Source organism: Ranitomeya imitator, chromosome 1 (genome assembly GCF_032444005.1).
Source record: "Ranitomeya imitator isolate aRanImi1 chromosome 1, aRanImi1.pri, whole genome shotgun sequence".
In the NCBI taxonomy this organism is placed as follows: Eukaryota; Metazoa; Chordata; class Amphibia; order Anura; family Dendrobatidae; genus Ranitomeya; species Ranitomeya imitator.
The window spans coordinates 830,829,263-830,973,441 of record NC_091282.1 but is presented as its reverse complement, the minus strand read 5'-3'; positions in this window follow the sequence as shown (position 1 = coordinate 830,973,441).

The following is a 144,179-nucleotide window of genomic DNA, read 5'->3' as shown; positions in this document are numbered from 1 at the left end:
CACGAAGTCGGGGACCCACACAGCGTCTGCGATTAGCGAAACGTTGAGCCTTCTCCTGGGACAAGGTCAAATTGTCCACTACATGAGTCCAAATCTGCTGCAACCTGTCCACCACAGTATCCACACCAGGACAGTCCGAAGACTCAACCTGCCCTGAAGAGAAACGAGGATGGAACTCAGAGTTGCAGAAAAACGGCGAAACCAAGGTAGCCGAGCTGGCCCGATTATTAAGGGCGAACTCAGCCAAAGGCAAAAAGGACACCCAGTCAACCCGATCAGCAGAAACAAAGCATCTCAGATATGTTTCCAAGGTCTGATTGGTTCATTCGGTCTGGCCATTAGTCTGAGGATGGAAAGCCGAGGAAAAAGACAAGTCAATGCCCATCCTAGCACAAAAGGCTCGCCAAAACCTCGAAACAAACTGGGAACCTCTGTCAGAAACGATATTCTCTGGAATGCCATGTAAACGAACCACATGCTGGAAGAACAATGGCACCAAATCAGAGGAGGAAGGTAATTTAGACAAGGGTACCAAATGGACCATCTTAGAGAAGCGATCACAAACCACCCAAATGACTGACATTTTTTGAGAGACGGGAAGATCTGAAATAAAATCCATAGAGATATGTGTCCAAGGCCTCTTCGGGACTGGCAAGGGCAAAAGCAACCCATTGGCACGAGAACAGCAGGGCTTAGCCCGAGCACAAATCCCACAGGACTGCACAAAAGAACGCACATCCCGCGACAGAGATGGCCACCAAAAGGATCTAGCCACTAACTCTCTGGTACCAAAGATTCCAGGATGACCAGCCAACACCGAACAATGAACCTCAGAGATAACTTTATTCGTCCACCTATCAGGGACAAACAGTTTCTCCGCTGGGCAACGATCAGGTTTATTAGCCTGAAATTTTTGCAGCACCCGCCACAAATCAGGGGAGATGGCAGACACAATTACTCCCTCTTTGAGAATACCCGCCGGCTCAGATAAACCCGGAGAGTCGGGCACAAAACTCCTAGACAGAGCATCCGCCTTCACATTTTTAGAGCCCGGAAGGTACGAAATCACAAAGTCAAAACGGGCAAAAAACAGCGGCCAACGAACCTGTCTAGGATTCAACCGCTTGGCAGACTCGAGATAAGTCAAGTTCTTATGATTAGTCAAGACCACCACGCGATGCTTAGCTCCTTCAAGCCAATGACGCCACTCCTCGAATGCCCACTTCATGGCCAGCAACTCTCGATTGCCAACATCATAATTTCGCTCAGCAGGCGAAAACTTCCTGGAAAAGAAGGCGCATGGTTTCATCACCGAGCAATCAGAACTTCTCTGCGACAAAACAGCCCCTGCTCCAATCTCAGAAGCATCAACCTCGACCTGGAATGGAAGCGAAACATCTGGTTGACACAACACAGGGGCAGAAGAAAAACGACGCTTCAACTCTTGAAAAGCTTCCACAGCAGCAGAAGACCAATTGACCACATCAGCACCCTTCTTGGCCAAATCGGTCAATGGTTTAGCAATACTAGAAAAATTGCAGATGAAGCGACGATAAAAATTAGCAAAGCCCAGGAACTTTTGCAGACTTTTCAGAGATGTCGGCTGAGTCCAATCATGGATGGCTTGGACCTTAACAGGGTCCATCTCGATAGTAGAAGGGGAAAAGATGAACCCCAAAAATGAAACCTTCTGAACACCAAAGAGACACTTTGATCCCTTCACAAACAAAGAATTAGCACGCAGTACCTGAAACACCGTTCTGACCTGCTTCACATGAGACTCCCAATCATCCGAGAAGATCAAAATGTCATCCAAGTACACAATCACGAATTTATCCAGGTACTCTCGGAAGATGTCATGCATAAAGGACTGAAACACTGATGGAGCATTGGCAAGTCCGAATGGCATTACTAGATACTCAAAATGGCCCTCGGGCGTATTAAATGCAGTTTTCCATTCATTGCCTCGCTTAATACGCACAAGATTATACGCACCACGAAGATCTATCTTGGTGAACCAACTAGCCCCCTTAATCCGAGCAAACAAATCAGATAACAATGGCAAGGGGTACTGAAATTTAACCGTGATCTTATTTAGAAGGCGGTAATCTATACAAGGTCTCAGCGAACCATCCTTCTTGGCCACAAAAAAGAACCCTGCTCCTAATGGCGACGATGACGGCCGAGTATGCCCCTTCTCCAAGGACTCCTTCACGTAACTCCGCATAGCGGCATGCTCAGGCACAGATAAATTAAACAGTCGACCCTTTGGGAATTTACTACCAGGAATCAAATCGATAGCACAATCACAATCCCTATGCGGAGGTAGGTTATCGGACTTGGGCTCATCAAATACATCCCGGTAATCAGACAAGAACTCTGGAACCTCAGAAGGGGTGGATGACGAAATAGACAGAAATGGGACATCACCATGTACCCCCTGACAACCCCAGCTGGACACAGACATGGATTTCCAATCTAATACTGGATTATGGACTTGTAGCCATGGCAACCCCAACACGACCACATCATGCAGATTATGCAACACCAGAAAGCGAATAACCTCCTGATGTGCAGGAGCCATGCACATGGTCAGCTGGGTCCAGTACTGAGGCTTATTCTTGGCCAAAGGCGTGGCATCAATTCCTCTCAATGGAATAGGACACTGCAAGGGCTCCAAGAAAAACCTACAACGCCTAGCATACTCCAAGTCCATCAAATACAGGGCAGCGCCTGAATCCACAAATGCCATGACAGAATAAGATGACAAAGAGCAGATCAAGGTAACGGACAAAAGAAATTTTGACTGTACCGTACCAATGGTGGCAGACCTAGCGAACCGCTTAGTGCGCTTAGGACAATCAGAGATAGCATGAGTGGAATCACCACAGTAGAAACACAGCCCATTCAGACGTCTGTGTTCTTGCCGTTCAACTCTGGTCAAAGTCCTATCGCACTGCATAGGCTCAGGTTTATGCTCAGATAATACCGCCAAATGGTGCACAGATTTACGCTCACGCAAGCGTCGACCGATCTGAATGGCCAAAGACATAGACTCATTCAGACCAGCAGGCATAGGAAATCCCACCATGACATCCTTAAGGGCTTCAGAGAGACCCTTTCTGAAAATAGCTGCGAGCGCACGTTCATTCCATTGAGTGAGTACGGACCACTTTCTAAATTTCTGACAATATACCTCTATCTCATCCTGACCCTGACACAGAGCCAGTAAATTTTTCTCTGCCTGATCCACTGAATTAGGTTCATCGTACAGCAATCTGAGCACCAGGAAAAACGCATCGATATTACTTAATGCAGGATCTCCTGACGCAAGAGAAAATGCCCAGTCCTGAGGGTCGCCACGTAAAAAAGAAATAATGATCCTAACTTGTTGAACTGGGTCACCAGAGGAGCGAGGTTTCAAAGCCAGAAATAGTTTACAATTATTTTTGAAACTCAGAAATTTAGTTCTATCTCCAAAAAACAAATCAGGAATAGGAATTCTCGGTTCTAACACAGAATTCTGAACCACAAAGTCTTGAATATTTTGTACTCTTGCCGTGAGCTGATCCACACATGAAGACAGACCTTTAATGTCCATCGCTACACCTGTGTCCTGAACCACCCAAATGTCTAGGGGAAAAAAAAGGCAAAACACAGTGCAGAGAAAAAAAAATGGTCTCAGAACTTCTTTTTTCCCTCTATTGAGAATCATTAGTACTTTGGGCCTCCAGAACTGTTATGATGAGGTAATTCAGTACCACAATGGACATAGAAGTCAGAGCACATACAGTGATCTGACAATAACCCAAAAACATAGAACGAGCTCTGAGACGTGGGAACTCTGCTGACCGCAATCCCTAATCCTCTCCAACCACACTAGAGGCAGCCGTGGATTGCGCCTAACGCTCCCTATGCAACTCGGCACAGCCTGAGAAACTAGCTAGCCTGAAGATAGAAAATAAGCCTACCTTGCCTCAGAGAAATACCCCAAAGGAAAAGGCAGCCCCCCACATATAATGACTGTGAGTTAAGATGAAAAAACAAACGTAGAGATGAAATACATTTAGCAAAGTGAGGCCCGACTTTCTGAACAGAGCAAGGATAGGAAAGGTAACTTTGCGGTCAACACAAAACCCTACAAACAGACACTCCGAACTAACGGCACGGAGGTACACCCTCTGCGTCCCAGAGCTTCCAGCAAGCAAGAAAAAACAAATAAGCAAGCTGGACAGAAAAAAAAGCAAACAAAATAGCAAAAGCGGAACTTAGATATGCAGAGCAGCAGGCCACAGGAACGTTCCAGGAGGAAACAGGTCCAATACTAGAACATTGACTGGAGGCCAGGATCAAAGCACTAGGTGGAGTTAAATAGAGCAGCACCTAACGACTTCACCACATCACCTGAGGAAGGAAACTCAGAAGCCGCAGTACCACTCTCCTCCACCAACGGAAGCTCACAGAGAGAATCAGCCAAAGTACCACTTGTGACCACAGGAGGGAGCTCTGCCACAGAATTCACAACAGACACCTATCTATTATTAATCCTATAGTTGTATGGTAAATAAAGACACAACAATAATAAAGTCCTTTATTTTGAAATAAAAAACAAAACACAATTTTTTTTTAATTAAAAATAACTAACACAGTTATACTCACCTAACTCCTATTCAATTGAATCCCTAGTCTCCTATAATAAAACAAAAACAAAAAACAACAATATCCCTCACCTGTCCATCGTTCCATAATCCATGTCGGGATTAACAGTTTTCAATGTGGATGATGCCAAGATTAGTGTTGAGCCACCCCCTAGTGTTCAATTTCGGTTTGGTTTTTGTCGAACTGGGGCATGTTCGACGAATGTTCGTCGAACGTTCGACAAACACCGTCGAACCCCATTGAACCAATGGCAGGCAAACACAAACACATACAAACACATAGAAAACACCTTAAAAGGTGTCCAAAAGCTGACATACTGCTCAGAAGACACAACATGGAAAAGTCACAACTACATATAGTCATGCGAAAAGAAAAGAGGTGGAGGAGTAAAAGGAGGAGGAGACACAGATATAGGCATGTCATGTCCTTCTATAATCAAGAAAGGCTGGAGCAAAAGTCTAAAATCACCCTACCAACACCCAGACGTCGTGACAAAAAAAAATTAAAAAATAAATATCTTTTAGGTAGAATGGCGGCGGGTCTATTCAGAACACTTTCCTTAGAAGACGTAGTGGTACCCCCATTGGGAGTTGTGCCAAAAAAGGAACCCAAAACATTCAGACTAATCCACCATTTGTCATATGCAAGGGGCAGGTCAGTAAATGACAACATCGATGCGGAACCAAGTACTGTACTATGTACTGTACCTCCTTTGATGAGGCAATCAGGCAGGTCAAGAAGTTGGGAAGGGGCACCCTAATGGCCAAAACAGACATTGAGGGGGCGCTCTGGTTACTACCTGTGCCTTCGAATAGTGTCCTCCCATTGGGCTGCTTCTGTGAAGGAGCATACTACATAGATCGCTGTTTGCCCATGGGGTGCTCAATATTTGACGCGTTTAGTTGCTTCCTCGAATGGGTCGTCATGGACGTTTCTAAGGCGGCACATATTATCCATTACCTCAATGATTTCTTATGCCTGGGCCCAAAAGATTCACCACAGTGTGAAAACACGCGGCAGTCCACCTGTGAGAAGGAGAAAGCTGGAGGGAGAGTGGACACCCCAGAGCCGAGGGGTTAGATTGAGGAAGAAGGCGGTGTAGCTTGCTTCATGGGTGTGGTACTCTGCTGAGTAGCAGAAATTATGTCAATATCTAGTCCTGGAATCTGTTTCTCTTGCCCTTAGACTTGCCCTTAGTTAACATGGATCTTGATGTTTCACGTCGGCCATCTTGCTTCCTGCCAAAGTTGTATATAAAGCCAGCACCTGCTCTGTTTTATTGCTTGTGTATTATGTTTTGGACCTTGTTCCTCTGCAGTCCCAAGCCTGGACTTACTATCCCTGTTGGTCCTTTCCTAACGGCGGAGTCCTCTGCCAACCTGCACGTCTGGATCCCTGCCTGCTGACCAAGTGATTGCTGGACACCTGACTTCAGAAACCTCTGACTGACCACACCTGCGGTGAAGTGAGAACTCCAGCCAACTTGTGTGTTCCTCTGCTCTGCAAGAGACTGTGTCAGTGCTGGACATTCTTGTGCACTCATTGCTCAGTGACTTTGCATGCTGTGTCGCAGAGTATCAGCTCTGCTATTACTGTTTATCAGATTGACTGAACATTTATCTGGACTTACATGCTATATTGCATTCATATCACAAATACAATTCTGCTTGTTCAAACCAATGTGTCTGCAGTCTCTTTGACCTAGCCACTGGTGTCCAGTTCTATCCACTAGTATCGTGACAAATTGCTACTAGGCCCAAAAGGATTTCCTGGGCTAGATGCCATTAAAAAATAGTACTTAGGTAAACAGGCGGTGTAGCTTGCTTCATGGGTGGGGTACTCTGGTGAGTAGCCCAAAACTCTACTAGGCCCAAAAGGATTTCCTGGGCTAGATGCAGTTAAAAAATAGTACTTAGGTAAACAGGCGGTGTAGCTTGCTTCATGGGTGGGGTACTCTGCTGAATAGCACAAAATGCTACTAGGTACAAAACGATTTCCTGGGCTAGATGCCGTTAAAAATTAGTATTTAGATCAACAGGCGGTGTAGCTTGCTTCATGGGTGGGGTACTCTGCTGAGTAGCACAAAATGCTACCAGGTACAAAAGGATTTCCTGGGCTAGATGCAGCTAAAAAATTGTACTTAGGTAAACAGGTGGTGGGTGGGTGAGCTACTCTGCTGACTAGCAGACACTGAAGCTTTGGAGCAGACCTCTGAATCTCAGGCCATAGTATGAGTAAACAACTCTGCAGATGACCCCACCCACCTGAAATTCACAATGGCAACGTCATGTAAAACACAGCAAGGGGACTCAATAAAGAGTCTCCATTTTTTCCAATAATTCGGCCACAGACATCACTTCAGTGGCATCAATTTCACAAGAGTTTTTTAAAACGGTTGGTGAGGTGATTTTCAAAAATCATCAAGCTTTTAGTCTCCCCAGGATGACACAAGGGTAGAAAAGTCCTTGCGGATCCAGGATTTGTTCATCTTGATGAACGTTAGTCTGTCTACATTGTCATTGGACAGCCGCGTGCGCTTATCTGTCAGCACACAACCAGCAGCGCAGAACACATGTACAGAGAGAATGCTGGCTGCGGGGCACGACAAGATGGCCAAGGCGTGAGTGGTGAGCTCAGGCCATTTTTCAAGATTGGAAGCCCAAAATGAGCAAGGGTCCAGTTCCACAGTCATGGCATCGATGTTAGCTTGGAGATACTCTTGTACCATCCAAGGACAACCCACCAAGGACAACATCTGCAAAGACTTTGTATGTTCTCTCCGTGCTTGCGTGGGTTTCCTCCGGGTACTCCGGTTTCCTCCCACATTCCAAAGAGATACTGATAGGGAATTTAGATTGTGAGCCCCAACGGGGACAGTGATGATAATGTGTGCAAACTGTAAAGCGCTGCGGAATATGTTAGCGCTATAGAAAAATAAAGATTATTAATATTATTACCATCCTCTCTAGGCGTTTGCTGTGTGTCAGACTTCTTGTCTCCTGTGGCTTGCAAAGGATGGTCTAAAAAATTCTTGAAATGATTGGAAAAAGTTGCTGTTACCACCAGATACGATGTTACTGTTACGGTTTGAGTGATGATCCGATAGTCCCACGGTTGGCAAGTTAGAACTCAGAGATTCACTACATGCACCACTGGTGTTTTGTGGAAAAGCAGATGTAAGATTCTGTAACAGTCTCTGCTGATACTCCTGCATGCGTGAATCACTTTCTATGGCAGGAATAATTTCGCCAAATTTACTTTTGTACCGGGGATCTAAGAGTGTGGCAACCCAGTAGTCGGCTGTACTTCGGATTCTGACAATCCGAGGGTCATATTGCACGTATTGCAGCAAGAAGGCACTCATGTGTCTTGCGCATACAGGAGGACCAAGTCCTTGTTGTCTTGGTGGCGGCGAGGTGAGAATCATGCTTCCTTCCTCTGCCCTCTCCCCCCAACCTCACAAAACAGAAATTTGATCAAGGTCTCCCTCATCTGATGAGTCTTCCATGCTCAGCGCCAGTTCGTCCTCCACTTCTTCCTCACCTCCTGCACCTTCCTCAACAGTTTGGCTGCTACCATGCACCCTCGGTAATCCCTCTCCCCCAGCCTCCAATGCCAGCCGCCTTGGTGCTGCTGACCGTCTGGCCCTTGGAGATATTATCCCTTCCGCATATGGCTCCTCTTGTTCCTCCCCCTCCTCCTCCTCCTGTTCCACCACCTGACTACGAATACTGTTTAAGGTGTGCTCCAGCATGTAAATCACCGGAATAGTCATGCTGAAAATGGCATCGTCAGCACTAAACATCTTTGTCGCTATTTCAAAACTGTGCAGAAGGGTGCATAGGTCCCTGATCTGAGACCACTCCTGCAGCGTGATTTGCCCCAACTCTGGATCTCGTTGGCCCAGGCTATACGTCATAACATATTGCACCAGGACTCGTCTGTGCTGCCACAGTCGCTGCAACATGTGCAGAGTTGAATTCCACAGTGTGGGCACATCGCATTTCAGCTGGTGAACTGGCAGGCCCAAAGACTTCTGTAGAGATGTAAGTCGTTGAGCTGCAGGATGCGAACGGCGGAAGTGAGCACACAGCGACCGTGCCCTCTGCAGAAGCCCATCTAGTCCAGGATAGTGGGATAAAAATTGCTGGACAACCAGGTTCAAAACGTGAGCCATACAGGGCACGTGTGTGACATTGCCCCGGCGAAGGGCCTCACCCGGGTTTGCAGCATTGTCGCACACGGCCTTCCCTGGCTGCAGGTTGAGTGGAGACAACCATTGATGGAACTCGGACTCCAGAGCTGACCACAACTCCTCAGCAGTGTGACTCACATTTCCCAGACATTTCAATGTAAGCACCACCTGATGCCGTTGAGCCCTGGTGACAGCATAGTAAGGAGGTGTGCAGGATTCCTTCTGCGCAGTTAGGCTAGGTTCCCATTGCGTTAATGGGACCGTGCTAATGGACAGCGTTGCACGGCGAAATTAACGCCGTGCAACGCATCCGTTAGTGTGCCCATTCACAGCAATGGGGACGCGCATCAGTAGCACGTGCCACTTTCGGCACGCGCTAGCGATGTGCCGGGGTTTTGTGGCGTGCCGCGGATGCTGCTTGCAGCGTGCGAGGCGCGCCCGAGGTCCATTCCCCGCTCTCGCAGATCAGAGATCTGTGAGAGCGGGGATGTTTAACGCGACCCCTTTACAAAACATTGCGTTAGCGCAATCCGCTAGCGCTAGGCGCTAAACGGATTGCACTAACGCAATCTGAACCTAGCCTTATCAGACAGGCTTTGGCTGCAAGTGGAGGACCAAAAGGAGGTTGAGGAGGCAGAAGCAGTGAAGGAACTTCTAGATACAGATGATCGACGAGCAACTGGGGCACTGCGATGGACATAAGGTCTCGAAAATCCTCTGTGTCCACCAGGCGGAAAGGCAGCATTTCTGTAGCCAACAGCTTGCAGATGGTGAAATTGCAACTTCTTAGCTTTGTCATGGCTAGGAGGAAATGGTCTTTTACTTGTCCACATCTGAGGGACTGAGGGCTGGCTGCCTTGACGGAGTTGAGTAGGGTGTCCCCGGCAAACTGCTGGTCTGTGAGGAAGGTGCAGGCGGAGATGTTTTGTTGCCTTGATCAAAATGTGGTGTCGATGTCGGAGAGTGCTCAATACCAACAGGTGTTTCCACTTCCAAATGTCCTGACGACCTGCCAATCACACTGGCTGGTTCGGGTAAAGCGGTGGAAGGTCTGTGTCCAAAACCATGTGCGACTGCTGTCCCCACAGTCACAGAGTATGAAAAGGATGCAGATGCACTTGATCGGGCAGACGGTGGTTGACCCGGCCCACTAGGCCGCATTATAGCACAGTGAGCTTCCCACTGCAACTTATGCCTCATATCCATGTGATAGTTCATGCATGAAGTACTCAAGCTAGTCATTTTTTAACCTCTATTGAGATTTTGGTGACAAATCTTACAGACAACATGAGTTGGGTCATCTTTTGCGATGTCAAAAAATGCCCAGACTATGCAAGGCTTAGAGCCCGTGCGACCTGAAGAGCCACCACGACTTCTGCTCAGAGGCACAGTTGGGGTTGAGGATGCAGTAGTTGATGTGCTTCCAGTACTCCGTCTCTGTCCAGGAAGGCACAACCTAACCTCATCGTCAGACTCGTCACTAGCATCCTCCTCCACCTCCTCTGCTGACCTCATGGACTGGCGGACTGTGGATTGACAGTAAGTGGGGTCTCCAATCTCGTCATCACCATCCTGTGTGTTCTCACACCCGTCGTCCTCAGAGCCAACCTCTTCCTGCCCTGACCGAAAAGTCAAGTTTTCGTTCCAATCAGGTATCTCAGTCTCATCATCATCTTCCTCATTGCCTCCACCAACAGGAGTTACAGTTTGGGAATGAGGGTCTACATTATGCTCAGAACCTTCTTCATTTGGGCCTGGATCCGAGTCACAAAGATTCTGGGCAGCAGTGCAGATCATTTCCTCGTCTGGATTCACAGAAGCTCAGGAGCAGACCTCTGATTCCCAGGCTATAGTATCAGTAAACAGCTCTGCAGACTCAACCATCTGTGTTACCCCATACTCAGACGGGCGGCTTGAGTCTTGGGAGCTGTGAGGAAGCAAGTGCGATTGGGGTGACAACTCTGAGGACTGGAGTAGTTGTGATGTTGAAGTTGACATGGAGGACAGCCCACTTGAACGAGCACTTGATATCCGTTCAAGCAACTGCTGTTTTTGTGCCTCATCTGGAATTTTTGGCGATGCTCATAGCGATGGTCATAAGAAAGGGATCATATCAGATTGTCCACGAAAAGAAGTAGACAACTTACTTTGGCTGGAAGATGGTCTTTCTTCTGCAGATGTTACTGTTGCTTTACCACCTACCCCATGGACACAACCTTTTTTTCCCTTTCCAACATGCCTATTCCCCTTCATTTTGGTGTTTAACTAATTGGCAACTCTGTATCTGTAGTTGTTGGCACAAAAACAGATGGATGAAAACTGAGCAGAACTGAAAGGCCAAACTGTGGTACTAGGCCCAAAACGATTTACTGGGTTAGATGCAGTAAAAATTTAGATACACAGGCGTGCAGACACTGCTCCTAGGCCCAAAACAATTTACTAGGTTAGATGCAGTAAAAATTTAGATACACAGGCGGTGTAGATAGCTTCACAAGCGGGCTACTCCGCTGACGTGCAGACCCTGCTCCTAGGCCCAAAACTATTTACTGGGTTAGATACAGTAAAAATGTAGATACACAGGCAGTGTAGTTAGCTTCACAGGCGGGCTACTCCGCTGACATGCAGACACTGCTCCTAGGCCCCAAACTATTTACTGGTTAAGATGCAGAAAAAATTTAGATACACAGGCGTTGTAGTTAGCTTCACAGGTGGGCTACTCCGCTGACGTGCAGACACTGCTCCTAGGCCCAAAACTATTTACTTGGTTAGATACAGTAAAAATTTAGATACACAGGCAGTGTAGTTAGCTTCACAGGCGGGCTACTCCGCTGACATGCAGACACTGCTCCTAGGCCCCAAACTATTTACTGGTTAAGATGCAGAAAAAATTTAGATACACAGGCGTTGTAGTTAGCTTCACAGGCGGGCTACTCCGCTGACGTGCAGACACTGCTCCTAGGCCCAAAACTATTTACTTGGTTAGATGCAGTAAACATTTAGATATGTAGGCAATGTAGTTAGCTTCACAGGCGGGCTGCTCCGCTGACATGCAGACACTGCTCCTAGGCCCAAATTTATTTACTGGGTTAGATGCAGAAAAAATTTAGATACACAGGCAGTGTAGTTAGTTTCACAGGCGGGCTACTCCGCTGACGTGCAGACACTGCTCCTAGGCCCAAAACTATTTACTTGGTTAGATGCAGTAAACATTTAGATATGTAGGCAATGTAGTTAGCTTCACAGGCGGGCTACTCCGCTGACATGCAGACACTGCTCCTAGGCCCAAATTTATTTACTGGGTTAGATGCAGAAAAAATTTAGATACACAGGCAGTGTAGTTAGTTTCACAGGCGGGCTACTCCGCTGACGTGCAGACACTGCTCCTAGGCCCAAAACGATTTACTGGTTAAGATGCAGAAAAAATTTAGATACACAGTCGGTGTAGTTAGCTTCACAGGCGGGCTACTCCGCTGACGTGTAGACACTGCTCCTAGGCCCGAAACTATTTACTGGGTTAGATGCAGAAAAAATTTAGATACACAGGCAGTGTAGTTAGCATCACAGGCGGGCTACTCCGCTGATGTGCAGACACTGCTACTAAGCCCAAAAAGATTTACTGGGTTAGAGGCAGTAAAAATTTAGATACACAGGTGGTGTAGTTAGCTTCACAGGGGGGCTACTCCGCTGACGTGTAGACACTGCTCCTATGCCCAAAACTATTTACTGGGTTAGATGCAGTAAAAATTTAGATACACAGGCGGTGTAGATAGCTTCACAAGCGGGCTACTCCGCTGACGTGCAGACCCTGCTCCTAGGCCCAAAACTATTTACTGGGTTAGACACAGTAAAAATTTAGATACACAGGCAGTGTAGTTAGCTTCACAGGCGGGCTACTCCGCTGACATGCAGACACTGCTCCTAGGCCCCAAACTATTTACTGGTTAAGATGCAGAAAAAATTTAGATACACAGGCGTTGTAGTTAGCTTCACAGGCGGGCTACTCCGCTGACGTGCAGACACTGCTCCTAGGCCCAAAACTATCTACTTGGTTAGATACAGTAAAAATTTAGATACACAGGCAGTGTAGTTAGCTTCACAGGCGGGCTACTCCGCTGACATGCAGACACTGCTCCTAGGCCCCAAACTATTTACTGGTTAAGATGCAGAAAAAATTTAGATACACAGGCGTTGTAGTTAGCTTCACAGGCGGGCTACTCCGCTGACGTGCAGACACTGCTCCTAGGCCCAAAACTATTTACTTGGTTAGATGCAGTAAACATTTAGATATGTAGGCAATGTAGTTAGCTTCACAGGCGGGCTACTCCGCTGACATGCAGACACTGCTCCTAGGCCCAAATTTATTTACTGGGTTAGATGCAGAAAAAATTTAGATACACAGGCAGTGTAGTTAGTTTCACAGGCGGGCTACTCCGCTGACGTGCAGACACTGCTCCTAGGCCCAAAACTATTTACTTGGTTAGATGAAGTAAACATTTAGATATGTAGGCAATGTAGTTAGCTTCACAGGCGGGCTACTCCGCTGACATGCAGACACTGCTCCTAGGCCCAAATTTATTTACTGGGTTAGATGCAGAAAAAATTTAGATACACAGGCAGTGTAGTTAGTTTCACAGGCGGGCTACTCCGCTGACGTGCAGACACTGCTCCTAGGCCCAAAACGATTTACTGGTTAAGATGCAGAAAAAATTTAGATACACAGTCGGTGTAGTTAGCTTCACAGGCGGGCTACTCCGCTGACGTGTAGACACTGCTCCTAGGCCCGAAACTATTTACTGGGTTAGATGCAGAAAAAATTTAGATACACAGGCAGTGTAGTTAGCATCACAGGCGGGCTACTCCGCTGATGTGCAGACACTGCTACTAAGCCCAAAAAGATTTACTGGGTTAGAGGCAGTAAAAATTTAGATACACAGGTGGTGTAGTTAGCTTCACAGGCGGGCTACTCCGCTGACGTGTAGACACTGCTCCTATGCCCAAAACTATTTACTGGGTTAGATGCAGTAAAAATTTAGATACACAGGTGTGCAGACACTGCTCCTAGGCCCAAAACTATTTACTGGGTTAGATGCAGTAAAAATTTAGATACACAGGTGTGCAGACACTGCTCCTAGGCTCAAATCAATTTACTGGGTTAGATGCAGTAAAAATTTAGATACACAGGTGGTGTAGTTAGCTTCACAGGCGGGCCACTCCGCTGACGTGCAGACACTGCTCCTAGGCCCAAAACTATTTACTGGGTTTAGATGCAGTAAAATTTAGATACACAGGGGTTGTAGTTAGCTTCACAGGCGGGCTACTCCACTGACGTGCAGACACTGCTACTAGGCCCAAAACTATTTACTGGGTTAGATGCAGAAAAAATTTAGATACACAGGCTGTGTAGTTAACTTCACAGGCGGGTTACTCCGCTGATGTGCAGACACTGCTCCTAGGCCCAAAACTATTTACTGGGTTAGATGCAGTAAAAATTTAGATACACAGGCTGTGTAGCTAGCTTCACAGGCGGGCTACTCTGCTGACGTGCAGACACTGCTACTAAGCCCAAAAAGTTTTACTGGGTTAGATGCAGTAAAAATTTAGATACATAGGCGATGTAGTTAGCTTCACAGGCGGGCTACTCCGCTGACATGCAGACACTGCTCCTATGCCCAAAACTATTTACTGGGTTAGATGCAGTAAAATTTAGATACACAGGCGGTGTAGTTAGCTTCACAGGCGGGCTACTCCGCTGACGTGCAGACACTGTTCCTAGGCCCAAAACGATTTCCTGGGTTAGATGCAGTAAAAATTTAGATACACAGCCGATGTAGCTAGCTTCACAGGTGGGCTACTCAGATGACTATCAGACAATGCTACTAGCCCAAAAGGATTGGCTGAGCTAGATTACACCAAATGCTGTGACAAACACTTGCACAGCACTGGCACAGACCTGCCTGGCAAAAAGTGCTAGGAACTGCTGTAACCTACCCTGAAAAGGGCTGATATTACAACTAGTCCCGACTCCTCCCGACTCCCTAAAGCTATCTCTCTGAAAATTCGCTCCCAAAATACACTCTTAGTCTGTATAGCGCCCACAGCAGTAGCGGTGCCATCTTACACTAAGCTGCAGCAGTGATGAAATGGTGGCGATGGGGAAAATGGCTGGTTCTTATAGGGCAAGGACATGTGACAAACACAGCTAATGACACATGCCCTTGCTTGTGTGAATCACATGCACATTGCTGTGTGTGTGCGCACTGCTGATAGGCTGAGAGATTGCACCGCCCCACTGTAAGTGCGGGAAAAAAAAAAAAAGGAGATTGGCGTTATTTCAGCACAGATCTATCCCTTGCCCCCCCCCCCCGCCCACTATACACTGAAACAGTCTATTATAATAAATAACAATAATAAACAGTTTTAATGTGCAAATCAAGTTAGGCTTTCGGTGAACGAACAGTTATCGAACAGAAACTCGAACAGCAGAATTTTAAGCAAATTGTTCGAGTACGACGAACGACACAGACACCGCCTAAAACAGCTCGAATTTGAGATAGGCGAGCAGATCGACTCAAACACCGCTCATCTCTAGCAAAGATGCGACTGCCCAAGCTGAGAACCACTGATGAAAGAGCGCCAGTGACTAGCAGTGACGTCATTGAAGTTACTGCAGGTCACTGAGGCTACGTTCCCAGTCGGCCTGAACTGCGGTGACCTCCTTCCAGTGAGATCACAGCTAGCACAGTGAGAAAAAGTCTCACACTGCAGACGTGAGTTCTCTGCAGTTCACCGGGATAATTTCACTGCCATGAATTTGAACTAAGTATAACTGTTTCTTATTTTTAAATAAAAATGGAAAAGTGTGTTTTGTTTTTATTTAAAATAAAATACTTTATTATTCACTGTGTGTTTATTTACAATACAACTAGAGGATTAGTAATGGATAGGTGTCTCATAGACGCCTCTCCATTTCTAATCCATGGGCTTAAACTCCACAATACAAAGGTGACATCAACTCCACAAATATGAACCCCACTTGCTACCGCTACAGGGCAAGTGGGAAGAGCCAAGCAAAACGCCAGAATTGATGCACCTAATAGATGCGACTTTTCTGGGTGACTGCAGGCTGCTATTTTTAAGGCTGGGGGGGCCAATATCCATGACCAATTACCAGCTTGAGAATACCAGCCCCCAGCTTTTTGCTTAAGCAAGGCAAAACTGGTTGTCAAAATTTTAAATAATTAAAAAACAGCATGGGGTTCCCTCTATTCTTGATAACTAGCCTTGCTAACGCTGACAGTTGAGCCTTGCAGCCCCAGCAATGAGATTTGCCTGACTGGTTATCAAAAATACACTGGAACCCACACCGTTGTTATTAAAAAATTATTTATTTAGAGTGCAGGTGTCCGCTGATGATTACTCTCATCAACCACTCCTGCTCTCACTGTTATTAGCGGCAACAGGTGTCAGTTGATGGGAGCAGAAGTCCCATCAGCCGATACCAGTGACCGGAGGTAAACTTTATACCTCCGATCACAGCTGTGCACTCATGCTGTCATTTCACAGCATGGGAACCGTGGCTGTCTGACTGCCGGTAATGATTTTACCACTGAACAGAAGAAGTGCTTGCCACGCTGTCATGCACATGACAGCATGGCAAGCACTAGATATTCGGGCCCCCCATTATTATTATTATTATTTATTATTATAGCGCCATTTATTCCATGGCACTTTACATGTGAGGAGGGGTATACATAATAAAAACAGGCACAATAATCTTGAACAATACAAGTCACAACTGGTACAGGAGGAGAGAGGACCCTACCCGCGAGGGCTCACAATCTACAAGGGATAGGTGAGGATACAATAGGTGAGGATACAGTAGGTGAGGGTAGAGCTGGTCGTGCAGTGGTTTGGTCGATCGGTGATTACTGCAGGTTGTAGGCTTGCTGGAAGAGGTAGGTCTTCAGGTTCTTTTTGAAGGTTTCAATGGTAGGTGAGAGTCTGATATGTTGTGGTAGAGAGTTCCAGAGTAGGGGTGATGCGCGAGAGAAATCTTGTATGCGATTGTGGGAAGAGGAGATAAGAGGGGAGTAGAGAAGGAGATCTTGTGAGGATCGGAGGTTGCGTGCAGGAAAGTACCGGGAGACGAGGTCACAGATTCACAGATGTATGGAGGACACAGGTTGTGGATGGCTTTGTATGTCATAGTTAGGGTGTTGTACTGGAGTCTCTGGGTAATGGGGAGCCAGTGAAGGGTTTGACAGAGGGGAGAGGCCGGGGAATAGCGGGGGGACAGGTGGATTAGTCGGGCAGCTGAGTTTAGAATAGGGGTGCGAGAGTGTTTGAGGGGAGGCCACAGAGCAGGAGGCTACAGTAGTCAAGACGGGAGAGGATGAGGGCATGGACTAGGGTTTTTGCAGATTATTGGTTTAGGAATGTACGGATCCATTAAATATTTTTGAGTTGAAGGCGGCAGGAAGTGGAAAGGGCTTGGATATGCGGTTTGAAGGAGAGATCAGTGTCAAGGATCACCCCGAGACAGCGAGCTTGTGGGACTGGGGAGAGTGGGCAGCCGTTTACTGTAATGGATAGGTTCATTGGGGGGGTCGCGTGAGATGGGGGAAAGACAATGAATTCTGTTTTGTCCATGTTAAGTTTTAGAAATCTAGCAGAGAAGAAGGATGAAATAGCGGTTAGACATTGAAGGTTTCTGGTTAGAAGGGTGGTGATATCTGGTCCAGAGATGTAGATCTGTGTGTCATCAGCATAGAGATGATACTGAAAACCATGAGATTCTATGAGCTGTCCCAGGCCAAAAGTGTAAATGGAGAAGAGCAGGGGCCCTAGAACTGAACCTTGCAGGACTCCAACAGATAGGGGGCGATGTGACGAGGTGGTGTGTGAATGGGAGACGCTGAATGTTCGGTCAGTTAGGTATGAGGAGATCCAGGATAGGGCCAAGTCTGTGATGCCAAGGGATGAGAGGGTCTGTAGTAATAGGGAATGGTCCACTGTGTCAAAGGCAGAGGACAGGTCCAGGAGGAGGAGGATAGAGTAGTGTTGCTTGCTCTTGGCAGTTAATAGGTCATTGGTGACCTTAGTTAGGGCAGTTTCAGTGGAGGGTGTGACCGTAAGCCTGATTGTAAGTGGTCGAAAAGGAAGCAGGAAGATAGATGGGAGGACAGTTCAAGATGGATGTGTAGAGTGAATGAGGTCCAGGTTCGGGTTCTGGTACCCGAACTCAAACTCTTGTAATACGACAGCTTAGCCTGCAACCAGGACACACTGAGCTGACTGTGAGAACGCAGCTGTGAATGACCAGTGATAACCTTAATGACGTCACTGCCAGTCACACGTGGACACATTCTCAAGATCAAGCCAGTGTGAACTGGCTGGCATGGTGAGAGGTCCCATCACTGATGTGACTGCTCACCAAACCATCCATATCTTAATGGATTATCTGTGGTCAGGTAAGTCTAAGTTTGATTTTTTTTATTTTATAAACCCATTAACAAATGAGTAAAAAGGGTTATTGTGGTGGAGTGTTTTCTTCAATTAAATGACTTTTTCTGTGTGTCTTTCTTCCTTTGATTACGGGGTTAGTAATGGGGTGTCTTATAATCACCTCTCCATTACTAAAACTTGGATTTCGTGTCAGCGGAAACACAAACATATTACCCCATCTGCCACAGCACCAGGACAAGTGGAAGAGCCAAGCAAAGCACTAGAATTGGCACATGTAGTGGATGCGCCATTTCTGGGGAGGCTGTGTGCTGCTATTTTTAGGCTGAGGAGGCCCAATATCCATGGCTACTTCCCAATCTTTATTTATTCAATAAATGCATGTACAGTAAGCTACATGCACAGCAGTTATTATTTCAGTGACAATTTTATTACTATGGATAGGCTCCGGCTGGTGAATACTCTCATCAGCCTCATCTGCTCTTGCTGCTATCAGCAAGACCAGGCATATGCTGATGAGAGTAGTACTCTGATCAGCTAATCTCCTGACCGGTGGTAACCTTTTCATGGCCTCTCAGAGATGCTGGATCACATGCTGTCATCTGTGTGACTGTGTGGGAATCGCAGTGATCTGACCGGCAGTAACGTGAAAGGTTACCACCAATCAGAGCCAGTGTTTACTTCACTGTCACCCAGATGACAGAATGAGAAGCTCCTGATGTTCAGGTTCCCCATTCATTTGAAAGGGGTCTGGGTTCAGGTACCCAAATCAAACTTTTTTAAAAGTTAGGCCGAACCCGATGAATCCGAACATCCAATGGTCCACCCATCTCTAGTCTTAACAATAGATCCCTATAGTGTCAGTGTACTGTCTGTTAAATATATGGACAGCATAAAAACCTAAAAATACAGTTGTGTGAACAAAGCCATATATGTCAGCTGAACAAGTATTTCACCTAAGCTCACGTACACTTTAGATAGCTGCTGGCCAAATGATCAGCATAACCATCATGCAGCCAGCAGAGCTATCTCGCCCAACTCTCCCACACAGAAATAATGCTGCTGCTGATCAATTCTGTTTTCTCTTTGAGAATGCCAAGGTTAGACATCTCTGATAGAGACTTATCTGTAGAGAATAAAATGATTTGAAGCCCTAAATCAGACATTCCAGATCTTTATCTCCCCGGTCTATCATTTTTTCGGGGCCCCCATACACATTAGACTGTCAGTCAAGTCCATCAATATTGGCTGGTTCAGCTGACTATAATCTAATCTATGGGGACCTTAACTACTCTCTAAGGGGTATGGACACTTTTAGTCTAACTTACTATTAGGGGATGACCATTTAAAGAGCCTGAGGTAGAATTAACTTCAAATATGGCCTTGGTATGTGTGCTTTGACAGCAATTAAGAGTTTATTTTACTAGCAAATGAGACGAGCTAGTTGGATTCAATCAATTGCTATCTGTACATAATGTACAGAAGTCGTGTTCATTCGAAACATGTACAGTGGGGCAAAAAAGTATTTAGTCAGTCAGCAATAGTGCAAGTTCCACCACTTAAAAAGATGAGAGGCGTCTGTAATTTACATCATAGGTAGACCTCAACTATGGGAGACAAACTGAGAAAAAAAAATCCAGAAAATCACATTGTCTGTTTTCTTAAACATTTTATTTGCATATTATGGTGGAAAATAAGTATTTGGTCAGAAACAAAATTTCATCTCAATACTTTGTAATATATCCTTTGTTGGCAATGACAGAGGTCAAACGTTTTCTGTAAGTCTTCACAAGGTTGCCACACACTGTTGTTGGTATGTTGGCCCATTCCTCCATGCAGATCTCCTCTAGAGCAGTGATGTTTTTGGCTTTTCGCTTGGCAACACGGACTTTCATCTCCCTCCAAAGGTTTTCTATAGGGTTGAGATCTGGAGACTGGCTAGGCCACTCCAGGACCTTGAAATGCTTCTTACGAAGCCACTCCTTCGTTGCCCTGGTGGTGTGCTTTGGATCATTGTCATGTTGAAAGACCCAGCCACATTTCATCTTCAATGCCCTTGCTGATGGAAGGAGGTTTGCACTCAAAATCTCACGATACATGGCCCCATTCATTCTTTCATGTACCCGAATCAGTCGTCCGGGCCCCTTTGCAGAGAAACAGCCCCAAAGCATGATGTTTCCACCACCATGCTTTACAGTAGGTATGGTGTTTGATGGATGCAACTCAGTATTCTTTTTCCTCCAAACACGACAAGTTGTGTTTCTACCAAACAGTTCCAGTTTGGTTTCATCAGACCATAGGACATTCTCCCAAAACTCCTCTGGATCATCCAAATGCTTTCTAGCAAACTTCAGACGGGCCCGGACATGTACTGGCTTAAGCAGTGGGACACGTCTGGCACTGCAGGATCTGAGTCCATGGTGGCGTAGTGTGTTACTTATGGTAGGCCTTGTTACATTGGTCCCAGCTCTCTGCAGTTCATTCACTAGGTCCCCCCGCGTGGTTCTGGGATTTTTGCTCACCGTTCTTGTGATCATTCTGACCCCACGGGGTGGGATTTTGCGTGGAGCCCCAGATCGAGGGAGATTATCAGTGGTCTTGTATGTCTTCCATTTTCTAATTATTGCTCCCACTGTTGATTTCTTCACTCCAAGCTGGTTGGCTATTGCAGATTCAGTCTTCCCAGCCTGGTGCAGGGCTACAATTTTGTTTCTGGTGTCCTTTGACAGCTCTTTGGTCTTCACCATAGTGGAGTTTGGAGTCAGACTGTTTGAGGGTGTGCACAGGTGTCTTTTTATACTGATAACAAGTTTAAACAGGTGCCATTACTACAGGTAATGAGTGGAGGAAAGAGGAGACTCTTAAAGAAGAAGTTACAGGTCTGTGAGAGCCAGAAATCTTGATTGTTTGTTTCTGACCAAATACTTATTTTCCACCATAATATGCAAATAAAATGTTAAAAAAACAGACAATGTGATTTTCTGGATTTTTTTTTCTCAGTTTGTCTCCCATAGTTGAGGTCTACCTATGATGTAAATTACAGACGCCTCTCATCTTTTTAAGTGGTGGAACTTGCACTATTGCTGACTGACTAAATACTTTTTTGCCCCACTGTATGTTATAGAAAATAGTCTGCAAGACTACAGCTGTAGCCTTTCTGCTATTCAAGGGCAAAAGGGATATGGCACTTATGCTTACTTTCCAAACTGTGTGAACTAAATAAAACCCTATATGAGCAATATAATCTCTGCTGACATTTTGCTACATACAGGAAACCATAAACATTGTGATTCAGGTTTCTGCAAAGCATCAGTTTTGTAAAACATTTCTCTTTGTTGGTCTGTGTCCCATCTCAGATACATATTCAGCCTAAAAAAGACTTGATGTGTCAGAGTAGCTGATTTGTAAATCAACAAAGGAGTAGAATGAATCTAAAGCTGCAGTAAGTTTCCCGAACATGCCACTGTCCTCACGTGTTCAGTGATTGCACACTTATTTTACACCCAAATATACAACTTTCTTTGCTACAAATATGGAATATGTTTACAGTCTGCCAGGTTTAGCTCACTGCCTTGAAGGACGCCATGCAAATCTAATTGTTTTGCCAAAGTCGTAATTTAAATCTATGTAATCACTTTTCAGAAATGGGTTTAGTTTTATAATGGCAAATTATTCATATCTGAGGATTACACAGAGTAAATTTGTGGTAAAGACTAAGAAAAATAAATTGAGTGACTAATATGAATGACTAATAGAATGACTAATAAATAAGTAACAATATGCTAAAACTTTGTTACCAGGACCTACTGTATTTGAGGTATATGACAGAGCAGATAGTATTATTTATTATTAAAGTGCCATTTATTCAATGGTGCTTTACATGTGAAAAGGGGTATACATAACTAAAAACAAGTACAAAAATCTTGAACAAAATGAGTCAGTGACTGGTACAAGAGGAGAGAGGACCCTTCCCGCGAGGGGTCACAGTCTACAAGGGATGGGTGAGGATGCAGTAGGTTTTGGCAGAGCTGGTCATGCAGTGGTATGGTGGAACGAGGGTTACTGCAGGTGTAGGCTTGTTGGATGAGGAAGGTCTTCAGGTTCTGTTTGAAAGTTTCCATGTTAGGTGAGAACCTGATATGTTGTGGTAGAAAGTTCCAGAGTAGGTGAAATGCGTAGGAGAAATCTTGTATGCGATTGTGGGAAGAAGATATAAGAGGGGAATAAAGAAAGAGATCTTGTGAGGATTGAAGGTTGCGTTCAGGTAAGTAACGGAAGACTAAGTCACAGATGTATGGAGGAGACAGGTTGTGGATGGCTTTTGTATGTCATGGTTAGGGTTTTAAACTGGAGTCTCTGGGCAATGGAGTGAAGGGATTGACAGAGGGGAGAGGCTGGGGAATGGCAGGGAGATAGGTGGATTAGTCGGGCACCGGAGTTTAGGATAGATTGGAGGGGTGCGCAAGTGTTAGAGGTGAGGATAATATTGAAACCTTGCTTTCAAATTCATAATCCATTAATTCTACAATATTAATATACTGTTGCCAGGATTGCTCACATGTTAAAACATTAGAGGTGAGAGGTCAGTGTGCTAACAATTCTAATTCTAAAGTGAAAAAATGTGGGACTACCAATCCAAAATTATTGTAAAGCAAGGTAGTGGTAGAAAAATTAAATTTAAAATTTTAATAATTCCTTAAAAAGACCACTTGGTCTAATCAAACCAAACAACAAACATACTGACATATAATACACATAAAGGTAAGGCTCAACAACTTTTATACATTAGGGTTGAATTACACTTTAGCCAGGCCTGCTCACCCTTGCTGGAAAATATGAACCTATATTAAAGTATTCAAAAGTCTTGAGCCCACAATAATCACTTCTAGGTGGTTAACACTATTGCCAATGAGTGTAGAGTACAATATTGCAAATAAGTGCCGCAATATTATTGTATCAATGTCATAAGTAGAAGTGAAAAAAATAAACTTACAAAGATATGACCAGGTTGAGTTCCAAACTCATCCAAAGGTCCTGGCATTCCTAAGGAGGGGGGTAGCTACTCCCACATCAATTCCCACCATAACAGTATCCAGGTATCCTTTAGTGCTCATATCCCCATCATCTACCAACGCGTTTCATTCTACAAAATCATCAGGGGAGGACAGTAAAAGAGGGGGTTCCTTAATATAGAACAGTGTGCATGCTCCAAGCACCCTGTAGTCCGGTCTACACTCATATAATGGTTGTAAATTAAGCAGACCGCTCATCTACCTGTTTGAATGTCATTTCCTATGCGCCCTTTGGAAGCACATGTCCACTCGCATAGTGCCACTTCTGGTGTGTCCAAAGGCTACAGGGAGAAAGGGGGGGCAATTATCCTCTTTGAGATGGTGGCATCTTTCGTCATGCGCTCCAAAGGGAACGCCTCCTGATGCGTTCCAATGGTGAAGCGCATAATCAGGAAGTACCCAAACTCCTTCCGGTGCGTGCGTAAGTCTCCGCCCTATACCCTAGTCAGGCCGGAACCTTGTCTACGGGGACGTGATTCCAGGGAAGTGTATTCAATCTACTCCCTTCGACTCATCGCCTGGACTGCATAGACTACATATCTGGTATTAACATAATCACTTTGTGCCCAATTAAAATAGCACTTGAAAGGCTAACCTATTAATGGAGGTGGAGAACTAAAATACAGCTCTGGCAAAAATTAAGAGACCACCACATCAAAACCCTGTCATGTGCACCCCAATCTCCAGACCTGAACCCCATTGAAAACCTCTGGAATGTAATCAGGAGGATGATGGATAGTCACAAGCCATCAAACAAAGAAGAACTGCTTAAAGTTTTGCACCAGAAGCAGTGTGAAAGACTGGTGGAAAGCATGCCAAGACGCATGAAAGCTGTGATTAAAAATCGTGGTTATTCAAGGGGGCATGGCTTGAGCTCTGCCAATGTAGGAGGCAAGAGTTCGGAGCTCCCAAATAAGACATCAACAAGCGACTCCTAAATATACAAGAGGATGTTATTTTATTAATAACCTGTGTTTTGACCCACTCCTGAATAGGGCTGGTCATATTGGACGCAAGTATAAGACTTTAATTCAAGAAATTTTATTCATTTGCCTCAGCTGAGGTAAACCGTGGCTTTACAAAGGCTGGAAACAGGATATTTACCCCTTATTTATCTGAACAAATACTTATATAATGGACCCTCAGTCATTTTCTCTACTATTATCTAGTATTCACAAAGAATATTTAAGCCCTAAAACTTGGCTATTAACGGGACCACAAGAGCGGAGTTACAGCATTTGAGGAAAAATAGTCCTGATTTTTGTGTCTCTATCTACATATTGATATAACAATTTGGAGGCAAGTGCAGGTTTTTTCATTTGCAGGCTTGGCCCGACGCATTTTGCATTATCATAGCCAAATTAAATAAGGGCACAACGCTGTTTTTGAAAGTTACCTCAGGTGGGAAGCGGGTGCATTGATACCAGTGACAGCGCTTGTAAATAAACAAGTTCTGGCCGCTTCTTATCGCCATAGACGCTTCATTAACAAGCAGACTGCGCCTCTGAGTGAGGGAGGATTACAGAAAACCTATCTTCACTATCTGCCTTATCAATTTTTTTTTACAGGGATTTATTGGTCTCCTCAGGAAAAAGGTGTGCAACTGTGTCTTTATTAATATAAAGACATTCAGCAACACCACAGAAGAAGAACTGAGACCTGGATCCGGGGGGTGATATTAATCTATCCCCTTTCTTATTTTTCTTATTTTTCCTTTTATTCCATTTTTTTTGTGTGTGGACTCTCTCCTGGAAACTACTACCAGTACATAATCTATTAGAACTTTCAGTGACTTACTACTAGAGATGAGCGGTGTTCGAGTCGAACTGTTCGCCAATTTCAAATTCAAGCTGTTTTGGGCGGTGTTCGAGTCGTTCATCGAACTCGAACAATTTGCTTAAAATTCGGCTGTTCGAGTTTCTGTTCTTTCACCAAAAGCCTAACTTGATTTGCACATTAAAACTGTTTATCATTGTTAATAGACTGTTTCAGTGTAAAGGGGGCAGGAGATAGATCTGTGCTGAAATAATGCCGATCTCCTTTTTTTTATCTTTCCCGCATTTACAGTGGGGCGGTGCAGTCTCTCAGGCTATCAGTAATGCACACACACAGCAATGTGCATGTGATGCACACAAGCAAGGGCATGTGTCATTGGCTGTGTATGTCACATTTCCTTGCCCTATAAGAACCAGCCATTTTCCCCATCGACACCATTTCCTCAGTGCTGCAGCTAAGTCTTAGACGGCACCGCTGCTGCTGTGGCGCTATACAGACTAAGTCTTTTTTGGGAGCGAATTTTCAGAGAGATAGAGTTAGGGAGTCGAGAGTCGGGACTAGTTGTAATATCAGCCCTTTTCAGGGTAGGTTACAGCAGTTCCTAGCACTTTTTGCCAGGCAGGTCTGTGCCAGTGTAAGGAGGTGGCTTTCCCTGCTCCTTACCTGGAACCACTTAGTCAGACAGCTGGGTTGTCGGGGGAAGACTTTCTGCCCTGGACAGCAGGGACCATGTGACGGCTGGGGCAGGGAGGCAGAGACGGGGGTGTGGTCAGAAAAGTGCGGGAGAGCAGGGCGCGCCAGACAGAGGGGACAGAGTGCGAGAGAGAAAGCAGGCTGCAGCGCCACGCTCCCCATGACAGAGTGCTCCCTGTGAGGGCACTAAGGCTGGAGTGAGAGTGGGGACTTGGAAGCCTCCATAATCTGAGAAGACTCTTCCCCTGACAGTGCAGAGACAGTGACTCGATTGCAGCCCTGGTGACCTCAGTGACAAGCAAAGATTCCTGAGTGTGATAAGTAACTGCCCAGTGTGTGTGTGACATCGTTACTACAGAGAAGCTGCCAGGCTTACAGAGACTCCTGCAGCAGTGACGGACAAGACTGTGCTATTTCCTGATTCCAGTTTCACTTTGAGAAGAACAGGCTGCAGAGACTTAACCCCGGAGTTTCCAGGAGACAGTGAAGAGACCAGGATCTCAAGCCCTGCTGGTGACTGTACCCATGTTGGAAAAAGGACCCTCCAGTCAGGACCTCCCTGGGCTGATAAGTTACAAGAACACTCGTTAACCCTTTTGATTCCGCTTAACTGTTTACTGTTTGATTTGTCTCTATTAACCCCCTGTTTACTCCCTGCGAGGAGAATTTTACCCCTGTTAATAAATCCCCTTCAACAGTTGTCTGTCTGTTCCGTGGTGACATACTCAGTACCTGCATTCTATTACACCAGTGCTGTGCAAGTGTTTGTCACAGCATTTGGTGTAATCTAGCTCAGCCAATCCGGCTGCATATCCAAAGGCAAATATACTAGAGAAAAACAGCCGCACTCAAATCTTTGCCTTTCTGTAAAAAGTTTTGTTGCTTTATTTACGTGTACAGACACCACCAAAATAATTTTCAAAGAAAAAACAGGATGATTGCGGACAACAGGGTTAACGTTTCGACCAGGCACGGTCTTTCTCAAAACCTCACTTTTGTAAGGAGAGTAAATAGGAGAAAATAATTATATAGGTGGTGCACCACCAATGAGACGGACATTCTACTCCTGAACTCGGCCTTAAGTTGCCTTCTGGGACCCTCCCCCTATATATTTGTTTTCTCCTATTCACTCTCCTTACAAAAGTGAGGTTTTGAGAAAGACCATGCCTGGTCGAAACATTGACCCTGTTGTCCGCAATCATCCTGTTTTTTCTTTGAAAATTATTTTGGTGGTGTCTGTACATGTTAATAAAGCAACTAAACTTTCTATAGAAACGCAAAGATTTGAGTGCGGCTGTTTTTCTCTAGTATATTTGTGAAGCTAGCTACACCGCCTGTGCATCTAAATTTGTACTGCATCTAACCCAGGAAATCGTTTTGGGCTTAGTAGCAGTGTCTGCACATCAGAGGAGTAGCCCTCCTGTGAAGCTAGCTTCACCGCCTGTGTATCTAAATTTTTACTGCATCTAACCCAGGAAATCGTTTTGGGCTTAGTAGCATTGTCTGGTAGTCATCTGAGTAGCCCGCCTGTAAAGCTAGCTACACCGCCTGTGTATCTAAATTTTTACTGCATGTGACCCAGGAAATCGTTTTGGGCTTAGTAGCAGTGTCTGCACGTCAGCGGAGTAGCCTGCCTGTGAAGCTGGCTACACCGCCTGTGTATCTAAATTTTACTGCATCTAACCCAGTAAATCTTTTTGGGCTTAGTAGCAGTGTCTGCATGTCAGCGGAGTAGACCGCCTGTGAAGCTAACTACAACGCCTGTGTATCTAAATTTTTACTGCATCTAACCCAGGAAATCGTTTTGGGCTTAGTAGCAGTGTCTGCACGTCAGCGGAGTAGCCTGCCTGTGAAGCTAGCTACACCGCCTGTGCATCTAAAATTTTAATGCATCTAACCCAGTAAATAGTTTTGGGCCTAGGAGCAGTGGCTGCACGTCAGCATAGTAGCCTGCCTGTGAAGCTAGCTACACCGCCGGTGTATCTAAATTTTTACTGGATCTAACCCAGTAAATAGTTTGGGGTCTAGGAGCAGTGTCTGCACGCCTGTGTATCTAAATTTTTACTGCATCTAACCCAGTAAATCTTTTTGGGCTTAGTAGCAGTGTCTGCACGTCAGCAGAGTAGCCCGCCTGTGAAGCTAACTACACCGCCTGTGTATCTAAATTTTTACTGCATCTAACCCAGTAAAAAGTTTTGGGCCTAGAAGCAGAGTCTGAACATCAGCGCAGTAGCCCGCCTGTGAAGCTAACTACACTGCCTGTGTATCTAAATTTTTACTGCATCTAACCCAGTAAATAGTTTTGGGCCTAGGAGCAGTGTCTGCACGCTTGTGTATCTAAATTTTTACTGCATCTAACCCAGTAAAGCTTTTTGGGCTTAGTAGCAGTGTCTGCACGTCAGCGGAGTAGTCCGCCTGTGAAGCTAGCTGCACCGCCTGTGTATCTAAATTTTTACTACATCTAACCCAGGAAATCTTTTTTGGGCTTAGTAGCAGTGTCTGCACATCAGCGGAGTAGCCCACCTGTGAAGCTAGCTACACCGCCTGTGTGTCTAAATTTTTACTGCATCTAACCCAGTAAATTGTTTTGAGCCTAGGAGCAGTGTCTGCACGTCAGAGGAGTAGCCCATCTGTGAAGCTAACTATACCATCTGTGTATCTAAATTTTTACTGCATCTAAGCCAGTAAATTGTTTTGGGCCTAGGAGCAGTGTCTGCACGCCTGTGTATCTAAATTTTTACTGCATCTAACCCAGTAAATCCTTTTGGGCCTAGTACCACAGTTTGGCCGCTCAGTTCTGCTCAGTTTTCATCCATCGGTTTTTGTGCCAACAACTACAGATACAGAGTTGCCAATTAGTTAAGCACCAAAATGAGTGGAAAAAAGGCCTACTGCTGGTGGAAAGGGGAATAGGGGGTGTTGGAAAGGGAAAAAAAGGTTGTGTCCGTGGGGTAGATGGTAAAGCAACAGTAACATCTGCAGAAGAAAGACCATCTTCCAGCCAAAGTAAGATGCCTACTTCTTTTTGTGGACAATCTGATATGATCCCTTTCTTATGACCATCGCTACAAGCATCGCCAAAAATTCCAGATGTGGCACAAAAACAGCAGGTGCTTGATCGGATATCAAGTGCTCGTTCAAGTGGGCTCTCCTCCATGTCAACTTCAACATCACAACTACTCCAGTCCTCAGAGTTGTCACCCCAATCGCACTTGCTTCCTCACAGCTCCCAAGTCTCCAGCCACCGTTCTGAGTATGGGGTAACACAGATGGTTGAGTCTGCAGAGCTGTTTACTGATACTATAGCCTGGGAATCAGAGGTCTGCTCCAGAGCTTCTGTGAATCCAGACGAGGAAATGATCTGCACTGATGCCCAGAATCTCTGTGAGTCAGTTCCAGGCCCAGATGAAGAAGGTTCTTAGCATAATGTAGACCCTCGTTCCTAAACTGTAACTCCTGTTGGTGGAGACAATGAGGAAGATGATGATGAGACTGAGATACCTGATTGGAACGAAAACTTGACTTTTCGGTCAGGGCAGGAAGAGGTTGGCTCTGAGGACGACAGGTGTGAGAACACACAGGATGATGATGACGAGATTGGAGACCCCACTTACTGTCAACCCACAGTCCGCAAGTCCATGAGGTCAGCAGAGGAGGTGGAGTAGGATGCTAGTGACGAGTCTGACGACGAGGTTAGGTTGCGTCTTCCTGGACAGAGACAGAGTACTGGAAGTACGTCAACAACTGCATCCTCAACCCCAACTGTGCCTCAGACCAGAAGTCGTGGAGGCTCTTCAGGTCGCACGGGCTCTAAGCCTTGCATAGCCTGGCCATTTTTTGACATCGCAAAGGATGACCCAACTCATGTTGTCTGTAAGATTTGTCACCAAAATCTCAGTAGAGGCCAAAAATCACTAGCTTGAGTACTTCATGCATGAAACGTCACATGGACATGAGGCATAAGTTGCAGTGGGAAGCTCACTGTGCTACAATTCGGTCTAGTGGGCCGGGTCAAGCACTGTCTGCCCCATCAAGTGCATCCGCGTCCTCTTCATCCTCTGTGACTGTGGGGGGACAGCAGTCACACATGATTTTGGATGCAGACCTTTCACTTCTTTACCCACAACAGCCAGTGTGATTGGCAGGTCATAAGGACATTTGGAAGTGGAAACACCTGCTGGTGTTGAGCATTCTCCGACATCGAGACCGTATTTTGATCAAGGCAACATAACATCTCCGCTTGCACCTTCCTCACAGACCAGCAGTTTGCCGGAAACACCCTACTCAACTCCGTCTAATCACAGCAGCCAGCGCTCAGTCCATCAGATGTGGACAAGTGAAAGACCATTTCCTCCTAGCCATGACAAAGCTAAGAGGTTGAATTTCACCATCTGCAAGCTGTTGGCTACAGAAATGCTGCCTTTCCGCCTGGTGGACACAGAGGATTTTCGAGACCTTATGTCCGTCGTAGTGCCCCAGTACCAGATGCCTAGTCGCCACTACTTCTCAAAGAAAGCTGTGCCTGCGTTACGCCAGCATGTCGCACACAACATCACTGCTTCCTTGAGAAACTGTGTGTGTGACAGGGTGCATTTCACCACAGACACTTGGGCGAGTAGACATGGACAGGGGCGTTACATGTCGGTGGCTGGGCACTGGATAACTACGGCGACATCAGGAGAAGGGGCTGCTGTCCAAGTCTTGCCGTCCCCACGAGTTGCTAATCTATCCTCTGTATCTAGAAGTTCCTCCACTGCTTCTGCCTCCTCAACCTCCTCTCGGTCCTCCACCTGCACCCAAAGCCTGTCTGCTAATGCCACCCGCGTTCTAACTGTGCAGAAGGAATCCTGCACACCTCCTTACTATGCTGTCACCAGGGCTCAACAGCATCAGGTGGTGTTTACATTGAAATGTCTGGGAAATGTGAGTCACACAGCTGAGGAGTTGTGGTCACTGGTCAGCTCTGGAGACCGAGTTCCATCAATGGTTGTCTCCACTCAACCTGCAGCCAGGAAGGCCGTGTGTGACAATGCTGCAAACCTGGGTGTGGCACTTTGCCGGGGCAATGTCACACACGTGCCTTGTATGGCTCACGTTTTGAACCTGGTTGGCCAGCAATTTTTATTCAACTATCCCAGACTAGATGAGCTTCTGCAGCGGGCACGGTCGCTGTGTGCTCACTTCCGCCGTTCGCATCCCGCAGCTCAACGACTTACATTTCGATAGAAGTCGTTGGGCCTGCCAGTTCACCAGCTGAAATGTGATGTGCCCACATGGTGGAATTCAACTTTGCACATGTTGCAGCGACTGTGGCAGCACCAACGAGGATTGGTGCAATACGTTATGATGTATAGCCTGGGCCAACGAGATCCAGAGGTGGGGCAAATCACGCTGCAGGAGTGGTCTCATATCAGGGACCTATGCACCCTTCTGCACAGTTTTGAAATAGCGACAAAGATGTTTAGTGCTGACGATGCCATTATCAGCATGACTATTCCGGTGATTTACATGCTGGAGCACACCTTAAACAGTATTCGGAGTCAGGTTGTGGAACAAGAGGAGGAGGAGGAGGAGGAACAGGAGGAGTCGTATGCGGAAGGGATAATATCTCCAAGGTCCAGATGGTCGGCAGCACCAAGGCGGCTGGCATTGGAGGCTGGGGGAGAGGGATTACCAAGGGTGCATGGTAGCAGCCAAACTGTTGAGGAAGGTGCAGAATGCGAGAAAGAAATGGAGGACGAACTGGCGCTGGGCATGGAAGACTCATCAGATGAGGGAGACCTTGATTAAATTTCTGTTGTGTGAGGTTCGGGGAGCAGGCAGATGAAGGAAGCATGATTCTCTCCTCGCCGCCACCAAGACAACAAGGACTTGGTCCTCCTGGATGCGCAAGACACATGAGTGCCTTCTTGCTGCACTACCTGCAACATGACCCTCGGATTGCCAGAATCTGAAGTAATGCCTACTACTGGGTTGCCACACTCTTAGATCCCTGGTGCAAAAGTAAATTTGGCGAAATAATTCCTGCCATAGAAAGGGATTCAGGCATGCTGGAGTATCAGCAGAGTCTGTTACAGAATCTTACATCTGCTTTTCCACAAAACACCAGTGGTGCACGTAGTGAATCTCTGAGTTCTAACTTGCCAACAGTGGGACTATCGAGTCATCACTCAAACCGTAACAGTAACATCGTATCTGGTGGTAACAGCAATTTTTTCCAATCGTTTCAAGATTTTTTTAGACCATCCTTTGCAAGGCCACCGGAGACAAGAAGTCTGACGCACAGCCAATGCCTAGAGAGGATGGTACAAGAGTATCTCCAAGTTAACATCGATGCCATGACTGTGGAACTGGACCCTTGCTCATTTTGGGCTTCCAATCTTGAAAAATGGCCTGAGCTCGCCAGTCACGCCTTGGAGATCTTGTCGTGCCCCGCAGCCAGCGTTCTCTCTGAACGTGTGTTCAGCGCTGCTGGTGGTGTGCTGACAGATAAGCGCACGCGACTGTCCAGTGACAATGTAGAGAGACTAACGTTCATAAAGATGAACAAATCCTGGATCCGCAAGGACTTTTCTACTCCTGTGTCATCCTGGGGAGACTAAAAGCTTGATGATTTTTGAAAATCACCTCACCAACCGTTTTAAAAAACTCTGGCGAAATTGCTGCCACTGAAGTGGTGTCTGTGGCCGAATTTTTTGAAAAAGTGGAGACTCTTCATTGAGTCCCCTTGCTGTGTTTTACATGACATTGCCATCATCAATTCCAGGTGGGTGGGGTCGTCTGCAGAGATGTTTACTATGGCCTGTGATTCAGAGGTCTGCTCCAAAGCTTCAGTGTCTGCTAGTCAGCAGTGTAGCCCACACACCCACCGCCTGTTTATCTAGGTAATAATTTTTAACTGCATCTAGCCCAGGAAATCCTTTTGTGCCTAGTAGCATTGTGTGCTACTCAGCAGAGTACCCCACCCATGAAGCAAGCTACACCGCCTGTTTACCTAAGTACTGTTTTTTAACGGCATCTAGCCCAGGAAATCCTTTTGGGCCTAGTAGAATTTTGTGCTACCCAGCAGAGTACCCCACCCATGAAGCAAGCTACACCTCCTGTTTACCTAAGTACTGTTTTTTAAATGCATCTAGCCCAGGAAATCCTTTTCGGCCTAGTAGAATTTTGTGCTACTCAGCAGAGTACCCTACCCATGAAGCAAGCTACACCGCCTGTTTACCTAAGTACTATTTTTTAATGGCATCTATCCCAGGAAATCCTTTTGGGCCTAGTAGAATTTTGTGCTACCCAGCAGAGTACCCCACCCATGAAGCAAGCTACACCGCCTGTTTACCTAAGTACTGTTTTTTAACTGCATCTAGTGTTATGACCTGGTGGTTAGGACAATAATGGACCTGGTGGTTAAGAGCACACGGAATGACCTGATAGATACTAATAATATAGGACGAGCTCTGAGACGTGGGAACTCTGCTGACCGCAATCCCTAATCCTATCACACACACTAGAAATAGCCGTGGATTGCTCCTAACGCTCCCTATGCAACTCGTCACAGCCTAAGGAACTAGCTAGCCCTGAAGATAGAAAAATAAAGCCTACCTTGCCTCAGAGAAATTCCCCAAAGGAAAAGGCAGCCGCCCACATATAATGACTGTGAGTAAAGATGAAAATTACAAACACAGAGATGAAATAGATTTAGCAAAGTGAGGCCCGACTTACTGAACAGACTGAGGATAGGAAAGGTAACTTTGAGGTCAGCACAAAAAACTACAAAAAGACCACGCAGAGGGCGCAAAAAGACCCTCCGCACCGACTCACGGTGCGGAGGCACTCCCTCTGCGTCCCAGAGCTTCCAGCAAGCAAGACAAAAATCAAAATAGCAAGCTGGACAGAAAAATAGCAAACAAGAGAAAAACAAGCAGGAACTTAGCTTCTGCTGGGAAGACAGATCACAAGAACGATCCAGGAGTGAACTAGACCAATACTGGAACATTGACAGGTGGCATGGAGCAATGATCTAAGTGGAGTTAAATAGAGCAGCCAGCTAACGAATTAACCTCGTCACCTGTGGAAGGAAACTCAGAAGCCGCAGCCCCACTCACAACCACCAGAGAAAGCCCATGGACAGAACCAGCCAAAGTACCATTCATGACCACAGGAGGGAGCTTGACAACAGAATTCACAACAATCTAGCCCAGGAAATCCTTTTGGGCCTAGTAGAATTTTGTGCTACTCAGCAGAGTACCCCACCCATGAAGCAAGCTACACCGCCTGTTTACCTAAGTACTGTTTTTTAACTGCATCTAGCCCAGGAAATCCTTTTGGGCCTAGTAGAATTTTGTGCTACTCAGCAGAGTACCCTACCCATGAAGCAAGCTACACCGCCTTCTTCCTTTCTCAATCTAACCCCTCGGCTCTGGGGTGTCCACTCTTCCTCTAGCTCTCTCCTTCTCACAGGTGGACTACCACGTGTATTCACACTGTGGCGAATCTTTTGGGCCCAGGCATAAGAAGTCGTCGAGGTAATGAATAATATGTGCCGCCTGAGAAACGTCCATGATGACAAATTCAAGGAAGCAACTAAACGCTTCAAATAGTGAGCAGGATATGGAGCACCCCATGGGCAAACAGCGATCTATGTAGTATGTTCCTTCACAGAAGCAGCCCAAAGGGTTCGGAGGCACAGTTAGTAACCGGAACGCCCCCTCAATGTCTGTTTTGGCCATTAGGGTGCCTCTTCCCAACTTCTTGACCCGCCTGATTGCCACGTCAAAGGAGGTACAGTACATAGTACTGTACTTGATTCCGCGTCGATGTTGTCGTTTACTGACCTGCCCCTTGGATATGACAAATGCTGGATTAGTCTGAATGTATTGGGTTCCTTTTTTGGCACAACTTCCCAATGGGGGTACCACTACATCTTCTAAGGAAAGTGTCCTGAATGGACCCGCCGCCATTCTACCTAAATATATTTATTTTTTTAATTATTTTTTTTTGCGGCGTCTGTGTGTTGGTAGCATGATTTTAGATTTTTACTCCAGCCTTTCTTGATTTTAGAAGGCCATGACATGCCTATATCTGTATCTCCTCCTCCTTTTACTCCTCCATCTCTTTTCTTTTCGCATGACTATATGTAGTTGTGACTTATCCATGTGTTTGTTGTGTCTTCTGAGCAGTTTGTCAGCTTTTGGACACCTTTTAAGGTGTTTTCTATGTGTTTTCTATGGTTTTGTATGTGTTTGTGTTTGCCTGCCATTGGTTTCAATGGGGTTCGACTTTGTTCATCGAACGTTCGACGAACATTCGTCAAACACGCCCCAGTTCGACGGACAGAACCGAACTCGAACACTAAGGGGGTGGCTCAACACTACTTACTACTGCAACAACTATAATAAGATTATTACCTGTGCACAGGTTTGCGATACACTCATCTCTAAACTCGCAAAATGGAACTTTACTGTTTGGAATATATTCTAATGATAAGAGACATATATATATATATATATATATATATATATATATATATATATCTCCTTGGGTGAATACTGAACAAATGCCCTGGAAGAAGTAATAGGGACAAAAAACTCCAATAGTATATCAACAACAACAGGTGAAAGCAAACACCAGGAACGGAGTATAATCCTCAATATAGTTTTATTAAGATACAAGCATGCTGCGCGCCAGGTGCCGCCTACACAATGGCACGGAGCCATAGAAGCGGCGCATGCGCACACCAGATCAGCACATATGAACCCTGCGGAGATCAGCCACAGCTGACGGAGTGGACAAATAGAAAGGTATAAAAAACAGAATGACATAATGATTGCAATCATGATAAAAAACATTAATATACATACATGAATCAAGATCAAAGACCACAACAAGACTAATACTACAGTTAAAAAAAGAAAATTAAAAACAAGCTAACGAAGAAGAGCGCACAATATGTGAAATTGAGATTGCAAATAAAGAATATGTGCCTACGTGGAAAAGTGCTAAAACTGAGGTAATAACTCATGCCTGTCCGCAAAGAATGCGGATAAAGTGACTACGTGCCATGCTGTCTAAAAATATTCATAATAAAATGGCAGCACATAAAGATAATTGGGTATAGAATGACACCCTGAATGTAAACAAGTGAAAAAATCATAAATTACAAGTCCAATGTTGAATATAACCGACAACATTAGGTGAATTAAATCAATAATACAGTGACAGGTGTGTAATATAACATTGATCGTTAGCCATGTAGAAATGTATGAACATAAAATGTATACATAAAAATATATAACAATATAACAAAGACAAAAAGGAGAGGAAAATTATAAAAAATAATAAATAAATAATAATTACTGATAAATAATAAATTAATAAATAAAAGAATAGAGAATAAAGAAATAAGAAACAAAAAAATTACAAAAAAATAAAGGAATAAAGAAAATAATAAATAATAAATAGATAAATGAACACAACGGAAAAATAATAATGATTTATAACAGCAATTAGTGGCGATTGATGTGAAGAAATTCCGCAGCGAATATAAAGCTTCCTTCAGGAATAAATTGCAGGGTAATCACGAGGACCAGCAGTGACAGTTCAATATACAAAACAAGACGCAGATATGATATAGGTCAGCACTAGAATATTAAAATAAAAATTAGTATAATGACATAAACATATACAAAAAAATGCATGAATAAAAACACCCCCCACCCCATAAAAAACGTGAATGATGTTCTCATAAATAAGAACCAAAACCAAATCCTTCATTAAGACCCCCTGGAGTGACCGTATTAAGACGATAAATCCAACGGCTTTCTGCTCTAGCCAGCGCTTTGAATAAATCTCCACCCCGTGGGCCAAGGGATACTTGATCAATAGCTTTTACTTTAAGCATACTAGCATTACTGTCATGGAACAAGAAAAAATGACGAGGCAAGGTTTTCAAAGAACTGATATCATTAGATGTTTTGGCTTTCTCTATATCGCGCACATGCTCTCTTGTCCTGATCTTAAGCTCACGGGTAGTCATCCCGATATACACTTTATTGCATGGGCACTGTGCATGGTAGATTACCCCCTTCGAGGCACAAGTAAGTCTATGTTGAATTTTAAAACTCCGGCCTTCCTGAGGGTTGGAGAACTCTTTGCTTTTCACATGGTTCTGGCAACCTTTACAAAAGTTGCATGGAAAGATCACCTACCCCCTTTCGTTTGTCCTCATTCGGGGAATAGTGACTATGGACCAGTAGATCTCGAAGATTGTCTGATCTTTTGGCAGTAATCGATGGTCTATCAGGTAAGATAGTTTTTAAAATTGGATCAGACTGCAAAATTCCCCAATGCTTATTGACAATTTCAACAAGGTCCTTCCACTGGCTGTTAAATGGAGTTATGAGTCTCACCTGTGTGTCATCTTTATCTTTAGAAGATGTCCGATATAAAAGATCATTACGTGATGTCGAACAGGCTCTCTTATATCCCTTGCGAATTTGTCGATGACTATATCCACGTTCCCTGAAGCGGCAATATAGATCACGGGCCTGTATTTGAAATTTGTCCTGACTCGAACAGATTCGTTTGATGCGTAGATGCTGACCAATTGGAATGCCATTAATGGTAGACTGGCGGTGTGATGAGCTTGCATGTAATAAAGTATTTGTAGCAGTTGGTTTGCGGTACACATTAGTCTCAATTGACCCTTGAGCAGAGACACTGACATCTAAATCCAAAAAGTTGACCTGTCGGCCACAGGAGAAAGTAAGTTTTATGTTCTGATCATTCATATTAAGCACATCCATAAAGTAATTAAGCTGTTCAATGGAGCCCTCCCATATGAAAAACACATCATCAATATATCTAATCCAGTGGTGCACCTTGTATGTATATTATAGTTTTTTTCATGATTACAATCATTATGTCATTCTGTTTTTTATACCTTTCTATTTGTCCACTCCGTCAGCTGTGGCTGATCTCTGCTGGGTTCATATGTGCTGATCTGGTGTGCGCATGCGCCGCTTCTATGGCTCCGTGCCATTGTGTGGGCGGCACCTGGCGCGCAGCATGCAGATTCCATCTCCCTGATGGCTCTGCTTGCTTGCGTTCCACTGCCACTCTTGCGATGGTTACTTGGTTGCCGTGGCGGCGGCGCATGCGCCGTTATTACCGGATGTAGCTGGACGTCAGTACGGGCGGCAGGGCATGTATGGACGCAGGTTTTTAATTAGGAATGTTTTCTCTGTTCTTATTGGCCAGGCACTGTTTAAATAGTCGGAACCCCCCTCCCCAATGCACGCCTCCTGAGGAAGTCTCGACAAAACGTGCGTTGGGGCGGCAGGGACCGACCTCTTACCGGCACATTGCCTCTGCTAATTTGTAAGTATTTCATGTCTCCTCCGTTAGTTTCACTTCATTGTTAGGTCTTGGTTAGATTTATATCTCCTCTGCACTATGCACTTTCTTGCACTATGCAATGCAGCATATGCTGATATATTGGGATATTGTATCTGATAGACATTGTTTGGAGCATTGAATTTTTCATATATATATTTACTGGCTTTTTCATGTCGGTAATGTTGTGTCCTGTTATTGGTGTCCAGTGGTTCTTATTTTATATTTATGGTGTATTTGTCATGTTTGTATCTTAATAAAACTATATTGAGGATTATACTCCGTTCCTGGTGTTTGCTTTCACCTGTTGCTGTTGATCTCCTTGGGTAAATGTATACAAGTGAACATCTGCCATATTAAGATTATATATTGTTTCTTTCTATTCCTTAGGTTACTCTATAAGTTATAAGGTATATCATATTTAATTGTACTGTATTGTCTCATGATACTCTAACTATACACCTTATTTTAATTAACATGACCCGACATACTGGATATCCATATAACCTTTAAACTTGCACTAAGCAAGGAGAGTCACTCCCAGAAACGACATATATCCTACATGAGAAAGGGGAGCTCCAGACCCATAGAACAACTGGGATCTAATAACCACATATAAAGTGAGATCAGATCAAACATAATTTTATTACATCTATCACAAAACTCAGAAACACTCAATGTACAGAAAATAACGGTTGGATGAGTGTGCAAATTGGAGAGAGAGAGCAAAAAGGCAAAATACACGGTGAATGTATACAGATCATCCCTACAAAGACAGGTCAGGAAAAATCTTGGCCACTTAAGTGCATTGGCCCAAAACCTGTCATACCTAACCAAGAGGCAGAGGTCAAACTAATGTCACAGGCCGGGAAAAATAAATCCGGATACCTGCAGACCTCAGGCCACTGCTGCTTATACACCACGTATATCATACGGATCAAAAAAGGTGCCAGTGCAAAAAAGTGCAAATAGTGCAAAATAGCAGCAATAGGTTCGGATCATAACTTACCCATGTGGGGAGGTAATGACGCTGTCACCGTGTATCCGCACTGCCCGGACGCGCGTTTCGCGTTGCGGGCTTCTTCGGAGCCACACGGCCCCCCGAAGAAGCCTGCAACGCTTCTTTAGTCCTGAAAAATCTAGATCTCTCCACAGGAAGGGGGAACAAAATTTCATGTCTGGAAGACCTTCCCACATCCCTTCATATAGCAATGTTGTTAAAAGGGGGGGTAACCAGAAATCTTTTCTTTCCAATTCTCAATCTAACATCCCCCCCAAAAAAGGAATAATAAAGGGGCATTCAAACCACCAATATTGAATGCTCGAAAAACAGAAATAGATATGTCCAGTTCCTTTAAGAGAAAGGGTTTGTTCAGTCAGGAATGCAAATTAGACCCTTCCCTTGAGGACTCGATAATTCCGCTGGATGACCACTCACCCAACGGCAGCCCTGATAGACAGAGGTTTAAGAAAGATGATACAGAACCTCCTTAAACAATAAAGATTTCACCTCCAGCTATTAATTTAGATGATTACATTAATTCCAACAGACAAGCTACTGAGGGTTTTCTTGCCACTCTTTTTAAGTCTTTTAGTGAATCCATGAGGATAGGATTTGAGATAAAAACAAAACCCTCCAAGATACTTGTAGCAGCTTTAACCTAAGAATCGAAAAAAATGAAAAACGAATTACCCTTATAGAAAAAAACACCTCTTCTCTTTCTAAACAGAATGCTTCTCTCCAAACTGAAATTTTATCCCTCAAGAATAAACTAACTGATCTTGAGGATCGGAATAGAAGAAATAATTTGAAATTGAGAGGTTTCTCTGTGTTCCGGGACATAGTGTGTCGGCGCATGCGCACTAATGCTTTTCGGCTTTGCCCGCAGTTGGGCAAAGCATACTGCGCGTGCGCAAGGCAAGATTGCCTTGCGCAGGTGTGTACTACGGAGGACAGAGAATGAACTTCAATCAAATATTGTGGCCAGCATGCAGCCAGCGGGTAAGGAAAGGGTGAATTAAACACCCAAAAACTCCACCCATATGACCGAAAACCGGTCCCGCCAAATTCAGGTGACAGGTTCCCGTTAATCTTGCTAATGCGGAGATTATTTGTTTATAGGAGGTAAGACTAATAGAAGACAATTGCCAGGTCTTCCATCATAAGATGTTTCCCCATTCTTTTAAGTCACTGCATTAAAAAAAAAAAAAGCCGGAGTCATTACATTGGTAAATGGCATTGTTCCTTTTCAGCTCGTGAAAGAAATAACAGACCATCTCGGCAGGTTCCACATCTTGGCTTGCTTAGAGAATAATCAGCCTTGCACAGTGGTAAATGTGTACGCTCCTCATAAGAATCAAATTTCTTTTTTAAATAAACTATTAAAAAAGTTGATAAGCTCAAAATAGCAGGCACTATTTGGGTAGGCGATTTTAACATCGTTGCAGATAGTTCCATGGACTTTTCATCTCTAGTACATCATAAAGCATCAATTTAAAAAAAATGGCTGATCAATAATGAATTATTTGACATTTTTAGATGTCTTAATTCTTCCTCTCATGAATTTTCACACTTTTCTGACGTACATCAGACATCCTCTCGCATAGATTTGGTCTTATCAAATATCTTCACCCTCCCCAAATTTAAAAGTATTCAATTCCTTAAAAAATCCTTATCTGATCATACCCCAGTGTTAGTGGACTTTTTACTAGGTCCTTCCCTTGACAACAGATATTTATGGAAGTGTAACCAACCCTATTCAAGATACCTGAATATAAACAAGAAATAGAAACTCTTCTATCCAATTACTTCAAAGAAAATACAACTAATTATATAGACCCTTTCACATTATGGAATGCTCACAAGGCCGTCCTAAGAGGCAGACTTATTCAATTGGCAGCTACAGTAGGTATAAAAAGGAAAGCAGGGAAAAAATAGTAGATTTGCAGAACCAAATACACTTTAAAGAATCACAGCAAAATAATTTGCAAGTTCCCTCCCCAAGTATACAAAAAGAATTCTAGAGTTAAGGCAAAAACTAAAATCTGAAATCCTACAAAGAATATGACTGTCATAAAAGCTTCAAAGTTCAAGGTGTACACCTCCTTGAATAAGCCTAACAGGTACATGCTAGCAAAAATAAAAAAGGATCGTATTAACAATAGAATTTCTAAAATTATTGCTCCCTCGGGTAAGGTTTTGATTCACCCAAAAGATATCGTTAAATCATTTGCTGATTTTTTTAATAGTCTGTATAACCTAAAAAATGATCCAAATTCCCCTTGTATTGATCCAGATTCTATAAACTCTTTTCTATCTAGCATTAGCTTACCTAAGATTACGTCATCTGATTTGGAGTCCATCAACTGCCCATTTAAAGAAAAAGAAATTATCGATACTATCAATAAACTAAAATCCCCCAAAACTCCTGGCCCAGATGGCTTTTCTTATGATTATTATAAATCCTTCTCAAAAATTTTAGCCCCTAATTTAGTCTCCATTTTTAATCTAGCCTCAGTCCAAGGTTCCTTCCCTAAGGAAATGCAGGAAGCAGTAATTATAATGATTCCTAAGAGTGGGGGGATTCTGAAAGGATTCAGAATTATCGTCCAATTTCTTTAATAGTGACTCTAAAATATATTCTAAAATATTAGCTGACAGGCTAAAATCTATCCTCCCACGTTTACGAGTAGATGATCAGATTGGGTTCACCGAGGGTCGCCAGGCCTCGGATGGGACCAGAAGATTAATCAACTTAATGAATATTATCAACAGTATAAACTCACAAGCCGTTTTTATGGCACTGGATGCTGAGAAAGCCTTTGATAGGCTAAACTGGTCTTACCTGAAAGCAACTCTTGAAAAGTTTGGCTTTGATTCCAGATTCTTGTCTACTGTACTTGCTCTATACTCGGCACCTAGTGCCAGGATATACTCTAATAATTTTTTGTCTGACCCATTTACCATCTCCTATGGTACGCGACAGGGGTGTCCTCTGTCCCCTCTGTTGTTCGTCCTCGCAATGGAGCCTTTTGCAGAAAAAATAAGATCAAATATGGATATTTTGGGAGTCAACCTGAAGTCTCGTCATTTTCAAATAGGGTTATTTGCCGATGACTTATTTTTCACGCTTCTGGACCCTATAACCTCGATTAAAGCTTTATCTTTGGAACTTGAGTCTTTTGCTAATATATCTTACTTTAAGATTAATCCCCAGAAATCAAAATATCTTACTTTCAATATGAAGGACTTTGATATAAGGAAGTTAACAGAACAGACGAACTTCGCTAGGGGCAATGATGAAATACAATATTTAGGAATAACTATTTCTGATAAGCTACAAAATATAATTCAAGTCAACCTAGAAAAAACTCTAAAATCGATCACTAGTGACATTACACATTTTGCTCATTCTGAACTGTCCTTATTTGGGAGAATAATGACTATTAAAACTTTTGTTTTACCCAAGGTTTTGTATCTTTTCAGGACCCTCCCACTTACCTTTTCATATCAATCTATTTATAAATTCCAAAACTTGGTACATTCATTTTTATGGGGCAGGAAAAAGGCTAGGATCTCCTTAGATATTCTATGTAAACATAAACGCAATGGCGGGGCCGAATTACCAAATTTCTATACTTAGTATTTAGCCTCATTAGTTAAACAAACTTGGCATTGGTTTGAAGGCAGATCTTATCCAGCCTGGTTTCAAATTGAAAATGAAATTAATAGCCCCCAGTCTATTCAACACATCTTTTTCAGCTTCTTATTTCACAGACAGCAGAGGGAATCCTCTCATCCTATTTTTAGAGCTGTTATTCAGGCTTGGAGGTTATTGCTTAAGCCTTCAAGGAAGAACTTTAACAGAACCGAACAAATCTTGAAGTTTCCTATTCAACTATTATCCACGATTTATAATTTTTCACTATCCGATTCCTGGAGTAAGTCAGGAATTACAAAGATTGGTAATATATATGATGGAATTAAATTCCACACTTTTAGTGAGTTAAAAATAAAATTTAATCTTCCCTCTTCTGAATTAATCCCTTATATAATTTTAAAAGAAAGTGTTCAGAAACTACTAGGTAGCAAACCTCCTATCCTAGATATTCTCGTTTTACTACTGTGCAATATTAAAAATAAAAATATATGGAGCCTAAACAACATCTATAGAATTTTCAATAAAGATGGTGTTGGTTTAAAAAATGTTTACTTGAAGAGGAGGAATCTGACCTCAATAAATCCTTTCAGACTGAGAACTGGGACAATGCTATTAAGACCACTTACAAATCCACCATTTCGTTAGCTCTACTACTAGTCCTACTTTAAGGTAATTACTAGGTGGTATTATACCCCAATTAGATTAGCACACATAATTCCGGATTATTCACCAACTTGCTGGATGAAATGCGGCCACCAAGGTAATTTATATAATCTTTTATGGAGTTGCCAGAAGGTAAAACTTCTATGGTCAAAGGTTTCTAATTATATTAATTCACTCACTGATAATTTTGTGCTTACACCACAAAGAGCTCTTTTTTCCCTGGACATGGAAATAGTTGACCCTCAGGTTAAATTCATTATCATTCATATTTTTCTTGTTGTCAAATATATGTTAGCGCTTTGGTGGAATAAGCCAGATCTCCCTAAATTTGAAGACATTATAGATCAAATTCACCAACACTATTTTTTGGAGTGGAGATTCGCTGTAAATAATAGTGGTATTAAAAATTTCTTGAAAAATGGAAGATTTGGATTGATAAATTCTATACTCCTTAACTTCCTAATAGATTTTCAAATAAAAGAAATAATTGTAATTTTCTTGTCCTTCCAAAATATTGCACTCATTTAAATGCATTTATGCGTTTTGTTACTGTTGAACTATTGTATTACATTTGGTTCTCTATTTTTTTTTTAAATTGTATTCCTTTCCATTCCCTCTCCCTATTTTTCACTGTTGTATTTTCCCTCCCCTATTCCCAATTCCTGGTTTTTATTCAAAAAATGTATAGAAATATTTAAAAAGATTTTTCCCCTTCAAGCAAAAAAAAAAAAAAACTGGAAGGGATGACATGAAAAAAATAAATAAATCATGGATATTCCACAAAATATTGATTTCTGAACGCTGCCTGAGTTAAAACATTAATATTGTTGTTTCTTACTTATTATGAACTTGTTTTCTTTGCGTTATTTGATGTCTGAAAGCACTGTTTTTTCTTTAATTTTGACCATTTCTCCTTTTCCCCAAAAAATACAAAATTTATTTCTTGGAAATTCGAAGACATATTGTCAGAAGTTTCTAGAATAAATGAACAATTTGTATTTTACTCAAAAATATACCTATAAGAGAAAAATCAGACAAACTGAACATTTTGCAGTGGTCTCTTAATTTTTGCCAGAGCTGTATACTGTATATCAAGACAATACCAGTAATTAAACCCCCATTAGACTATAGGAAAGGCCGGGGTCACACTTGTGAATGCAATGCGAGAAACTCGCATCAATACCCGGGACAGCCACAGGCACTTGGGACCGGGGCATGCAGCTGCATGTATTTCTATGCAGCTGAACGCTCCGTTCCCGAGAGCCAGAGGCAGTGCTGGGTATTGATGCGAGAGACTCGTGAAGGTTTCTCACATTGCACTCCCATGTGTGACCCCGGCCAAAAGCGAATTTCAGCACATCCCTCCGGTAAGTTAAAAATCCTTTATTAGAAATCCATTAAAATGAGCAAAATCCAAACAGATTTAAAAAACTAACACGTTTCTCGTGCGTCTAACGCCCTTAATCCTTATGTATAATTGTCTAAGGGTCACTTCCGTCTTTCTGTCTGTCCTTCTGTCTGTCACGGATATTCATTGGTCGCGGCCTCTGTCTGTCATGGAATCCAAGTCGCTGATTGGTCTCGCCAGCTGCCTGTCATGGCTGCCGCGACCAATCAGCGACGGCCACAGTCCGATTAGTCCCTCCCTACTCCCCTGCACTCAGCGCCCGCTCCATACTCTCCGCAGTCACCGCTCATACAGGGTTAATGCCAGCAGTAACGGACTGCGTTATGCCACGGGTAACTCACTTCGTTACCGCCGCTATTAACCCTGTATGACCAAGTTTTTACTATTGATGCTGCCTATGCAGCGTCAATAGTAAAAAGATCTAATGTTAAAAATAATAAAAAAAATCAAAAATCATCATATACTCACCCTCCGGCGCCTTTCCTGCTCCTCGCTCCTCCGGTGCTAAAGATGGTATGCGACAAGGACCTTCCATGACGTCACGGTCATGTGACCGCGACGTCATCACAGGTCCTGCGCGCCTGCGTGAGAAGGACTTGCCATGACGTCACATTCATGTGACCGCGATGTCATCACACCCTGGGACCGGAAGCTGGCGAACAGGCAACAGAACTTGGATCTGAAGGTGAGTATGTTTATTTTTTATTTTTTATCCTGTGACATACGTGGTTGGGCAATATACTACCTAGCTGGGCAATATACTACGTGGCTCTGTGCTGTATACTACATCGCTGTGCAATATACTACGTGGCTCTGTGCTGTATACTACGTCACTGGGCAATGTACTACGTGGCTGGGCAATATACTACGTCACTGAGCAATATACTACGTAACTGGGCAATATACTACGTGACTGGGCAATATATTCTGTGCTGTATACTACATCGCCAAGCAATATACTACATGGCTGGGCAATATACTACGTGGCTGAGCAATATACTCGTGGCTCTGTGCTGTGTACTATGTCACTGGGCAATATACTATGTGGCTCTTTGCTGTACGTCACTGGGCAATATACTACGTAACTGGGCAATATACTACGTAACTGGGCAATATACTACGTGGCTGGGCAGTATGCTCTGTGGTGCATACTACAACGCTGGGCAATATACTATGTGGCTGGGCAATATACTACGTGGCTGGGCAATATACTACGTGGGCTGTGCAATACACTACGTGATTGGGCAATATACTACGTGGGCTGTGCAATATACTACGTGGCTGGGCAATATACTACGTGACCGAGCAATATACTACGTAGTTGGGCAATATAGTACGTGACTGGGCAATATACTACGTGGCTCTGTGCTGTATACCAGGGGTGTCAAACTGCATTCCTCGAGGGCTGCAAACAGGTCATGTTTTCAGGATTTCCTTGTACTGCACACGCGATAATTTAATCACCTACACAAAGAATGAGTTGGTGATTAAATTATCACCTGTGCAGTACAAAGAAATCCTGAAAACATGACCTGTTTGCAGCCCTCGAGGAATGCAGTTTGACACCCCTGCTGTATACTATGTCGCTGGGCAATATACTACATGGCTGGGCAATATACTATGTGGACATGCATATTCTAGAATACCCGATGCGTTAGAATCGGGCCACCATCTAGTCATAGTATAAAAGGCTATCATGAAATCCTCATTAGGAAATGTGGTTATCTATAATTATCTATTAGTATCAATGCATCAGTTTATCCTTATTACCAATACCACCTGTAGGACTAATACAAAAATATTCTAACGCTATTAACTTGCAAATGTGGGGTTGGCGAGCGTTCAGTCACTACTCAGTGTATAGTGAGTGGTGGCTGTAACCATGCCAATGGCACCGACTGACAGCTCTAATGTAGAGTTGGCTGTCAGTCAATGCCGGGGTGCAGTTGAAATTGCTGCCCCAGGTATACTGAGCGGTGACTGATACCACACCGACCACCCCTATGACTGAAAGCTGAATGCTGCCAGGAGGAATAAAATTAATTTCCTCCTGGCAGCGTGGATCTCAGCTCAGTGCGGGTGTCGGGTAGGTTCAGACCACTATTAACCTGGAGATTAACCTCATATCTGCAGGTTAATGGTGTCTTTTTACAGGTTCCCTTTAAGTCAAATAAAATGTCTAACAAAGGCTTTACATTTATATTTCCTTCTACCTTCCTATATCTAAAATGACAAGGAGGGAACTTGGATCCAAGAAGTATCGTTTCTCATTGCGAAGATTGACATGTTAAGCATATCGAGGTGAGAACACTTAAAGCCGCAATGCTCCTCTGGGAAATATGCAAATTGTCTCTTCAGAGGAAGAGGACTAGAACTCTAGTGCCACCTATTGGAAGTAGCAATCCTAACAGTCAATGTTGACCCTTTAACCAACCTTGTTACATGACTTAGGATAAAAGCTAAACCAGAATCTCACTTTGCAGACACTGTGTTTCGGAGTACTGCCCCTCATCAGTGCAAAGTGGACATGTGCTTTGGCTGAGTGAGAGGCATCTGACCGGGATCCAAGAAGTATCATTTCTGCTTGCGGAGAGTGACATGTTAAGCATGTCGAGGTGAGGAGACTTAAAGCCTCAATACTCCTCTGGGAACTATGCAAATTGTCAACTAGAAATTCTTAGGATAAGTGCTGATGTTTAGACCTTGCCCAGGCTAAAAATATTCCTGTTAGCAACCCACAATGTTTATTTGTGGAAGACTGCAAATACCGCATTGCTTTTATTTAAAGAAGAATAATTAAAATGAAGAGTTGGTCAATGTAAGCAATTTATTAAGATAAAAAATAGAAGCGTCAGGTTCGGCAAATATTTCATAAATGAGAATGATGTGTTTCATGCTCCTCCACGTTTTTCTGCTTTACTGATGCAAATAGAACTATGATGAAAGGGTTTTGTATGTTTCCGTCCATACAAGAGAAAAGTAAACTGCACTAGAGCTGGTATAAGTCCATAATGGAAGTAAAATGGCCTTTTAATTAACTGAACATTGTCAGCTATGTAAACGGTTTGTGGTGCTCAGTAGTGATGAGCGAGAATACTCACCACTACGTGGTACTCGCCCGAGTATCACTATGCTCGGTGTACTCAGCAAGCACCAAGCATTTCCGGGATTAATCAGCGGGAGCTTGGGTCTCCGCCTTTAAATTTTGGCGCTTTTTAGAGCGCCAATGAACATGCAGGGATTGTCTGCCATGCACTGTAATATCACAGCCATCTTTGATGTGATATTACAGTGATTGGCTGGCCGCACAGCACCATCAGGTCTATAAGAGACCTGGCGCCGCCCTGCTCGTCGCATTCTGTTTCGGACTCAGCTAGTGAAGGGACAGCTGCTGCTGAGATAGGGTCAGATTTGTTCTTTTATTAGTTAGGCCGGCCTCACACTCAGCGTATAAAAATACGGTCCGTAATTTACGGCCGTAATATGCTGAAGAGTCCCCAAAATAGTGGTCCGTATCTCCTCCGTAGGCAGGGTGTGTCAGCGTATTTTGCGCATGGCATCCTCCGTATGTAATCCGTATGGCATCCGTACTGCGAGATTTTCTCGCAGGCTTGCAAAACCGACATACGGATATACAAGGGATCCATGTGCTCAAAAAATAATAAAAACATATATACTGTCTATATATATATATATATATATATATATATATATATATATGCTAGTGAGACACATATATATATATTAATATTTCATCCAGCGCGAAATAGCTTAAAAGCCGGTAATTCAATTGCCGGCTTTTGCTATCTCCTTCAAAAACTCGACATGATTTGAGACATGGTTTACATACAGTAAACCATGTCATATCCCCCTTTTTTTGCATATTCCACACTACTAATGTTAGTAGTGTGTAAGTGCAAAATTTGGCTGTTCTAGCTATTAAATTACAGGGTTAAATGGCGAAAAAAATTGGCGTGGGCTCCCGCGCAATTTTCTCCGCCAGAGTAGTAAAGCCAGTGACTGAGGGCAGATATTAATAGCCTGGAGAGGGTCCATGGTTATTGGCCCCCCCCCTGGCTAAAAACATCTGCCCCCAGCCACCCCAGAAAAGGCACATCTGGAAGATGCGCCTATTCTGGCACTTGGCCACTCTCTTCCTATTCCCGTGTAACGGTGGGATATGGGGTAATGAAGGGTTAATGCCACCTTGCTATTGTAAGGTGACATTAAGCCAGATTAATAATGGAAAGGCGTCAATTATGACACCTATCCATTATTAATCCAATTGTATGAAAGAGTTAAAAAAACACACACACATTATTAAAAAGTATTTTAATGAAATAAACACACCGTTTGTTGTAATATTTTATTGTACGCTCAATCCACTGGCTGAAGACCCTCACTCTGTGACAAAGAAAAAATAATAAACCAACAATATACATACCTTCCGAGGATCTGTAATGTCCCACGTTGTAAATCCATCTGAAGGGGTTAATTTTTTTACAGCCAGGAGCTCTGCTATAATGCAGCGCTGCTCGTGGCTGTAAAACCCCAGCGAATGAATGGAAACTAGGTCAATGACCTGTAGTTACCTTCATTCGCGGTGAGGCGCCCTCTGCTGGATGTCCTTCAAGCGTGGGAAAAAATCAGAAAAGTTCCCAGGCTCGAGTTCATATGAGGACAACCAGCAGAGGGCGCCTCACCGCGAATGAAGGTAACTACAGGTCATTGACCTAGTTTCCATTCATTCGCTGGGGTTTTACAGCCAGGAGCATAGCTGCATTATAGCAGAGCTCCTGGCTGTAAAAAAAATTAACCCCTTCAGATGGATTTACAACGTGGGACATTACAGATCCTCGGAAAGTATGTATATTGTTGGTTTATTATTTTTTCTTTGTCACGGAGCGAGGGTCTTCAGCTAGTGGATTGAGCGTACAATAAAATATTACAACAAATGGTGTGTTTATTTCATTAAAATACTTTTTAATAATGTGTGTGTGCTTTTTTAACTCTTTCATACAATTGGATTAATAATGGATAGGTGTCATAATTGACGCCTCTCCATTATTAATCTGGCTTAATGTCACCTTACAATAGCAAGGTGACATTAACCCTTCATTACCCCATATCCCACCGCTACTCGGGAATGGGAAGAGAGTGGCCAAGTGCCAGAATAGGCGCATCTTCCAGATGTGCCTTTTCTGGAGTGGCTGGGGGCAGATGTTTTTAGCCGGGGGGGGGGCCCAATAACCATGGACCCTCTCCAGGCTATTAATATCTGCCCTCGGTCACTGGCTTTACTACTCTGGTGGAGAAAATTGCACGGGAGCCCACGCCAATTTTTTCCGCCATTTAACCCTTTAATTTAATAGCTAGAACGGCCAAATTTTGCACATACACACTACTAACATTAGTAGTGTGGAATATGCAAAAAAAAAGGGGGATATGGGATGGTTTACTGTATGTAAACCATGTCTCATATCATGTCGGGTTTAGGAAGGAGATAGCAAAAGCCGGCAATTGAATTACCGGCTTTCTGCTATATCGCGCTGTATGAAATATTAATATATATACATATATGTGTCTGAATGACATATATATACTAGCTATTGAACCCGTTCTACGCCCGAGTGGCGAGCATTTATATTGGTATATGGTCTCCATCCTGGTATGTGCTGCTCCATCCTGCGCCCTCATCCTGTCATGTGCTGCTCCATCCTGCGTCCCCATCCTGTCATGTGCTGCTCCCATCCTGCATCCCCATCCTGTCATGCGCTGCTCCCATCCTGCGTCCCCATCCTGTCATGCGCTGCTCCCATCCTGCGTACCCATCCTGTCATGTGCTGCTCCCATCCTGCGTCCCCATCCTGTCATGTGCTGCACCCATCCTGCGTCCCCATCCTGTCTTGTGCTGCTCCCATCCTGCGTACCCATCCTGTCATGTGCTGCTCCCATCCTGCGTCCCCATCCTGTCATGCGCTGCTCCCATCCTGCGTCCCCATCCTGTCATGCGCTGCTCCCATCCTGCGTCCCCATCCTGTCATATGCTGCTCCATCCTGCGTCCCCATCCTGTCATGTGCTGCTCCATCCTGCGTCCCCATCCTGTCATGCGCTTCTCCATCCTGAGCCCCCATTCTGACATGGGCTGCTCCCATCCTGCCACACTCAGCTCTGCTACATCTGCCACACTCTGCTCTACTACTTCTGCCACACTCTGCTCTGCTACATCTGCCACATTCTGCTCTGCTACGTTTGCCACACTCTGCTCTGCTACATCTGCCACACCCTGCCTGCTACATCTGCCACACTCTGCTCTGACCCGCTCGGCCCCACTGCCTCTGACCCGCTTGGCCCCGCTGCCTCTGACCCGCTCGGCCCCGCTGCCTCTGACCCGCTCGGCCCCGCTGCCTCTGACCCACTCGGCGCCGAGTGCTGGGGGGCCTGAGCAGGCGGGGACACCGGCGCGCTGTGGGGGTCAGGTGCCGGTATCGCCGCCAGCTCAGGATCCCCAGCACTTACTATATTCACCTGTCCTCCGTTCCACCGCTGCGCGCCGCCATCTTCCCGGTCCTCTGGCTGTGACTGTTCAGTCAGAGGGCGGCGCCGGCGCACATTAAGCGCGTCATCGCGCCCTCTGAACTGAAGGTCACAGGCCGAGGACCGGGAAGATGGCGGCGAGCAGCGGTGGAACGGGACAGGTGAATATAGCCGATACTCACCCTCCTGGCGGTCCCTGACTCTCCGGTGGAGATCACGGTGTGCGTTCAGTGTTAACGCATACCGCGATCTCCCGGGAGCATCACTCTGTGAGGCCCAGACTGCGCTTGCGCTTGCGCAGTCTATAAAGGCTTCGGACAGAGTGACGCTCCCAGCGTTATATTATAGATATATATATATATATATATACCTATTCTATGTGTGCTATGTGGTTTATCACAGATTTGTTTTTATCATAGTGTGTTTTCGTTTTTTTTTTTTTTTCTTTTTTTTTTTTTCCTCTTTTTTTCATTTCTATGTGTATTCATGAAGGACCGCCCATACGATCATGTGACCGTTCATTTGAATGCCATTGGTGTATAGGGTCTATATATTGGTTGATGACCATTTCATATGTAGCTTTGATAAAGATCCGTGTAGGATCGAAACGCGTCGCTCGTGTCCTGATATGCACATGTAGAGCATATGTCCACCGTTGTTTTTATATTGGCTTAATAAAGTTGGAATTTGGATTTTACTATTTGGAGCTGGAACGATTTTTTCTTTTCTTCATGAGATGACCGCGTGGATCAGCGTTGGGTTCCGTGCTCCTGCGGTGGCTACTTGGTGAGCTGGCTTTTTTTCTTCTTTGCTATTTCCAGTTTTGTGATTGCCGTTGCTCCCTTGTGGATTGTTTCTATTTTTATGTTTCTATGGCAAATAGTGCTGACAAATAAATTGACATTGCTGCATTCAGGACCGATATTTTATTTTATCATTCATTTATCATTTTTTCGTTATGGCTACAAATCTGACAAGAGACAGATCACACAAAGCTGCTCAGGTGTTCTCTAATGATATGGAGGAATGTATTGTGGCACCTGACTTGCATGATGGTTTAAAAAGTCTGGAAAAACTTTTACTGCAAGAGACTAAGATTTGGTGGGATCAAACAACGTTGAATAACTATATTTCCAAAGATATGGTCCCAAGGGGACTGCGCATTAAAAAATTACCCACCACCGTTTATTCCATGGAATTTATGGATGAATGGAATACTCTTTTAAGCAATTGTTCTTTGAATCTCATGAGACTAAAGGCCCCTTCACATTTAGCGACGCTGCAGCGATACCGACAACGATCCGAATCGCTGCAGCGTCGCTGTTTGGTCGCTGGAGAGCTGTCACACAGACCGCTCTCCAGCGACCAACGATGCCGGTAACCAGGGTAAACATCGGGTAACTAAGCGCCGGGCCACGCTTAGTAACCCGATGTTTACCCTGGTTACCATGCTAAAAGTAAAAAAAAAACAAACAGTACATACTTACCTACAGCCGTCTGTCCTCCAGCGCTGCGCTCTGCTTCTCTGCTCTCCTCCTGTACTGTCTGTGAGCCGGAAAGCAGAGCGGTGACGTCACCGCTCTGCTTTCCGGCTCACAGCCAGTACAGGAGGAGTGCAGAGCACAGCGCTGGAGGACAGACAGCTGTAGGTAAGTATGTACTGTTTGTTTTTTTTTACTTTTAGCATGGTAACCAGGGTAAACATCGGGTTACTAAGCGCGGCCCTGCGCTTAGTTACCCGATGTTTACCCTGGTTACCAGTGAAGACATTGCTGGATCGGTGTCACACACGCCGATCCAGCGATGTCCACGGGAGATCCAGCGACGAAATAAAGTTCTGGACTTTATTCAGCGACCAACGATCTCCCAGCAGGGGCCTGATCGTTGGTCGCTGTCACACATAACGATTTCATTAACGATATCGTTGCTACGTCACAAATAGCAACGATATCGTTAACAATATCGTTATGTGTGAAGGTACCTTAATTGTCAAGCATGAAGAGGTTAAACTGAGGGAAGTTCAGCAAGAAATGGAGGCTGTTAATTTGTCCCTGGTTCAATTTAAAACTATGGCACAGTTTGAGTCTCTTGTTAATAAAATGCAGGACAATGTGAATGCTGTGGAAGAGGACATTATGGAGAGAAAAAAACGCAAGTTTGCCCGAGATCTCAATGACTATGCCACTAAAAAAGTCTATGAGTGGGGCCAATGGGAGCACGGCAATTTGACCCCTAGGTCCATTTTGAAAAGCAGCTCAGGTAACCGTAGACAACTAGCCAAACCGCATGTCAATTTCAACCCATCTGATCCTGAGTCATCGGACAATAATCCCAGCATGTCAGATGTGTCTTCGGGAGAATCTGTATTTGGAGCTAGAAAAAAGTTTTTTCGTCACTCAAAAAACGCAAAAGGGGCGGTGGCAGGAAGCACCACAGAAGCGTATGGAATCGTGACTCGTCGGAAGAAACGTCTGTTCAAATAAATTCTACGGCCAATAACAATGTTTTGAATTTATCATCAAGGACTCTAACACAAGACCAACTTGAGGTTCTGTCTCTGGGTCTGAATTTTGTGCCCAATCAGAACTTTGACTTATTTTCTACAATTTTAGATATCAACAAGTTTGTCCGAAACCTTACTGTGAAAAAACATTTTCTGAATAATATGGACAACACAGATGGTATTAATCCTGATGAACATATCTGCCGTGACACAGGTTTGACTAATGAGTTTTTGGGTATGAATTTTTCAGAGCAAGTCGCTTTGGTTTCTTTATAGTCTCTTGATATGGAGAATCGGGTTGATAATGTTATTATAGATCATTCCCCTAGTTTTGTAACGAAAAATCCATATTTTTATCCAGTCCATGCTAGATCTGACTGCATGGACAGATTTCAGGAGATTGTGGAGAGAGAACTAAAAAAGCTGAGTGATAATCTCACCTCTGTTAATGGCAATTACCAGTCATTGTGATTAAGATGTCAGATAAGGGTGGATTGGTGGTTGTATTAAATTCTACAGATTATTGCTCTACAATCATGGAATTGCTTTCTGACACACTAGTGTATGATAAACTGAGTTGTGACCCTTCGGTTAAATTTAAAGAAAAGGTGGACAAAATTATTGAGGAAGGGCACAGCATTGGTGTATTATCTGTGAAACAAAAAGAGTATATGATTGTGGACAATCCTGTGTGCCCAATCCTTCATGGTCTCCCCAAAGTCCATAAAAGCGATGTGATTCCACCCATGAGGCCAATAGTGTCAGGCATTGGCTCAGCAAATGAGCACCTGTGTGAATGGGTAGACTCAGTATTGCAGCCTCTGGTACGTAGAATTCCTGGTTATTTGAGAGATTCCAAAGAGGTATTAAAAGTCTTCTCTGACAAATTATGGTTGCCTAACTGTTGTGAGTTCTGTTTTTGGGCTCCCTCTGGTGGTTACTGATGGTACTGGGTGACTTGTCTTTCCTGGGTCTCTGGGTTCCACCTGTTCCATCAGGATATGGGAGTTTCCTATTTAACCTGGCTTTGCTGGCATTTCCTCGCCGGTTATCAATGTATCCAGTGTGTCTTGTTACCTCTGCTCCCTGCTCCTAGAACCTTCTGGTCAAGCTAAGTTTGGATTTTCCTGTTTTGGTGTTTTGCTTTATTTGGTTTTTATTCCAGCCTGCAGATATGTGATTCTTGCTGCTGGTTGCTCTAGTGGGCTGAAATTGCTCCTCATGTACCATGAGTTGGCACATGAGTTCAAGTAATTTCAGGATGGTTTTTTGAAGGGTTTTCCGCTGACCGCGCAGTTCACTTTTGTATCCTCTGCTATCTAGCTTTAGCGGGCCTCATTTTGCTGAAACTGTTTTCATACTGCGTATGTGCTTCCCTCTCATTTCACCGTCATTATATGTGGGGGGCTGCTATTTCTGTGGGGGATTTCTCTGGAGGCAAGAGAGGTCTGTGTTTCTTCTAATAGGGGAAGTTAGATCTTCGGCTGGAGCGAGACGTCTAGGATCATCGTAGGCACGTTCCCCTGCTACTTTTATTTGTGTGTTAGGTTCAGGGTCGCGGTCAGCTCAGGTTCCATCGCCCTAGAGCTTGTTTGTATCTGTGCTTGTCCTTTAGTGATCCCCTGCCATTGGGATCATGACAGTATAACCGGCCCACAAAGTGTTAATTGTATTGGCTGAAGTAGGAGGATTAGTAGTCTGAGGAAGTTTTTTTTTTTTTTTTTTTTTCTTTCTCTTTCCCTCAGAGTTTGCTGCCTAGCCTTATTGCAGCCTGGCTACTTCCTCCTCCTCTTAATCTTTGAATGGCTCTGGTCCCAGCTGTTTATCATGGACGTCCAGAGTTTGGCTTCCAGCCTGAATAATCTTGCCACTAAGGTTCAAAATATACAGGATTTTGTTGTACATGCTCCTATGTCTGAACCTAGAATTCCTGTCCCAGAGTTTTTTTCTGGAGATAGATCTCGTTTTCTGAATTTTAGGAACAATTGCAAGTTGTTTCTTTCTTTGAAATCTCGCTCCTCTGGAGACCCTGCTCAGCAAGTCAAGATAATTATATCTTTCCTGCGGGGTGACCCTCAGGATTGGGCATTTGCATTGGCACCAGGGGACCCTGCGTTGCTTAATGCGGATGCGTTTTTTCTGGCATTGGGTTTGCTCTATGAGGAACCTAACCAAGAGATTCAGGCTGAAAAAGCTTTGTTGGCCCTCTCTCAGGGGCAAGATGAAGCAGAAATTTATTGTCAAAAATTTCGGAAGTGGTCGGTGCTTACTCAGTGGAATGAGTGCGCTCTGGCTGCAAAGTTCAGAGATGGCCTTTCTGAGGCCATTAAAGATGTTATGGTGGGGTTCCCTGCGCCTGCTGGTCTGAATGAGTCTATGACTATGGCTGTTCAGATTGATCGGCGTTTACGGGAGCGCAAACCTGTGCATCATTTGGCGGTGTCGTCCGAACCGTCACCTGAGATAATGCAATGTGATAGAATTCAGTCCAGAAGTGAACGGCAAAAGTATAGGCGGAAAAAAGGGTTGTGCTTTTATTGTGGTGATTCAGCTCATGATATATCAGCATGCTCTAAACGCACAAAAAAGGTTGATAAGTCTGTTGCCATTAGTACTTTACAGTCTAAGTTCATTCTGTCTGTGACTCTGATTTGTTCATTATCATCCATTTCCGTCGATGCCTATGTGGATTCAGGCGCTGCCCTGAGTCTTATGGATTGGTCATTTGCCAATCGCTGTGGGTTTAGTCTGGAGCCTCTGGAAGTCCCTATTCCTTTGAAGGGAATTGACTCTACACCTTTGGCTATGAATAAACCTCAGTACTGGACACAAGTGACCATGCGTATGACTCCCGTTCATCAGGAGGTGATTCGCTTCCTGGTACTGTATAATTTGCATGATGTTCTAGTACTTGGTCTGCCATGGTTACAAACTCATAATCCAGTCCTTGACTGGAAATCAGTGTCTGTGTTAAGCTGGGGTTGTCAGGGGGTTCATGATGATGCACCTCCGATTTCTATCGCTTCATCTACTCCTTCTGAGATTCCTGTGTTTTTGTCTGACTATCGGGATGTTTTTGAGGAGCCTAAGCTCCTCACAGGGATTGCGATTGTGCTATAAATTTAATTCCAGGCAGTAAATTTCCTAAAGGTCGTTTGTTCAATCTGTCAGTGCCAGAGCATACTGCTATGCGGGATTATCTTAAGGAGTCCTTGGAAAAGGGACATATCCGTCCATCTTTGTCCCCTTTGGGAGCAGGTTTTTTTTTCGTGGCCAAAAAAGATGGTTCCTTGAGGCCTTGTATAGATTATCGTCTTTTGAATAAGATTACCGTAAAATATCAGTATCCTTTGCCATTGTTGACTGATTTGTTTGCTCGCATTAAGGGGGCTAAATGGTTCACTAAGACTGATCTTCGGGGTGCGTATAATCTTATACGAATAAAGCAAGGTGATGAGTGGAAAACCGCATTTAATACGCCTGAGGGCCATTTTGAGTATTTGGTAATGCCTTTTGGACTTTCTAATGCTCCTTCAGTCTTCCAGTCCTTTATGCACGATATTTTCCGTGAATATCTGGATAAATTTATGATTGTGTATTTGGATGATATTTTGGTTTTTTCTGATGACTGGGAGTCTCATGTTCAGCAGGTCAGGAAGGTGTTTCAGGTCCTGCGGGCCAATTCCTTGTTTGTAAAAGGCTCAAAGTGTCTCTTTGGAGTCCAGAAGATTTCTTTCTTGGGGTATATTTTTTCCCCTTCTACTATTGAGATGGATCCCGTCAAGGTTCAGGCTATTTGTGACTGGACGCAGCCTACATCTCTTAAGAGTCTACAGAAGTTCTTGGGCTTTGCTAATTTCTATCGTCGTTTTATAACTAATTTTTCTAGTGTTGTTAAGCCTTTGACGGATTTGACTAAGAAGGGTGCTGATGTTGCTAATTGGTCTCCTGCGGCTGTGGAGGCCTTTCAGGAACTTAAGCGCCGGTTTTCTTCTGCTCCTGTGTTGCGTCAGCCAGATGTTTCGCTCCCTTTTCAGGTTGAGGTTGATGCTTCCGAGATTGGAGCGGGGGCGGTTTTGTCACAGAGAAGCTCCGATGGCTCAGTGATGAAGCCATGCGCGTTTTTTTCTAGAAAGTTTTCGCCGGCTGAGCGGAATTATGATGTTGGTAATCGGGAACTTTTGGCCATGAAGTGGGCATTTGAGGAGTGGCGTCATTGGCTAGAGGGTGCTAGACATCGTGTGGTGGTCTTGACTGATCACAAAAATTTGATTTACCTTGAGTCTGCCAGGCGTCTGAATCCTAGACAGGCTCGTTGGTCACTGTTTTTCTCTCGTTTCAATTTTGTGGTTTCATACCTGCCAGGTTCAAAGAATGTGAAGGCGGATGCTCTTTCTAGGAGTTTTGTGCCTGACTCCCTTGGAAATTCTGAGCCCTCTGGTATCCTTAGGGATGGGGTGATTTTGTCTGCTGTCTCCCCAGACTTGTGACGTGCTTTGCAGGAGTTTCAGGCGGGTAAACCTGATCGTTGTCCGCCTGAGAGACTGTTTGTTCCGGATAATTGGACCAGTAGAGTCATCTCCGAGGTCCATTCTTCTGCGTTGACAGGTCATCCTGGAATATTTGGTACTAGAGACTTGGTGGCCAGGTCTTTTTGGTGGCCTTCCTTGTCGAGGGATGTGCGTTCTTTTGTGCAGTCTTGTGAGGTTTGTGCTCGGGCTAAGCCTTGCTGTTCTCGGGCCAGTGGATTGTTGTCACCTTTGCCTATCCCGAAGAGGCCTTGGACGCACATTTCCATGGACTTTATTTCGGATCTCCCTGTCTCTCAAAAAATGTCCGTCATCTGGGTTGTGTGTGATCGCTTTTCTAAAATGGTTCATCTGGTACCCTTGCCTAAGTTGCCTTCCTCCTCTGAGTTGGTCCCTCTGTTTTTTCAGAATGTGGTTCGTTTGCATGGGATTCCTGAGAACATCGTTTCTGACAGGGGATCCCAGTTTGTGTCTAGATTTTGGCGGACGTTCTGTGCTAAGATGGGCATTGATTTGTCCTTTTCGTCTGCATTCCATCCTCAGACGAATGGCCAGACTGAACGAACTAATCAGACCTTGGAAACTTATTTAAGGTGATTTGTTTCTGCTGATCAGGATGACTGGGTTACCTTTTTGCCGCTGGCCGAGTTTGCCCTTAATAATCGGGCTAGTTCTGCTACCTTGGTTTCTCCTTTCTTTTGTAATTCGGGGTTTCATCCTCGTTTTTCCTCTGGTCAGGTGGAACCTTCTGATTGTCCTGGAGTGGACATGGTGGTGGATAGGTTGCATCGGATTTGGAGTCATGTGGTGGACAATTTGAAGTTGTCCCAGGAGAAGGCTCAGCAGTTTGCTAATCGCCGTCGCCGCGTGGGTCCTCGACTTCTTGTTGGTGACTTGGTGTAGTTGTCTTCTCGTTTTGTTCCTATGAAGGTCTCTTCTCCTAAGTTCAAGCCTCGGTTCATCGGTCCCTATAGGATCTTGGAAATTCTTAACCCTGTATCGTTTCGTTTGGATCTCCCGGCATCGTTTGCTATTCATAATGTGTTCCATCGGTCGTTGTTGCGGAAGTATGAGGTACCTGTTGTTCCTTCGCTTGAGCCTCCTGCTCCAGTGCTGGTGGAGGGAGAATTGGAGTATGTTGTGGAGAAGATCTTGGATTCTCGTGTTTCCAGACGGAAACTCCAGTATTTGGTCAAGTGGAAGGGTTATGGTCAGGAGGATAATTCTTGGGTGGTTGCCTCAGATGTTCATGCTGATGATTTGGTTTGCGCTTTTCATAGGGCTCATCCTGGTCGCCCTGGTGGTTCTCGTGAGGGTTCGGTGACCCCTCCTCAAGGGGGGGGTACTGTTGTGAGTTCTGTTTTTGGGCTCCCTCTGGTGGTTACTGATGGTACTGGGTGACTTGTCTTTCCTGGGTCTCTGGGTTCCACCTGTTCCATCAGGATATGGGAGTTTCCTATTTAACCTGGCTTTGCTGGCATTTCCTCGCCGGTTATCAATGTATCCAGTGTGTCTTGTTACCTCTGCTCCCTGCTCCTAGAACCTTCTGGTCAAGCTAAGTTTGGATTTTCCTGTTTTGGTGTTTTGCTTTATTTGGTTTTTATTCCAGCCTGCAGATATGTGATTCTTGCTGCTGGTTGCTCTAGTGGGCTGAAATTGCTCCTCATGTACCATGAGTTGGCACATGAGTTCAAGTAATTTCAGGATGGTTTTTTGAAGGGTTTTCCGCTGACCGCGCAGTTCACTTTTGTATCCTCTGCTATCTAGCTTTAGCGGGCCTCATTTTGCTGAAACTGTTTTCATACTGCGTATGTGCTTCCCTCTCATTTCACCGTCATTATATGTGGGGGGCTGCTATTTCTGTGGGGGATTTCTCTGGAGGCAAGAGAGGTCTGTGTTTCTTCTAATAGGGGAAGTTAGATCTTCGGCTGGAGCGAGACGTCTAGGATCATCGTAGGCACGTTCCCCGGCTACTTTTATTTATGTGTTAGGTTCAGGGTCGCGGTCAGCTCAGGTTCCATCGCCCTAGAGCTTGTTTGTATCTGTGCTTGTCCTTTAGTGATCCCCTGCCATTGGGATCATGACACCTAACTATTCATGGCTATGCTGCGATGTCATCTCATTATACACATGTATCCCACACAAATTGGCTATGCATGCTATTCAATTTCATTTGGATCATTTCAGTAATTATTCGTTTGATTTAAAAAATTTCATTTTACAGGCAATTCTTTTTCTGATGACACATAATTTTTTTTCGTTTAATGGTAATTTTTTTTTGCAAAAATCAGGCGTGGCTATGGGCGCTAAATTCTCACCATCTCTAGCTAACCTTGTAATGGCCTTTTGGGAGTACGAATTTATTTTTTCAGCATCCAATCCTTTTCTGTCGTGTTTGATATGGTATGGCAGATATATTGATGACCTACTAATTATTTGGGGGTCCGATATATCTGCCATACCTAAATTCATTGAATATTTGAATTCCAATCAATACAACATTCGTTTCACATACAGGCAAGATCCGGCTCATATTCAATTTTTGGATTTAAAATTAAAAGGTATAAATAATTGTTTCATTTCTACTAGCACATACCATAAGTCGTTAAGTGGAAACACTATACTACATGCCAGCAGCGGCCACCCCAGACACACCATCCGGTCTGTGCCGGTTGGTGAATTTGTTAGAATTAAACGTAATTGTAGCGATCAGGGTGATTTAAATGCGGAGATAGATTTGGTCTCTAGCAAATTGAAACGTTGTAACTATCCAGATTGGACACTCAAAAGAGCTAAAAAGATTCTCGATAATAAAAATCGTGAAGATCTCATTGCACGGAAAGAGAAGAAAATATCAACATCGACATCTCCCACATACAGAAAGCCCTATGTGTGCTTTCAATTTAGTCGACAATTTTACCAAATTAAAGGGATCATAAATAAATTCCTTCCCATATTATATGAGGATGCAAATTTAGCAGAAATTTTTAAAACTGGTGTCAATGTTGTTGCTAGAAAAGCACCATCCATAGGTAACAGAGTCTCACCGAGTTTTTTCTGCACAGATAAAAAAAGAAATAAAACATGGCTAGAGTGCAATGGTTTTTTCAAGTGCGGTACTAATAACTGTAGAACATGCGCACATGCTGTTATTACCAAAACATTTTCTAATTATAATAACACACAATGTTTTAATATCAAGCAGTATATTAACTGCAATACTAAATGTGTTATTTACAAAATTGATTGTACTGCATGTCAGTTGTCCTATGTTGGATGTACGTCACGAAAGTTGAAAATTCGTATCAATGAACATCTTTATGATCTAGGTTATACAGGTGAATCTACACGTACCTTATCAGCGGCTTCCAGACACTTTGTAACTGCTCATGCTCGCAGCACCAAATTCTTTCGGGCATACGGGATTGAACGTGTTAATAAACCTCTACGGGGTGGAGACACTATTCGTTGCCTCCATACCCGTGAGGCCTTTTGGATTTACCATCTCAGCACTCGATCTCCCACAGGTTTGAATAGACGCAACGAATTAATGTTTCATTATTAGAATGTGTTTATATATGTTGTTGCTATGTGGTTTATCACAGATTTGTTTTTATCATAGTGTGTTTTCGTTTTTTTTTTTTTTCTCTCCTTTTTTTTTTTTTCCTCTTTTTTTTCATTTCTATGTGTATTCATGAAGGACCGCCCATACGATCATGTGACCATTCATTTGAATGCCATTGATGTATAGGGTCTATATATTGGTTGATGACCATTTCATATGTAGCTTTGATAAAGATCCGTGTAGGATCGAAACGCGTCGCTCGTGTCCTGATATGCACATGTAGAGCATATGTCCACCGTTGTTTTTATATTGGCTTAATAAAGTTGGAATTTGGATTTTACTATTTGGAGCTGGAACGATTTTTTCTTTTCTACATTTATTCCACCTATTCTATTGTAAGCTGTCAGTGTGATTTTACTGTAAACCGCACTGAATTGCTGGCTTTTCTCTCTAACACCGCTGCGCATTTCTCGCAAGTGACACTGCTGGTCCTTGTGTATTCCGTATTTTTCGGGCCCCCATAGACTTGCATTGGCGATTTTTTTGCGCAATACGGTGACAAACGCAGCATGCTGCGATTTTCTACGGCTGTAGAAAGCCGTATAATACGGATCAGTAAAATACGGCAGATAGGAGCTGGGGCATAGAGAATAATTGGGCCGTGTGTAATGCGTGTTTTACGGACGTATTTAATGCGCTCATACGTCCGTAAAACTCGCTAGTGTGAGGCCGGCCTTAGTGTGGGTCTACTAGTGTTCAATCCACAAATCCTGATAAACCATCAGTCCTTTTTAGGGCTAATTCGGGGGTGCATAGATTGCAATGCTAGGTAGGCAGGGGAGGCTATGTGCACATATCCACATCAGTGCTAGGCATGTAGGCACTGTATGTGAGTTTATAGATCTCACTGCATACATCAAATGGCTTCATTACTGTCTACTGCTGCATATTTTATATATACGTAGCTGCAGGTATCCGTGGCTATTATTTTCTTTTTTTTCTTATACCTGATAATTTTATTACAAAGCAATCCATAGCCCCCTTTTATCTGCATTTATTTGCTTGGTCACACTTCAGACTACAGCCAGGTCATTTCAATACAAGAGTGTGAAAATTCAACAATTTCAAACATTTTTTGTGTGCCAGGCATCAGATGTGAGTGTGCAGAAAATTCTGGCCTTTGTTTGGGTACTATAGTATTTTTTGGAGTGTCTTACACCATTTTGGACACCATTTAGCTGGCTCAAAAATATTTAGCTACATTTCTTATATTTATCACTGTGATTTGTATGCCACACACATTGCACATAAGGGCGCTAAATATGTTACAATTTTAGTACTCCAATTTTTTTTTAATATCATAGCCCATTTATTGACACAATTTTGGTGGAACCAAAAAAAATCAAGGCCACATTTTAATCAGTCTGTTATCTCTGTCAGACGCCCTGTTTATCTGTGGTCTCCAAATACTTGCTTTTCAGGCATACTTTCCACTTTTTTTTGTCTGTCTGCTACCCTTGGTCAATACAGTATTTTGTGGTTAAAAATGTTTTAAAATCTCCAGGCCACATATTGAAACAGTCTGTTATCTTAGTCAGATGCCCAGTCTATCTGTGGTCTCCAAATATTTGCTTTTCAGGCATACATTCCACTTTTTTGTCTGTCTGCTACCCTTGGTCTATACAGTATTTTGTGGTTGCAAAAATTTAAAAAACTCCAGGCCACATATTACAACAGCCTGTTATCTCCGTCTGATGCCTGGTCTATCTGTGGACTACAAAAGCTTGCTTTTCAGGCATTCCTGGCATTGTGTTAGGCTACGTTCACATTTGTGCCTTTAGACGCAGCGTCGTCGACGCATAACAACGCATGCGCCCCTATCTTTAACATTGGGGGCGCATGGACATGCGTTGTCATGCGTTTTGGTGCGTTTTGCGACGCATGCGTCGTTTCGGCGCACCTGGCAGGGCATGGCAAACGCAACATGTTGCAGTTTTACGGCGTCATAAATTTTTCAAAAAACACATGCGTCGCGTTTGCGTTGTCGATGCGCCAAAACCCCCATTGAAGTCTATTGACAACGCAGAAGACGCAAGTACTTGCGTCGCAGCGCGTTGTACGACGCATGTGTCCTTTAATTAAAAAACAGGAAAAGTGTCTAGACGGTGTCTAGTCACTGACAAAAGACCCTATATATATAAAAAAAGGGATTGGCATTGTCTTTCAATTGGCATCAGGACACAAGTCTGTGCTTTAGTACGGCTATGCCCCTGTGGGTTTTTATTGAAAATTTGTGTTTTTAAATCTTGTTCTGATTTCTTTCTGGCGTTATATGATGGCGTTTTCTTGTCTCCGGCCTTGTTTGTTTTTGGATTGGTTTTAATGTATTTTGGCTTGTTCTGTTGTCATGCGGTTATTCCACTGTGTTTTTGGATTTTCTGGTTTAATTTCTGGCTTATGTGGTTCTAATTCTGGTTTCTATTTCTGGGGGGTAACCGTATGGCGTATTCTTGGCTCATATCTTGCTGTTTTTTATTGTAAAGTATGCGGTTTATACTGGAATGCCTTTTCTTTTCCGTCTTTTTTTTTTTCCTGTGTGCCTTTTTTTTGGGGGGTGGAGGCAACATTTATGGTGTTTCAGTTAATTTTTATTGGGTTGTTCCATGCGGCTATATGCCATTGTATTTTCCATTGTATTTTTCTGTTTTTATATATTTTATTATATTTTTTAATCTGTTTCTGATGTATTTCAGGCGTTTGTAACCGTATGGCGTATATCTCCGTCCTTGTTTTTTTTGTATTGTAAAGTATGGATGTTTATAATGTATTGGTTTTTTGGGGGGCCTGTTTTTTTTTCTTTGTCAAGTGTTTTTTTTTTGTTTTTTTTATTTGACTAAATACAATTTATGTTGGTTTATCTTGTATTGGGTTGCTCTATAATTAACAGCGGCTGTGCCATAATTTTTTTTTTATGTATAATGGTTTTTATCTTTTATCTGTTTCTGATGTATTTTATATGTAACCAGATGGTGTTGTTTTGGCTCATGTCTTGTTGTTTTTAATTGTAAAGTATGGCGGTTTATACTAGTTTGCCTTTTCTTTCCACTTTGTAAATATTTTTTTTTTTGTTAAACAAAAAAGGTATATGTGTCTAATTTTTTTATTTGTACATAGGGGGCTGTTGTTGCTGAATTGTTTTTTTATCTTTTCTGGAACTTAATTCAGCTTTTGCTATACTCTGCATTGTGTCGTATCTGCTATTGATTTTTATTGCAATGTATGGCGTAGTGGTTTGATCAGGGCTTGTTGAGTTGGCATTGTCCTATGAGTGAATAGTCCGTTGTGGTAGTAATGTTATATATTTTTATTTTTTGCTATTTTCTTGTATGTGGCTGTGTTTTGTGTTTTTAATGTAATATTTTTTTCAATTTTTCCTTGCAGAATTATCTTGGTAGAATGGCGACGGAGTCATCGAGCCACTCGGCGCAGGGGAGTTCAGTGAGTAAATTATGTACAGTTGCTTACTATTCGCTGTCATTTGTAGACTTGGCAGTAATTTTTTTCATAAGCAATTTTAACAGGCTTCTGCAAGTGAGGAAGAAGGCTGTGTATTGCTATCTGCCGCAAGATTCCCGCCAAAATTGCCGCCATTGTAGCGCCACGAGGAGCGCAAGAGAAGAAGAAGGGCGTGGAAGTGGGCGTGAATGAGCTGGAGAGCGCGAAAGATAATGGCCGCCCAGTCTAAGCATTGCTGTATCCTGAGGGCATGTCCGTCACCGGCGGAGATCCGCCTTCTCATCCTCCATGGAGGATGGAGACGGGACCGCCCTCGAAAAAGAGCCCAGGAAGAAGATCCAGAGGAGGAGACAAAGATGGCGGCGTCCAGGCCACCGCATGGCGACGACCCGGCCAGGCATAGACCCGCATTCCCTGCAGTGATCTCAGAGTCACCACCGCTGCAGAGGTTTCCCGTCGTGGAGCAGCCTGAGGGAAAACCCGGCGGATGGATGCCCGACGGCGGAATGGCCGCAGCCGAGGCCCGGTATCTGGCGCGCTGCCGGAGGGCCCAAGCTTGTGTGAGTTCCCGATTGGGACACCCGACGGAAGTTCTACCCGTTCCCGCTGCGGCGGACCCCCAAACCCGGCCAGGGGATCGTGTAGCGCAGGGGTCGGATCTGAAGATCTTGACGGTGATGGAGCACCAGCGACGCCTGGTGGCGGCTCGGAGGAAGCAGCCTCAGCCCGTGACCGTAGTCGACCTCATGGAGGAAGTGGAGGTCTCGCCATCGCACTTGGGAGTGGTGGTCCTTTTCGATCCCAGGGAGGAAAGAGGAGCTATCCAGGAGATCAGAGAGCCCGTGTGAGTCCATTTCAACCGGAGCGAGGTGGAGCCGTGTTATGGGACGGTCGAGGACCGCGACCTGAGACCTGGAGATGCGGTAACCTACACCCGCTGGTTGAGGGGGACTGGCTGGACAGCCAGGGGCGTTCAGCGGTGCGCAGTCCTGCAGGTCGCAGCTGGGACTCCGGAGGATGAGGTTCCTGCTGCGGATCGCCGGGCTGACCTGGCCCCGCGTGCTACTGTGGATCCCACCCGTGCTCAACAGAGAGGAGTGATCTGCGAGGTAAGACCACAACCATGATCGCAGCACTAAACCTCAAAGACCTGAAAAATGTATATAGTTAACTGTTTCCTGCTGTTGCTGCTACTTTAAACCCGACCAGGGTTATTTCTTAAAGGGGTCCCTTTGTTTACCCGGGATCCCTATTGTTTTATATTTCTTTTTCTATTTTTGCACAAGTTCGTCATTGTTTAAAAGACTGCCGGATCATGAACAGTGAATGAATCCAAAACTGCTTTTTATATAGTTTGCACCTTCTTAAAGGTGCTCCCTACTGGTTTTACAAGTGAAAGAAGACTTTGCGAAGATAATGCTTCTGGACATGATGCAGAAGGTCTTGCTTTCAGTGGACTTGCAGACAGAGAGAATCTGCACTATTTGCTAGAGACTTGGGTTCCTCTTAAAGGGAATGTTTACATGATTGCTTTAATAAAAGTTGAAACGTTAATAATGTTGAAATTTAGAAAGTTTGATAATGTTGATAGAGATTGAGGACAGGAAAGATTGAAAGTGAACCCGTAGGGGTTAGAGAGAGAGTCCTCCTGAGAACTGTAGAAAGATAGTCGGCACAATGACAGTAGGCCCAGCTAAGGAGCTAGGCGGTCCTGCATTGGGGAAGTTAGAACGTAAAGAAAAGTTGAGTTATTTATATAGCATTTTATAGTAGGCCTTTAGTGGGTTCAGCTTATATACCCTTAAAGGAGAAGTTAACTTATTGTTCAGAATTTGCACTAAGTAGAATACCCGGTTGGGTGAACAGAGTTATTTATAGTCATAATGTTATTTAAAAATATTTAATCCTGTTTTGTTTGTAACGTTCAAGTGTCCTCACCTCCCATAAAGGGAAGCATTGTTCTATTTCCTTGTTTTAAGCATTTCAAAATTTTGTATGTTTTTTTCTGAATGGTATTGTTGTTCTTCTTCCCAGTCCAGGAGTACTGGATTTAACCGGGGGGGAGTGCAGCGCCCCAGAGATCTGGTCGTTGCAGTATGACACTCTGCCACTAAGGGGAGTGATGGCACATCTGATGGCACTGAAGGAATTCTACTGACCAGGTATCACCAGCACACATTACACTTCACACTCCGGCCACTAGGGGGAGCAAAAGGCTTTACTTGGGCCCCTCCTCACACTGGTAAAACTAGGGGTTGGATAGAAAGTTAGTCAGAAGCTGACTGGGTTGGATTCAGGCAACATCCTGTGGCAGGGGGTGTTGCAGGGAGAAGACACAGGGAGGTCTGTTATGAACAGGTAATTCAGAACCACAATGGACCTTGAAGTTCAGAGCATACAAAGTGACCTGACATTCACCAAAAACATATGACGAGCTCTGAGACGTGGAAACTCTGCTGACCGCAATCCCTAATCCTATCACACCACACTAGAGGTAGCCGTGGATTGCGCCTAACGCTCCCTATGCAACTCGGGACAGCCTGAGAAACTAACTAGCCCTGAAGATAGAAAAATAAGCCTACCTTGCCTCAGAGAAATTCCCCAAAGGAAAAGGCAGCCCCCCACATATAATGACTGTGAGTAAGATGAAATACAAACACAGAGATGAAATAGATTTAGCAAAGTGAGGCCCGACTTACTGAATAGACCGAGGATAGGAAAGATAGCTTTGCGGTCAACACAAAAACCTACAAACAACCACGCAGAGGGGCAAAAAGACCCTCCGCACCGACTAACGGTACGGAGGTGCTCCCTCTGCGTCTCAGAGCTTCCAGCAAGCAAGAAAAACCAATATAGCAAGCTGGACAGAAAATACAGCAAACAAAAATAACATAAGCAGAACTTAGCTTATAGGATAGACAGGCCACAAGAACGATCCAGGAGGAAGCAAGACCAATACTAGAACATTGACTGGAGGCCAGGATCAAAGCACCAGGTGGAGTTAAATAGAGCAGCACCTAACAACTTAACCTCATCACCTGAAGAAGGAAACTCAGAAGCCGCAGTACCACTCTCATCCACCAAAGGAAGCTTATAGACAGAACCAGCCGCAGTACCACTCACGACCACAGGAGGGAGCTTGGACACAAAATTCACAACAGTACCCCCCCCTTGAGGAGGGGTCACCGAACCCTCACCAGAGCCCCCAGGCCGACCAGGATGAGCCACATGAAAGGCACGAACCAGATCGGCAGCATGGACATCAGAGGCAAAGACCCAGGAATTATCTTCCTGACCATAACCCTTCCACTTAACCAAATACTGGAGTTTCCGTCTCGAAACACGAGAATCCAAAATCTTCTCAACAATATACTCCAATTCCCCTTCAACCAAAACCGGAGCAGGAGGATCAATAGATGGAACCACAGGTGCCACGTATCTCCGCAACAATGACCTATGGAACACGTTATGGATGGAAAAAGAAGCCGGAAGAGTCAAACGAAAAGACACAGGATTATGAACCTCAGAAATCCTATAAGGACCAATAAAACGACGCTTAAATTTAGGAGAGGAAACCTTCATAGGAATATAACGAGATGACAACCAAACCAAATCCCCAACACGAAGTCGGGGACCCACACAGCGCCTGCGGTTAGCGAAACGTTGAGCCTTCTCCTGGGACAAAGTCAGATTGTCCACCACATGAGTCCAAATCTGCTGCAACCTATCCACCACAGTATCCACACCAGGACAGTCCGAAGATTCAACCTGCCCTGAAGAGAAACGAGGGTGGAACCCAGAATTGCAGAAAAACGGCGAAACCAAAGTAGCCGAGCTGGCCCGATTATTAAGGGCGAACTCAGCCAAAGGCAAAAAGGACACCCAATCATCCTGATCAGCAGAAACAAAACATCTCAGATATGTTTCCAAGGTCTGATTGGTTCGTTCAGTCTGGCCATTTGTCTGAGGATGGAAAGCCGAGGAAAAAGACAAATCAATGCCCATCCTAGCACAAAAAGCTCGCCAAAACCTCGAAACAAACTGGGAACCTCTGTCAGAAACGATGTTCTCTGGAATGCCATGTAAACGAACCACATGCTGTAAAAACAACGGCACCAAATCAGAGGAGGAAGGCAATTTAGACAAGGGCACCAAATGGACCATCTTAGAGAAGCACAAACCACCCAAATGACCGACATTCTTTGAGAGACGGGGAGATCCGAAATAAAATCCATAGAGATATGTGTCCAAGGCCTCTTCGGGACCGGCAAGGGCAAAAGCAACCCACTGGCACGAGAACAGCAGGGCTTAGCCCGAGCACAAATCCCACAGGACTGCACAAAAGAACGCACATCCCGCGACAGAGACGGCCACCAAAAGGATCTAGCCACCAAATCTCTGGTACCAAAGATTCCAGGATGACCAGCCAACACCGAACAATGAACCTCAGAGATAACTTTATTCGTCCACCTATCAGGGACAAACAGTTTCTCCGCTGGGCAACGGTCAGGTCTATTAGCCTGAAATTTTTGCAGCACCCGCTGCAAATCAGGGGAGATGGCAGACAAAATTACCCCCTCTTTGAGAATACCTGCCGGCTCAGACAAACCCGGAGAATCGGGCACAAAACTCCTAGACAGGGCATCCGCCTTCACATTTTTAGAGCCCGGAAGGTACGAAACCACAAAGTCAAAATGGGAGAAAAACAGCGACCAACGAGCCTGTCTAGGATTCAACCGTTTGGCAGACTCGAGATAAGTCAAGTTCTTGTGATCAGTCAAGACCACCACGCGATGCTTAGCTCCTTCAAGCCAATGACGCCACTCCTCGAATGCCCACTTCATGGCTAGCAACTCTCGATTGCCAACATCATAATTTCGCTCAGCAGGCGAAAATTTCCTGGAAAAGAAGGCGCATGGTTTCATCACCAAGCAATCAGAACTTCTCTGCGACAAAACAGCCCCTGCTCCAATCTCGGAAGCATCAACCTCGACCTGGAACGGAAGCGAAACATCTGGTTGGCACAACACAGGGGCAGAAGAAAAACGACGCTTCAACTCCTGAAAAGCTTCCACAGCAGCAAAAGACCAATTGACCACATCAGCACCCTTCTTGGTTAAATCAGTCAACGGTTTAGCAATGCTAGAAAAATTAGCGATGAAGCGACGATAAAAATTAGCAAAGCCCAGGAACTTCTGCAGACTCTTCAGAGATGTAGGCTGAGTCCAATCATAAATGGCCTGAACTTTAACAGGGTCCATCTCGATAGTAGAAGGAGAAAAAATGAACCCCAAAAATGAAATCTTCTGAACACCAAAGAGACACTTTGACCCCTTCACAAACAAAGAATTAGCACGCAGGACCTGGAACACCATTCTGACCTGCTTCACATGAGACTCCCAATCATCCGAGAAGACCAAAATATCATCCAAGTATACAATCAGGAATTTATCCAGGTACTCTCGGAAGATGTCATGCATAAAGGACTGAAACACTGATGGAGCATTAGAAAGTCCGAATGGCATAACCAGGTACTCAAAATGGCCTTCGGGCGTATTAAATGCTGTTTTCCATTCATCGCCCCTTTTAATACGCACAAGATTATACGCACCACGAAGATCTATCTTGGTGAACCAACTAGCCCCCTTAATCCGAGCAAACAAATCAGACAGCAGCGGCAAGGGGTACTGAAATTTGACCGTAATTTTATTTAGAAGGCGGTAATCAATACAAGGTCTCAGTGAACCATCCTTCTTGGCCACAAAAAAGAACCCCGCTCCCAATGGCGACGATGACAGGCGAATATGACCCTTCTCCAAAGACTCCTTCACGTAACTCCGCATAGCAGCGTGCTCAGGTACAGATAAATTAAACAGTCGACCCTTAGGAAACTTACTACCAGGAATCAAATCGATAGCACAATCACAATCCCTATGCGGAGGTAGGGCGTTGGACTTGGGCTCATCGAATACATCCCGGTAATCAGACAAGAACTCTGGGACCTCAGAAGGGGTGGATGATGAGATAGACAGAAATGGAACATCACCATGTACCCCCTGACAACCCCAGCTGGACACAGACATTGATTTCCAATCTAATACTGGGTTATGGACTTGTAGCCATGGCAACCCCAACACGACCACATCATGCAGATTATACAACACCAGAAAGCGAATATCCTCCTGGTGCGCAGGAGCCATGCACATGGTCAGCTGGGTCCAATACTGAGGCTTATTCTTGGCCAAAGGCGTAGCATCAATTCCTCTCAATGGAATAGGACACTGCAAGGGCTTCAAGACAAACCCACAGCGCCTAGCAAACTCCAAGTCCATCAAATTCAGGGCAGCGTCTGAATCCACAAATGCCATGACAGAATAGGAAGACAAAGAGCAGATCAAAGTAACGGACAAAAGAAATTTCGACTGTACCGTACCAATGGTGGCAGACCTAGCGAACCGCTTAGTGCGCTTAGGACAATCAGAGATAGCATGAGTGGAATCACCACAGTAGAAACACAGCCCATTCTGACGTCTGTGTTCTTGCCTTTCAGCTCTGGTTAAAGTCCTATCGCACTGCATAGGCTCAGGTCTATGCTCAGATAATACCGCCAAATGGTGCACAGATCCACGCTTGCGCAAGCGTCGACCGATCTGAATGGCCAAAGACATAGACTCATTCAGACCAGCAGGCATAGGAAATCCCACCATGACATCCTTAAGGGCTTCAGAGAGACCCTTTCTGAAAATAGCTGCCAGAGCACATTCATTCCATTGAGTGAGCACGGACCACTTTCTAAACTTCTGACAATAAATCTCTATCTCATCCTGACCCTGACACAGAGCCAGCAAATTTTTCTCTGCCTGATCCACTGAATTAGGTTCGTCGTACAGCAATCCGAGCGCCAGAAAAAACGCATCAATATTACACAATGCAGGATCTCCTGGCGCAAGGGAAAATGCCCAGTCTTGAGGGTCGCCACGTAATAAAGAAATAATAATTTTAACTTGCTGAACTGGGTCACCAGAGGAGCGGGGTTTCAAAGCCAGAAACAGTTTACAATTATTTTTAAAATTCAAAAACTTAGCTCTATCTCCAAAAAATAACTCAGGAATAGGAATTTTAGGCTCTAACATAGGATTCTGAACCACCAAATCTTGAATGTTCTGTACTCTTATGGTGAGACTATCCATCAAAGACGACAGACCCTGAATGTCCATGTCCACACCTGTGTTCTGAACCACCCTGATGTATAGGGGAAAAGAAAGACAGAACACAGTGCAAAGAAAAAAAAATGGTCTCAGAACTTCTCTTTTCCCTCTATTGAGAAGCATTAGTACTCTGGGCCTCTAGTACTGTTATGAACAGGTAATGAGACGTGGAAACTCTGCTGACCGCAATCCCTAATCCTATCACACCACACTAGAGGTAGCCGTGGATTGCGCCTAACGCTCCCTATGCAACTCGGCACAGCCTGAGAAACTAACTAGCCCTGAAGATAGAAAAATAAGCCTACCTTGCCTCAGAGAAATTCCCCAAAGGAAAAGGCAGCCCCCCACATATAATGACTGTGAGTAAGATGAAATACAAACACAGAGATGAAATAGATTTAGCAAAGTGAGGCCCGACTTACTGAATAGACCGAGGATAGGAAAGATAGCTTTGCGGTCAACACAAAAACCTACAAACAACCACGCAGAGGGGCAAAAAGACCCTCCGCACCGACTAACGGTACGGAGGTGCTCCCTCTGCGTCTCAGAGCTTCCAGCAAGCAAGAAAAACCAATATAGCAAGCTGGACAGAAAATATAGCAAACAAAAATAACATAAGCAGAACTTAGCTTATAGGATAGACAGGCCACAAGAACGATCCAGGAGGAAGCAAGACCAATACTAGAACATTGACTGGAGGCCAGGATCAAAGCACCAGGTGGAGTTAAATAGAGCAGCACCTAACGACTTAACCTCATCACCTGAAGAAGGAAACTCAGAAGCCGCAGTACCACTCTCATCCACCAAAGGAAGCTTATAGACAGAACCAGCCGCAGTACCACTCACGACCACAGGAGGGAGCTTGGCCACAGAATTCACAACAGAGGTCCCTGTCAGGCGTGGGAACCTGGCAGGTGCCTAGCGAACAGAGCAGAACGTTACGGAACCGCGCCTGCACCTCCTTCGGCGGTATCCTAAGAAAGAGACAAGAAAGGAAGGATATTGTGGAACAGTGTAAACGAGATCTAGCAAAAAGGAGAGCCAGTAGGAGTCGTGCCGTGAGACCGAGGCAACATCCTACTGAGGCGCGTAGCCGGTGGCCAGAACACCGCGGAAGTAACTGACTCTAGGCCTTACTTCAAACTCCGCAGGACAGTTAATTATAGGTTGGCTGTCTACCTTAAATTTCCTAAGAAGACATAGGGGGCAACATTGGGAGAGGGGCGTCTCTAGGGTCCCGGAAGACCTCCAAGCCTTCCCGTCATACGGGTGCGTCCTAGCCAAAACATACTAGGGGACAAGAAACTAGCAACATCTGGAACTAAAGAGAGAGAGAGCTGTAAAGAACGAACGAAACGAGAACAGCTGTTGTGAGGACTATTCCGAATGCTCAGCAGGGTAGCACTACAACACACAGGCGCTAGTGGTAGGCAACGATTTCCACCTGCAAAGTGAATTCTGGAAGTGCCCATTGGACCGGCCGGTCTCTGATAGCCCTGTTAAACGTGCTCTGGATTGAGGATCCTGAAGTCTTCAGTAAAGAGGTAAAGAGACTGCAACCTTGTGTCCTCATTATTGCCTGCACCTCACACCATCACCATCCACCTTACTGGGAAGCCCTGGGGACATACTTCACCTGTGGGAAGGTATACCATCCAGCTGCCATTCCATCACCCCAGCGGACCCCACAGCAGCGTCAGTCACCCTGACCGAACACCACAGGTGGCATCACGAACCCCTGACAGACTGTACCACCTTTATTGGACGCCCCTTAGCAGGGTCACGGACCGGGTATAGCCACCGTGACAGCATCAGACCCGAACCAGAGAGGCCCGGTACCGAGAACGCGTGGCCCTGTGTCTGGGGGCGCTCCATAAGTATAATGTTTTTTTTTTATGGGAACCATGCAGACCAGGATAGGGATGAAGAGCCATGCATATAAAGATAGGGATGAGGAGTCATGCATACAAGTATAGGGTTGACTTGCCATGCATACCAGGACAGGGATGAAATGGTTATTCTTATAAGGATAGGAATGAGGGGACAATACATACCAGGATAGGTATAAAGAGCCACTCATACAATGATAGGGATGAAGAGCCATGCATACAAGGATAGGGATGAAGAGCCATGCATACAAGGATAGGGATGAAGAGCCATGCATACAAGAATAGGGATGAGGAGCCATGCAGTCCTGGTTAGGGATGAGGAGCCATGCAGACCAGAAAAAGGATGAGGAGTCATGCATACCAGGATGGGGATGAGGGGACAATGCATACCTGGCTTATAGTTGAGTCAATAAATTTAGGTGCCTCGGCTTATACTCGGGTCTGCTTATACTCGAGTATATACGGCATTTCTCAATTAAAGTATAAAAATGTATTAAATGCTTATAACTGTACTTCAGTAACCATAGTTGCCAGCTGGTTGAAAACCAAAATTTGTGTAATTAACAGAACTTTAGGCAACCATTGTACCTTTGCACAAAAATATATTTTAATTGCCTATTTGCTTTCTAAATGCAAAATTAAACTTTCTAAATAGTCTTACAATTTTCTACCATTTTCCTGCTTCAGATTTATTGTAAATCCTTTATATAGCTCAGCAATTTTGCAAAAATACATAAAGCTATTAGAGCTCCTGCACCAGGTTGTGACTGTGCTCGCTGTTCCCCCATTCCTTCACTGAGTTTAATGGTCCATGACAATACTCATTCCCAATTACAGCCCATATAAATATGCTAATGGTCACCAGAAGAATCATCAGATAATTTACCCAGGCATAATAATCATTGTTATCTTTGACAACATGCTGTTATACAGATTCAGAACAATTGTGTTCTCATCAGTTTTTTGTTGGCCCATGTAACAGGCCAATAAACAAGTGCCGATCAAATAGTGTATAGTCAATTGACACTCATTAATGGTGTGCCTGTATGGGTTATTAGATAAATCAGGAGGGAGGAGGGCAGAAAAAACATGCCGTGAAAAGAAGGAAAGCACAGGACAAGGAAAAAAGATATTTTAGCTACTGAAAACCTCAGTACTTCTGATACAGAGAGAGCTCACAACCATCCTATATTACTGGGATATAAACTTCCACAAGAGAAAAATCTAAAACTTGTATCAGGCTGCAAACTGCTTATCAGGGTATCTGAAAATGAATGAAGTAATGTAGATTGCAAACTGAAATTTCGTTTAAAAAATTGCAGTAATACAAGTAAAAATAATCATATTTTTCATATTAAACATGTTAATATCCTTCAGGCCTGTTTCACACGTCAGTGCCTCCGGTACGTGTAGTGACAGTTTTAAAATGAACTTTTCAGCGTGGCAGAATGCCAGCTGATTTTCCCACCCTGAAGAGTTCATTTGAGTTCATGCCGCCAGGGAGCGCAGCTTCGGTGACATCACCGCTAGTCACTGAAGCTCCGCTCCCAGCATTTCATTCATTCACCAGTAGCTAGCAGCGCTCCCGGTTGTAAACTGTGAATTCCCCTAGATATGCATTACTGCGTGGGACTGACTGTACGGTGGACAGGTATGGTATATTGTTGGTTTATTATTTTGACATTTTTCCAGGAGATCGAGGGCTTCGCTTGGAATGGCAGACTAATAAAGATGGAAAAAATGTGTATATTGTTTTATTTCATTGAAAGACTTTTTCTTACTGTGTGGTGTGTTTGATTAACCATTTAACTACTGTAGGATTTGTAATGGAGAGGTGTCTTATTGACACCTCTCCATTACTAAGCCGGCTTAAGGCCACCTTACAATAGGAAGGTGACATCAACCCCTCATTACCCCACTTGCCACCGCTACAGGGCAAGTGGGAAGAAGCGGGCAAAGCTCCAGAATTGGCGTATCTAATAGATGCGCCTTTTCTGGGCAGCTGCGGGCTGCTTTTTTTTGGCTGGGGGGGCCCATATCCATGACCCCTTGCTAGCCTGAAAATAGCAGCCCACACCTGTGAGTTTTGTCAGGTTAGTTTTAAAATATAGGGGGGACCCCACGTTGTTTTTTTCTTTCATTCTCCCCTGCTCGCCGTCCGAGCAGGGGAGAACGAATGACTGCCGGCTTCAGCACTACATGCAGGGAACAGCGCTTACTATAATGCTGCTTCCCGGCGGCTGACAGTGTGGTCCTGATGTGGCACACAGGCGGCACATGGTTGCCACACGTGTGCCACATGGATGTATCACACGGACACATGGACACAGATATCTCCGGTACCATGTTTACAGGTACCGGAAATATCAGGATGTGTGAACCCGGCCTTCGTCTGTAACTTTTAGATTACTGTTTGCATTGCTTTAGGTACTTCAGACTGAACTACTTCTTTGAAGATGGATCTTTATAATAATCTTATGACTATATAGATTATAATGTATACCCGGTTAAATGTGTATTCATTCTGTCCTACCATGGTCAACATGAAATCACATGTTGGGCTCTAAATGTATTTGGTTTAGCTGTCAAGACATGAAAGTAAATAATGGAAAATGTATGTGTCAAACATGTTGTTTCTACTGGATGTAAAGTGGTGAATAGTTGCAGCATGTATGTCAGGTCAAACACATCAGGTCAGAATTCATTTTGACAATGCTTATGTTGCTATTATTGCTAAATTGCTAAATTTCATTGTAAATATTTTTACAATCTCACGCTGTCACTGCAGATGTTCAGCTGCTGAACCTGATCAGTAACATGGACTTCCTGGAGCAGTCCGTGTTCGGGGTCCTTTTATGGCCACTAGGTGCTTGGTATGTGTTCAAACTTTACTGTTTGGGATAGCCAATCACTAGTCCTGAAAAGGTAATTCCTGGTAAATGAATGATTTACAAAATTTGTTAACAGTACATATGCAGTGGGTACGGAAAGTATTCAAAGGTTGCAGTCTCTTTACCTTTACTGAAGACTTCAGCATCCACAGTCCAGGGCACCAGACCACAGGGCAGGCAGAATCTGGCCGGTTTGGAGGCAAGTCCAGAGTCCCTTTGTCCAGGTGGAAATCAGTAGCCTTCCCTTGCGCTACAGTGTTGTAGTTCCTTACTGCCTAAGGCTTCACATAAGGTCCTCACAGATGTAATGTCTTTCTCTCTGTCCCCATATAGGATAGGACAAACCCATATGACTAGTGGCGTGAGGCTGTTTATAGGGACTCTAGCATGCCCCGGCCTCCAAAGGTTGCCACCGTGCCTCCTGGGTGTAGGGAGGACAGGTAACTTGCGGTTCGCTGTCCTGCCGGTCTCTGGAGCAAAGCATAAAAGTCCTTACTCCCTCGGTGATCCGGCTACCGGGCTTCTGTGCCTCAGAAGGAGGCAGCCTGTGTAGGGCTGGTCCCCCTCTGGTATCCTCTCCTTTGCTACGACTTCCTTCACGCTTGCTGCAATACAATTCTGCCTTCTGAACGTTTCTTTCTGGGAGCTGCAGCTCTGAGGGCATGCACAGCTCCTTTGGACCCTCTGTCCACCTCAGACTACTGTCTGGAACGTTCTAACTTTCCCTACAGACTACCAGTTATATATATGGGGAGTGACCTAATAAATAGGAGCAGAAGCTCCCCCTGGTGGCCTGGAGTGTGAAATGTGTTGCATGTTTGTGATACCTGGATGCAGTTATCCTTCATTGCCTCCAAATGAAGTATCACTCTCCCCGAGAGGAAAGCAATACCACTGTGACGACCAGGACCCTGGGGCGCTGCAAAATATCACATGGTCATAAGTATTCAGAGCCTTTGCTCAAACACTCATATTAAAGTCCCATGGTGTCCATTTCCTTGTGATCCCCCTTGAGATGGTTCTACTCCTTCATTGGAGTCCATATGTGTTTAATTAAGCTGATAGGACTTGATTTGGAAAGTCACACACCTGTCTATATAAGACCTCACAGCTCACAGTGCATGTCAGACCAAATGAGAATCACGAGGTCAAAGGAACTGGCCAAGGAGCTCAGAGACAGAATTATGGCAAGGCACAGATCTGGTCAAGGTTATAAAAGAATTTCTGCAGTACTCGAGGTTCCTAAGAGCAAAGTGGCCTCCATAATCCTTAAATGGAAGAAGTTTGGGACCACCAGAAGTCTTCTTAGACCTGGCAATCTAGCCAAACTGAGCAATCGTGGGAGAAGAGACTAAGTGAGAGAGGTAAACAAGAACCCCAATATCACTGTGGCTGAGCTCGGAGATGCAGTAGGGAGATGGGAGAAAGTTCCTCAAAGTCAACTATCACTGTAGCCCTCCACCAGTAGAGCTTTTATGGCAGAGTGGCCCGACTGAAGACTCACCTCAGTGCAAGACATATGAACGCCTGCATAAAGTTTGCTAAAAAAACACATGAAGGACTCCAAGACTATGAGAAATAAGATTCTCTGGTCTGATGAGACGAAGATGGGAAGAAGGAATCAATATCACCATTACACACTTAATGGGAAACCACTGGGTAAATCTGACAGGGAGAAGGACTTGGGGATCCTAGTTAATGATAAACTTACCTGGAGCAGCCAGTGCCAGGCAGCAGCTGCCAAGGCAAACAGGATCATGGGGTGCATTAAAAGAGGTCTGGATACACATGATGAGAGCATTATACTGCCTCTGTACAAATCCCTAGTTAGACCGCACATGGAGTACTGTGTCCAGTTTTGGGCACCGGTGCTCATGAAGGATATAATGGAACTAGAGAGAGTACAAAGGAGGGCAACAAAATTAATAAAGGGGATGGGAGCACTACAATACCCAGATAGATTAGCGAAATTAGGATTATTTAGTCTAGAAAAAAGACGACTGAGGGGGCGATCTAATAACCATGTATAAGTATATAAGGGGACAATACAAATATCTCGCTGAGGATCTGTTTATACCAAGGAAGGTGACGGGCACAAGGGGGCATTCTTTGCGTCTGGAGGAGAGAAGGTTTTTCCACCAACATAGAAGAGGATTCTTTACTGTTAGGGCAGCGAGAATCTGGAATTGCTTGCCTGAGGAGGTGGTGATGGCGAACTCAGTCGAGGGGTTCAAGAGAGGCCTGGATGTCTTCCTGGAGCAGAACAATATTGTATCATACAATTATTAGGTTCTGTAGAAGGACGTAGATCTGGGGATTTATTATGATGGAATATAGGCTGAACTGGATGGACAAATGTCTTTTTTCGGCCTTACTAACTATGTTACTATGTTACTATGTTACTATGTTAAGATAGACCTTTTTGGTGAGAATTCTAAGTGGTATGCATGGAGAAAACCAGGCACTGCTCATCACCTGCCCAATACAATCCCAAAAGTGAAACATGGTGGTGGCAGGATCATGCTATAGGGATGTTTTTCAGCTGCAGGCAGAGGATGACTGGTTGTCATTGAAGGAAACATGAATGCGGCCAAGTACAGAGATAGCCTGGATGAAAACCTCTTTCAGAGTGCTCTGGACCTCAGACTTGGCCAAAGGTTGACCTTCCAACAAGACAATGACCCTAAGCACACAGCTAAAATAACAAAGGAGAAGCTTCAGAACAACTCTGTGACCATTCTTGAGTGGCCCAGCCAGAGCCCTGACCTAAAACCCAATTTAGCATCTCTGGAGAGACCTGAAAATTGCTGTCCACCAATGTTCACCATCCTTCCTGATGGAACTGGAGAGGATCTGCAAGGAAGAATGGCAGAGAACTCTTACGCTCACACCCTGACTGGGTGGCATGAGCGAGGGGATTGTGGCCCCACTGTGCCACAAACCAGACTGCCCTGTAAGGGGCATGACTTATCAGCTACCTTGGTGTCCACTGGAGCCTCTGATGGTGAGGTCAGGCTTGTGCGACAGGTTGCTGCCAAGTAGCACTCCAGGGCGGTGTCTGGCTGTGGCAGCTGATCCCACTGAGGGACAAAACACAAGAGGCAGGTGTGAGCAAGTGCAGTAAGGCACGACTGGTACTCTGGCGGGCACGGCTGGCACTCTGGCAGGCAGTCGGGCACGGCTGGCACTCTAGTAGTCAGGCAGACACAGCTGAGACACTGGCAGACAGGCGGGCACAGCTGAGACACTGGCAGAGGTGTGGAGAAAAGGGAACAGGTAGAGACCAGTTCAGACTAGAGGAATAAAGGAATAGGGAAGGCCTAGCCAGGAGAGGCAAGGACACACAGGGCATGGAACGAGAGCAGAGCAAAGCCGCATGTTGTGGAGAGCAAGACAAAGCCGCAGGAGGCAAGATGGGAGTGGAGCAGAACCGCAGGAGGCGGAGCAAAAGCAGAACCGCAGGAGGTGGAGCAAGAGCAGAACTGCAGGAGGCGGAGCAAGAGTAGAACCAAAGGAGGCAGAGCAAAGGGCAGAACTGCAGGAGGCAGAGCAAAGGGCAGAAATGCAGGAGGCAGAACAAAGGGCAGAACCGCATGAGGCAGAGAAAAGGCAGAACCACATGAGGGGGAGCAAATACCAGAACTACAAGAGGCAGAGCAAAGAGCAGAACCACAGGAGACAGAGCAAAGGGCATAACCGGAGGAGGCAGAGCAAAGAGCAGAACTGCAGAAGGCGGAGCAAAGAGCAGAACTGCAGAAGGTAGAGAAAAGAGCAGAACCGCACGAGGCAGAGCAAAGAGCAGAAGGAGTAAACACAAGGAAATACACAGCAGAATAGGAAAGGCTATAGACAGAGATACAAACGGACACAGGTATAGGACTAGGTTCAGACAGGGTCAGAAACGGGACTCAGAACAGGGTATGAAGCCCCTCTGGGTGGCTGAAACAAGAGACACAGGTACAGGCCAGAGTACGAAGCCCCTCTGGGTGGCTCGAACAAAAGAAAAAGCAAGAGAGGACCTGGCACATCAGCAGCAAGACACTAACTGAGGAAGTAAGTTCCTCAGGCATTCCCCTAAGGGTAGGGACACCTTAGGAAAGTGCACACTGACTCTATGAGAACCGGGAAGTGCCGATGCCGCCCGTCTATGCACACAGCCAGGAAGTATGCAAAGAGCAGGCAGGAGACATGCGGTACACAGCATGGTGCTGGCAGAAAACAGAACTCACAGCAAGGCCCAGGATAGTGAGTAAGTTGGTGTAAGGCAGGTGGAGGATGGGAGGTCATGCAGTGATGCTGGCAGGCTTGTTATAGTGATCTCCAAATCCAGATGTGAAAACTTGTTGCATCATTCCCAAGAAGACTCATGCCTGTACTAGCTCTAAAGGGTGCTTCTACTCAATACTGAGCAAAGGGTCTTAATACTTATGACATGTGATATTTTAGTTTCTCTTTTTTAATAAATTTGCAAAAATTACTACATTTCTGTTTTTCTCAGTCAAGATGGGGTGCAGAGTGTACATTAAGGGGTCTGAATACTTTCCGTACCCACTGTACATACAGAATGTGCCGTGCATTCCACTGGGTGCAAATTTAAACACTTTGCATGCTCCAAGAACTTGTTTTATGTCTTACCCAATGAAAAACCAAACTATTTAGACCACAACATTGCTTAGACCTTAGTTTCCTTTTTGCCTCTTATGTCATTATTTATCCACTTCTATGATAAATTTGCTTATGAGATAGCCAGACAACTTTTGTAATAATAATATTAACATTTTCTAGAAAGGAATCTGGTAAAAAGCCCAGGCTTCATAGGAAAAGAATGCCCAAAGCAGACTAATTAAATAACATTGGCACCAGTCAAACTCAATTTAATCCTCACTTTTTATAGATACTTGAGTCTTTAAAATTGGTTTGCTGTATCTAGAGGCATGAGATGTTTCAGGTACAGTATTTCCAGATCAGTGGAATGCTCTGTTTGCAGACATTTCTGAGCTGTGACTTACATCGCATTAGGAAACAGATATTAACGGAAACATTTCAATAGCCTGAAATTGTTAAATCTGCTACTCTCTAAAGCAGAAGTACAATGGAAAGAATGTAGATATTTCTAAAGACTCAGAGTAGTTGAACATTAATGCCTTAGTCATATTGTTCAACTTCCTTCCTACAACTGATGTGCTCAATATAATTAAAGATAACTGGAGTGCTGAGTTAAAAAATTAAACAGGATTTTATTGATACAATAATAAGTAACATACATAATCTTACACAGAAAAAATATTGTATAAGGAAAAGGTAGGATCCACAATAGAAGCCCTGGGACTAAAGGGTTGGGATAAGAGGCAAGTCCACAAATTACATAAGTATACAGTATTGGAAGATCATGTAAACATATACTTGTGCTAATGTAGTAATATTAGAACAATCATAAAGTGCTTGTGCTGAAAGGATTTACCATTAATTATAAACTGATAATGTGGAAAGCAGGGGCATAAAGTAAATATACTGCCAGTACTCAAATTATAAGGGTTGCATACACTTACTCATATTGTAAAGGGGAATCAGCTTACGCGAAATGTGCGTCTGGGGTCGGCCCCTGGGAATTCTGTGGTCTATGTACTGGCACTTTACAACATGGGTAAGTGTATGCAACCCTTATAACTTGGGTACGGGCTTTCCACATCAACAGTTTTTAATTAATGGGAGATCCTCTCAGCACAAGCACTTTATGATTGTTGCAATATTACTACATTTGCACTAGGAGAGTATATGTTTACATGATCTTTCAATACTGTATACTTATGTAATTAGTGGACCTGCCTCTTAGCCCAACCCCTTATTCCCAGGACTTCTATTGTGGATCCTATTTTTCCTTCCTCAATCATTTTTGTGCATAAGATTATGTATGTTACTTATTAATGTATCAATAAAATCATGTTTAATTTTTTAAGTCAGCACTCCAATTATCTTTATTTATATCTTTTAGGAGTTTTTTCTATAATTTTTATCCTCGTTTTTTTATCAAGACTGCACTATTGATTGTGTTCATTATATTAATCACGACTTGTCTTACAATCAAATAACCTGTGAATTATTTAATGATGTGTGCAACAGTAAATCTGACTATTAGTATAATGTGCACATATTTCATAACATTTCCATTATATAGTGTTCAGCCCTGCCTCTTATATAACGTAGCTGAATAGGTTTTATCACAAGATATAAATTCCATGTCCAGATATATGACGGCTATACCATTGTATATACCACCTTATAGAAAGCCTAATAATTATAAGTAGTGATGAGTGACTATACTCTTTGCTCGGGTTTTCCCGCGCATGCTCGGGTGGTCTCTGAGCATTTTGGCGTACTTTGAGATTTCGTTTTTGTCGACGCATCTGCATGATTTGCGGCTGCTAGACAGCTTGATTACATGTGGGGGTTGTCTGTTTGTTGCCTGTGGTCGGCGCTCATAGCAATGCAGTAATTCTACATAGTGGTGATCTGAGCATTGCCTCTATGTAGCAGAGACAATTGAGTTATGGCAGCTTCTAGCCTCCCATGGAGGCTATTGAAGAATGCCAAAATCTAAAAAAAATATGAAAGTTTAAATCACCCCATTTCACCCCATTCAAAATAAAACAATTAAAAAAAATCAAACATACACATATTTGGTATTGCCGCATTCAGAATCGCCCGATCTATCAATAAAAAAAAGGATTAACCTGGTCGCTAAACGGCGTAGCGAGAAAAAAGTCAAAACGCCAGAATAACCTTTTTGTGGTTGCCGCGACATTGCATAAAAATTAAAAAGAGCGTATCTGCACCAAATTGGTATCATTCAAAATGACAGCTCAGCATGCAAAAAATAAGCCCTCACCCAACCACAGATCACGAAAAATGTAGACGCTACGAGTATCGGAAAATTGTGCAATTTTTTTTTAATAGAGTTTGTAATTTGTTTTCACCACTTAGATTAAAAAAAACCTAGACATGTTTGGTGTCTATGAACTCGTAATGACCTAGAGAATCATAATGGCAGCTCAGTTTTAGCATTTAGTGAACCTAGCAAAAAAGACAAACAAAAAACAAGTGTGGGATTTCACTTTTTTTGCAATTTCGCCGCACTTGGAATTTTTTTCCCGTTTTCTAGTACATGACATGGTAAAACCAATTGTGTCGTTCAAAAGTACAATTTGTCCCGCAAAAAATAAGCCCTCACATAGCCATATTGACAGAAAATTTAAAAAGTTATAGCTCTGGGAAGGAGGGGCGCGAAAAACGAAAATGCAAAACAGAAAAAAACTCCGGTCATTAAGGGGCTAAATGTGACTAAAATGTAATTGTAGAGTTATGGAAAGAGCATAACTTGCTATGCTACACTGTTATCGTGACTACCGTTCACCTCTACAAGAGTTACAGAAACAATATCTCAGCAATGAATGGCTGAGATGAATGTTAACCCCATAAACAAATAGTCAAAAGATCACATGTAAAGCGCCATGGAATAAATGGCGCTATAAAAATGTATAATAATAATAATAATAATATGTAAAATCGTTCATCAACAATTGCCAATGATATCCTACAAGAATAGTACAACACATACCCTGTATTCCAAATTATTATAAACATGCTATTTTCCTTGATATTCCGAATGTACGGTGTTCATTTTAGGACATGGTCACAAATCAAAGTCAAACATCAGAAAAACTCTGTCTGATACCTGACTCTGATACTTGACTCTGATACCTGAGTCTGATACTTGACTCTGATACCTGAGTCTGATACTTGACTCTGATACCTGACTCTGATACCTGACTCTGATACCTGACTCTGATACCTGAGTCTGATACTTGACTCTGATACCTGACTCTGATACCTGACTCTGATACCTGACTCTGATACCTGACTCTGATACCTGACTCTGATACATGAAATTAGTAAAATTAGCTAAAATTAGTACCTGGGATCACTTGAGCTTGTGGTGCAATGGTAAGGCTGACGGCTGTAGTCTCTAGACGCCGGATCCATTTTTTTTCCACCGGATCCGTTTTTCTTCTGCCGGATCCATTTTTTTTACGCCGTCTCCGCTTTTCTTTTGCCGAATCCATTTTTTTTACGTCGGATCCGTTTTTTTCTGCCGGATCCATTTTTTTCGCCGGATCCGTTTTTTTTTTACGCCGGATCCGTTTTTTTACGCTGGATCCGTTTTTTTCTGCCGGATCCGATTTTTTCGCCATATCCGTTTTTTTCTGCCGGATCCGTTTATTTTACGCCAGATCCGTTTTTTTACGCTGGATCGGTTTTTTTAGCTGGGTCCGGGTTTTTTTTACGCCGGATCCGTTTTTTTTTTACGCCGGATCCGTTTTTTCTGCCGGATCCGTTTTTTTCGCCATATCCGTTTTTTTCTGCCGGATCCGTTTATTTTACGCCGGATCCGTTTTTTATACGCCGGATCCATTTTTTTTCGCCGTGTCCGGTTTTTTTTTACGCCGGATCCGTTTTTTTCGCTGGATCTGTTTTTTTCCCCATATCCGTTTTTTTTTCGCCTGATCCGTTTTTTTTCTGCCGGATCCGTTTTTTTTTACGCCGGATCCGTTTTTTTTCGCCGTGTCCGTTTTTTTTTACGCCGGATCCGTTTTTTTTCGCTGGATCCGTTTTTTTCCCCATATCCGTTTTTTTTTCGCCTGATCCGTTTTTTTTTTCTGCCGGATCCGTTTTTTTTTACGCCGGATCCGTTTTTTCTGCCAGATACGTTTTTTTTGCCAGATCCGTTTTTTTACGCCGGATCCGTTTTTTTTTAGGCCGGATCCGATTTTTTTTACCCCGATTCCGTTTTTTTTCGCCATATCCGTTGATTCTGCCGGATCCATTTTTTTCGCCGTATCCGTTTTTTTACACCGGATCCGTTTTTTTTCGCCGTATCCGTTTTTTTACACCGGATCCGTTTTTTTTCACCGGATCCGTTTTTTTTTGCCGGATCCGTTTTTTTTCGCCATATCCAGTTTTTTTCTCCCAGATACGTTTTTTTCGCCGGATCCGTTTTTTTAGGCCGGATCCGTTTTTTTTAGGCCGGATCCGTTTTTTTACCCCGATTCCGTTTTTTTCGCCATATCCGTTTTTTTCTGCCGGATCCGTTTTTTTAGGCCAGATCCGTTTTTTTACGCCGATTCCGTTTTTTTTGCCATATCCGGGTTTTTTTTTGCCGGATCCATTTATTTTGCCATATCCGTTTTTTTTACGCCGGATCCGTTTTTTTTACGCCGGATCCATTTTTCTTCACCGGATCCGTTTTTTTCCGGCAGATCCATTTTTCTTCTGTGGAAAAAAACGGATCTGGCGTAAAAAAACGGACTTGGCGTAAAAAACGGATCTGGCGTAAAAAAAACGGATCCGGCAGAAAAAAATGGATATGGCGAAAAAAAAAACGGATCCGGCAGAAAAAAACGGATCCGGCGAAAAAAAAACGGATCCGGCGTTAAAAAATGGATCCGGCGTAAAAAACGGATATGGTGAAAAAAAATGGATCCAGCAGAAAAAAACGGACATGGCGAAAAAAAAAACGGAATCAGCGTAAAAAAACGGATCTGGCGTAAAAAAACGGATCCGGCAGAAAAAAACGGATATGGCGAAAAAAACGGAATCGGCGTAAAAAAATGGATCCGGCGCAAAAAAACAGATCAGGCAGAAAAAAAACGGATATGGTGAAAAAAAATGGATCTGGCAGAAAAAAACGGATATGGCGAAAAAAAACGGAATCGGCGTAAAAAAATGGATCCGGCGTAAAAAAAGAGATCAGGCAGAAAAAAAACGGATATGGTGAAAAAAGCCGGATCCGGCAGAAAAAAAACGGATCCGGCGTAAAAATCCCGGATCCGGCGTAAAATAAATGGATCCGGCAGAAAAAAACGGATCCGGCAGAAAAAAACGGATCCGGCAGAAAAAAACGGATCCAGCGTAAAAAAAAACGGATCCGGTGAAAAAAAAATGGATCAGGCAGAAAAAAACGTATACGACGTAAAAAAATGGATTCGGCAGAAGAAAAACGGAGACGGCGTAAAAAAATGGATCCGGCAGAAGAAAAACGGATCCGGAGGAAAAAAAACAGATCCGGCGTCTAGAGACTACAGCCGTCGGCCTTACCATTGCACAAGCTCAAGTGATCCCAGGAACTAATTTTAGCTAATTTTACAGATTTTACTAATTTCATGTATTCAGAGTCAAGTATCAGACTCAGGTATCAGAGTCAAGTATCAGAGTCAAGTATCAGACTCAGGTATCAGAGTCAGGTATCAGAGTCAAGTATCAGAGTCAGGTATCAGAGTCAGGTATCAGAGTCAGGTATCAGAGTCAAGTATCAGACTCAGGTATCAGACTCAGGTATCAGACTCAGGTATCAGACTCAGGTATCAGACTCAAGTATCAGAATCAGGTATCAGAGTCAGGTATCAGAGTCAGGTATCAGAGTCAAGTATCAGACTCAGGTATCAGACTCAAGTATCAGACTCAGGTATCAGACTCAGGTATCAGACAGAGTATTTCTGATGTTTGACTTTGATTTGTGACCATGTCCTAAAATGAACACCGTACGAATGAGTCAGTATGATTGGCTACCAAAAATTGCAATCCCAGGAAAGGGGTGAGATATCCCAAAAGGCACCAAAGGCAAAGAAAAAAAAACTATACAAAATGTGTGCATGGACTAAAATCATAAAAATAATTGATTTAATATATTTTAATTAATACAGAATATTAAAAAGGATATAGAAAAGGTCCAAATACACAGGCACAAAGACAAATTGGTGGGTGAGCCACTTCGGGGGAACCCTTGTAGTAAAAAGCCCCAATCGCACATCTATATATATAATTGTCTAAGGGGTACTTCCGTCTGTCTGTCCTCAACTTCCGTAATGGAAATCCCGCGTCGCTGATTGGTCTCGGTAGCTGCCTGTCCGAATAGTCCCTCCCCTACTACCCTGCACTCACTACCCGGCGCCCGCTCCATAATCCCCTCCACTCACTGCTTACACAGGGTTAATGGCAGCGGTAACGGCCCGTGGTGTAACGCACTCTGTTACCGCTCCTATTAACCCTGTGTGTCCCCAACTATTTACTATTGATGCTGCCTATGCAGCATCAATAGTAAAAATATGTCATGTTAAAAATAATAAAAAAAACAAAAAACCTGCTATACTCACCATCCGCCGCCTTTCCTGCTCCTCGCGACGCTCCCGGGACTGCTCCATTGCAAGCGGCAGCTTCCGGTCCCAGGGCTGGTGTGCGACAAGGACCTGCCGTGACATCACGGTCATGTGACCGCGACGTCATCACAGGTCCTGGTCATACCAGCCCTGGGACCGGAAGCTGCCGCTTGCAATGGAGCGGTCCTGGGAGCGTCGCGAGGAGCCGGAAAGGCGGCGGAGGGTAAGTATAGCAGGACTTCAATGGGCCTTTGGAAGGTGAGAATATGTTTATTTTTTTTTTTAAGTCTCTATACTCCGTCGCTGTGCAATATACTATGTGGCTGGGCAATATGCTACGTGCCAGGGCAATATACTACGTGGCTGGGCAATATACTACGTGACTTGCCAATATACTACGTGACTGGGCAATATACTACGTGGCTGGGCAATATACTCCGTCGCTGTGCAATATACTACGTGACTGGGCAATATACTACATATAACATAGAAGTCTAGCACTCAACTTCAGTAACCGTAGAAACGATTTTTATTGGTAGCACAAGAAACGTTTCAGTCCCTTGGGACTTTCATCAGTCACTACAACAACATAAAAAAGGAATATAACAAAAAAAGCAGTACATCCTGTACAAAAATAACTAAAGTATATACAAAAGAGATACAAATAAACAGACAAGGTAAACTTGAAGTTTAGGTCATAACTAGAAGCAACGCAAATATCATTTGTGGATGTGTAAAAGAGGAAATGATAGCAAATAACCCCGCTGGGTGTCAATATGATAAAAGAACGTGACTAGGCCCGGGGACGGGACAAGGCAGATAGATTGAAGCAAGGATAAACATATCGTGCCTATAAGAGCCAATCTGGAAAGTGGAACGGAGCTGAGTCAGATAGAAAACAACCAGGCAGGGTGTGAGCACAATGAGCAATAGTGAAAGAGCCAATAGGCTGAGCAGAGCAAATAGGTACAATGAATACATCCAGAAGATGGACACACATACCGTGCCTATGAAGGCCAATAGGGTCAGTAGGAGTAAACTGAAAAAATGTCGCTGACTATGGCGCCTAAAATAAGAGAGGAGCAAGAAGGCATATAAGGGCCAGATGACGGCAGGGTATGGGGAAACCGGGGGAGACCCCCTAATACTTACATAGGTAAAACGCCCTAGTAGCATAGATACAAGGCTGTAGAAAAGACACAGAAGTGAATATACCAAACGTGTACGCAGGGCCGGCTCCAGGTTTTTGAGGGCCCCGGGCGAAAGAGTCTCAGTGGGCCCCCCATTTAACACATACCCCGATTCATGATCGCATATAAATAATAATAATAATAATAATTTTATTTTTATAGCGCCAACATATTCCGCAGCGCTTTACAAATTATAGAGGGGACTTGTACAGACAATAAACATTACAGCATAACAGAAATACAGTTCAAAACAGATACCAGGAGGAGTGAGGGCACATATAAACACAGCCATGTAGTATATAACACTGTCCACGTAGTATATAGCAGCCCATGTAGTATATAGCAGCCCACGTAGCATATAGCAGCGCAGCCCACATAGCATATAGCAGCGCAGCCCACGTAGTATATAGCAGCGCAGCCCACGTAGTATATAGCAGCGCCACTCACTCAGGCACTGGTAGGACTTGGAGCTCCTCCTGAATCTGCCTCGTAACTTCAGCAGCACGGCAGCCAGCCAGGGGCGGAGATCAGAGCAGAGAAGTGCTCTCTCCGCCCACAAACAATGTCACACTGGCTGCCTTCTCTTAACCCCTATGTGTGCGTGCCTGGCTGCACTGACTGAGTGAGAAGATGCTTGTGTCAGAGCTGGCATATAGGGGTTAAGAGAACGCAGCCAGTGTGACTTTGTGGGCGGAGAGAGCATGTTCTCTGCTCTCCCAGCTGTATCTATGACAGCGTGAGTGGGCCCCCCTCTCTCCCCAGGGCCCCGGCATTTGCCCGGTGTGCCGGGTGCTGACGCCGGCCCTGCGTGTACGGATAAGGAAGAGTGGTAAAAAGTGAATATAACAAGTAATAATACCTTGAGAGCACAGGAAATATGGTAGGGAATGATCACCTATCGGGTAGAACACCCGCAATGCTGCAGGAGAACAAGGGGAGAAGATATCAGAATGGACCAGGGAGAGGGGTATACCGGTGGAGCAGAGAAAGTTTACCTGAGGATGCTGGATGGGGAGGGGAAGACAAACCACCTCTAGACACGGCGTCCACCGCAAGTCTGTGAGGTAGAGGAGGACGCCGATATAAATAGCGCCAAAAGCCGGCGCCGTAAGTAAGGGGGCGGGAACCCGTGACCGGAAGTGACGTAGCGTCATCAGATGTGGAGCGGAAGAAGATGGTGATGCGGTTCACCAGAGTGTGCGCTCCACATCAGTAGCCAGCGCACATAGGAATGGAGGCCAAATGGAGTGGAGAGGGTATCCAAACAGAGGAGGCAGATGATGGGCGGGGATATCTAATATAGGAGGGGTTATATGTACGAGCAAGGATGGAGAAGGAACAGAAGGACCACATAAGATAAGGGGGAAGAGACAAAAGGATGTGAGAAGAACAATGAATATGTTGAGATGAACAATATTGATAATAGTGCTGACGAGAGGAGTGGTGCCTGTAAAGAAGAAAACAAAGAGCACAAAAATGCACATAGCAGCAGTGGGTACAAAACTGTAGCCGTAATATAGGTGAACTAATGGTGCCTAGAAGAAGCCGTGATGAGTAATCCTCCAGTAGGTATCGGATGGTAGAAACAAATCAGGTGAAAGGTATAGTGTGCCCATCAAATTAATAGAGACGATTCTAAAGAGAATAGAAACACGTGTTAGTAATCAGGTACAAAATGCAAAAACACAGATCCGTATCACATTAGGCCCTATAAACACATTAGGTAAAGGCCGACAGCTCATATTCTCTATTGAGGCCCTTAGGTGTTAACGTATCAAGTGTGTGGATCCAATATGCCTCCCGTCTTTTAAGGGTGAGGATCCTATTACCACCCCGACGTGGTAGTGGTACCTGCTCTAGAATGAGAAATTTTAACTGGGAGATATTGTGTCCCGCAGCTGCAAAATGATGAGGTATTGGGAGTAGGAGGTTATTGCAGCGGATCGTGGACTTATGTTTCGACACCCTATCACGAATGGATTGAGATGTTTCACCTACATAAAGTAAGCCGCAAGGGCACTTTAAAACATAGACCACATATGACGAGTTGCAAGTGAAAAAACCATGGATTTTGAATACCTTACCCGAGCGTGGGTGTGTGATGGTGTCACCTTTGAGAACATTGTTGCATTGTGCACAATGTAAGCACGGGAAGGTTGGAGCATTGAGAAAAAGTTGTCTTGTGACAGTACTAGGGCCTATATCTGCTTTGACCAGGGTGTCTCTCAGGTTGGGGGCCCGTTTAAAACAGGGTAGGAAAGGTTGTTTAAATTCCGGTATGTCGGGATAGGCTGTAGAGAGCAGGGGCCAATGTTTCCGTATGGCTTTATGTAAAACATATATGGACGGATGGAATCCATGAACAAATGGGATACGTTTCGTATTGTCTCTCTTAGGGGTGTTGGATGCAGTTCGAGAATTTTCTAACAGGGAAAGGGGATAGCCCCTAGCCTGAAATTTCCTCGTCATACCCTGAATGCGTGACTCTCTAGTCTCAGTGTTAGATACGATCCTTTCCACCCTTTGATACTGTGCCCGTGGAATGGATCTCTTAGTAGAGGGTGGATGTAGGCTCTCAAAGTGTAGCAGACTATTACGGTCCGTACTCTTGAAATATAAATCAGTGCTCAAGAGGCCATCTGTGTTTTTGATGACTAGTGTATCTAGAAAGTTGATACTGTCGGGACTGGTGTTGATGGTGAATTCGATACCTGGCCAAGAGACGTTAAGGAAGGCAAAAAAAGCCTCGAGAGTTTCTGGGGACCCCTGCCAAATGCAAAACACATCGTCGATATATCTTTTCCACAGGATGACATGATCCTGAAAGAGGGAGTTCTTATAGATAGTGCTTTCTTCAAAATCTATCATGTATGCATTTGCGTACGGAGGCGCTGCGTGGGAACCCATAGCTGTCCCCCTTACCTGTAAATAAAAAGTCTCTTGAAACAAGAAAAAGTTAGACATTAAAATTAATTTCAACAGGTCGGTACAGAGTGACACTTGATCGGGATCCATCTCTGCGCTCTCCAAGAGACGGCGTGCGGAATCGATACCCTCTGTGTGTGGAATAGAGGTATATAGATCCCTAACGTCTAAGGTCACCAAGAGGGCATCAGGGGGTATCTGGTGTATTTCTCGGATCAGGTGGAGGAAAGAGCCTGTATCAAGGAGGAAGGACCTAGATTTTTTTATGAATGGCGTTAGTAACTTCTCAAGGTACCTAGCTACAGGAGATAAAAGGGAATCGGTGGAGGCCACGATTGGCCTACCAGGAGGGTTCTCTAGATTTTTGTGGATTTTAGGTAACGTGTAAAACACTGGTATGATCGGGTTAGGGTTTGTCAAGAATTCACACGTTTTTTTATCTAAAACCCCAAGGGCCGTATATTTACGTAAAATACCCTAAATCTCATGATGAACCTGGTGTGATGGATCTCTATCTAGTACCTTGTAGATAGACGTATCACTAAGCTGGCGTGTAATTTCAGATAGGTACATAGTTTTGTTCATTATAACCAATGCTCCACCTTTGTCGGCGGGCTTGATAATAATAGACTTATCCTCCTGTAGATTGTTAAGGGAATGTCTCTCCTCCGCCGAGAGATTGGGTGGATAGAAGAGGGTACCCTTCACCACATTATCCTTAAAAATAGAGAAAGAGTCCTGTATGAAGCCAATGAAAGTTTCCACGGCATGAGAGGACTGTGGGGGCCTGAAGTGACTTTTGGGGCGTAATCCCAGGGAGGTGGAGGATAGGACTCTGGGATTGCTAACATCTGTGACCCTTTCACTAAAGGCTGGTGTTGTGGCAAAATATGCTTTCAATCTAATTTGGCGGAAGAAACGCTGGAGGTCCATGTCAAGATCAAATGTCCGACAACGATAAGATGGACAAAATGAAAGTCCCTTTTGTAATAGGGAATGTTCAGCCACACTAAGAGTTCTGGAAGAAATGTTGATCACCAAATTGTCCGTACCTTCGATCTGGTAGTCCGGCCTTGTTCCTGGTTTCTTCTTAGATCCCTGTCCCCGTCGGGTTTTCTTCTGGGGTAGCGGCGTGGGCCTAAAAAAGAAGGAGGAAGAATAGAGGAGGAGGATCCTTGTTCGTGGTCCGAGCCCGAGGTGGAGACATCTGATGAGATGGGCTGAGTTCCTCGCGTGTTGGTGCGCCAAGATCTGTCCTGCCATCGATAGACTTGGTTGTTTCTATAGTCCTCCGCGTCCCTTGTGAACTTGTTTCGTTTTCTAGTTTCAATGTCTCTTTTATGGCGGTTGATCCGGTCCTGTATTTCAGTTTTCAAGGAGTTAAGTTCTTCAGGTGTGCCAGTAGTGGATAACTGAGCTTCTATCGTTTTGATTTTTTCTGAGTTATCAAGGATAGCTCGCTGGAGATGTTCCACTGTCAACGTGATCAGATCCAAAGAACACTTGTTAAGAATATGTTCAAATTTAACACAGAATTCAGGTGATTCCCTAAATAAAGTGGGGCGCAGAGGAACCCGTAAACCTCTAGGAATGCGTTGCACCCATAGGTATTCGGTTAGGGTGGCGCAATGTAATTCAAGGTTGACCAGGGACCTGAGTTCGCGCTCTAAATCCCGGCCGCGAGTTTCCCGTGGTGGAATAGAGAGGAAACCACTGGATAATTTAGTTTGAGCGAGGATATTTGCAGTTTCCTCTGCATTATATGAGAAAGTAGGAAGGGTGGACATGACCTAGTAGCGTGCAGCACATATGGGTAAATATACGTAGAGAGAAAACACCGTGTGCACTGCTACAAAACTGGTGCTAAGACTTAGGTTCCCAAACCATCAATATACATATAACATAGAAGTCTAGCACTCAACTTCAGTAACCGTAGAAACGATTTTTATTGGTAGCACAAGAAACGTTTCAGTCCCTTGGGACTTTCATCAGTCACTACAACAACATAAAAAAGGAATATAACAAAAAAAGCAGTACATCCTGTACAAAAATAACTAAAGTATATACAAAAGAGATACAAATAAACAGACAAGGTAAACTTGAAGTTTAGGTCATAACTAGAAGCAACGCAAATATCATTTGTGGATGTGTAAAAGAGGAAATGATAGCAAATAACCCCGCTGGGTGTCAATATGATAAAAGAACGTGACTAGGCCCGGGGACGGGACAAGGCAGATAGATTGAAGCAAGGATAAACATATCGTGCCTATAAGAGCCAATCTGGAAAGTGGAACGGAGCTGAGTCAGATAGAAAACAACCAGGCAGGGTGTGAGCACAATGAGCAATAGTGAAAGAGCCAATAGGCTGAGCAGAGCAAATAGGTACAATGAATGCATCCAGAAGATGGACACACATACCGTGCCTATGAAGGCCAATAGGGTCAGTAGGAGTAAACTGAAAAAATGTCGCTGACTATGGCGCCTAAAATAAGAGAGGAGCAAGAAGGCATATAAGGGCCAGATGACGGCAGGGTGTCCATCTTCTGGATGTATTCATTGTACCTATTTGCTCTGCTCAGCCTATTGGCTCTTTCACTATTGCTCATTGTGCTCACACCCTGCCTGGTTGTTTTCTATCTGACTCAGCTCCGTTCCACTTTCCAGATTGGCTCTTATAGGCACGATATGTTTATCCTTGCTTCAATCTATCTGCCTTGTCCCGTCCCCGGGCCTAGTCACGTTCTTTTATCATATTGACACCCAGCGGGGTTATTTGCTATAATTTCCTCTTTTACACATCCACAAATGATATTTGCGTTGCTTCTAGTTATGACCTAAACTTCAAGTTTACCATGTCTGTTTATTTGTATCTCTTTTGTATATACTTTAGTTATTTTTGTACAGGATGTACTGCTTTTTTTGTTATATTCCTTTTTTATGTTGTTGTAGTGACTGATGAAAGTCCCAAGGGACTGAAACGTTTCTTGTACTACCAATAAAAATCGTTTCTACGGTTACTGAAGTTGAGTGCTAGACTTCTATGTTATATGTATATTGATGGTTTGGGAACCTAAGTCTTAGCACCAGTTTTGTAGCAGTGCACACGGTGTTTTCTCTCTGGGCAATATACTACGTCGCTGGGCAATATACTACGTGGGCTGTGCAATATACTACGTGACTGGACAATATACTACGTGGGCTGTGCAATATACTACGTGGCTGGGCAATATACTAAGTGACTGGGCAATATACTACGTGACTGGGCAATATACTATGTGGCTGGGCAATATACTACGTGACTGGGCAATATACTACGTGGCTGGGCAATATACTACGTGGCTGGGCAATATACCATACTACGTGGCTCTGCTATATACTATGTGCTAATATGCCACAGGAAGAACACAGTCACTATGTCCCATAAAATATAAACCTTTATTAGATATATATAAAAACCACATAGCAACAGAACAAGCACATTCAGTAAAAATGGGGCTGGTAAGACCAACTATATTGCAACACCACTATACACAAATGGGCTACATGGTGCCCCCCACAGCAACAGCACACAATAGATAATAATGATGGTAAAGTAGTTAATAGTACATAGTATGTATGGGAATATGGGCCTAAGTGCTAGTATCTAGTAAGAGTAGCCTACAAGGATCGGCGATGGACATGAACCAAAAAGTATACTGCTAATGCAGGTGGGCACAAGCGCCCAATATGTCCACAGCTGATCCCATGCAAACACACATATATAGAAAAATGGCCACATATAGTACCCAAGTATTTACCTAGTAGTGCGCCAGCAAGGGGGGATCCAGAGCCCACCCCGACGCGCGTTTCGGAGCGCTACAACGGCTCCTTCCTCAGGGGGTGTGTATTAATTATTGGTATTGTTGTATGTGATCTATGTGTGTAATATGTGTACTACAATTTCATTACCTATATACTATGTGTCTGGGCAATATACTACGTCACTTGTTGTGAATTCTGTGGCTGAATTCACTCCTGTGGTCACAAGTGGTACTGCAGCTTCTGAGCTTCCTCCCTCAGGTGTTCTGGTGAGCTCGTTAACTGCTTCATTACTTAACTCCGCCTGATGCTGCTATCCTTGCTCCTTGTCAATGTTTCAGTGTTGGATCTGAGCTTCTCCTGATTGTTCCTGTGACCTGCTGCTCTGTATAGCTAAGTGCTTTTGCTTTTTTGTTGCTTTTTTTCTGTCCAGCTTGTCTTTTGTTTTGCTGGAAGCTCTGAGACGCAAAGGGTGTACCGCCGTGCCGTTAGTTTGGCACGGTGGGTTTTTTTTGCCCCCTTTGCGTGGTTTTGCTTTAGGGTTTTTTGTAGACTGCAAAGTTCGCTTTACTGTCCTCGCTCTGTCCTAGAATATCGGGCCCCACTTTGCTGAATCTATTTCATGCCTACGTTTTGTCTTTTCATCTTACTCACAGTCATTATATGTGGGGGGCTGCCTTTTCCTTTGGGGAATTTCTCTGGGGCAAGTCAGGCCTATTTTTCTATCTTCAGGCTAGCTAGTTTCTTAGGCTGTGCCGAGTTGCCTAGGTAGTTGTTAGGCGCAATCCACAGCCGCTTTTAGTTGTGTTTAGGATAGGATCAGGTGTGCAGTCTACAGAGTTTCCATGTCTCAGAGCTCGTTCTTGTATTTTTGGGTATTTGTCAGATCACTGTGTGCGCTCTGATCGCTAAGCACACTGTGTTTCTGGATTGCCTTCATAACACCTGTCATTAGCAGACATAACAGTACAAGGAGCCAAACTAATGATTCTCAATAGAGGGAAAGAAAAAGTTCTGACATCATTTTTTTTTTTTCTGCTCTGTGTTCACTTTTTTTTTTTCCCCTAGACATTTGGGTGATTCTGGACACAGGTGTGGACATGGATATTCAGGGTCTGTGCTCTTCAATGGATAATCTCGTTATAAATGTACAAAAAATTCAAGATACTATTGATCAGAAATCTATGTTAGAACCAAGAATTCCTATTCCTGATTTGTTTTTTGGAGATAGAACTAAGTTTCTAAGTTTCAAAAATAATTGTAAGCTATTTCTGGCCTTGAAACCTCATTCTTCTGGTAATCCTATTCAACAGATTTTGATTATTATTTCTTTTTTGCGCGGCGACCCTCAAGACTGGGCATTTTCTCTTGCGCCAGGAGTCCCTGCATTGAGTAGTGTCGATGCGTTTTTCCTGGCGCTCGGATTGCTGTACGATGAGCCTAATTCAGTGGATCAGGCTGAGAAAAATTTGCTGGCTTTGTGCCAGGGTCAGGATGATATAGAAGTATATTGTCAGAAATTTAGGAAATGGTCAGTACTCACTCAGTGGAATGAATCTGCGCTGGCAGCTTTGTTCAGAAAGGGTCTCTCTGAGGCTCTTAAGGATGTCATGGTGGGATTTCCTATGCCTGCTGGTTTGAATGAGTCTTTGTCTTTGGCCATTCAGATCGGTCGACGCTTGCGCGAGCGTAAATCTGTGCACCATTTGGCGGTACTGCCTGAGGTTAAACCTGAGCCTATGCAGTGCGATAGGACTATGACTAGAGTTGAACGGCAGGAATACAGACGTCTGAATGGTCTGTGTTTCTACTGTGGTGATTCCACTCATGCTATTTCTGATTGTCCTAAGCGCACTAAGCGGTCCGCTAGGTCTGCCGTCATTGGTACTGTACAGTCCAAATTCCTTCTGTCCATTACCTTGATATGCTCTTTGTCGTCGTTTTCTGTCATGGCGTTTGTGGATTCGGGCGCTGCCCTGAATCTGATGGATTTGGATTATGCTAAACGTTGTGGGTTTTTCTTGGAGCCTTTGCGGTGTCCTATTCCATTGAGAGGAATTGATGCTACACCTTTGGCCAAGAATAAACCTCAATACTGGGCCCAGCTGACCATGTGCATGGCTCCTGCACATCAGGAAGTTATTCGCTTTCTGGTGTTGCATAATCTGCATGATGTGGTCGTGTTGGGGTTGCCATGGCTACAAACCCATAATCCAGTATTGGATTGGAATTCCATGTCGGTATCCAGCTGGGGTTGTCAGGGGGTACATGGTGATGTTCCATTTTTGTCGATTTCGTCATCCACCCCTTCTGAGGTCCCAGAGTTCTTGTCTGATTATCAGGATGTATTTGAAGAGCCCAAGTCCGATGCTCTACCTCCGCATAGGGATTGTGATTGTGCTATCAATTTGATTCCTGGTAGTAAATTCCCTAAAGGTCGATTATTTAATTTATCCGTGCCCGAACACGCCGCTATGCGCAGTTATGTGAAGGAATCCCTGGAGAAGGGACATATTCGCCCATCGTCATCACCACTGGGAGCAGGGTTCTTCTTTGTAGCCAAGAAGGATGGTTCGCTGAGACCGTGTATTGATTACCGCCTTCTTAATAAGATCACTGTTAAATTTCAGTATCCCTTGCCATTGTTATCTGACTTGTTTGCTCGGATTAAGGGGGCTAGTTGGTTCACTAAGATAGATCTTCGTGGTGCGTATAATCTGGTGAGAATCAGGCAAGGAGATGAATGGAAAACTGCATTCAATACGCCCGAGGGTCATTTTGAGTATCTAGTGATGCCGTTCGGACTTGCCAATGCTCCATCTGTGTTTCAGTCTTTTATGCATGACATCTTCCGTGAGTATCTGGATAAATTCCTGATTGTTTACTTGGATGACATTTTGATCTTCTCAGATGATTGGGAGTCTCATGTGAAGCAGGTCAGAATGGTTTTTCAGGTCCTGCGTGCTAACTCTTTGTTTGTGAAGGGATCAAAGTGTCTCTTCGGTGTGCAGAAAGTTTCATTTTTGGGGTTCATCTTTACCCCTTCTACTATCGAGATGGATCCAGTTAAGGTCCAAGCCATCCAGGATTGGATTCAGCCGACATATCTGAAAAGTCTGCAAAAGTTCCTGGGCTTTGCTAATTTTTATCGTCGCTTCATCTGTAATTTTTCTAGCATTGCCAAACCATTGACCGATTTGACCAAGAAGGGTGCTGATTTGGTTAATTGGTCTTCTGCTGCTGTGGAAGCTTTTCAGGAGTTGAAGCGTCGTTTTTGTTCTGCCCCTGTGTTGTGTCAGCCAGATGTTTCTCTTCCGTTCCAGGTCGAGGTTGATGCTTCTGAGATTGGAGCAGGGGCGGTTTTGTCACAGAGAGGTTCTGATTGCTCAGTGATGAAACCATGTGCTTTCTTTTCCAGGAAGTTTTCGCCCGCTGAGCGTAATTATGATGTGGGCAATCGAGAGTTGCTGGCCATGAAGTGGGCATTCGAGGAGTGGCGTCATTGGCTTGAAGGAGCTAAGCATCGCGTGGTGGTATTGACTGATCATAAGAACTTGACTTATCTCGAGTCTGCCAAGCGCTTGAATCCTAGACAGGCCCGTTGGTCGTTATTTTTTGCCCGCTTCGACTTTGTGATTTCGTACCTTCCGGGCTCTAAAAATGTGAAGGCGGATGCTCTGTCTAGGAGTTTTGTGCCCGACTCTCCGGGTTTATCTGAGCCAGCGGGTATCCTCAAGGAAGGAGTCATTGTGTCTGCCATCTCCCCTGATTTGCGGCGGGTGCTGCAAAAATTTCAGGCGAATAAACCTGATCGTTGTCCAGCAGAGAAACTGTTCGTCCCTGATAGGTGGACTAATAAACTTATCTCTGAACTTCATTGTTCGGTGTTGGCTGGTCATCCTGGAATCTTTGGTACCAGAGAGTTAGTGGCTAGATCCTTCTGGTGGCCATCTCTGTCACGGGATGTACGTACTTTTGTGCAGTCCTGTGGGATTTGTGCTAGGGCTAAGCCCTGCTGTTCTCGTGCCAGTGGGTTGCTTTTGCCCTTGCCGGTCCCAAAGAGGCCTTGGACACATATTTCGATGGATTTCATTTCTGACCTTCCCGTTTCTCAAAAGATGTCAGTCATTTGGGTGGTCTGTGATCGCTTTTCTAAAATGGTCCATCTGGTGCCCTTGGCTAAATTGCCTTCCTCCTCTGATTTGGTACCTTTGTTCTTTCAGCATGTGGTTCGGTTGCATGGCATTCCTGAGAATATTGTTTCTGACAGAGGTTCCCAGTTTGTTTCAAGGTTCTGGCGAGCCTTTTGTGGTAGGATGGGCATTGACCTATCCTTTTCCTCGGCTTTCCATCCTCAGACTAATGGCCAGACCGAACGAACCAATCAGACCTTGGAAACATATCTGAGATGTTTTGTTTCTGCAGACCAGGATGATTGGGTGTCCTTTTTGCCGTTGGCTGAGTTCGCCCTTAATAATCGGGCCAGCTCGGCTACCTTGGTTTCTCCATTTTTTTGCAATTCTGGGTTCCATCCTCGTTTCTCTTCAGGACAGGTTGAGTCTTCGGACTGTCCTGGTGTGGATTCTGTGGTGGATAGGTTGCAGCAGATCTGGACTCAGGTAGTGGACAATTTGATCTTGTCCCAGGAGAAAGCTCAACTTTTCGCTAATCGCAGACGCCGTGTGGGTCCCCGACTTCGTGTTGGGGATCTGGTTTGGTTATCTTCTCGTCATATTCCTATGAAGATTTCCTCTCCTAAATTTAAACCTCGTTTTATTGGTCCGTATAGGATTTCTGAGGTTCTCAATCCTGTGTCTTTTCGTTTGACCCTCCCAGACTCCTTTTCCATACATAATGTATTCCATAGGTCGTTGTTGCGGAGATACGTGGCACCTATGGTTCCATCTGTTGAGCCTCCTGCCCCGGTTTTGGTGGAGGGGGAATTGGAGTATATTGTGGAGAAGATTTTGGATTCTCGTGTTTCTAGACGGAAACTCCAGTATCTGGTTAAATGGAAGGGTTATGCTCAGGAAGATAATTCCTGGGTTTTTGCCTCTGATGTTCATGCTTCCGATCTTGTTCGTGCCTTTCATGCGGCTCATCCTGGTCGGCCTGGGGGCTCTGGTGAGGGTTCGGTGACCCCTCCTCAAGGGGGGGGTACTGTTGTGAATTCTGTGGCTGAATTCACTCCTGTGGTCACAAGTGGTACTGCAGCTTCTGAGCTTCCTCCCTCAGGTGTTCTGGTGAGCTCGTTAACTGCTTCATTACTTAACTCCGCCTGATGCTGCTATCCTTGCTCCTTGTCAATGTTTCAGTGTTGGATCTGAGCTTCTCCTGATTGTTCCTGTGACCTGCTGCTCTGTATAGCTAAGTGCTTTTGCTTTTTTGTTGCTTTTTTTCTGTCCAGCTTGTCTTTTGTTTTGCTGGAAGCTCTGAGACGCAAAGGGTGTACCGCCGTGCCGTTAGTTCGGCACGGTGGGTTTTTTTTGCCCCCTTTGCGTGGTTTTGCTTTAGGGTTTTTTGTAGACTGCAAAGTTCGCTTTACTGTCCTCGCTCTGTCCTAGAATATCGGGCCCCACTTTGCTGAATCTATTTCATGCCTACGTTTTGTCTTTTCATCTTACTCACAGTCATTATATGTGGGGGGCTGCCTTTTCCTTTGGGGAATTTCTCTGGGGCAAGTCAGGCCTATTTTTCTATCTTCAGGCTAGCTAGTTTCTTACGCTGTGCCGAGTTGCCTAGGTAGTTGTTAGGCGCAATCCACAGCCGCTTTTAGTTGTGTTTAGGATAGGATCAGGTGTGCAGTCTACAGAGTTTCCACGTCTCAGAGCTCGTTCTTGTATTTTTGGGTATTTGTCAGATCACTGTGTGCGCTCTGATCGCTAAGCACACTGTGTTTCTGGATTGCCTTCATAACACCTGTCATTAGCAGACATAACAGTCACTGGGCAATATACTATGTGGCTGGGCAATATACTACGTGACTAGGCAATATACTACGTGGCTGGGCAATATACTACGTGGCTGGGCAATATACCGTACTACGTGGCTCTGCTATATACTATGTGGCTGGGCAATATACTATGTCGCTGTGCAATATACTACGTTTCTGGGCAATATACTACGTGGCTGGGCAATATACTACGTCACTGGGCAATGTACTAGGTGGCTGGGCAATATACTACGTGGCTGGGCAATATACTACGTGACTGGGCAATATACTACGTGGGCTGGGCAATATACTACGTGACTGGGCAATAAACTACGTAGCTGGGCAATATACTACGTGGCTGGGCAATATACTACGTGGCTGGGCAATATACTACGTGAATGGGCAATATACTATGTAGCTGGGCAATATACTACGTGGCTGGGCAATATACTACGTCGCTGGGCACTATACTACGTGGCTGGGCAATATACTACGTGACTGGCCAATATACTACGTGACTGGGCAATATACTATGTTGGCTGTGCAATATACTACCTGGACATGCATATTCTAGAATACCCGATGCGTTAGAATCGGGCCACCATCTAGTCTATAATATAAAGCTGGGAGTGTCACTCTGTCCAAAGCCTTCATAGACTGCCCAAGCGCCTGTACAGTCTGGACCCCACAGAGTGATGCATCCGGGTATGAGAATTGTGGCCCAGGAGATCGCGGTATGCGTAATGTTGTGAAATCTGTTGTCGAGCTCCCTCCTGTGGTCGTGAATGGTACTTCGGTGAGTTCTGTCCGTGGGCTCCCTCTGGTGGCTGTGAGTGGAGCTGCTGCTTCTGAGGTTCCTTACACAGGTGACGTGGTTTATTCTTTGGTTGGCTGCTCTATTTAACTCCACTTAGATCGTTACTCCATGCCAGCTGTCAATGTTTCTGCATTGGTTCAGTTCGCTCTTGGATCTTTCTGGTGACCTGTCTACTCCAGCAGAAGCTAAGTTCCTGATTGTATCTAATTCATTCATTGTTTTCTTGTCCAGCTGGATATCATGATTTTGTCTTGCTAGCTGGAAGCTCTGGGATGCAGAGTGGCATCTCCGCACCGTTAGTCAGTGCGGAGGTCTTTTTGCACACTCTGCGTGGTCTTTTGTAGTTTTTGTGCTGATCGCAAAGCTACCTTTCCTATCCTCTGTCTATTTAGTAAGTCTGGCCTCCCTTTGCTGGAATTTGTTTCATTTCTGCGTTTGTGACTTTCATCTTTACTCACAGTCAATATATGTGGGGGGCTGCCTTTTCCTTTGGGGAATTTCTCTGAGGCAAGGTAGGCTTTATTTTCTTTCTCTAGGGCTAGCTAGCTCTTAGGCTGTGACAAGGCGCCTAGGTAGAGTCAGGAGCGCTCCACGGCTATTTCTAGTGTGTTTGATAGGATTAGGGATTGCGGTCAGCAGAGCTCCCACATCCCAGAGCTTGTCCTGTGTGAGTTTTAACTATCAGGTCTTTCCGGGTGCTCCTAACCACCAGGTCATAACAGTACAGCTGGCCCAAAGTATTAATGCATCTCAATAAAGGGATAAGAGAAGTTCTGAGACCATTTTTTTTTTCTTTGCACTGTGTTTTGTCTTTCTTTTCCCCTAAACCTTTGGGTGGTTCAGGACACAGGTGCAGATATGGACATTCAAGGTCTGTCCTCTTGTGTGGATCATCTCACTGCAAGGGTACAAAACATTCAAGATTTTGTGGTTCAGAATCCGATGTTAGAGCCTAGAATTCCTACTCCTGATTTATTTTCTGGGAATAGATCTAAGTTTCTGAATTTCAAAAATAATTGTAAACTGTTTCTAGCTTTGAAACCCCGCTCCTCTGGTGACCCCGCTCAACAAGTAAAAATCATTATTTCTTTGTTGCGTGGTGACCCTCAAGACTGGGCATTTTCCCTTGCGCCAGGAGATCCTGCATTGCGTGATGTTGATGCGTTTTTTCTGGCGCTTGGATTGCTTTATGATGAACCTAATTCAGTGGATCAGGCAGAGAAAATCTTGCTGGCTTTGTGTCAGGGTCAGGATGAAGCGGAGGTGTACTGTCAGAAGTTTAGAAAGTGGTCTGTGCTTACTCAGTGGAATGAATGTGCCCTGGCGGCAATTTTCAGAAAGGGTCTTTCTGAAGCCCTTAAGGATGTCATGGTGGGATTTCCCACGCCTGCTGGTCTGAATGAGTCTATGTCCTTGGCCATTCAGATCGATCGGCGCTTGCGTGAGCGCAAAGCTGTGCACCATTTGGCGGTGTTCTCTGAGAATAGGCCTGAGCCTATGCAGTGTGATAGGACTTTGACCAGAGCTGAACGGCAAGAACACAGACGTCGGAATGGACTGTGTTTTTACTGTGGTGAATCCACTCATGCTATCTCCGATTGTCCTAAACGCACTAAGCGGTTCGCTAGGTCTGCCACCATTGGTACGGTACAGTCTAAATTTCTTTTGTCCGTTACTCTGATTTGCTCTCTGTCGTCCTATTCTGTTATGGCATTTGTGGATTCAGGCGCTGCCCTGAATTTGATGGACTTGGAGTTTGCCAGGCGCTGTGGTTTTTCCTTGGAGCCCTTGCAGTATCCTATTCCATTGAGAGGAATTGATGCTACGCCTTTGGCCAAGAATAAACCTCAGTACTGGACGCAATTGACCATGTGCATGGCTCCTGCACATCAGGAGGATATTCGCTTTTTGGTGTTGCATAATCTGCATGATGTGGTCGTTTTGGGGTTGCCATGGCTACAGGTCCATAATCCAGTATTGGATTGGAAATCTATGTCTGTGTCCGGCTGGGGTTGTCAAGGGGTACATGGTGATGTTCCATTGTTGTCAATTTCGCCTTCCACTCCTTCTGAAGTCCCTGAGTTTTTATCAGATTACCGGGATGTATTTGAGGAGCCCAAATCCGGTGCCCTACCTCCTCATAGGGATTGCGATTGTGCTATTAATTTGGTTCCCGGTAGTAAGTTTCCTAAGGGCCAACTGTTTAATTTATCTGTGCCATTGCACGCTGCTATGCGGAGTTATATAAAGGAATCCTTGGAGAAGGGTCATATTCGCCCGTCGTCATCACCATTGGGAGCGGGGTTCTTTTTTGTGGCCAAGAAGGATGGCTCTTTAAGACCTTGTATTGATTACCGCCTTCTTAATAAGATCACAGTCAAATTTCAGTATCCTTTGCCGCTGCTGTCTGATTTGTTTGCTCGGATTAAGGGTGCTAGTTGGTTCACCAAGATAGATCTTCGAGGGGCATATAATCTTGTACGAATTAAACAGGGTGATGAATGGAAAACAGCATTTAATACGCCCGAGGGCCATTTTGAGTACCTGGTTATGCCTTTCGGGCTTTCTAATGCTCCATCTGTGTTTCAGTCCTTTATGCATGACATCTTCCGAGAGTACCTGGATAGATTCATGATTGTATATTTGGATGACATTTTGGTATTTTCGGATGATTGGGAGTCTCATGTGAAGCAGGTCAGAATGGTGTTCCAGGTCCTTCGTGCGAATTCCTTGTTTGTGAAGGGGTCAAAGTGTCTCTTTGGAGTTCAGAAGGTTTCATTTTTGGGTTTCATTTTTTCCCCTTCTACTATCGAGATGGACCCTGTTAAAGTTCAGGCCATTTATGATTGGAATCAGCCGACATATGTGAAGAGCCTACAGAAGTTCCTGGGCTTTGCTAATTTTTACCGTCGCTTCATCGCTAATTTTTCTAGTATAGCTAAACCGTTGACTGATTTGACCAAGAAAGGTGCTGATGTGGTCAATTGGTCCTCTGCGGCTGTAGAGGCTTTTCAGGAGTTGAAGTGTCGTTTTTCTTCTGCCCCTGTGCTGTGCCAGCCAGATGTTACGCTCCCATTTCAGGTCGAGGTTGATGCTGCTGAGATTGGAGCAGGGGCTGTTTTGTCGCAAAGAAGTTCTGATGGCTCGTTGATGAAACCATGTGCCTTCTTTTCTAGAAAATTCTCGCCTGCTGAGCGCAATTATGATGTTGGCAATCGAGAGTTGTTGGCCATGAAGTGGGCATTCGAGGAGTGGCGACATTGGCTTGAAGGAGCTAAACATCGCGTGGTGGTCTTGACGGATCACAAGAATTTGACTTATCTCGAGTCTGCCAAACGGTTAAATTCTAGACAGGCTCGATGGTCGCTCTTTTTCTCCCGTTTTGATTTTGTGGTTTCATACCTTCCGGGATCTAAGAATGTGAAGGCTGATGCCCTGTCAAGGAGTTTTGTGCCACACTCTCCGGGTGTTCCGGAGCCGGCGGGTATTCTTAAAGAGGGGGTAATTTTGTCTGCCATCTCCCCTGATTTGCGGCGCGTGCTGCAGAAGTTTCAGGCTGATAGACCTGACCGTTGTCCAACGGAGAAACTGTTTAACCCTGATAGATGGACTAGTAGAGTTATCTCTGAGGTTCATTGTTCGGTGTTGGCTGGTCATCCTGGAATCTTTGGTACCAGAGATTTGGTGGCTAGATCCTTTTGGTGGCCTTCTTTGTCACGGGATGTGCGTTCTTTTGTGCAGTCCTGTGGGACTTGTGCTCGGGCTAAGCCCTGCTGTTCTCGTGCCAGTGGGTTGCTTTTGCCCTTGCCGGTCCCGAAGAGGCCCTGGACGCATATTTCCATGGATTTTATTTCTGATCTCCCTGTTTCGCAAAGGATGTCGGTCATTTGGGTGGTTTGTGATCGCTTCTCTAAGATGGTCCATTTGGTACCCTTGTCTAAATTACCTTCCTCCTCTGATTTGGTGCCATTGTTTTTCCAGCATGTGGTTCGTTTGCATGGCATTCCGGAGAACATCGTCTCGGACAGAGGTTCCCAGTTTGTTTCAAGGTTTTGGCGGTCCTTTTGTGCTAAGATGGGCATTGATTTGTCTTTTTCTTCGGCTTTCCATCCTCAGACTAATGGCCAAACCGAACGAACTAATCAGACTTTGGAAACATATCTGAGATGCTTTGTTTCTGCTGATCAGGATGATTGGGTGTCCTTCTTGCCTTTGGCTGAGTTCGCCCTTAATAATCGGGCCAGCTCGGCTACTTTGGTTTCTCCTTTTTTCTGAAATTCTGGTTTCCATCCTCGTTTCTCTTCAGGGCAGGTAAAGCCTTCGGACTGTCCTGGTGTGGATACTGTGGTGGACAGGTTGTAGCAGATTTGGACTCATGTGGTGGACAATTTGACATTGTCCCAGGAGAAGGCTCAACGTTTCGCTAACCGCCGGCGCTGTGTTGGTCCCCGACTTCGGGTTGGGGATTTGGTTTGGTTGTCATCTCGTCATGTTCCTATGAAGGTTTCCTCTCCTAAGTTTAAGCCTCGTTTCATTGGGCCATATAAGATTTCTGAAGCTCTTAATCCTTTGTCATTTCGTTTGGACCTTCCAGCTTCTTTTTGCCATCCATAATGTGTTCCATAGGTCGTTGTTGCGGAGATACGTGGCGCCTATGGTTCCCTCCGTTGATCCTCCTGCCCCGGTGTTGGTCGAGGGGGAGTTGGAGTATGTGGTGGAGAAGATTTTGGATTCTCGTGTTTCAAGATGGAAACTCCAGTACCTGGTCAAGTGGAAGGGTTATGGTCAGGAAGATAATTCCTGGGTTTTTGCCTCTGATGTTCATGCTGCCGATTTAGTTCGTGCCTTTCATTTGGCTCATCCTGATCGGCTTGGGGGCTCTGGTGAGGGTTCGGTGACCCCTCCTCAAGGGGGGGTACTGTTGTGAATTCTGTTGTCGAGCTCCCTCCTGTGGTCGTGAATGGTACTTCGGTGAGTTCTGTCCGTGGGCTCCCTCTGGTGGCTGTGAGTGGAGCTGCTGCTTCTGAGGTTCCTTACACAGGTGACGTGGTTTATCCTTTGGTTGGCTGCTCTATTTAACTCCACTTAGATCGTTACTCCATGCCAGCTGTCAATGTTTCTGCATTGGTTCAGTTCGTTCTTGGATCTTTCTGGTGACCTGTCTACTCCAGCAGAAGCTAAGTTCCTGATTGTATGTAATTCGTTCATTGTTTTCTTGTCTAGCTGGATATCATGATTTTGTCTTGCTAGCTGGAAGCTCTGGGATGCAGAGTGGCATCTCCGCACCGTTAGTCGGTGCGGAGGTCTTTTTGCACACTCTGCGTGGTCTTTTGTAGTTTTTTGTGCTGATCGCAAAGCTACCTTTCCTATCCTCTGTCTATTTAGTAAGTCTGGCCTCCCTTTGCTGAAACTTGTTTCATTTCTGCATTTGTGACTTTCATCTTTACTCACAGTCAATATATGTGGGGGGCTGCCTTTTCCTTTGGGGAATTTCTCTGAGGCAAGGTAGGCTTTATTTTCTTTCTCTAGGGCTAGCTAGCTCTTAGGCTGTGACGAGGCGCCTAGGTAGAGTCAGGAGCGTTCCACGGCTATTTCTAGTGTGTGTGATAGGATTAGGGATTGCGGTCAGCAGAGCTCCCACATCCCAGAGCTTGTCCTGTGTGAGTTTTAACCATCAGGTCTTTCCGGGTGCTCCTAACCACCAGGTCATAACAGCGTAAGCACTGAACGCATACCACGATCTCCGACGGAGAAGCAGGGACATGCCAGGAGGGTGAGTATGCGATATTCACCTGTCCCTGTTCCACCACCGGCCTCTGTCTTCCGCATCCTCTGGCTGTGACGTTCAGGTCAGAGGGCACGATGATGTGTTAAGTGTGTGCCCTCTGACTTAACAGTCTCAGCCAGAGGACCCAGAAGACAGAGCGGCACATGGCGGTGAAACGGGGACAGGTGAATATCGCAAATGCCAGGGGCTTGAGCCAGCAGCGACTCTGGCACCTTACCCCCATAGTGCATCGGTGTCCCCGCCTGCGCAGGCCTCTGGTACTCGGCGCCCAGCAACAAGAGGTGAGTATGTCATTGCTTTTTTTTTAATCGCAGCAGCAGCAGCATACTGGGTATATAATGCTATGGAGCATCTTATGGGGGCCATCAACCTTTATGGAGCAGCATACGGGCCATATTATGCTATGGAGCATCTTATGGGAGCCGCACATGACAGAATGGGGGCTCAGGATGGGGGTAGCACATGACAGGATGGGGGAGCAGGATGGGAACAGCACATGACAGAATGAGAGCGCAGGATGGGAGCAGCACATTACAGGATGGGGGCACAGGATGGGGGCAGCATATGACAGGATGGGGCGCAAGATGGTGGCAGCACATGACAAAATTTGGGCGCAGGATGGAAGCCACATGCTAGCCGGGCATAGAACGAGTTCAATAGCTAGTAGTGTATATTCATATTTTAGTTTTACTGTCTTGTACTTTTTCCTGTGTGATAGACATTGATTGGATTTCAAATATTCATTATTATGTGGTCATAAACACTGGATGATAACATTTTAATCACCATAAACATAAGGATGAATGACCTCAGGGAGATCAAAACATCCAACACCGCGGAGACACCATCACATGTTTCTCAACGCAGTGATCCAGAACACTGCTCCCATCCCTTATGGGAAATATGCAAATGCACAGAATCCAAAACGGAAAACCACCTATGCCAAAACATGGTATCCATCCACAGACAGCTGTTTCGTGGGTATTTGCCCCTCATCAGTGTGGAGAAGGAAACTGGCTATTAGGAGCAGTGCCTAGTAAAAGGACTATAAACATAAGGATGAATGACCTCAGAGAGATCAAAACATCCAACACCGCGGAGACTGTTATGATCTGGTGGCCTTGGAGCAGCATGAGACGTACTCTGGAGAAGGTGGAACCTGTACTGACCGCAAACCCTGAACTTAATAGCGCAACTAGAAGTAGCCGTGGGGGTACCTAACACTCCCTAGACCCCTCAACACAGCCTAAGACGTAACTACCCCTAAAGACAGAAACAGGAAACCTATCTTGCCTCAGAGAAAATCCCCAAAGGAAAGACAGCCCCCCACAAATATTGACTGTGAGAGGAGAGGGAAATAACATACGCAGAAATGAAATCAGGATTTAGCATAGGAGGCCATACTAGCTAAAAAGAAAGAATAGAACAGAGTACTATGCGGTCAGTATTAAAACACTAGAAAATATCCACCACAGAAAATACAAAACACCACATCTGACTAAAGACATCTCCATCTCCAGAGAAATAGCTAGGCTGCAAAAAATTCTTCACAGACTAAGCTGGACAAGACAAAAACATGAAAATGCACAGAACTATAAGGCGCACAGCAGGTGGACAGCAAAAACAAAGCCAGGACTTATCTTTGAAGAAAAGCACAGCAAACAGGAGAGACCAGAAGGGATGTGAATCCTCCAAAAACAATGGACAACTGGCACTGACTAAAGGATCAAGCAAGGCTATATAGCCCAGCCCAAATTGCAAAAAATAGATACACCTGATAAATGCTGCGATCCAACTACCGCAGCACTACCACTCATAACCACCGGAGGGAGCCCAAGAGCAGAATTCACAACAGGAGACACCATCACATGTTTCTCAACGCAGTGATCCAGAACACTGCTCCCATCCCTTGTGGGAAATATGCAAATGCATGTAGAAAAGCTGCGGAGACACCATCACGTGTTTCTCAACGCAAGCAATAAATAGCCAGGTCTTTCACCAGGAAGGAACAACCACGGGAAGGGCAGCATCCAAAAAGGAAAACCACCTATGCCAAAACATGGTATCCATCCACAGACAGCTGTTTCGGGGTATTGCCAGTTTCCTACTCCACACTGATGAGGGGCAAATACCCCGAAACAGCTGTCTGTGGATGGATACCATGTTTTGGCATAGGTGGTTTTCCTTTTTGGATGCTGCCCTTCCCGTGGTTTTTCCTTCCCGGTGAAAGACCTGGCTATTTATTGCTTGCATTGAGAAACACGTGATGGTGTCTCTGCAGCTTTTCTACAACATTTTAATCACCGGCATACCTGTGTAATATCTCTCACGATATATATTTGATATACAGTACAGACCAAAAGTTTGGACACACCTTCTCATTTAAAGATTTTTCTGTATTTTCATGACTATGAAAATGGTACATTCACACTGAAGGCATCAAAACTATGAATTAACACATGTAGAATTATATACTTAACAAAAAAGTGTGAAACAACTGAAAATATGTCTTATATTCTAGGTTCTTCAAAGTAGCCACCTTTTGCCTTGATGACTGTACACCGCACTGAATTACTGACTTTTCTATAGAACTCCGGTGCGTATTTCTCGCAAGTCACACGCATGGTCCGTGTGTAATCCGTATTTTTCTCATCCCCATAGACTTTCATTAGTGGATTTTTTGCGCAATACGCTGACAAACGCAGCATGCTGCGATTTTCTCAGCCCGTAACATACGGTTGCGAAATATACGGCAGATAGGAGCTGCCCCATAGAGAATCATTACGTCCGTAAAACTCTCTAGTGTGACGCCGCCCATGTATAAACCGAATTTTATTGAACCAATCTCCCAGTGATAAAAATATTTTTTTCAAAACTAAGAAACTTGAAATGTATGGTTTTGAATTATGCACAACAGATGGTCCAAAAATTTTTTAGGTTGTAATGAACTCAAAATGGTGTTTTGCTGAAATTACAGGATTTACTGAAATCATAAGCTTTTACAATCAAAAATATCTTAACAGGTGAAGTTGCATGTTAACATAGAATCCCATCACAATTTGTGCATCCATGGAACTAGTGAGGTTTTGGATAATTTCTGATTGAATTTCTTCGCACAATGTCAGAATAGCCTCCCAGAGCTACTGTTTCCATGTGAACTGCCTCTCAGCCTCCTAGATCTTCTGCTTGAGGATACTTCAAAGGTTCTCAATAGGGTTGAAATCAGGGGATGATGGTGGCCACACGATAGGTTTCTTTCCTTTTATACCCATAGCAGCCAATGACTCAAAGGTATTCTTTGCAGCATGAGTTGATACATTGTCATGCATGAAGATGATTTTGCTACGGATGGCATGGTTCTTCTTTTTGAACCATGGAAGAAAGTGGTCAGTCAAAAGCTCTATATACTTTGTCAAAGTAGTTTTCAAACCTTCAGGGACCCTAAATGGGTCTCTCCTCATGATTCTGGCCCAAAGCATGACTCCAACACCTCCTTTCTGATTTCGTAGTTAGAGATGAGAGAATTTGTGGATATCCTCAGTAGGCCATTGAGACCGGCAGTCGTCCACTCTCATTGACTCAACTACCTGTGTTACTATTCTTACATTTTTCTGACAATAGTAATCAACAAAACTGATATTTGTGCCACCTGACTGGCTGAGCACCCATTTCAAATTTTTTTTATCACTTATATAGCGCTGATAATTCAATATTCGCTTTACAGACATTCACAGACATTACTGCAACTGTCACCATTGGAACTCACAATCAAAGTTTAATATCTGTATGTCTTTGGAGTGTGGGTAAAAAAAATAAGTAGTGGGAGGAAACCCTTGCATACATGGTGTAGCGTGGCTAAAGGTTGTATAGTCGACGGGAGATATGTGTCACATAGGTGGCTTGTCGCTGTAACATAACCCTGCCTATCTATGTGTGTTTCAGGACCTGTGGTGATGTCATAACCACATGTCTAATCATGTGATGGGTTCCTGGGTGTGGTTAGACCTATAAAAGAAAGGCTAATGTTTAACACAGCAGATGTGTGTGGAGGTGAAACCCTCCAGAGTGTGTTAAGGCTCCAGGACTGAGCCTGAAGGACTGGACACTTGTATTTTCTGTTCCTGAGCTAAAGGCTATTTGATTTCTGTTATCTACTATGTGGTTTATGGAGCAATAAACCCTCTGAACCTTTAATGGAACGTGCCTCCTGAGTGTCAGCCGTCGCTCCTGAGCGAGTGTAACCCCTACAATGGTTAGAACATACAAACTCTTTGCAGATGCTGTCCTTAGTGGGGTTGGAACACAGGACTCCAGCACTGCAAGGCTGCTAATGTTTTTGCATTGATGACTCAACGTTTCTGTGGTTGGAAGCCTATCACTGTGATGCAAACTGTGTGCGTCACTGCTGTCTTGGGGTAACCCACTATCAAGATTGTCTTCAAACATATTTTGATACTGCAGAATGGGCGCGTCCCTTTTTCAGGTAGGAAAGCAACTGTCAAAATGTACTTTTGTATCATGGATAGAACACACTGGCACCCTGAAGTCAGCACTATTTTGAGGCATAACTATATGAGTAACAATCATGTTGCAGATAGCGTTGCAAGAAGGCGCACATGGGTCAGTCACCTTCATGAGATCCAATTCCACAGTGTGTTTGTGGCGGGATAACACTCAAGCTTTTTTCATCCATCCCCTTGTGGCAACCATGTGCAACAGAGAGGGAATCATTATCCTGTTCATCTCCTAACTGGTGCGTGTCCATCACCTCTTTTTTCTCGTCCTTTTCATGGTCCTTCTCCATTTGTTCCCCCACGGCAACCACCTGTAAGACGACAGACCTGAACTTAGAGATATTGTTAACCCTAAAGGCATCCTTCTCTGCCTCCTCGCCTTCCCCCAGGACCACTAGCACCCCCTCACCCAGACTATTTAAAGTGTGGTCCAGCATTTAGATGACAGTAATAGTGATGCTGATTACGACATTGTCACCGCTAAAAATCTTATCAGCCATTTCAAAAACATGCAGAAGGGTGCAAAGGTCCTTCATCTGTGTCCACTACACACAAGTGTGAATTGCTCCACATCCATACTGTGATGTGCCAGGCTATGCAAAATGTCATACTGCACCAGGTCTCGGCGCTACTGCTACAGTCACTGTAATGTGTGCAGAGTTGAATTCCATGGTGTGGTTACTTCACATATCAATCGGTTAACCGGTAGTCCACAAGATCTCTATACCCACTAAAGTGGAATGATAAAAGTGAACACACAATGACAGTATTTTCTACAGCAGGGCATCCATGCTGGGACAGTGGTGTAGGAATTGCTGTACCGTCAGGTTGAGGATGCGAGCCAAAAAAGGCATGTGTGTATGCTTTTCCCTACATAGGGCCACCACCAGGTTTGCACCGTTATCGCACACAACCTTCCCTGGCAACAGGTTGAGTGTAGGCAGCCATTGGTCAACCTCGGCATGGATAGCTGTCCACAATTGTTGATCTGTATGACTGCGATCTCCAAGGCATATTAATTTAAAAGCTGCCTGATTGCGGTGAGCCGTGGCTGTGCAGTACACAGCTGGGGGGATTCCCTCTGCAGTGTTGCAACATTGGTTTCATTAAGGCAGAGGTTAAGGGCACCAGTGGAAGCCCTAAAGGAGGTGGAGGAGGCAGAAGAACTGGAGGGAGTATTACATACAGAGGTTTGTTCTGTATGCCCTGGGGATTCAAAGACTTGGTGTCTAGTGTAGCCCATGTAGTCTAGTAGTTTAGTTCTCCATGTCCTGGTGTGTACTTGTTTAGTTCTGCAATCATAGCTGTTTAGTAGTTTAATTCTCCAGCCCCTGTTGTCTATTAGTTTAGTTATCCATCGTATGGTGGTGTGTAGTGGATTAGTTCAACAACCCTAGATGTTTATAATAACAACAAACCCAGCTGCATGGTATATGCCAGAGGGGTAGCACTAATAGTGACCCACCCTGTGAAAACCAACAGCAACTTCAAGAAGCATGAAAAATGGGGAGAACAAAGGAATAACTGGTGATAATTAATTAATTAATAAGTCAAGTATAAATGTCACACCCATTGGGAGTGAAAGAGTCAAAGATTAAATACATACATAACAATAAGGCCACAAACAGGTGGTATGTTTCCAAATAGAAGCCTTCGCAACTAAGTAACAGAAGAGTCTAGCAGACAGTAATACAATATGAAGTAGTAGCAAAGGGCAGCGCTTACTAATAGTATGGACCAATGTAATTGTGACCCCGGGCCGGATGTCAAACCCCAACATGCTTTTCACTGGCACACAATGCTCTTAAGGGGATGCATCCCCATTGTATGTATGTTTTTAATCTTTGACTTTTTCACTCCCAATGGATGACCCTGCTATATCTGCACGGTCTTGGTGCTTTGTTACTGTATTATATGGATTTTTACTTTTAAATAAGTATAACATTTATACTTGACTTTTACTTAATTATCGCCAGTTATTCCTTTGTTCTCCTCATTTTAACCCTAGCTGTTTAGTAGTTTCGTTCTCCAACCCCTGTTGTCTAGTAGTTTAGTTATCCTTCTTTTGGGTGCAGTGGTTTATTTTTCCATCCCCAGGCACCATGGGGATTGCAAACCTTGTGGAGCAGAACCTACCACGACTCCCCCTACAGCCACCAGAGTCACCCAGTGCCCTGCATCTAGCTGTAGTTCCCCTGTCCATGCTTGCTCATACAGGTGTCATTGTTTAAATGCACCCTGGAAGACATAGAATTTTTCAGGGAATGGGTGATGTTGTCTGCGACTTGTTGCTGTAGCGCAGGCACATCTTTCTTAGAGAAGTAATGGTGCCAGGGCAACTGATATTGGGGGGACTGCGACTGCCATCAGCTTTCAGAAACCGTCTGTATCCATAAGGCAGAAAGGCTGTGATCTTAGGAGCGAATAGCACTCAGTTGGCCCCTATTTTCCAGACAATGACACAATTGGGCCATGAACCATATGGGGAGGCTGCAGGCTGTTCACAATAATTAGTTCTCAGAAAAGTAATAGTGAGGGTATGGCTTATCCCCATCCAGAATTAAACACATGGAATATCCGTATATCACGATGTACATTCACTTCTAACTCCATGATAACCCTACACTCCTCGCTGCCAACAACAATCATCTTTGTAACCCAAGAAATAAACGCAGGCCGATTGTATGCCATTTTCATTTTGAGGTTCACACCATCAGGGTGTTCCATCCCCTCTCCCTCAAAATAGCAGTTGTCAGGGAGACAAGAATACACACACAAACCTCTGATCCGTCACTGACAGGATTCCCAAATAGCACTAGAACCCTATGCTGCCACCAGTTCCTCGTTAAATATAAGCAAGGTCCATTACCAAAGCCTATATCTGGTCAGAAACCAACTCCAGGTAGTGTGAATTTGCACAGGGTACGTGTCGGTTCGATCATAGAGCAAAAGTGCCAAGCAAGTAAATTTATAAGTTTACCCCAGAAAAAGTAGGCAGTGTTTGCAAAAGTTACAAAAGATATTACAAATGAGACAAAATACAACATGTACAACAGTTAGAAAATAAATAAAAGGGATGAACATATGAACTTACTATATCTCAGTCACAGGTATGATGTGCCAATAAAGGGGAGGAGAGATCCCGAAGAAAAGATTCAGTCCACTGCATGTCATCTCATTGTCTCTCCGGGGTCTGAACACCTCACAAAATGTACGTTTCTGTTATGGTTTGCCCACAAACCTAGAGACTCCCCTCCCTTTTGCTGACCTCACTTGTGGGCTGGTTTCTGGAAAATACACCTCTCTTTGGAAGTTATCAAAACTCCTATTTTCTATATCCTTGGCTTGGAAGCTCACAGGGGGATTATAGGGGCATTATATTCTCCCCTGCAAATTTACCACTCCATTGAGACAAAACATGGCATTTCTGAGTGTTACTGGGGGGCATAAATTCATTTCCCAGGTTTCTGATGGCCCTAATGACCACAGAACGCCACCATGCATAGCCCTACATGCCCAGATCCTGGAAATCCAATTTTTCATGTTTCCAGGATTACGGAGAGTTATTAAATTTGACTTTCAGTATTTTGGGATAGGAACAAAGAAATCTCCAGCGGGAAACCTTCACTCTTCCTAGAGCTGGCAGAGCCATAAACTCACTTTCCAGAGGGAAGAGGGAGGGAGTAGAATTTCACAGAGGGAGGCAGAGGGGGCTTGAGGTGGATTGTAACAGCAGGGAGGATTTGGGGTCCTTACAGAAACAAAAAGGGGGAAGGGCAGTAAGTCAGTTTGGGTTGTGTAACCCCGACAATGGAAAATTATTCATATTTTCCTGACACCTCCCCCTTTTTGACTGTGCTAAGGAGGCAGGATCTCTCAGTACTCCTCCATGCTCACCTCCATAGGCTTGCCACGCTGGGATAACCCGTCTGCATTGCTATGCTTGCTGCCCTTTTTGTGTTGAATGGTAATGTCAAACTGCTGGATGGCAAGGTTCCAGTGTAGCTACTGTCCGTTGGTACCGGACACGATGTGCAGCCAACTCAGGGGGTTATGGTTGGTCACGATGGTGAAGTTGCACCGGTAAAAGAAGGACTGCAAGCATTGCAGGGCCCAAACCATGGCCAGGCACTCCTTCTCTATGGTGGAATAGGCCACTTTCCTCGGCAGGAGCTTCCGACTTAGGTACAACACGGTGTGCTCTTGTACTAAGAACGGCCGACTGCAGTCGACTACCTTCGCACAGGAGAGGGCTGTCTTCAAAGCCCGAAAGGCCACCTCACAGTCATTTGTCCAATTGACTGTATGGGGTAGATTTTTCTTGGTGAGGTCTGTTAAGGGCTTCACGGGGCTATTATAGTTTTGTACAAAGTGCCTATAGGACCCTGCAGTGCCCAAGAAGGATATCACCTGTTTCTTGGTCTTGAGGGAGGGCCAGGATGCGGTAGCATCCTCTTCCCAGGCTTTGGACTCAGAATACTCCCTGTGATAGGGTATATGACAGAGCAGAAAGACACCAGGCCGATAAACAATCCAACAAGATTTATTGGAACAGGGAACTGGGACAACACAAATGAAAGTAATTCTGCTGCATCCGTAATGAGTCCACAATGAGTCTACACAAAGAGAGCAGATCCGGTTGCGCCACCTGGTAATCCGGTGCCAGGGAAAAGACAGAAATAATCCTAGGATGGGTTCACTGGATCCAACAGATGAGGAACATAACACCATTCCATGTGGCAGCTTTTAACCCTCCACACACGGGCACCAGGATCTCGCCTCAGCATAAGATCCCAGCCCTTCGCAAGTCACCTCACAACTGACAGTCTTTACATTCAGTCCTTAAATCCAGTAGGGTGGTGAGACATCACAATTCCATGTGGCAAAATGATCTCCAATCTCCATACATGATACCAGGATCCAGCTGCAGCTCTCTTGGGATCAGCCCCCTTGTTGAGCTGAGAATCTAACACCCACTTAAACATAGCTTCAATGACTACGAATGTTCCAGAACCTCTGTCTGCAGTCTGTCTACAGGTTTGTGTATTGTGTATTGGAGGAACAAAAACAAGCATGCCCCCACCAGATACAGGCCAAGGAATGTGTCATGTCGGATGCTATTCACAGTAGGGCGTCCGACACACAGCGGTAATTCCACATTTGTCCACTATACGCTCAGTGGTGCCGGCTAGATTTTATCCAGGTTATCCAGGGTTAATCTGGCTGGTAATCTGGTTGGAGGCTGGTCATTCTGGACTTTGGGCGTTGCCGATTATAGCTTGTGTCTTGTGCCTGGTGATCTCGGTCTGAAGTGGTGGTCTAGGAGTTGAAGTATCGTATCTGGTGGTGTATTATCCTTTGTCATATTTCTCCTTTCTATATTTGTGTTTATTTTTGGCCTGTGCACATTATAGTGTTTTCCTGTGTGTCTGCGGCATGGTGCGTTTTTAGTTTTCCCTGTCTGTACTTTCTGTGTAGGTTGGTGTGTGGTCTTATCACTGGGTGGCGGGTGGAGGTTTCAGCATAGGGCTGAAACAGGAGTCAGGGTCAGGCCTGGCGGCCCAGACAAGCACACCATCAGTGTAAATTCTGGGAGAGGGACAGACAGGGTTTTCACTAGTCTGAGGGATATCGCAGGGGCCCGGGTAATCAGCTTTAGTCTACCCTATACCCCCATGACATTATAATCGGCCTAAATAAATTTTGGATGCCATGGATCCCATGACTTCCATAACCCACCAGTTGGAGGCGCTGTCCTTACAGGTCACTGAGTTGAAGGGGGCAGTTCAGCAACAAGGTCTTGTAGTATCTAATGTGCAAGCTGAAACTGCATGTAGAGTTGCAGAGCCAAAGATCCCTTTACCTGAGAGGTTTGCTGGGGAACGCGGTAAATTTATTGTTTTTCGTGAAGCTTGCAAATTATATTTTCGTATGCGCCTGGTTTCCTCAGGTAATGAGGCTCAGCGTGTGGGCCTGGTATTGTCATTACTGAAAGAGACCCCCAAGCATGGGCGTTTTCATTACCATCTGATTCAGCTGCATTTAACTCAGAGGAGATTTTTTTTTCTGCTCTTGGACTCATATATGATGATCCTGACAGACTGGCTTTAGCAGAGTCTAAAATACGCGTGCAGCGCCCCAGAGATCTGGTCGTTGCAGTATGACACTCTGCTACTAAGGGGAGTGATGGCATGTCTGATGGCACTGAAGGAGTTCTCCTGACCAGGTATCACCAGAACACTTTACACTTCACACTCCGGCCACTAGGGGGAGCAAAAGGCTTTATTTATTGGGCCACTCCTCACACTGGTAAAACTAGGGGTTGGGGAGGAAGTTGGTCAGAAGCTGACTGGGTTGGATTCAGGCAACATCCCGTGGCAGGGGGTGTTGCAGGGAGAAGACACAGGGGGGTCCCTGTCAGGCGTGGGAACCTGGCAGGTGCCTAGCGAACAGAACAGAACGTAACGGAACCACGCCTGTACTACCTTGCGGCGGTATCCTAAGAAAGAGACACGAAGGGAAGGATATTGTGGAACAGTGTAAATGAGATCAAGCACAAAGGAGAGCCAGTAGGAGTCGTGCCGTGAGACCGAGGCAACATCCTACTGAGACACGTAGCCGGTGGCCGGAACACCGCGGGAGTAACTGACTCTAGGCCTTACTTTGAACTCCGCAGGACAGTTAATTATAGGTTGGCTGTCTACCTTAAATTTCCTAAGAAGACATAGGGGGCAACAGTGGGAGAGGGGCGTCTCTAGGGTCCCGGAAGACCTCCAGGCCTTCCCGTCATACGGGTGCGTCCTAGCCAAAACATACTGGGAGACGAGAAACTAGCAACATCTGGAACTAAAGAGAGAGAGAGCTGTAGAGAACGACGAACGAGAACAGCAGTTGTGAGGACTATTCCGAATGCTCAGCAGGGTAGGACTACAACACACAGGTGCTAGTGGTAGGCAACGATTTCCATCTGCGAGGGAAACTGTGGAAGTGCCCATCGGACCGGCCGGTCTCAGATAGCCCTGTTAAACGTACTCTGGATTGAGGATCCTGAAGTCTACAGTAAAGAGGTAAAGAGACTGCAACCTTGTGTACTCATTATTGACTGCACCTCACACCATCACCAACCACCTTACAGGGAAGCCCTGGGGACATACTTCACCTGTGGGAAAGTATACCATCCAGCTGCCATTCCATCACCCCAGCGGACCCCACAGCAGCGTCGGTCACCCTGACCGAACACCACAGGTGGCGTCACGAACCCCTGACAAACTGCACCACCTTTATTGGACGCCCCTTAGCAGGGTCGCGGACCGGGTCTAGCCACCGTGACAGCCTCAAAACCGAACCAGAGAGGCCCGGTACCGAGAACTCGTGGCCCTGTGTCTGGGGGCGATCCAACTTGGCGTCACGAACAGGATCGTACTTAAGCCTGAGAAGCAGGTCATGTGTGCCTTGGAATTGTGATTGAAACATGTTGGACTGTGATTTATTGCAAAGACTCCCGCCAAAACTGCCGACATTGTAGCGCTACGAGGAGCGCAAGAGAAGAAGAAGGGCGTGGAAGTGGACGTGAGTAAGCTGGAGAGCGCGAAAGATAATGGCTGCCCAGTCTAAATATTTCTGTACCTTGAGGACGTGTCCGTCAGCAGCTGAGATCCGCCTCCTGATCCTCAATGGGGGGCGGAGGAACAAGAAACGAAACCGCCCACGAAGAAGAGAGCGGGAAAGAGACCCGGAGGCGATCCACATGGAGGACTCCATGGCCGGCCGCTCACATCCAGACAGCAGGGTTGAAGCAGAGGGCTCCCCCAGCTACCCGGACGAGTACAACAGCCAGAGCCTTACATCCGGGACTGCACTCCTGCAGGGTGAGATGGAGGACCTGGCGGAGCAGATGCTCCAGTGGAGACTTGAGACCAAGGCCTCGTGTCAGGAGGCACCAGCGGAGGAACTCCCGACCCCGGATCCTGTACCACCCTTGTAGTCGGCTGCAATGGAGGAAGCCGCGCTGACCGGTGAGTCCGCCGACCCTACCCTGACAGCGGAAGACTTGCTGATAGGCCCGGTCGCAGCACCCCCTTCCCCGGGGACCCACAAACTCCAACGCCTTCCGCAATGGGACCAGGCCACGGGCATGGAGCACTTCTTAAAGGCCCCGATCTCGCCGCTCAAAATGCCAGGCGAGGTATATGCGGAGCGCACTGTGCGCTGCTGGGTGGACCCGGGATCTGACTTCATGGGGTTCCACGGGGTGAAGACACGAGAAGGGGAGATGGTGGAGGCCCTTAGCTGGGAGGAGTACAAGTCCCAGCTGGATCGGCAGTGGGAGGAGCAGGAGAAACAGCGCCAGGCCCAGCGGGAAGCTAACTATCGGCGGGATCTTGAGATAAAGGATCAGGCCCGCAAGGACCGCACCGCTCACCAGGCCCCGCGCAGGCAGGGCACCATAGTGGACGTTAAGCTCCGTGGGGGATGGGGCTTCATTAAGGAGCCGGACCTGTATTCTGAGGTTTTTGTAAACCGGAGGGATGTGGAGTCCCATCTCAAGGAAGGCCACCCGGACCAGGATCTATACAAAGGGGATGAAGTCACCTACACCCGGCACTTCGGGGAGAGGGGGTGGTTCGCCCTGAATGTGCGCAAGCGGCCAGTCCCCATGACATCATCGATCAAAGCGGCGGAGAAGCCGTCCCCCATAGTGAGGGTGCCCCCTTGTGACCGGACCACGACCATCACCAAGACCACGGTGGTGACCCCTACATGCACCATTGTGAAAACCACCACTTGCACCGTGGACACTGCTACTACGGTGGTGGCGGAGAGCTCGACCTCAGGAGTGGTTGGCGCCTCGGTTGTTGCGAGGTCCAGGACAATCGCCACACAGACCTCTGACTGGAGCCCGGGATCTCCTGTGACCACACCGAGTGCCCGCGAGTACCCGGTGGGGTGGCCCCGCCCACTGCTGCTGGTGGAGTTGTCACGACCACTAACGCCGAGGAAATAAACCTCGAAGATCCGAAGATGTAAATAGTTAATTGTTTCCTGCTTTTTGCTGCTGCTTTAAACCTGACCAGGGTTATTTCTTAAAGGGGTCCCTTTGTTTACCCGGGATCCCTATTGGTTATAGTTCTTTTTCTACTTTTGCACAGACTTATCATTGTTCCAAAGACTGCCGGATCATGAACGGTGAATGATTCAAAACTGTTTTTGTATATAGTTTGCACCTTCTTAAAGGTGCTCCCTACTGGTTTTACAAGCGAAAGAAGACTTTGCGAAAATAATGCTTCTGGACATGACGCAGAAGGTCTTGCTTTCAGTGGACTTGCAGACAGAGAGAAAATCTGCACTATCTCCTAGAGACTTGGGTCCCTCTTAAAGGGAATGGTTACATGATTGCTCTAATAAAAGTTAAAACATTAATAATGTTGAAATTTAGAAAGTTTGATAATGTTGATAGAGACTGAGGACAGGAAAGCTTGAAAATGAACCCATAGGGGTTAGAGAGAGAGTCCTCCTGAGAACTGTAGAAAGATGGTCGGCACAATGACAGTAGGCCCAGCCAAGGAGCTAGGCAGTCCCGCATTGGGGAAGTTAGAACGGAAAGAAAAGTTGAGTTATTTATATAGTATTTTCTAGTAGGCCTTTAGTGGGTTCAGCGTATACGCCCTTAAAGGAAAAGTTAACTTATTGTTCAGAGTTTGTACTTGGTAGAATACCCAGCTGGGTACTGAGAGTTATTTATAGTCAACATGTTATTTAAAAATATTTAATTTTGTTTGTAACGTTCAAGTGTCCTCACCTCCCATAAAGGGAAGCATTGTTCTATTTACTTGTTTTAGCATTTCAAAAATTTTGTATGTCTTTTGCTGCTATGTATTGTTCTTCTTCCCAGTCCAGGAGTACTGGATTTAACCAGGGGGGAGTGCAGCGCCCCAGAGATCTGGTCGTTGCAGTATGACACTCTGCTACCAAGGGGAGTGATGGTACGTCTGATGGCACTGAAGGAGTTCTCCTGACCAGGTATCACCAGAACACTTTACACTTCACACTCCGGCCACTAGGGGGAGTAAAAGGCTTTATTTATTGGGCCACTCCTCACACTGGTAAAACTAGGGGTTGGGGAGGAAGTTGGTCAGAAGCTGACTGGGTTGGATTCAGGCAACATCCCGTGGCAGGGGGTGTTGCAGGGAGAAGACACAGCAGGCGTGGGAACCTGGTAGGTGCCTAGCGAACAGAACAGAACATAACGGAACCGCACCTGCACTACCTTGCGGCGGTATCCTAAGAAAGAGACATGAAGGGAAGGATATTGTGGAACAGTGTAAACGAGATCAAGCACAAAGGAGAGCCAGTAGGAGTCGTGCCGTGAGACCGAGGCAACATCCTACTGAGACACGTAGCCGGTGGCCGGAACACCGCGGGAGTAACTGACTCTTGGCCTTACTTCGAACTCCACAGGACAGTTAATTATAGGTTGGCTGTCTACCTTAAATTTCCTAAGAAGACATAGGGGGCAACAGTGGGAGAGGGGCGTCTCTAGGATCCCGGAAGACCTCCAGGCCTTCCCGTCATACGGGTGCGTCCTAGCCAAAACATACTGGGGGATGAGAAACTAGCAACATCTGGAACTAAAGAGAGAGAGAGCTGTAGAGAACGACGAACGAGAACAGCAGTTGTGAGGACTATTCCGAATGCTCAGCAGGGTAGGACTACAACACACAGGCGCTAGAGGTAGGCAACGATTTCCATCTGCGAGGGAAACTGTGGAAGTGCCCATCGGACCGGCCGGTCTCAGATAGCCCTGTTAAACGTACTCTGGATTGAGGATCCTGAAGTCTACAGTAAAGAGGTAAAGAGACTGCAACCTTGTGTCCTCATTATTGACTGCACCTCACACCATCACCAACCACCTTACAGGGAAGCCCTGGGGACATACTTCACCTGTGGGAAGGTATACCATCCAGCTGCCATTCCATCACCCCAGCGGACCCCACAGCAGCGTCGGTCACCCTGACCGAACACCACAGGTGGCGTCACGAACCCCTGACAAACTGCACCACCTTTATTGGACGCCCCTCAGCAGGGTCGCGGACCGGGTCTAGCCACCGTGACAGCCTCAGAACCAAACCAGAGAGGCCCGGTACCGAGAACTCGTGGCCCTGTGTCTGGGGCGATCCACGCGCTCTCTGCCAGGGGGAGCGAATGGCGGAGGATTACTGTTCTGAATTTCGCCGCTGGGTGGTGGACACACAATGGAATGACCCTGCTCTGCGGAGTCAATTTGTACATGGGGTTTCGAGAAGGGTTAAACAAGCCCTCCTGATGGATGAGACTCCTTCTTCTCTAGAGTCTGCCATGAGTCTTGTTATCCGCATTGATCGCCGTTTGCGTCAGGGGGCGCAAGAGACGCCGCCTATGGGGGAGGGCGTAGGTGCACGTGTGGTTGCTGCAGGTGAGCCCATGGAGCCTATGCAAATCGCAGGGGTGTCACATCGTCTTGCCTCCTCACTCAGGCATTATGTAAATGCTTGTCCTCTGTTTTCTAAGAAAAGCGCAACGGCGGAAAACTTCTAAGCTCGTTAAGAAGAAAGATGGCGGACTACGCCCGTGTCTGGATTTTAGGGAGTTAAACCAGGTTACGGTTCGTGATCCATACCCTATGCCTAGAAAATAGGAAAATAGAGCGCACTACCAATACTGACTAGAATAAATTTTCAATCGGGGTGCAAACCAGCAGCCAAAGTATAGCAGACAAGAGAAAAGAAGCTGCTAGATTGAATGCACACCCAAGATCAATAAAAAAGAATACATAAACTATAACCACAAGAGTTTTTATTATAAACACACAACAACTTCAAACACATAAAACATAATTAAAAACAACAGTACAGAGTACATTTGGCACACATTAAACAATACCATGTAAGAAATACACATGTAAAAGACAAGTCTACAAACCTGGGCATGAATTGCACAAATACTGACCCTCTGGCTCATGGAGCTAATACCAAGAAATCGGGCATATATAGCCCTATAGCAGCAAAAATATGCCTACCAAAACCAGGGGAAAGAATATATGTCAGAGGACCACCAAAATGGCCAAGCCACTCAAGTCTAGTGGCTCAGACAATGATAAACCATGGGGTCCCGACGTACCACATGCCCCTAATAAGGCTGCCAAGATGTAACATACCCAAAGTAGGAAAGAGAAGCACGCCGTCCCCAGGTGCAGACAAGTGTGAGCCAAAAAGAAACTGCCCAACGCGTATCGCCCTATTAACGAGGGCTTCGTCAGGGGAAGATGTTGTATGTCAAATGCCCCCTGTATAAATAGTAGCCATATGGCTTACCTGATGAGGTGCAGGTGAACAACAGAGCCGGCGCGACCGGAAATGCGGCGTGCAGGGAAAACAGAACGCCCATCAGAATACAGGACATGGAGTGGACACGCCCCCCACCTAAGTCCGGGGCGCGCATGCGCGGTCACATGGCTGGGAGGAGAGAAACTCCTCCTATAGCCGGAAACAAGACCGGCCGATGTAAGCGTCCACATAGACAGTGCGCAGGCGCAAGTGAGTAACTAAGAGGAGCCCAGGTTCTCATCCGAATGAGAAATACGCACGCGCAATCGTGCAGCTGGGAGGAGTGCAACTCCTCCCATAGCCGGAGGTATAACCAACCGGCAAAAGTGTCCAAGCACAGAATGCGCAAGCGAAAAATAAACCTGTAGCCGAAGACATGACCGGCCAGTATAGATGACCACATAATCCCACGTAAAGCTAAGGGGCCCAAGAGTAGGAAGCGCCAGCCATCCAAATGGCGCAAATAGGAGAGAATAGAAAGGGCATAATAGTATGTATCTACAGGAACACTGTAGGAATAATTTTACCCGGCCGAATCCACAGATGTAAGTCCATATGTGAATCCCTAAAGACCAAACATGGATAATGTAGTCCTAAGGCTGCAGGCATAAGTTCTCCTATATACTACAAATCCATTACCACAATAGTGGGAGGACCTACAAAGTGCCAAACTCGAAGGACCATATGATAATGGCCAATGGCAGGGCACAGTCAAGGTCCACCACACAATCGTGTATAAAGACCCCTATAATCCTATACAGGCACACATGCAGAACACCGGCATACCACATCACATACAACCCCCGGGGGCACACTGCCATTCCTGTCAAACAGCACCAAGGCATTCAGGGGGAAAAAAAGGAGGTTATTAACATAGTCATATAAACCAAAAATATAAATAATTTTATTAAATACCACATTTTTACATATGATAGTATGACCTGAAAATATTTCCCAAATTGCACCAAGCCCCAAATATGGCCTCTTTCCAAAATCCTGATAGAACCCAAGAGGGCCCTGAAACCAAAGTGCTTGTAGGGCATAAGCCCAATGATGATTCAAGAAAAACACCCTCCAATGGACAGCCTAATAGCAATCCTAAAAGAGGGAAATTGAGCAGAGTGGCAAAGCCCGAGCGTCTACATTGCTCCATGAGCCATTCGAGGGTGACGTGATGAATATAATGGGTGAAACCCACCTGATCTCAAACCAACCTGCAAGAGATATAACCAATTCTTAAGAACAGTACACAGGAACCCAAAAAGGAATACACAAAGGAGAGAGAGACAGCATCAAAAATCTCAATACAAAAAAAAGGGGAGGAAAGAAAAAGGGGAGGGGACCAACAAATCCACAGGAGTCCCAACCGATAAAAACAGCAGGAAAAAACGTCGGATGAAGAGATCTCATCAGGGAATATATACATGTCCCGACAATGCTCCAACAAGAGTCCAGGCATTGCCCTCCAAATATAAATACGAAGACGGGTAAAAGGTTCCCACGAAGAAATATATGGTACCAAGTTTTTCTCCATCATGGATCCAGATGTTATCTTCCACAAGTGAGTTGGAGGCGAGAAGGGGTTCCAAACTGTCATCTAGAACAGAGGCGGAGGGTGGAGAATAAAGGAGGAGAAAAAGAAAAAGGATAAATTAACCCAGAAAACCGGTAAAAAGCAACTCCTCATTAAGCCCCCCTGGGGCCACCGATCCCAAATTGAAGATCCACCGAGCCTCAGCCCTGAGGAGCTGAGGTTTAATAGGGCCACCCCTGTTGGTACGATGAATTCTCTCCAGCCCAATAACCTGCGTGTTGGCAATACGCCCACCATGATGGGTCAGGAAATGAGAGGCAACTGGAGTAAGCATTTTGCCCTTAGCCAGGTCACCAGGAGCCACATGGATAGTCGAAAAATGCTTCTGCATTCTACGTCGTAGTTCCTGTGTGGTTTGACCTACATATACTAGATGACAAGGACAAATCAGGGCATAAATCACACAAGAGGTCCTACAGTTGATATAGGAGCGTAATTTGTGGCGTCTGCCATCCGGAGGATTAATAAAAAAATCCCTAGTCATGGTCATATGAGAGCAGACGTTACAATCTCCACAGGCGAAAGAGCCTAGGAGTCTAATACCCTGACCTATGCGAGTAGTCTGTCTATCATAATGACTCCTGGTGAGAATATCCCTAAAGTTAGGGGCCCTTCTGGCAGTTATTAAGGGACGATCCCCCACAATGGTTGAAGTGCTAAGGTCTGTAGTGAGAATCCCCCAGTGTTTACGCAGGATACTGCTGAGACCATCCCAATCGTTGTTAAAGGTTGTAATAAACCTAGGTTTATTATCACCTACCTTGGTCCTTGGAACCAGCAGTGAGTCCTGCGTATGGGCTCTGGCCCGCTGGTAGGCCCTGGATATACTCCTGTGAAGATAATGCCGATCTTTGAAGCGGTGAGTGAGCTCCCTTGCTTCCTCCTGAAAATCCGAGTCATTGGTACAGTTCCTTCTAGCCCGAAGGAATTGGCCCATTGGGACCCCCATCCGGGTGTGGAGCGGGTGGAAACTCCTGAAGTCAAGTAGGCTGTTGGTAGCCGTAGGCTTGCGAAACAATTTGGTCATGATTAGTGTTGAGCATTCCGATACCGCAAGTATCGGGTATCGGCCGATACTTGCGGTATCGGAATTCCGATACCGAGATCCGATATTTTTGTGATATCGGGTATCGGTATCGAAAGTGTAAAATAAAGAATTAAAATAAAAAATATTGTTATATTCACCTCTCCGGCGGCCCCTGGACATCAGCGCGAGGAACCGGCGTCCGGCACGGCTTCTTTGTTCAAAATGAGCGCCTTTATGACCTGCGGAATGACGTCGCGGCTTCTGATTGGTCGCGTGCTGCCCATGTGACCGCCACGCGACCAATTAGAAGCCGCGACGTCATTCCTCAGATAAATTCCTAGAATGATCGCCTTAAGGACCTGAGGAATGACGTCGCGGCTTCTGATTGGTCGCGTGGCGGTCACATGGGCGGCACGCGACCAATCAGAAGCCGCGACATCATTCCGCAGGTCCTAAAGGCGCTCATTTTGAACAAAGAAGCCGTGCCGGACGCCGGTTCCTCGCGCTGATGTCCAGGGGCCGCCGGAGAGGTGAATATAACAATATTTTTTATTTTAATTCTTTATTTTACACTTTAATATGGATCCCAGGGCCTGAAGGAGAGTTTCCTCTCCTTCAGACCCTGGGAACCATGAGGATACCTTCCGATACTTGGTGTCCCATTGACTTGTATTGGTATCGGATATTGGTATCGGCGATATCCGATACTTTTCGGGTATCGGCCGATACTATCCGATACCGATACTTTCAAGTATCGGACGGTATCGCTCAACACTATTCATGATTGATCCATTGTCCAATGAGATCTCCAGATCCAAGAATGTAACTGTAGACAATGACATGGTATATGTGAGAAGAATGTGATGAGTGTTATTATTTAGAAACTCAATAAATTGGCAACATTCTTCTTGAGAGCCCGTCCAAACAAAGAATAGGTCATCAATATACCTTGACCAATGCGAAACCTTATCCTTGAAGATCTCAGATGGAAACACCTTAGTAGCCTCCCACCACCCTAGAAACAAATTTGCTAGGGCGGGTGCACATCTCGCACCCATGGCCACCCCTGAGACTTGTAAATAATTGGCCCTATCAAACAAAAAATAATTATGCCTAAGTATAAAATCTAACAAGTCTACTACCAGGGAGTCATGCATGCGGTCTGAATGATTGAGCTGATCCAAAAAAAAGAGAACCGCCTGGATGCCATCCTCGTGACTGATGTTGGAGTACAAAGACTCCACATCACAAGTCACGAGCCAGGCCCCTGAAGGCACAGTTAAGCCCCGACAGATGTGAATGAAATGGGCTGAATCCTTAACAAAGGAAGGGAGCGTCTTGACCAAGGGTTGAAGGAAAAAATCAACATAAACGCAGGCCTTTTCACATAAACTGCCAATGCAAGCCACTATGGGCCTGCCTGGAGGCTTGACCATACATTTATGCACTTTAGGCAGTAAGTAAAAGGTCGCTATGACCGGGCATTCCACCCACAAAAATTTGTACTCATGGTGGTCAATAATGCCCAAATCCCTGGCCCTATCAATAAGACGTTTAAATCTGGAGGCAAAGGTCACAGTAGGATCGGAGGGCAATTTTCTATAGAATCTACAGTCACCCAATTGGCGCTGCGCTTCTTCCAAATAGAGGGCATGTGGCCACAAGACCACATTGCCCCCTTTATCCGCCTCTTTAATCATAAACGTGGTGTTCCGATGAAGATTGGTAAGAGCCCTCTGTTCTTCCCTGCTTAAGTTGTTAGGAACCAGTGCCCGGGGGGAAAGATTCATAATATCCCTTTTTACCAATTCGAAGAAAACTCGAATGGCGGGCACCAAAGAGAAGGGTGGTGTAACATTAGAACGATTTCTATGTGGAAAACGATTCCTACCTGTGCCAACCTCATTCTCCTGGAGCAGTTGAATAAGATCCTGTAGAATTTGTTGGTCCGTATAATCCGGATTGTTAGCCAAATGGGGCCGACTATGCAGCACCCGGAGAACGAGCTTCCTACAGAAGAGATATAAGTCTTTTACAAGTTTGAATTTATCAGCACATTGCATTGGTGAAAATGTTAACCTCCTCTGCAGGACAGACAATTCGGTAGAAGATAACGCATAGTCAGAAAGATTGATCACCTGTAAGACATTACCTGAAGTATGGGTCCCCATCACTTCCATCTCCATAGAAGACGGGGCTAATATTTGCGATAGTTCCGGTACTGTTTCTGCGTCAATTGACGTCGCCCCCCGAACCGAGTGGTCCGTGTGGGTGCCGCCACGGCGCCTACGCCCTCTTCGGACCCGACGTCTGGCTCGCTCTCTGCCGACGATAAAAAATCGCTGCCTGAGGTGTAATTGGCAGCCCTTGGACCATCCTGCATGATGTCTCTGGTTTTCTGTACGGGTGCAGTGGATCTCTGATTACCCTGATGTTTCCATCTAAAGGCCCTAGATGACTCAAAATCCATACGATCTCTAAAAAATTTAGACTTCTTCTTGTTCATAACGTCCCGATCGTATTTATTGAGATTTTCCTTTAATCGCTGTCTAAAAGGCTGAACCTCCTTAGCCTCATCAAATTTAACTAGCCTAGAGTCCAAATCCTTGATTTTGGCTTTAGTTACTGATAACAATTCTCTATCATGCTCCAACAACATGTTGATAATAATGCTGGAGCATTTAAGCAATCCCTGTTCCCAAGTGTTCCTAAACCCGGGCGAGGGCTCCCAGGCCGGGTAGATGGACACCCTAAGGCCACGAGGTACGATATTGGCCCTAGTGTACTCCTCCAGGCTGCGGATATTCCACCACAGCCGTATACCGGTACGATGGGCCGTCGTAAGTTCGGTTGTAAGCCTGGCAAAGTCTGAGTCGACAGCAATATCTCCCTTGGAAGAGAAGACATCAGCCGACTGAGCCTGCCAAGCCGCCTCACGAGCCTCCCAGTCCATAATGTGTAGAGATCTCTTTGGGGACGAGCTGAAACAAAACCAAAAACCAACAATGAGAAGAAAGGGATTGGAAACCAGACAGCAGAATAACTACCCGCAGCAGGACCAATGCTAAAGAAGAATCACCACAGGGCCCACCGACAATAGACCCCACCAGGCAGCCATATAGGACAAAAGATAACAATAAAACCACTATCCATAAGGAATCTTTATTGATAACGAGAATCCATAATAGGATGTGTGCAGCTCAAGAAAACCCTATAAAACAATAGGGAAACAAACTGAATCAGGAAAATAGGAAAATAGAGCGCACTACCAATACTGACTAGAATAAATTTTCAATCGGGGTGCAAACCAGCAGCCAAAGTATAGCAGACAAAACAAGAGAAAAGAAGCTGCTAGATTGAATGCACACCCAAGATCAATAAAAAAGAATACATAAACTATAACCACAAGAGTTTTTATTATAAACACACAACAACTTCAAACACATAAAACATAATTAAAAACAACAGTACAGAGTACATTTGGCACACATTAAACAATACCATGTAAGAAATACACATGTAAAAGACAAGTCTACAAACCTGGGCATGAATTACACAAATACTGACCCTCTGGCTCATGGAGCTAATACCAAGAAATCGGGCATATATAGCCCTATAGCAGCAAAAATATGCCTACCAAAACCAGGGGAAAGAATATATGTCAGAGGACCACCAAAATGGCCAAGCCACTCAAGTCTAGTGGCTCAGACAATGATAAACCATGGGGTCCCGACGTACCACATGCCCCTAATAAGGCTGCCAAGATGTAACATACCCAAAGTAGGAAAGAGAAGCACGCCGTCCCCAGGTGCAGACAAGTGTGAGCCAAAAAGAAACTGCCCAACGCGTATCGCCCTATTAACGAGGGCTTCGTCAGGGGAAGATGTTGTATGTCAAATGCCCCCTGTATAAATAGTAGCCATATGGCTTACCTGATGAGGTGCAGGTGAACAACAGAGCCGGCGCGACCGGGAATGCGGCGTGCAGGGAAAACAGAACGCCCATCAGAATACAGGACATGGAGTGGACACGCCCCCCACCTAAGCCCGGGGCGCGCATGCGCGGTCACATGGCTGGGAGGAGAGAAACTCCTATAGCCGGAAACAAGACCGGCCGATGTAAGCGTCCACATAGACAGTGCGCAGGCGCAAGTGAGTAACTAAGAGGAGCCCAGGTTCTCATCCGAATGAGAAATACGCACGCGCAATCGCGCAGCTGGGAGGAGTGCAACTCCTCCCATAGCCGGAGGTATAACTGACCGGCAAAAGTGTCCAAGCACAGAATGCGCAAGCGAAAAATAAACCTGTAGCCGAAGACATGACCGGCCAGTATAGATGACCACATAATCCCACGTAAAGCTAAGGGGCCCAAGAGTAGGAAGCGCCAGCCATCCAAACGGCGCAAATAGGAGAGAATAGAAAGGGCATAATAGTATGTATCTACAGGAACACTGTAGGAATAATTTTACCCGGCCGAATCCACAGATGTAAGTCCATATGTGAATCCCTAAAGACCAAACATGGATAATGTAGTCCTAAGGCTGCAGGCATAAGTTCTCCTATATACTACAAATCCATTACCACAATAGTGGGAGGACCTACAAAGTGCCAAACTCGAAGGACCATATGATAATGGCCAATGGCAGGGCACAGTCAAGGTCCAGGGCAATTTTCTATAGAATCTACAGTCACCCAATTGGCGCTGCGCTTCTTCCAAATAGAGGGCATGTGGCCACAAGACCACATTGCCCCCTTTATCCGCCTCTTTAATCAGAAACGTGGTGTTCCGACGAAGATTGGTAAGAGCCCTCTGTTCTTCCCTGCTTAAGTTGTTAGGAACCAGTGCCCGGGGGGAAAGATTCATAATATCCCTTTTTACCAATTCGAAGAAAACTCGAATGGCGGGCACCAAAGAGAAGGGTGGTGTAACATTAGAACGATTTCTATGCGGAAAACGATTCCTACCTGTGCCAACCTCATTCTCCTGGAGCAGTTGAATAAGATCCTGTAGAATTTGTTGGTCCGTATAATCCGGATTGTTAGCCAAATGGGGCCGACTATGCAGCACCCGGAGAACGAGCTTCCTACAGAAGAGATATAAGTCTTTTACAAGTGTGAATTTATCAGCACATTGCATTGGTGAAAATGTTAACCCCTCTGCAGCACAGACAATTCGGTAGAAGATTACGCATAGTCAGAAAGATTGATGACCTGTAAGACATTACCTGAAGTATGGGTCCCCATCACTTCCATCTCCATAGAAGACGGGGCTAATATTTGCGATAGTGGACCTTGTGTGGTGGACCTTGACTGTGCCCTGCGATTGGCCATTATCATATGGTCCTTCGAGTTTGGCACTTTGTAGGTCCTCCCACTATTGTGGTAATGGATTTGTAGTATATAGGAGAACTTATGCCTGCAGCCTTAGGACTACATTATCCATGTTTGGTCTTTAGGGATTCACATATGAACTTACATCTGTGGATTCGGCCGGGTAAAATTATTCCTACAGTGTTCCTGTAGATACATACTATTATGCCCTTTCTATTCTCTCCTATTTGCGCCGTTTGGATGGCTGGCGCTTCCTACTCTTGGGCCCCTTAGCTTTACGTGTGATTATGTGGTCATCTATACTGGCCGGTCATGTCTTCGGCTACAGGTTTATTTTTCGCTTGCGCATTCTGTGCTTGGACACTTTTGTCGGTCGGTTATACCTCCGGCTATGGGAGGAGTTGCACTCCTCCCAGCTGCGCGATTGCGCGTGCGTATTTCTCATTCGGATGAGAACCTGGGCTCCTCTTAGTTACTCACTTGCGCCTGCGCACTGTCTATGTGGACGCTTACATCGGCCGGTCTTGTTTCCGGCTATAGGAGGAGTTTCTCTCCTCCCAGCCATGTGACCGCGCATGCGCGCCCCGGGCTTAGGTGGGGGGCGTGTCCACTCCATGTCCTGTATTCTGATGGGCGTTCTGTTTTCCCTGCACGCCGCATTTCCGGTCGCGCCGGCTCTGTTGTTCACCTGCACCTCATCAGGTAAGCCATATGGCTACTATTTATACAGGGGGCATTTGACATACAACATCTTCCCCTGACGAAGCCCTCGTTAATAGGGCGATACGCGTTGGGCAGTTTCTTTTTGGCTCACACTTGTCTGCACCTGGGGACGGCGTGCTTCTCTTTCCTACTTTGGGTATGTTACATCTTGGCAGCCTTATTAGGGGCATGTGGTGCGTCGGGACCCCATGGTTTAACATTGTCTGAGCCACTAGACTTGAGTGGCTTGGCCATTTTGGTGGTCCTCTGACATATATTCTTTCCCCTGGTTTTGGTAGGCATATTTTTGCTGCTATAGGGCTATATATGCCCGATTTCTTGGTATTAGCTCCATGAGCCAGAGGGTCAGTATTTGTGCAATTCATGCCCAGGTTTGTAGACTTGTCTTTTACATGTGTATTTCTTACATGGTATTGTTTAATGTGTGCCAAATGTACTCTGTACTGTTGTTTTTAATTATGTTTTATGTGTTTGAAGTTGTTGTGTGTTTATAATAAAAACTCTTGTGGTTATAGTTTATGTATTCTTTTTTATTGATCTTGGGTGTGCATTCAATCTAGCAGCTTCCATACCCTATGCCTCTGATACCTGATTTGTTCAACCAGGTGACTAGTGCTAAGTGGTTTTCCAAGCTTGACCTCAGGGGGGCTTACAACCTCATAAGAGTCCATCAAGGTGATGAGTGGAAGACGGCTTTTAATACTCCTGAGGGTCATTTTGAAAATTTGGTGATGCCATTTGGGTTGACAAACGCGCCTGCTGTATTCCAACATTTCATAAATGATGTGTTCTCGCATGTACTGGGGAAATTCGTTATTGTGTACCTAGATGACATTTTCATTTATTCATGCGACCGTGATACTCATTTTGAGCATGTGAGGCAGGTGTTATAGCTACTCAGAGAAAATAAGCTCTATGCAAAACTTGAGAAATGTGTTTTTTCGGTTCAGGAGTTGCCTTTCTTGGGTTATATTGTGTCTGCTTCAGGGTTTAAAATGGACGCCGCTAAGGTGCAAGCGGTGCTGCATTGGGAACGGCCTGATAACCTAAAAGCACTCCAGCGGTTCCTTGGATTTTCTAATTATTATAGAAAATGTATCAAAGATTTTTCAACCATTTCTAAGCCGCTTACTGACATGACGAAAAAGGGTACCAATTTGTCCGGAGGCTGCTCTGTGCGCATTCGAATTTCTGAAGAACAGTTTTGCTTTGGCCCCCATTCTGGTGCAACCGGATGTATCAAAACCATTTACCGTGGAGGTCGATGCGTCTGAGGTTGGAGTGGGGGCGGTGCTGTCACAAGGCTCATCCTTGGGTGAGTTGCTTTTCCAAGAAGCCGTCGTCCGCCGGACGTAACTACGATATTGGCAACAGGGAGTTGTTGGCTATCAAGTTGGCTTTTGAGGAATGGCGACACTTCTTGGAGGGGGCGGTCCACCAGGTTACAGTTATCACCAACCATAAAAATCTGCTTTATTTAGAGTCATATAGAAGTGAATATGACACAAAAACATGGTAGACACTATAATCCAAAATACAATCAATAAATCTCTATTTATATACCATGTTAACAATAATAGGACTGAAAAGCCTATCACCAAATACTACATAGATATCAACAAAAAAGATGATCGAAAGGCCATATTTAAATAAAACTACAAAGTTTATTGAGAAACATTATTAAAAACATATTACCATGGTGTATACAAAGAGGGACAAAAAACACCCATTGCACACTATCACCCATAAATACGCACAACCACGGGATAAATATGGCAACGATAATAATAATAAAGATTTTTTATATAGACAATACCCTAAGAGGTGGCCAATGGTATATATTATATATTTACAATTACAATCTGCACAAAAAGTCCGTATCCACCTGGACTCTAGTTGGGCCAACCTTCTAGTCATATTACCCCCACGGATGTTCATGTCAAGAATATCAATCCCCCTACATCTCAAGAGGTCCCCGTTGCAGTCATGGTACCGTCTAAAATGACGTGGAATCGTTTTAATGCTGTGACATCCTCTGCTGTTGCCGCCGCCACAATACCGGCGTGGATATATGTAAGTGTCCGGGGTGGTGGCATGTTAACATAGGAGGCCAATACTTAAGGTATAATTACAAGATTAAATAGTTTGCCTCCCTACGGGCACCATTTTGTGCAGATTGTAATTGTAAATATATAATATATACCATTGGCCACCTCTTAGGGTATTGTCTATATAAAAAATCTTTATTATTATTATCGTTGCCATATTTATCCCGTGGTTGTGCGTATTTATGGGTGATAGTGTGCAATGGGTGTTTTTTGTCCCTCTTTGTATACACCATGGTAATATGTTTTTAATAATGTTTCTCAATAAACTTTGTAGTTTTATTTAAATATGGCCTTTCGATCATCTTTTTTGTTGATATCTTTATTTAGAGTCAGCCAAGCGTCTGTCCCCCAGGCAGGCTCGCTGGGCATTGATCTTCACGCATTTCAACTTTTTTGTCACGTACCATCCGGGGTCTAAGAACACTAAGGCAGATGCTTTATCCAGGTGTTTTCTGGGGGGAGAACCTCGGGAAGATCCGGTACCCATCCTCCAAAAGGGTGTAGTGGTCTCGGCTCTCACGACAGAGGTTGAGGCGGAGATTGCCGAGGCTCAGGAAGAAGTACCACCAGAGCTTCCCGTTAACAAATCATTTGTACCGCTCCATCTTCGCCTTAAGGTGTTGGGTGAGCATCATGATTCTGTTCTGGCTGGCCATCCAGGGTTTAGGGGTACCTTGGAGTTGGTGTCGCGTCGGTTTTGGTGGCCCAAAATCCGACAGGACGTGGTGTCGTACGTATCAGCATGTACCACGTGTGCTAGGGCTAAGACACCTCACTCCCGTCCTGCTGGCTCATTACATCCTCTAGGGGTACCCAGTAGGCCATGGACGGAGATCTCCATGGATTTTATTACAGACCTACCTTCCTCTGCTGAGAACATGGTCATCTTGGTGGTTGTTGATCGGTTCTCAAAGATGTCGCACTTTGTTTCCTTGCCGTCATTGCCTAACGCAAAGACTCTGGCTCAGGTTTTTGTGCAGGAGGTGGTTAGACTTCACGGGGTCCCGTCTGACATAGTGTCTGATAGGGGTACTCAGTTTGTGGCAAAGTTTTGGAAAGCTTTTTGCTCATGGCTGGGGATCAAGTTGTCGCATTCTTCAGCATTTCATCCTCAGTCAAATGGTCAGACCGAGTGTATGAACCAGAATTTGGAGCAGTACTTACGCTGCTTTGTTTCTGACAACCAAGAGGAATGGTCGACGTTCCTTCCTTTGGCTGAGTTTGCCATTAACAATCACCGCTAGGAATCGTCTGGGGAGTCCCCGTTATTTTGTGTCAGCTCCACACTCAATGCCAGGCTATTTAGTGCAGTAAAAAAAAAAATCATTCCATAGCATAAGGTGCAAGTGCAATGTCAGCGTTACATGTGGGCGGCATACCCAAACACCCCATACCTAATGTCACCACATTTTAACAGACTACATAATCCTGGGGGTAGAATGCTCACCTAGAGGCACAAGTTATGGAGTCATGGACCGGTCGTGAGTGCCCCGACGTGCGTTTCACGGGTGGAAAGCCCCGCTTTTTCAAGGGGATACAGCGTTGGCATTGTGTGTGGAGTCCTTGGTACTCTATGGTGTTTTTTCCTGCCAAAAATGTTTTTTGTGATTGGTTATTATTATGTAGTGTTAAATTTGTATTAATAAATTTTCTTGTTTTAGTATACCTGATTGCTCTTTTGTCCTCCATAATTATAATATAGGTACAAACGAGTGGCTGACAGTAGACGTGTGCCAGGTGCGGACCTGAGTGTGGGTGATTGGGTGTGGTTGTCCACTAAAAGCAAAAAGCTCAAAGTACGATCCCTGAAATTGGGTCCAAGGTTTATTGGAAAATTTAGGGTCGCCGCCATCATTAACCCGGTAGCCTACCGATTGGAGCTTCCTACAGTATATAAAATACACAACGTGTTTCACAGATCTCTGTTAAAGAAGGTGGTGGGTTCCGTGGACGTGGCACCGATGCCACCTCCAGTCTTGGTGGATGGCAATTTGGAGTTTGAAGTCTCCAAGGTGGTTGACTCTCGTATAGTGAGCCGCACATTACAGTACCTGGTACACTGGCGTGGTTATGGGCCAGAGGAGAGGTCTTGGGTACCAGCTTCGGACATACATGCGGACCGGCTGGTCAGTATGTTTCACCGCCACCATCTGGACAAGCCGGGTCCTATAAGTCGTGAGGGCCCTGGGGTCCCTCGTAGAAGGCGGGGTACTGTCATGTCGGATGCTATTCACACTAGGGCGTCCGACAGACAGCGGTAATTCCACATTTGTCCACTATACGCTCAGTGGCGCCGGCTAGATTTTATCCAGGTTATCCAGGGTTAATCTGGCTGGTAATCTGGTTGGAAGCTGGGTCACGCCCGTGGCCTTTAAATAGTCATTCTGGGCTTGGGCGTCGCCGATTATAGCTTGTGTCTTGTGCCTGGTGATCTTGGTCTGGAGTGGTGGTCTAGGAGTTGAAGTATCGTATCTGGTGGTGTATTATCCTTTGTCATATTTCTCCTTCCTATATTTGTGTTTATTTTTGCCCTGTGCACATTATAGTGTTTTCCTGTGTGTCTGAGGCATGGTGCGTTTTTAGTTTTCCCTGTCTGTACTTTCTGTGTAGGTTGGTGTGTGGTCTTATCACTGGGTGGCGGGTGGAGGTTTCAGCATAGGGCTGAAACAGGAGTCAGGGTCAGGCCTGGCGGCCCAGACAAGCACACCATCAGTGTAAATTCTGGGAGAGGCACAGACAGGGTTTTCCCTAGTCTGAGGGATATCGCAGGGGCCCGGGTAATCCGCTTTAGTCCACCCTATACCCCCATGACAGAATGCTAATGTAAGCCTGATTTCCATGTGCACAGGCTGGGGGGACACTAAGTTACAACCCCTTCCCCCCTCAAGTACAGTAGTGTACAGACTAGTGACCTCAACAGGTCACTTGTCAAGTACACATAGACATGGCCAACATAACTTACGGCTCCTGTCTGGACAACAAACCAGCATTTGTGTTGACGGCCTCATTTTTATTGTATGGGGAAGTTGTAGGTGAAGGCCATGCTCCATTTTACATCCTCTTTGACTTAAGCTCTGCTTCCTGCAGCCACAAATTGACATTGCAGCTCTCCCACATCATTTCCTAGGGCAATATCTGCAGGCAGGCCCCTCATCACCCCAACCTCGCATTGCTTGACCCCAAAGCCAAAGTCCAGTTCTACACTTGCTTTTTGGATATTCTTCCATTGGCCTCCAGCTAATTCAATGTTCATCCCCGGTCCATGCTGTACTGCCAATGGCCAAACTAGAGTTGAGCGACCTTGACCTTTTTAGAGTCGAGCCGGGTTTCGCGAAACCCGACTATCTCAAAAGTCGGGTCAAGTGAAATCGGCCGATTATGACGTAAAGTCGGGATCGACCGAAACACGAAACCCAATGCAAGTCAATGGGGCAGCATAGTCGGCAGTGAGTGGGGGCCAGGAAAACACCTAGAGTGCCCATTTTAATGTCAAAACCATCCATTCTTCTTAATGAAGCTTGTCAAGCGTAATTTACCTTATAATAATTGGAAGGCATTTGAAATTGGGGGTCATTTGGCTAAAGTTGTGTGGGGTAGGGCTGGTTCAAGTAATTAGTGGGCCCAGGAAATCTGGACCACGTCACGGCAGTGGAGCAGGGAGAGGTAAGTATTTCAACTTTGCAAGTGCTGTGATCCTGAGCAAGCAGGGGGGGCCCACTTGTTGGCATTGGCACTGGCACAGGGCCCCTCAAAGTACAGCGGTGTGTTTGCACGGCGGGGGCGCCTCCCACCGGCAGCAACACTTTTGCGTACTATGAGAGGCCCTGTGCCAGTGACGTCGCCAACTAGTATTCCTCCCCCCACCTGATGAAGGAACCTGCACTTTCATCTGCACCTTCCTCTTTGTCCCCGTGTAAGGTGGTATGGTATGCGGGAAGAGCAACCTGACTTTCAGCAGGGTCACAATGTTGTTGTGTAGCATGCACGGGGAATGTTGCGTTATGGGTCAATGTACCAGCAGACTCATCTATCACTGGCTGGGCAATGGGCACGATGAAGTGGAAACACAGATATAGGCCCAAAGAATAAAGTGGGCTAAATGCAGTTCAAAATTGGTAACACAGGAATAACCAGGGGGCATTGCAGTGGAGGACAACTGGAATGAGAGGCTGACACAGAGAGTAGGGCCAAATCAGTAAGTAGTCGAAATGCAGTTCAAAATTGGCAACCGTAGTAAACAGGCGGCACAGCTTTGTTCAGTGGAGGAGAACAGCAAGGAGTGGCAGACACCGATAGTAGGCCCCAACCCAACTAGTAGGCCAAATGCAGTCTAACATTAACAACTACTTAACGAGAGCCTGAAAATGGAATTTCAGGACAGGAAACCAGGAGAACAGCAAGGAGTGGCAGACACCGATAGTAGGCCCCAAACCAACTAGTACGCCAAATGCAGTTGTTCCATTTAACCACAATTTAATGAGAGCCTGAAGATAGAAGCTCAGGAAAGGCAACCTGGGGAACACCTTGGAGTGTAACACACCATCTCTCTCCACCCCATACCCATTTTGTAGGCCTAATGCAGTGTACTTTTCTACAACTACTAAACGAGAGTCGGAAGACCGAAGCAATGGCAAGGAAACCTGGGGAACACCTTGGAGTGTAACACACCATCTCTCTCCACCCCATACCCAATTTGTAGGCCTAATGCAGTGTAGTTTCCAAGAACTACTAAACGAGAGCCGGAAGATCGAAGCTCAGGAAAGGCAACCTGGGGAACACCTTGGAGTGTAACACACCCTCTCTCTACACCCCATACCCAATTTGAAGGCCTAATGCAGTGTAGTTTCCAAGAACTACTAAACGAGAGCCGGAAGATCGAAGCTCAGGAAAGGCAACCTGGGGAACACCTTGGAGTGTAACACACCCTCTCGCTACACCCCATACCCAATTTGAAGGCCTAATGCAGCGTAGTTTCCAACAACTACTAAACGAGAGCCGGAAGATCGAAGCTCAGGAAAGGCAACCTGGGGAACACCTTGGAGTGTAACAAACCCTCTCTCTACACCCCATACCCAATTTGTAGGCCTAATGCAGCGTAGTTTCCGACAACTACTAAACGAGAGCATGAAGATCGAAGCTCAGGAAAGGCAACCTGGGGAACACCTTGGAGTGTAACACACCCTCTCTCTACACCCCATACCCAATTTGAAGGCCTAATGCAGTGTAGTTTTCAAGAACTACTAAACGAGAGCCGGAAGATCGAAGCTCAGGAAAGGCAACCTGGGGAACACCTTGGAGTGTAACACACCCTCTCTCTACACCCCATACCCAATTTGAAGGCCTAATGCAGTGTAGTTTCCAAGAACTACTAAACGAGAGCCGGAAGATCGAAGCTCAGGAAAGGCAACCTGGGGAACACCTTGGAGTATAACACACCCTCTCGCTACACCCCATACCCAATTTGAAGGCCTAATGCAGCGTAGTTTCCAACAACTACTAAACGAGAGCCGGAAGATCGAAGCTCAGGAAAGGCAACCTGGGGAACACCTTGGAGTGTAACAAACCCTCTCTCTACACCCCATACCCAATTTGTAGGCCTAATGCAGCGTAGTTTCCGACAACTACTAAACGAGAGCATGAAGATCGAAGCTCAGGAAAGGCAACCTGGGGAACACCTTGGAGTGTAACACACCCTCTCTCTACACCCCATACCCAATTTGAAGGCCTAATGCAGTGTAGTTTCCAAGAACTACTAAACGAGAGCCGGAAGATCGAAGCTCAGGAAAGGCAACCTGGGGAACACCTTGGAGTGGAACACACCATCTCTCTACACCCCATACCCAATTTGAAGGCCTAATGCAGCGTAGTTTCCAACAACTACTAAACGAGAGCCGGAAGATCGAAGCTCAGGAAAGGCAACCTGGGGAACACCTTGGAGTGTAACACACCCTCTCTCTACACCCCATACCCAATTTGAAGGCCTAATGCAGTGTAGTTTCCAAGAACTACTAAACGAGAGCCGGAAGATCGAAGCTCAGGAAAGGCAACCTGGGGAACACCTTGGAGTGGAACACACCATCTCTCTACACCCCATACCCAATTTGAAGGCCTAATGCAGCGTAGTTTCCAACAACTACTAAACGAGAGCCGGAAGATCGAAGCTCAGGAAAGGCATCCTGGGGAACACCTTGGAGTGTAACACAACGTCTCTCTACACCACGGAAGGGCTGATTCTTAGGAAGGAAGGCTGTTGGAAATAAGCATTGCGCGTCCGAGGGTGATTATATTCTTATTAGGTATATACTTATTAGGTATATAGGTATGCCTGTAGGACATTATTGCAAGAGAGCTTGGCTGAGTAGATTACACAAGAAGGAAAACACACAGCAAGTCAGCAGGATCTAGGAGCAACATGGCAGATGTGACAACCTACATGGTGAGCTGCAGCATGTGCTACATGTTCACAGATCGACCAGAAGAAGAATTAAATTTCACCTGTCAGAAGTGTAGACTAGTGGCCCTTTTAGAAGAAAAGGTGCGGGGTCTGGAAGAAAGAATAGCAACTTTGAAACTCATCAAAGAGAATGAAGACTTTCTAGACAGAACAGAAGCATCTCTACTGGTCACAGAAGGTGCAAAAAGTGTCAGAGAACCTCCAAAAGCAGATGAGTGGAAGCATGTGACCAAAAGAAGCAAGAAGACCATGGAGAAATCACCAACCACACAACTGAAGAACCGATATCAAATCTTTGTAGAGGATGAAGATGGCACACCTAAGAATGAAGCAATACCAGCAAGCAAAAAAGAAAAGGGCACACAGCAACAAGTGACAGCAAAAAGTACAGCCAAGAAGCAACGAAGAGTGGTGGTGGTGGGAGACTCACTACTGAGAGGCACAGAAGCAGCCATCTGCAGACCGGACATAACTGCAAGAGAAGTATGCTGCCTTCCAGGTGCGATGATCAAGGATGTGACCGATAGGATACCAAAGCTCTTCAGCTCCAAGGACGTCCACCCATTTCTTCTGATACATGTTGGCACCAATGACACGGCAAGGAAGGACCTACCGACAATCTGCAAGGACTTTGAAGAGTTGGGGAAGAAAGTAAAGGAACTGGATGCACAGGTAGTTTTTTCTTCTATCCTTCCAGTAGATGGGCATGGCACCAGGAGATGGAACAGGATCCTTGATGCAAACAACTGGCTAAGACGATGGTGCAGACAACAAGGATTTGGATTCCTG